This window comes from Nomascus leucogenys, chromosome 6 (assembly GCF_006542625.1).
Source record: "Nomascus leucogenys isolate Asia chromosome 6, Asia_NLE_v1, whole genome shotgun sequence".
In the NCBI taxonomy this organism is placed as follows: Eukaryota; Metazoa; Chordata; class Mammalia; order Primates; family Hylobatidae; genus Nomascus; species Nomascus leucogenys.
In genome coordinates, this window is record NC_044386.1 from 6,106,921 (window position 1) to 6,251,099 (window position 144,179).

Consider the following 144,179-nt stretch of genomic DNA (forward strand, 5'->3'; position numbering starts at 1 on the left):
GATGTGTTCAAGAACCAGAAAACTGACTAACCCAACAGGAGTATTTTTGAGTGTACATTTACTGTCTGAGCCCTTATATCTGAAGGAAATCAACTGCCTCACCACCACACTACAGTTATCTATGGAACCACTTGCTGGGTAGGCAGTGGAAGCCCCATTGATGGGCAACGCCTAGATGAGAAAGCCAATGAGCCAGTACCCACGAAAACAAATGTGCGATTAGAATCCAATTCATGCATGTGTGAACCTCATGGGGCACAGTGCTGGGAGGGACGGGGGGGGGCCAAAGAAGGCCTCTCCAAGAAGGTGACATCATAGCAAAGGTGAGGCAGCACAGGTGAGAAAGGTGGGAAGGAGCCAATTCGTCCAGGGCTTCCAGACAGGAAATAATAGCTCAGTGCTCCAGGCAGGAGGAGCCTGGCCTTCTGGAGGCATTGACAGTGCTCCAAAGTGGAGGGTTGGAGAGGCAGCCACACCAGATCAGTGGGACCACTGTGAGGGCTCTGGGTCAACCTTGATGGAAATGAAGGGAGGGCTCGGTACAGTTTTAACCCACAAGTTTTTCTTACTTTCCTGGTAGATATTTGCTATTATGTTTGGCAGAGTTGGGCACCTGGAATGTTCTCTTGGTCAAGTAATTTTGACAAGAGTTCCTTTCTGTCCTCAAGGTCAGCCAGATATGCTCCCTCTTCCCATTATCCCCAACAGGTCTGCTGAACAAGTGCACCCAACTGCGTGGGTGCAACTTTTCCCATAGCATCAAATGTCTAGCTTGTGAGGGCTGCACTGTCTTGCAGGTGCTTCTATTTCTTGCTCTCAGCAGTACTGTAGCGGGGCCTGTATCTTGACAGAGGAAGGAAACCTGGGTCCTGGGGCTCAGAGGTTCTTGACACTGGCTCTCTGGTAGGATCACCACGGACACTAGAATGTTTCTGTAAAGGCCAGGGCCCCCACTCAAACCTGCCTTTCTGGGCTGTCCTGGCCCCAACTGCCTTGTTCAGGTTCTCAGGCATTCAAAGGGAAGAGTCAAGGTCAACCAACATTTATGCCGGCAGATGATCAGATTTCTCTTAGGAGAGTGGATATTTTCTTTTCTTTCCTGTAAGTCCCGAATTATAAGCTGAAAATTGTTCCCTGCTGCTCACACACAGCCCCTCTGAAAAGCAGAAAAACTTTCTGAGGTTTGAGCGAGGTGTTTTAACACCATGGACAGCGCCCCGGGTTCTTTGACCAGGACGCGCTTCCTAATAAAACGGCATTCCAGGTTCTAGAAAGCATTTCGGTAAAACAGGCTCAGAAACACCAGATTCAAGAGAATAACCATTATATGTGAATACATTTAAAAATAGATCACACACTCTAACAACTGAAATGTACAGAAAAGATGAAAGTGCATCCGTTAACGTTTAAATGCCCATTTCTATTGATAGCATTCATCCGCACGCTCAGCACAGCGGAGCAGCTAACCTTTAGGACAGCGCCCGGGGCAGAGCCAGCACGGAGCCAGCGCTGCACAGCTGTGAGGGCCAGGCTTTAGGCTCACACTGCCTGTATCTGAAACGCTGGGACGGGTATTTAACCCCCTGAACCTCGCTCCTCTTGCCTGTGAAATGTGGATGCTCCAGAGGGAGTTTCCGAAGATTGGAAGCTTGGCATGTTAAAGGCCTTAGCAGAAAGCTGCCTTTGGTTTTAGGACCACTTAAATACGCAATCAGGTTTCCCTTCACCACTTTCATTAAAGCTTTTAAAAAAATATGATGCTTCTTCAATGGAGCTATTTCCTCCTTCTCTCCACACCCAAAATACAAACAAAAACACACCCACCCGCACACATTCACACATGCACTCACATTCACAAGCATTCACACACACTCATATCTATGCTCAATATCACTCACACTCAGTCACACTCACCTGCACACTCTCACATTCCCCACGCACCTATTCATGCATACATGCACACACACATTCACTCACGCACCCTCACACATGCACAGCAGGCTCGGATGAATAGGAGATGTGCCTCCAGCTCTCCCACATCTCAGGGATTATGCTCAGAGCTCCTGGCACTGACGTTTGGAAAATTTGAGAGACCTCTGCCTCTAGACCACATTATTATATTATTCATTTTCTATTTCTTCTATATTTTTCAGTTTTATGTTTTTTATTAGAAAAATGATGTGTGCTCATTGCAGCTGAAGGGGGTGTGAGAGAGAGAGAGAGATTTAAATACTTCTCCTGACTTCAAATCTCTCACCTCTGAGATAGCTGCTGGTTTGTTTATGTAGTTATTCCTAACTGTGGTCAACTGAAAAATAGCCCCAAATATGTCACCGTCCTAATCTCTGGCACCTGTGATTGTGACCGTACATGGCAAAAAGAAATTTTGCAGCTATGATTAAATTAAGGATCTCGAGACTGGGGATTACTTTGGATTTTCCAGGAGGACCCAGCGTCATCTCAAGGGTCCTTTAAGAGGCAGGCAGGCAGGTTGGAGAGGAGAAGGCCACGTGATGCTGGATGCAGAGGACTAAGTAATGCGCTGTGAAGAGGGAGGAACAGGCCACAAGCCAAGGAATACAGGCCACGCTGGAAGCTGAAAAAGACAAGGAAAGGGACCCTCTCCTTGGAACCTTCAGAAGAAAGCAGCCCTACCAAGACCTTCACTTTAGCCCAGTGAAACTCATTCTGGATTTCTGACCTCCAGAACTATAACGTAATAAGTTTATGTGGTTTTAAGTCACTAAGTTTGAGGTAATTTGTTACAGCAGCAATAGGAAATTAATACGCCAAATGTTTTCTATACTGTGTGTGTGTGTGTGTGTGTGTGTGTGTGTGTGTACTTCACTTTTTTGGCCAAATGAAATTATATAAAGTATGTATTTTTAAAAACTTGATCAGGAGGCTGAGGCAGGAGAATCGCGTGAACCCAGGAGGCGGCGCTTGCAATGAGCAAAGATCGCGCCACTGCAGTCCAGCCTGGGCAACAGAGCGAGACTCCATCTAAAAAAAAAAAAAAAAAAAAGATTGCTATCAATAATTCCTATAACATTATCTTTTTAAAAAGTTTTATGGTAATCCTTTGTATGGGTGAACATATTGTATTTAGTCTATTATCAACATATGCATACTTATTATCTCTGCATTTCCACTGTTAGAAATGATCGATGAATATTCATATCCATGTCGCTTTGGCCACATATGGCTGTGTTTCTGTAGGATAGACCCCCAGCGGTAGAAGGATGTCTAGGTTTGATAGACACTGTTGAATGCACTTCACACACAAGATGCTACCCACATCTTAGCAACAATAGATAACATCATCCTTTGCCCACTTTTTTCTACTGGAAATGTTCATTTTTTTCTTGATTTGATATCGATCTTTATATATTAAATATACTACTTATATGTTGGATAAGTTGCAAATATTTTCCCTCTTTGTGTTTGTCTTTTAACTTTTTCATTTCGGCAAGAAAATGTGCTCAGTTTTTATGTCTTAGAAGTAGGAAAGGCTTTTTTAAACCCAAAAGTTTATCAGAAAAAGATTGTCTAATACATACCCTCCTATAATTACATCTAAACTTTGTAGTTTCACTTTAAAATATCTTAATCTCTAATACATCTGAAATTTGTGCGTGCATTGGGAAATAGAGATACAACTTTTTTTTTGTCTTAAAGAAAAGCCAATCATTTGTATTTTCCTCAGGTATTTGAAATACTACCTCTTTTCATCTACTGGGTTCCACAGCTATCTGGGTCTGTTTTAGTGTTCTCTGTGTGCTTATTAATTTACTATATATGAAGCCAGGTGTGGTGGCTCACGACTTGGTAGGCTGAGGTGGGTGGATCACCTAAGGTCAGGAGTTCGAGGCCAGACTGTCCAACATGGTGAAACCCGGTCTCTACTAAAAATACAAATTAGCTGGGCATGGTGGCACGTGCCTGTAATCCCAGTTACTCAGGAGGCTAGGGTGGAGAATGGCTTGAACCCGGGAGGTGGAGGTTGCAGTGAGCTGAGATTGTGCCATTGCACTCCAGCCTGGGGGATAAGAGAAAAACTCCATCTCAATATAATCATGATAATAATAATAATAATTTACTAGATATAAGATTCTGGGAATATAACATTCTTACAGTATTTTTGGATCTCTAGAAGGTAAACTCTTCCCTAATTCCTTTTCATTTTTTATTTTTAAAACTTTTTGAATGTTTTAATACACTTATTCTATTATTTTATGTTTTTAGTTTATTTCACTTTAATTTTTAGTCAATGGAAGTAGCCAAAACAACTCATAACAGACTCTGCCAATGTGTACTGAATACCCAAGTTTTCAGCAGAATGAATTACATGAAAATGTGCTACTACCGGCTGAGACAAAGCAAAAGCCAGCAAAAGCCAGCACTGAGAAAGACAAAGTTATAGACAAGGCTGGGAGCAAGCACAAGACTGTTAGAATACAAAGCACAAAATCATTCTCAAAAGAGAAGATTTGGAATGTAAAATAAAATAACAGTGCAATTAAATAACTGCAATGAGATGCCAGATTCTGTTAAACGTGTGGAGAAGTGGCAAGGAGAAGACACTTACAATGATTGTGGAGTGTGTGTGTGTGTGTGTGTGCAGGTATACAACGGGCAATCGGGTAGACTGGGGCACTAGGTGGTAAATTTTAAAAAGCATTTAAATTTTAACTCCGAAACTTAAGGAAGACACTTATATTTAAAAATCACCAATATAACCATTTCTAGAATTAAAAGCCAAGATATGTAACTTCAAGGTAGTAGAGAATATAAAATGCCTCCTCAACACCAGCAAAAAATTAATTAAAAGACAAAGGATGAGACAATAAGGAAGTGGAAGATAAATCCAAAGAACAAGATAATAGAAGCAAGCAAAAATGTATCAATAAGATTTTTTAAAAAATAGATGGTACAAGTATCCATGTAAGAAAGAAAACTTTCAGAAAGTTCCTTAAAACAAAGCACAAGCAAGTGGCTGGGAGCAGTGGCTCATGCCTGTAATCCCAGCATTTTGGGAGGCTGAGGCAGGAGGATTGCTTGAGTCCAGGAGTTTCAGACGGGTCTGGGTAACATGGCAAAACCCATCTGTACAAAAACCAACCAAACAAACAAAAAAACACCACACACACACACACACACACACACACTCAGGCAAGTGCCATTTATGAGTCATGCCTACAAAAAACTGATACTAACAGGCTGGAAGTTGAAGGAAGATACTGGGAACAGAGGTCTATAATTTTGTTCTTTTAATTCAAGATTCTCTTGGCTAATCTTAGCATTTTGCATTTCTATATACATTTTAGAATCAGCTTGCTAATTTCCACAATAATAATGTGGGAATTTTACTTAGGACTGCATTTAACCTGTAGATCAATTTGAGGGAATTGTGGCGCCTATAATCCCAGGTACTCAGGAGGCTGAGGTAGGAGAATCACCTGAACTCAGGAGGCAGAGGTTGCAGTGAGCCGAGATCATGTCACTGAACTCCAGCCTGGGCAACAGATTGCAATATTGGTTTTTCCAATCCATGGAGATGACATATTCCTCCATTTACATAAATATTCTTTAATTTCTCTAAAGAGTTTTGCAGTTTTCAGTGTAAAAGTCCTATACATCTTTTGATATATCTATTTGTAGGTATTTTATTTTTATGATATTGTAAATAATATATTTTTTAAAATCCATATTCTACTTATTTATTGTTAGTATGCAGAAATACAATTGATTGTTTTGTATACTGACTTTGTATTCTGTACCCTTGCTAAATTTGCTTATTGATCTGAATACTGTGTAGATTTCTTTGGATTATCTATGTACACAATTATGTTATCGGCAAATAATGAGTTTTATTTATTTCTTTATAATTCCTTTGCCTTTATTCATTTTTCTTGTGCTTATCACACTGGATAGGACTTCCAATATAAGGGTGAATGGAAGTGTGATAATGGATATCTGTGTCTCATTTCTAATTTCATGAGAAAAAGTTTTAATATTTTATCATTAACAGGTTTACTTTAGTTTTTTTGCAAATTTTTCAATTAAATTACAGATGTACCATGCTATTTCTGATTTCCATTAGTTTTTTGTATTTTCTTTTTAATCACAAATAGGTGTTAAATCTTATTTTAAAAACTTTTCTGTATCTACCTAGATGATCACATATTTTTCTCCTTTTTATGTTAATGTAGAAATTACATAGATTGACTTTCAGATATTAAACCCATCTTATATTGTCATAAACTCACATTAGACCTGATGTAGCATCATTTTTATATATCGCTAGATTTAGCTTATATTTTATTTAGGATTTTTGCATCAATAGTCCTAAAAGAGATTGGCCCATAATTTTCCTTTCTTGTAACATACTTGACAGATTTTGGTTCAAGGTTACACTGGCTTCAAAAGTGACTTGGAAGCTGCCTCTTCTTCATTCTCTGAAAGAGTTTGTGTAAGATTGGTGGCTGTAGGATGTATAGTAATTTCCCTTTCTCTATTCCTGATGTTGGTTACATATATCTTCCTTTTTTCTTTTTCTTGATCAATTTTATTGTGTGTGTGTATTCATTTTCAAAGAATGAGCATTTTTTGCTTGTTGATTATCTGTATTGTATATTTGCCTTCTATTTCATTGATTTCTGCCCTTGTTTTTTATTGCATTCTTTCTTCTATTTTTATTTACTTATTTATTTATTTTATATTTTTTGAGACAGAGTCTTGCACTGTCGCCCGGGCTGGAGTGCAGTGGCTCGATCTCGGCTCACTGCAATCTCTGCCCCCCAGGTTCAAGCGATTCTCGTGCCTCAGCCTCCCGAGCAGCTGGGATTACAGGCGCCCACCACCATGCCCAGCTAATTTTTTTTGTATGTTGAGTAGAGACGGGGTTTCACCATGTTGGCCAGGCTGGTCTCAAACTCCTAACCTTGTGATTCGCCCGCCTTGGACTCCCAAAGTGCTGAGATTACAGGCGTGTGCCATCACGCCCAGCCTCTTCTATTTTTAAAAATTTGTTATTCTTTGTCCAGTTTCTCGAGGTTATGATAAAAACTAAGATTAACTTTTGGTCTTTTTTTTTTCATTGTAACATATGAATTTCAGGTTGTGCATTTTTATTTTAAGGGCTGTTTTAGTCCATTCTCACACTGCTATGAATAAATATTTGAGACTGAGTAATTTATAAAGAAAAGAAGTTTAATTGACTCACAGTTCTGCATGGCTGGGGAGGCCTCAGGAAACTTACAATCATGGCAGAAAGCACCTCTTCATAGGGCAGCAGGAGAGAGAAATGAGTGCCAGCAGGGGAAATGCCAGAAGCTTATGAAACCATCAGATCTCATGAGACTCCCTCACTATCATGAGAACAGTATGGGGGAAACTGCCCCCATGATTCAATTACCTCCCACTAGGTGCCTCCCACAACACATGAGGATTATGGGAACTACAACACAAGATGAGATTTGGGTGGGGACACAACCAAACCTTATCAATGGCTTAAAATCTTTGCCACGTTTTCATATGTCATATAGTCTTTATCACTCAGTTCCAAATATTCTCTAATATTCTTTCTGATATCTTCTTTCACCCATAGGTTATTAGAACTGTATAGCTTAATTTTCAAACAAGTAGGGATTTTCCAGTTTCTTTTTTCCCAAGCTAACTTTCTGAGAAAATTATCTTCATTTTTTAAATTTTTTGAAATTTTGGGAGCTTGATTTACTGACCAGCTATAATCAATTCTGGTAAATGTTTCACATGCAATTAAAAAGAATGTGTATACTATGGATTTAGAGTGCAGTATTCTATAAATGATAATTAGGCCAACCTTGCTAATTGTGTTATTCAAATTATCTGCTTTGAAATAAATGTGTTAAAATCTACCATTATGGTTGTGAATGTATTTACTTGTTATTCATATTTTGTTAGTTTTGCTCTACATATATTTTGAAGTTCTGTTATTAGATTGATGCAGATTAAAATTTATGATATCTTCTTAGTGAACTGGCCCCATTATCATTTTCAAATGTTTATCTTTAGTAACACTTCTTGCCTTAAAGTCAACTCTGTCTGATGTTAGTATAAATATACTAGCTTTCTATGCCTGTAATCCCAGCACTTTGGGAGGCCAAGGTGGGTGGTTCACTTGATTCCAGGAGTTCTACACTAGGATGGACAACATGACGAAACCCCTTTTCTACCAAAAATATAAAAAATTAGTGGAGTATGGTGGTGCATGACTGCAGCCCAGCTACTTGAGAGGCTGAGGTTGGAGGATTGCATGAGCCTGGGAGGCAGAGGTTGCAGTGACCTGAGATTGCACCACTGTACTCCAGCCTGGTTGACAGAGTGAGAACTTGTCTCAAAAAAAAAAAAAATACATATATATATATATATATGTATATTTATATATATATATATATATATATATATATGTATATTTATACTAGCTTTGGTTTGGTTTTCCTGGCATATATTTTCTCATCATTTTACATTCAATCTTTTTGTGTCTGATATTTAAATTATTATCTCTTGGAAGCAGCATATAGCTGGTTTTAATAGCCTCAACTGACAATCTTAAATCTTTTTCTTGAAGCGTTTAGACCATTTATGTTTAACATAATTACTGATATAGTTATGTTTATATCTACCATGTTACTATTTTCTTTCTGTTTGATTCACCTGCTTTGTGTTCCTTTTTCCTCCTTTTGTGACTTCTTTTACATTAATCAAATATTTGTATCATTTTATTTTCCCTAAGGTAACATGCCAGCTGCTATATAAACTTGAAATCTCTGATGAAATAGACATTTTGTTATAAAGGTGCAAATAATTCAAATGGATTTTTTTTCCAAAGGGATTTTTTAAGAAATAGAACACCAGAAAGGGCTCTTGAAAATTTAAAATTTATCAAAAATCTGTCTTCAATGTTGGGATGGCCAGATAATTCTTACAAATAATCATGATGATATCTTTAAGAAACAAATGCCATGATTTAAACTACAAGAGTATTACAGAAGTGAAACTTTTAATAAAATATTACCGTATATTGCCTAGCAGTATAGTCTAGTAATAATATAGCATGCCTAAACAGATTTTATTGCTTGAATGTGAATGTGATTTAACATAGAGGAAGCCTCTCTATAATTCTTGAATGAATAAAAAGTTCAGGAGAGAAAGACTATAGGATATTTTGATAAATATAAAAACAGTACTTGAGAGTATTTCTTTCTGAATTTTAAAAAGCTTCTATAACTAGGGATAGAATATCATTTTCCTAATAATGTAATAACCCACTGGAACCAGCAACTAAAGAATATTTAACAATTAAAGAATATAATTATTTTCATTAAAATCAAGAACAAGAGAAAATGCCTACTATTACTCATATGGTTCATCATTGATTTGCATTTGCATTGTCTAATGACTTTAGACAATGCAATAAGATAAGAAAAATATGAAGCTGCATACTGCAAAGTAGGAAATGATATTATCTGTCTTTACAGATGATTTGATTGTCTATCTGAAAAATCCAAGGGAATCAATTGATTAACACTACTTTAATTGATAACAAACTCTAATTGGATGGTTGGTTAGCAATCCAAGACACAGAAATCAATATTTTTCCAACATAGCAGCAATAACTTGAAAAGCTAAAAAAACTACATATTTTCATTTAGAAATACGTAAATACTAGCAATAAACTTAAAAAATGTGCAGAGTCACTGCAAAGTAATTAACACTTTACTTCAAGACATACAATTTTTGAATAAGACAGCATTCTTCTGGATTGGAGTCTTGTATTCTTTTTTTTGAATTATAGAACCACAAATTTACATAATAAAATATGATTTTAAGCCTCCCTCATGCTCACGCTCACTGGCAACTTCACATACTTTTAGTTGTACATTTACATCTAAACAGAAACATATAGCTTTCATAAAAATAGAATCATACTGAATATGCTATTCCGCAGGTTGCTTTCCATTCAAGAACACATTTAGGAGTTCTTACAGTTGCATAGTTATATCTCATTTTTAACTCCTACATAGGATTTCATAGTATGGATATGCATGATTTATTTATTTATATCCTTTCTAATGGATTGTTTATAATCTTTTAATTTATTAAAGCTATTTACATATTATAGATATCAAACCTATGTCTATTTTTTGAATTTTATTTTATGTTTTAATTTTAAGTTTAAATTTTTAATTTCAATAGCTTTAAGAGTCCAAGTGGTTTGGAGTTACATGGATGAATTGTACAGTGGTGAAGTCTGAGATTTTATTGTACCCATCACCCAAGTAGCGCATGTTGTACCTTATAGGTAGTTTTCTATCCCTCACACTCACCCACCCTCCCCCGTTCTGAGTCTTCAACGTCCACTATACCACTCTGTATGCCTTTGCATACCCATAGCTCAGCTTCCACCATAAGTGAGAACATGCAATATTTGGTTTTCCATTCCATTCCTGAGTTACTTCACACTGGATAATGGCCTGTAGTTCAATCCAAGTTGTTGAAAAAGACATTATTTCATTTTTTTATGGCTGAGTAGTATTTCATATATATATTTTCTATATCCACTCATTGTTTGATGGGCACTTAGGTTGATTCCATATCTTTGCAATTGTGAATTGTGCTTCGATAAACATACATGTCCAGTTGTCTTTTTGATTTAATGACTTCTTTTCCTTTGGGTAGATACACAATAGGGATTGCTGGGTTGAATGGTAGATTTACTTTTAGTTCTTTGAGAAATCTCCAAACTGTTTTCCATAGAGAATGTGTTAATTTACATCCCCACTAGCAATGTATGAATGTTCACTTTTCATCACATCCATGCCAATATCTATTGTTTTTTGACTTTTTAATAATGGTCATTCTGGTTGGGGTAAGGTGGTATCTCACTGTAGTTTGAATTTGTATTTCCCTGGCTATTAGTGATGTTGAGCATTTTTTCAAATATTTGTTGGCTGCATTTATGTCTTCTTTTGAGAATTGTCTACTCATGGAACTTGCTCACTTCTTAATAAGATTATATTTTTTCTTGCTGATTTGTTTGAGTTCTTGTAGATTCTGGATATTAGTTCTTTGTCAGAGCCATACTTTGCAAATATTTTCTCCCATTGTGTAGGCTGTTTACTTTGTTGATTTTTTCTTTTGTTGTGGAGAAGCTTTTTAGTTTAATTACGTCCCATTTATTTATTTTTGTTTTTGTTGTTTCTTAGCCTCAAATTCTTTGCCTAGGCCAATGTCCAGAAGAGTTTTTTTCTAGGTTTTCTTCTAGAATTTTTTTATGGTTTCAGGTCTTAGATTTAAGTCTTCAATCCATTTAGAGTTAATTTTTGTGAGAGACAGAGACCCAGCTTCATTCTTCTACATGTGGCTATCCGATTTTCCCAGCATCATTTATTGAATAGGGTGTCCTTTCACTGGTTTATGTTTTTGTGTGCTTTGTCAAAGATCAATTGATTGTAAGTATCTGGCTTTATTTATGGTTCTTTATTCTGTTCCATGGGTCTATGTATCTACTTTTATACCAATAACATGCTGTTTTGGTTACTATAGCCCTTGTCGTATAATTTGAAGTCAGGCAATATGATGCTTCCAAATTTGTTCTTTTCGTTTAGCATTGTTTTGGATATTCAGGCTCTTTTTTAGTTTCATACGAATTTTAGGATTGTTCTTCTAATTCTATGAAAAATGATGTTGGTATATTAATAGGAATTGCATTGAATCTGTAGATTGCTTTGGGCAGTATGGCCATTTTCACAATATTGATTTTTCTAATCTATAAGCATGCGATGTACTTCTATTTATTTGTATCATCTATTATTTCTTTTAGCAGTATTTTGTAGTTCTCCTTGTAGACATATTTCACCTTTGTGGTTAAGTATATTCCTAGCTTTTTTGTGGTTATTGTAAAAGGAATTGAGTTCTTCATTTCATTCTCAGCTTGGTCATTGTTGTATAGCATTGCTATGGATTTCCCTACACTGATTTTATAACCTGAGAGTTTACTGAGTTTATTTATGAGATCTAGGAGTCTTTAGGGTTTTCTAGGTATATAATTATATCATCAACAAACAGATAGTTTTGACTTCCTCTTTTCCAATTTGAATGTCTTTTTGTTTCTTTCTTTTGCCTGATTGCTCTGGCTAGGACTTCCTGTATTAATTCTTATATGTATTTAGCACAAGTTCATAAAATCCATTTATAGAATCTAAAAATGTAATATAATACATTTAAATTTATAGAACTCCATTGGGGTTTTGTTCTTGAACTTACCGAAATTGTCCTGATTTATCTAGAACAATACATTTCCTTGAATATACAAGATTTTTTCGGTAAAATAACATTTAATTTTGGAGGAGAAGTATCCTCTTACTAGATAGTAAACATCAATTTACAGTCTAATAATCAAAACAGTACTTTTTTGGTCAAAAATAAATAGACCAATCACTGGAACTCAATAGAAACTTCAGAAATGTACTCAAGTTTCTGTAAGTATTTATGATATCATAATCTCAATAACTGGAGAAATAGCATATTGGAATGAATTATCATTTAGAAAAAAACAAATTTCCCATCTCATGTCTTACACAAAATAAATTCAAAATGCATTAAAGTTTTGTTTTGCTTTTTTTCCCCTGGAGACAAGGTCTTGCTCTATTGCCCAGGCTGGAGTACAGCAGTGTGATTATAGTTCACTGCAGTCTTGAACTCCTCAAGCAATCTCCCACCTCAGCCTCTGGAATAGCTGGAACTACAAGTGCATGCCACCACATCTGGCTAATTTTTTAATTTTTATTTTGTAAAGACGCAGTCTCGTTATGTTGCCCAGGCTGGTCTTGAACTCCTGGACTCAAGTGATCCTCCTGCCTCAGCCTCCCAAAGTGCTGAGATTACAGGCATGAGCCACTGCACCTAGCCTGCATTAACGTTTTAAATGTGAAGTGTAAAGGCAGATGGTGAATATATGTATTTGATTGGGTGAGGAAATTCTAAGCATGACTCATGGTCAGAAAAAGTACTCTATGAATATTTTTCCCCTTCACAGTGGCTGGTCATTATTCTTAAAATATTATACTAACCCACTGAACCACTGCTTTATGTTTCATGATCCACTAGTTGGAAACTTTTTTTGTCTTCAAATCTTTCTCTCATAAAAAACTTACATATTTAGAAGATTTATCCAATAACAGGCTTACATTTACCATAAATATCATTTTTTTCTCCCATGAAATTATAGGTCACATTTTAGACATCAAGAGAGTTTCAGTCCTAAGAAGTTACAATTTGAAATTAAACTTATCTAGTTTGTAAAAACTTCTAAGCTAGCAGGATATAAATCATGTGCTAGTGTTGGCAGTAACTGTTCATAGCTGTTTCAAAAATTTGAATTCTGGAAATGAATTCCCTCGGCAGCATGTTTTGTTTGCTTCAGGCATTTTGCAAATACAATACTTTTAGAACACAGCTTTCTATCTCCCCCATGAAATAATTTGAGAACCACCTTTATGATTTGTCATTTGATTGTTTAGCCTTGAAATTGATTCATTGGCCTTACTAGTCAAGCCTTTAACTAATAATATAATTACAGCATTTATGCATGTATTTCTTATGACACTCCAAACTTCACAAACTCCTCCTTAGGAATTAGTGTAAAAGAAAGAGGTGAAATTTCTCCCATCTCCCTCCAATAGCTGTGTGCCTTCTGGAAAACACGTGCTATGATCTGTGTCTCTAAAATATGCTGAGTGCTTTGTCCTGAAAAGAGTCAGCTTCTCTGGAAAAAAAGTTAGCCAAGATCCCTCTCTAACTTTATGATGAGAAGTATCATTCCAGTTGAGAAGCACAAGTCCCATTCAAAAGAAATGGAAGTGAATTTTACTAAGATTGTGTCACTGACCTGAAGAGGAAGGCAAAGCAAATTGAATATATCTTCTTGTACCATATGTGACAGTTTCTTTGAAAGTTTTAGGGCCACGAATATGACTTTCCTAATTAAGCAACCCATTTCAGCTTTTTTTCCTTTTGAGATAAGGTCTTGCTCTGTCACCCGGGCTGGAGTGCAGTGGTATAAACGCAGCTCACTGCAACCTTCACCTCCCGGGCTCAGGCAACCCTCCCCGGTAGCTGGAATTACAGGTGCACACTACCATGTCCGGCTAATTTTTAAAAATGTTTTGGAGAGACAGGGTTTTGCTATATTGCCCAGGCTGTCTCAACTTCCTGGCCTCAAGTGATCCTCCCACTTCGGCCTCTGAAAGTGCTGGAATGAGCCACCACACCTAGCCAATCTTTTAATTTTTACTTAGTAGCTGCTTACATTTTCAAGTAAATGTGAAAACCTAAGTCTTTTGTGCTCTACGTTGATGTCTTCTTGAATGTGGTTTGGCTCAGAGCTCAGCATCTTTGGCATTGACTCAGTTACTCCTTAAATATTTACAGTCCTCAATACTTTTCTTGTCCTCAGCCTCACTCTTTTGCTGTTTGGAGCACTCGGAAATGAATAATGTCTCTCTCAGTTTAGTTTGAGACTTTTGTGGGGAGTTTCTGCCCTGTGACGCTGGGGATGCCTGCTGCAATCCCTGTTGCATTGCCGCTCCTGGGAAGCACAAAGGAGTGGAGAGGCAGCGGGGTGAATTTACACCACGCCAGCGTGTGTTCACTGAGGGCTTCCTGCCTGCAGGCCACGGAGCTGGGTCCAGTGAAGGGCTCAGATTCCGGGGGGCAAGGCTCCTGCTGGGACAAAGCCTATAGTCCACTGGGGATGCTGAGCAAAAGGGTGAAAATTACAAAGTGGAAGAGCTAACGTAATTCAAGGCAATAAGAAAAGCCCTATTATTCATTTTCACAATCACCACCGTAATTTTCACAATTGTTACAAATTTCTCTCTCCTAATTTCAGTACTTTAAGGTTGTTGCGGCCAGGAAAGCTTTACAGAGGTTTTGGTTGGACCTGGGTCTGGAAGGCTGGCACTGCGCTGGGAGAGGCAAAGGTGACGTTAGGGGAGCGTCCAGGAAACACTGCACCCTGAGGCACAGGTCAGAGACAAGGCAGCCCGAGGCTTGCGCAGGGGCTATGGGCAAACCAGCTCTGGTAGGTTCCAGGCTTCAGCAAGTGGGTGAGTGGCGAAAAATCAGGCTGGTCTGGAGATGAGGGTCTAGGATTAGGGAGGGTCAGTGGCTTTGTTTTTATTCAGTCAACAACTATGCATTGGACACAGCTGTCTGCCAGGCCCTTTGCTGAGTTGTTCCATACAAGAGTGGACAGAGTTGGCATCATCGCTGTCCCCAGGTACAGGCAGCTAACGCAGGGACATAAGTGAGTAAACCTGCAATGAACTGACCATGTGTCAAAGGACCAGAGACACAAGAGAGGGCCTCCCCGAGGACAGCTGAGCCAGATTCCAGGGGTGACAGAAAGTGGGGGGGAGCTTGAGCGGCTCACGGACAGCTTTCCCAGACAGAGAGGGCAGTACTCAGGCTCCGCAGCGTGGAAGCAGGCTGCAGCCGAGGGTCTGAAGGGGTTCGGGGTGGCTGGGGTAAGAGTGCCAGCAAGGTGGTGAGAACACTAGAACCTAGAGAAGGAGGAGAGAGTGGAATTGCGACAAACGGACCCAATGGAGGTGTCCAGGCAGGGGCTGGACCACTGACGGTAAGGTAGAGGCTGTGGAAAATGCCCCTGAATGAGAAACTGTGCAATGCACATGACAATTTGTGTCAATGGTGAATCTTTTCCGCTGTTTCCAGTCTCTAGAAACTCTTTTATTACAGAACAATTGGCTGTGTTCTACAAAGCCAGCATCCCTCCGAGGTGACACATTCTACCCGCTGCTCACTCTGTCAGTAACACTGATGTTTTTTTACACAGAATATTGAACACCTGCCCTGAAAACCTTGCCTTTATGCCTGCTCTCAGGTACAGGAATAACGCTGGGGCCGTGAGGGAGTCTGACCGTCAGTCCTGATTCTGAGCCCGTGATGGGAAGCGCCACGGGGCTGGATTCCTGCCATGCATTGCTGGCCATGCACCCTGCACCCACCACATGGGAAGAACCACAGCTAGTAGAGTCATTGAAAAACTGAATATTAAATGCACAAGGAGATGTGCGTTTAAGAACCAAGAGGGAGCTGGCCACAAAGACAGGGCAGAATTTTTGACAGTGTTGAAATTTTTTTTCTTCTTGTTTCTGGACATCTTGAAGTCAGAATATCCAATGCCCTTTAAGCATTCTTGTGATAAGAAGCAATCACCTTATTAGTGGCTGTGTTTAAAGCTAGCCAGACTGAGGTGGTAAACAGCACTCCATTTATTAGTGTAGGGGCTGCGAACCTAAGCACCAACTGGGACCTCCACGTGTGGACTGGGCCATGGTGAGAGAGAGGCACGGGGCGTGGTGCATGGGAGAGGCGTCTTTGGTCCAAAGGATGAGTGAAATGGTATTAGAACCTCCCATTCCTGCTGCATCAAGATGTCAAAAAAAGAAGAAAAATAGAGCCTCCCATTTATTCTCAAGTGTTCTGTCTGTCCTCTTAGTCAGGAGCTCACACATCCCACCCTCACCACGTGGCTTGCAGGGCTCCCTGGCATCGCGTTGGCCAATGGTATGGAATTTGGCATGACATTGCTATATCCAGCAGAATCTTGAGGGCAAATGTGTAGTTTTGCCATGTCTCACCTTCCTTTGCCATTGACTGAGATGGGTTGCTACTCCAGCCTGGGTGCCCAAACACGGAAGACAAGATGGGGGGTAGTGCCTGGGAGGAGAGCCACCACCAACGTGTGCCATGTCGTTCCTATGAGCCGCTGAGGTCATGGGGATGTCTGTTACTGCAGCATAAATGAGCAAGAGCTAACTAATAAAGAGATTAACATTTAAACATTAAAAAAACATAGAGTGGGCCAAAGCACACCCTGGGCCACCATGCTCTTTGACACATCATGACTACTTCCCACCTTCCAGAGAGGCGCATGGGATCTTCCACAGTGCTAGGCAGGCTGCCCCTTTCCTTTCCTTTTTCCTTTCCTTTCCTTCCCCTCCTCCTCCCTCCCTCTCCCCTTCCCCCTCTCCCTCCCCTCCCCTTCCCCTCCCCTCCCCTTCCCCCTCCCCCTCCCCTCCCCTTCCCCTCCCCCTCCCCTCCCCTTCCCCCTCCCCTCTCTTTTTCCAGACAGGGCCCTTACTCTGTTGCACAGGCTGGAGTGCAGTGGCGCCATCATAACTCACTGCAGCCTTGACCTCCTGGGCCCAAATGATTCTCCCACTGCAGCCTCCTGAGCCTGGGATCATAGGCATGCACCACCACACCTAATTTTTTTTTCTTTTTTTTAATAGAGACAGGGTCTTCCTATGTTGTCCAGGCTGGTCTCCAACTCCTGGGAAACATAGGAAGACCCCGTCTCTATAAAAAAAAAAAAAAGAAAAGAAAAGAAACAGAAAAGAGGCCAGGCGCAGTGGCTCACGCCTGTAATCCCAGCACTTTGGGAGGCCGAGGTGGGCAGATCACCTGAGGTCAGGAGTTTGAGACAAGCCTGGCCAGCATGGTGAAACCCCGTCTCTACTAAAAATACAAAAAAATTAGTCAGGAGTGATGGTACGCGCCTATAATCCCAGCTACTCAGGAGGCTGAGGCAGGAGAATCACTTGAACCCGGGAGGTGGGGGTTGCAGTGAGCCGAGATTGTGCCACTGCACTCCAGCCTGGGTGACAGGGTGTGACTCTGTCTCAAAAAAAAAAAAAAAGAAAAGAAAAAAGTGACCCTCCATCTCAGCCTCTGTGCCTGGCCTAAGACAGATTGCCAAGATCACTACCAGTATGTGCTGTCCTTTCTCAAGGTGTCTTCAAGGAGAAGTACACCATGGACAGCCCCCCGGCAGTAACACACCTCCTGCAAGCCTCTTTGTGTAGGAGGATTTGTTCTCCTGGCCCCTCCTTCCAATACCAACATCTTGAACTACAGTTGTAAAGCAGAGTCCGGACCTAGGGTCGAGGTCCTCAAATACTCCCATGGAAGAGACCACGTCCTCCCAGCTGCATGGAGGCATTTCACAGCTAAAACCACTCTTCCAATTCAAGGAAGAAAATGAATGGACAACAGCTGTGAATAATGTCTTCTGTGTTTTTCCCTAAACACTGGTTTTGTGGTCATGTCTTTGCTGGTGCTGAAACACTTTTTCACAACCAATGATTATGTATGTGACTAAAACCTTGGAAATGGATTGCCTTGGTCACTCACTCATTTTCAAGGATGCCACCACCATGTTTAGAATGTGGCTGTCCCATGCTTCTCCCCACCCTTGCCCCTGGCCTTTGTGCTTCTGTGCCCGTTGTGATTTTAGCCATTATCTGTGTAATGGCTAAAATTCAGAAGGAAAGTAAAATTACAAGCAGTATTTTTCTCAACAAACAGCCCACTGGTGACCTAGTGAGGGCACCAGCCATCACCTGCGCCTGTCCTTCTGGTGGCACAGAATTCACTGGAAAGGTCTCGGCCAGCCAGGCTCTGTGTCCAGCCTCTGTCTCTGTCTCTAAGGGGGGCCTGCACCTCCCGGGCTGCCTGGCAGGGCCTGTGAGGCCTCACTGTCATGAGAAAAGAATCCACAGGTCTGTAAACTTGCTATTTTTAGGCCTCAGTGGACTTGCGCCAGTTCCCTGAGTGTAGTAATTACCCAGATATTTTATTGAATAGGGCCTTGAAAACTTAAAACACACACCTCAAACCTACTCAGAAATTTAAACAGGTTTAAAATGCCATGCAGCGAATTCTCAAAGACAAATGACAAGGCCACGTCTCCATCCATCTCCCCCCACACCCTCAAGCTGCTCTTACCCGGCTTCTCTGTGCTTTCCACACCCGTCCCCGCCCGGGTGAGCTCACCCCATGCAGCTCTGCTACATGCCAGCCAGGCAGGGCTTGCTCCCTGATGGTCCTTTCCAGACTGGCTTCTCTTCTAAATGCAAGCCTCTGTGCCCAACTGTCTCCTGGGGATGTAGGAAGGACATCTCCAACCTAGCGTTTCCTAAAGAGGGATGCTTCCTGCTCCACCCAGTGCCCCCCATCTCAGGAAATAAGACTTTCATCCATGGCTGAGGCCACCAACCTGAACGGATGCTTTGTTCACTCTTTGCCTCCCTCCCCACTCAGTCCCCATGGCTGGCTCTACTTCAAAATCCATGCTGCATCCAAATCCACGCTGCTCCCCATTCAACCCCCACCTCCAGAATCTCCTGCGGGACTGCCATAGCCTCCTAACTGAGACCCTGTCCCAGTGGGTCCCCTGCCCAGTACTGTTGCACACGGCATGTAATCTTCTAGAGTATGTCAATTTGACCTTGATCGCATGACTCACAAATCTCCAAGTCTTCACCTTCTTACCACGGGGGAAGGAAAGCCTGGCCTGCGATGAAGGCGCACAAGTCTGTGGGTGGTTTCCTTTCCGAGGCCCATGAGGCTGCACTTCCCTCTGGTTGTTAAGTGTGATGTATAGAAGATAATGACTCAAGTGCCTGGATTAGCACTTATGGGGACTAGCAATGCCCCCAGCCTACCCTGAAAGTCCGGGCTTGAACAACAGAACAAAACAGACACTCAGAGGGTTTGGCAGGGAATAGAGAATGATCAGAGAAAAATTAATTAGTTCATTAGAGCTGGGAGCAGGAGAGCCATTCTCTTCCATTAGTGGGGATGTTGGAGCCCGAACCAAGAGCAGAAAGCATGGAGCAGAAGCCATGGACTGATTCTTCCTTCAGTTAGAGGAAGCAACAGGAGAAGCAGAAGACTGAAAGAAAACTCCAGCTTCTTTAAGAATCAGGGAAAAGGAACAGTGGACGGGTAGCACACACAGAATAGGTACGCCGCGCTGCTCCCTCTTGGAAGCACTTCATGGACATGCCTGCTTTTCATCTTCACGTACTCCCAAGCATGAGTTACAACAATTTCCCCCATTCCGAGGCCGCCAGTAAGTTTAATCAGTTTGCCTGAGGCCACACAGCTAGGAAATGGCAGAATGACGGCAAAGTCAGGCAAATTCGTTCCACAGCCCCTGTTCTTAACAAAAACAGAAATCTAAATTTGAGAATGGGCTGTATGCCCTGTTGAAAGACTCTTAAAACAGAGAGAAAATCCAGCAAACTTACCCTGAGATGGATGTCTGGGTTCCTTCCCATTTCCTAGAACTGCTTATCTGCACGGAGCCATGCTTACTAACCCGTTGCCCTTGATGCTGGTGAGGCTTGGTGCTGGGCTGCCAATGACCTCAGTTACGGGGCATGGCAAACTTGGTGACTTCAGCTGCAGGCAGTGTCTGGGGAAGTGGTGCCTGCAGTCTGGTGTGCTGTAATGTAAACACCCAGGAAGGCTTCTGGTTGTTGCTTTAGGCCCAAGGCAGGGAGCCAGGAGAAATAGAGAAGGGTAGGGGTCTTCATTAGATGAGAAAGGAATATTGAAAAGTGAGGATTTTTCTGTTTCACTTTCATTTTATTTGACCTTTTACATTGTAAATTATATTCATTTAAAAAAATAAAGAAAAAGAAACATTTCTCCAATAAATGGAATGCAGTACACATGTTAAAACAGGCAGCGAATGTGAAGCTACACAGTGATTATAAAATGAACGCACCATCTTACTTGCTCAGGCAGTGCTCCCGTGTTCATGACCTAAGGCATCCTGTTCCGACCTCCTTGGTGGAAACCTGGAAGCTCTCTGAACTTTCCTCTCTCCTTCTTCCACGTTGAATCAATTACAGAGCCCGAAAGATTTTACCTCCTAAACATGTTGTGGCAAAGTCAGTGTGCTGTGTTTGCCAGACTCAGTTCCTTTTTGTTCTGGGCTCTCAGCTGGACTATATATTCCAGCCTCCCTCAAGTTGGATGGGGCCACATGTCTGAGTTCTGGCCACCAAAATATGCGTGTGAGTGATGTGCTGGCCACCCCCCAGACCTGGACCCTAAACCTCCTGCAGGACGTTCCATCCTATTTCTTCCCCTCACCCCTTTGCTGGCCCTCTGCAGAGAACTAGCTGAAAACTCCAAGGCCCAAGGGAATGGCAGAACTTCTGCATGAAAGAGCCAGGATTCCTGAATGACTGTGTGGAGCAGAGTTCTCCTTCCCCATACCCAAGGCCCCATGCAGGCCCAGTGGACTGGGAAGTGAATAAGAAATAAACTCTTAACATGTCATGCCACTCTGATTTGAGATCGTTTGTTATAGCAACTACAATGACTGACCCTAATTTATTTTCTCCTAAATAATCCTTTCCATACCTAATACTGTGCCCATTACTGATTTTCTATTTCTCTCAACAGGCCATACCCCCAACCTTTACCTCCATCTTCAATCTTGGCCTCTCATAATTCCATCTATTAAGACAAAGTGAACTTTTCTTAAAATGCATGTTAGACCATACCCCTCTTCGGGGTACATCTTTTAATGGTACCCCCAAAAGTGCTATCCGTGGCACACCCTTCCTGTGCCTGGCCTTGGCCAACAGCCTCACATTGGATTTCTGCTGCCGTGCTTGGCTCCTGGCCACTGAGAGCCCTGGGGAATTTCTGTCCTCAGGGCTGTGTCTCCTGACATTTCTCATCCTGGAATGTCCTTCCTCTGTTAGGCTAATACCCTGCATCTTCTAGGATCAGTTCGGCAACACCTCTGGGTTCCCTTGCCCTGTCTCCCACTAGTACCCTGCACACGTGTGTACATCATACACATCTCTGTTTGTTGAGCTGAGAGCTTCTTTGGGCCCTCACTCAGAGACGGAATTTGTCATCTGTATGTGTTTGACGCCGGGGCCCAGCAACTACCCCTAGTCGTGATAATCCAAAGTGTCTCCAGACGTGGCCACATGTCCCCTGGGAGACAAAGTCAGCTCTGGTTGACAATCCTGCTTTAGACTGGTTGGAAAGAAGAGGCATTTCTTGTGGGTTGTATTCTCTTGGTGGGGCTACTCTATTCAAGGTCGAAAACCGGATTTCATCAGATTATTCAAGCCTCTGTAGCAGGCCAAAAAGTGTCCTCCCAAAATTCACGTTCACCCAGAACCTCAGAACAAGACCTTATTTGGAAATAGGGTCTTTGCAGGCTCTCAGAAACAGACTCATATGGACCGAATTCAGAAGAGATTGCAGGTGGCAGACACTGGCTCGACATGAGACCTACTTCCTGCTTCTTTACTAACAGACCCAGTTTTTTTCAACATGGTCACAAGTCCAGCACAAACAATGGCTCACGATTGGTTTAGGTCATTCATGATCATTGTGTGTCTCATCCTGTGTCTTAATTTCTCAGACTCTCTTGCAGTTGGGGTGGCCTTACAACCAGCTCTAATCAACAAGATTTGAGGACAAATCTAACGTGAGATTTCTTGGAAAAAGTTTGCTTTTCTGATACAAAGGGTCACAGACAGCAGACACTGTTCTTCTTCCCCCACCTCCTTCCTGTGGACATGAGGGTTGGAGCCAGAGCAGCCTTTAGGTAAAGGCCAGGGGAATGTCAGACAGGTCAGCTCGGACATCCTGGGACACTGGGCCACCATGCCAATGGCCCTTTCTTGCTGGATTTCTTATTACGGGAGCAAAATAACTTTCTTGTTTTATTTAAGCCTCTGTAGTAGGTTGCAAAGTGGTCTTCCCAAAATTCTGGGTGAATTTTGGGAGGACACTATGCAACCTCCTAGTGTCCACCCAGAATGTCATAACAAGACCTTATTTGGAAATAGGGTCTTTGGAGGTATAATCAGTTAAGAATCTTCAGATGAAATCATCCTGGATTTAGAGTGGGCCCCAAATCCAATGACGATGTCCTCACAAGAAGAGAAGGCATAGAGAGATACACAGGGGAGGATGTCATGTGATAACAGAGGTAGAGGTTAGCATAATTCACCCCCCATTCTCCCCCTTTCAGTGCCCCACGCCCCTTGCAATGTGATGCACCTCCTTCCGTCAAGAGGTGGAGGCTTCTTTCCCTCTCCTTGACTTGTCAAGGCCTTGCCACTTGCTTTGTCTCACAGAATGGTAAGGAAGGGATGGCATGCCAGTTCTGAGCCTCGTGCATGTCTGCTTGCATTCCTGAAACCCTGTTCAGCCACCTGAGAACAAGCCTGAGTCAGCCTGTTGGACAACAAGAGACTGACGGTCCTTGTCAACTCTGTCAACTCTGGTGCCCCAGCTGCCAGCCAGGCTTCTCTAGCCCAGCCAGCCTTCAGCTGATTGGCCAGCTGAGTGGAGCAAGATCAGCTGTGTTTGACCCAGAGCAGCAAAACCACCTAGTTGATTTGTAGACTTGTGAGCAATACCAAACACTTATTTTAAGCCACTAAACTTGGGGTGGTTTCTTACCCAGCAGTAGCTAACACCTACATGCTTTCAGTTATTTGGCACCTGTGAGCAATTGAATTTGGGAACCCTGTTTTAGCTAGAGGTTTTCAGAGTTCACTATGTTTTAGAATTACTCAGAAAATCTACTTAAAATAGAGATTCCTGGGCTTGCTCCTAGAGAGTTTCAGTAGATTGGGTGAGCTCTAGGTATCTGCATTTTGACCAGCATTGCTAATTCTGGCATAGGTAGTCCATGGAATACACTTTGTAAACCATTTTTTTCATGGGAACAAATCACTAAAATCATTGTGTAATCTCTAATATTATTCCTCCTCCAGTATCAGAAGAGAGAGAGGAGACGGTTTCGGCCCAAAACGGGAATGGGCTGCACTTATCTGTAGAAATTGATAAAGAGAAATATCTCCCTTGCCTAGCATCTCAAACACTGCACTTTACATTCAGTATTGTTTCCTGATTGCATTAAGAAATATACTGCAGCCGGACACGGTGGCTCATGCCTGTAATCCCAGCACTTTGGGAGGCTGAGGTGGGTGGATCACTGGAGGTCAGGGTTTCAAGACTAGCCAACACAGTGAAACCCCATCTCTACTAACAACACAAACATTAGCCAGGTGCGGTGGCACACACCTGTAACCCCAGCTACTCAGGAGGCTGAGGCATGAGAATCACTTAAACTCTGGAGGTGGAAGTTGCAGTGAGCCAGGATTGCATTACTGCACTCTAGCCTGGGCGACAGAGCGAGACTCTGTCTTTCTCTCTCTCTCTCTACATATCTATATCTAATCTATATCCATATCTATAGCTACATATGTATGTGTGTATATATACATATATATACTGCTTTTAATTTACATAAAAATATTTATGATCATATATAAATAACAAAACCTTGGTTTTAATTACAAAATGTTGTTTGGTGGCTGGTGGATCAAATTAAGGAGGATTAGCTAGAGGCAAACTGCGAAGAGTATGAGGCAATCAAGAAAAACTTAAAATATCTAAACAATGACAACCTGTGTAACAGATCCTGGAAGCTGGACAAGGGCAACTGCCCGTGTCCATTCCTGCTGGGCCAATGAATCAGCTGCCAGTCATTCTGCCAATGTTTACCGAGGACTGATGTGTCAGACAATCCTTGAGCTGGTGCACAGCAGGGACAGGCCATTCCTATCCTCTCTTCACGGAGCATGCATTCTAATGGGGTGGGGGACACAGATGATAAATGAGACAAAATATATATGAGGTGGTATACTGTCCCCCAAAAAGATATGTTCAAGTCCCAACGCTGGGTGCCTGCGAATATGACCTTATTTGGAAATTCTTTGCAGATGTAATCAGGTTAGGAGGAAGACACTAGGGTGGCCCTAATCCAGTGCCACTCGTGTCTTTCTGAGAAGAGATACGGACACAGGGAAAATGCCATGCAATGATGATGACAGAGTGGAGCGATGCATCCACAAGTCAAGGACACAGGGAAACGTCATGCGATGACGTGTCAGAGAGCGGGGTGATGCACCAACAAGCCAGGGAATGCCACGGTTTGCCAGCAACACCAGAAGCTGAGAGGAGAGTATGGGGCAGACTCCCTTACAGCCTTCAGAGGATACACGGCCTTGCTGACAACTTGATTTTAGACGTTCAGCCTCTAGGACTGTGAGAGCATGCGTTTGTTGTTTTAAGCCACCGTTTGTCGTATTGTTCCACAGCTCCAGGAAACTAAGGGAGAAAAAGCAAAAGGGGAAGGGAAGCAGGGGATGCTGAGGGTTATGTTTGCAGTTTAGACTAAAGAGCCACTCGGACGTCCTCACTAAGATGGGGAGGAGGGAACGCACGCCAGGCAGACGGAACAGCAAGTGCAAAGGCCCTGAGGCAGAAGTGTGCCAGCTGTGCTTTGGGCTGGTATTGTGTGGGTTAGGGAAAGCGCTGGGAGGTGAGGGTGGGGGAAGAGGGGAAGGACCAGGGGATAAGGGACTTGCAGGTCATAGCAAGGTTGTTCCATTTTGCTGAGTGAGAAAGAAAGCCACTGGAGGGTTCTGAGCGGAAGAGTGGCATGAACTGAATTTTTTAAAATGTCAACTTTAAATTCTGGGATACACGTGCAAGACGTGCAGGTTACATAGGTAAATGTGTGCCATGGTGGTTTGCTGCACTTGTGAACCCATCACCTAGGCATTAAGCCCTGCATGCATTAGCTATTTATCCTGATGCTCTCCCTTCCCCTAACCCCCAACTGGTCCCGGTGTGTGTTGCTCCCCTCCCTGTGTCCACGCGTTCTCATTGTTCAGCTCCCACTTATTACTGAGAACATGCGGTGTTTGGTTTTCTGTTTCTGTGTTAGTTTGCTGAGGATAGTGGCTTCCACCTCCATTCATGTCCCCACAAAGGACATGATCTCATTCCTTTTTACGGCTGCATAGTATTCTAACAGTGGCATGAGCTGATTTTTAATAGTAACATCTTTTTTCTTTTTTAAAAAGGATCACACGAGCAGCTGTGCGGAATGTGGGAAACCAGCTAGAAGGCACTGCTTTAAAATGGACGGGTGGCAGGAAGGGGAGTAAAGAGGGGTGGAGGGAGGAGGAGGGGTAGCAGTTGGGTTCTGGATGTTTCGGGCAGTGGAGCCAAGAGGATGTGTTCATTGTGGACAGAGAGAGGAGCCAGGCATGACCAAGGATTTTGGACTGAGCCATTGGAAGCAGAGAGCTCCAGAATAACGGCTGTTTGACTTGTGTGTGACTTTCTGTAGTTTACTGAATGCACGTTCTAATCCTTGGTCATGATTCCCACATGTACAATATGAAGGTATCTGAAAACGTCTGAAACATTCATTTTTATTACTAAACACCACTACTTGCCCCGAAGCCTTTGTATGCAACACACGGACCTTTCCTGTTGGAGAGATGTTTGGAGGGTCAAGTGGTTAGTAATGTCTACTCATCTGTGCTGGAGACGAGGGGGTAGCATTTACAAAACGCCGGTAGGAAGGCCAGGTCCCCTTCTACTTAAAAGGCTTGGAGCCCAGGCGCCACTGGGCTAAGGCAGCTTCAGGGCCCTGGCCCGGGAGTGCATTTGCGGGGACTCCCCCTGAAGACAGGGCGGCAGCCGCGGGGCCTCACGTCGCCCAGACTCGCGGGACACCGCGATGATCAAACAACGACACTGGCGTTTGCTTTGGACCTCACAGGATGTGTGGTTGGCGCTGTATTCCAAACAGTGCCACTGTCAACCCGGCTTCCATCGCGCTCGGGACACCGGGATGGCAAACAGCAGGCTGTGGATGGCGGGCGGTTTCCCACTGACTCCTGCCCGCTCGGTGCAGCTGGAAAAATCGAAGCCGGGGGCTGGACGCGCCGCCCACGAGCCGTTCCTCGGCTAGCACTGCCCATTTTGCCCAGGGAATTAACTTGGAAGTTTTCACTTCACTTTTCGCACAGAAAATCATTTTAAAAAGCAAACCAAACGCCTGTAAGCACACCCGCTAGGGAGCCGGACTCCGTCGCGCGTCCTTCCCGGCTCCGGAGCGGCGGAGCCAGCCACCGGGCACTGCACGCTGGCCGCTCACCCCGCTAGGTGCAGGGAAGACGTGGGCCGGCGCGCGGACCGCAGACAGCGCAGCGTGACCTGCTGCACGGACCCTCGGATGAGAGATCTGGGGCGGGATCTGCGACCGGGGCCGGCCCTTACGTCAGGAGGGAGGGCCGGCCGGCGGGGGAAGCTCCTGCGGTGGCGTCCGCTGCCCCCGCCCGGCTGCTTGGAAACTTCCACCGGTGGCGGTGACGGCCACGCTCCCCTGCGCACGCGCAGCCCGGCTCAGGCGCCAGCCCGGGGACACCGGCCCTAGCGCGCATGTCTGCACGCCCCGGTCTGCGCGCCGCGGCGGGCCGAGGGCGGCGTGCGGGCCTTCCAGCGGCTGCTTATTCCACCCAACCCCGGCCTAGTCTGGAAGGGCTCAACGCCGCCGTCTCTCCCTCCAGCCCCTCCCAGTCGCGTAGCTTCTGACGCCGTCCTCACCCCGCCCGCGGCCGACGGGGCCCCAACGCGCAGGCGTGGTAACCACGGCGGCGGTGTCTAGTGAGGATTTGAAATCGGTCGCGCGTGCGCACTGGCGACACGGCCCGGCGACCGAGGCCGCGCTTCCTCCTGCCGCCCCCGTCCCCGCCCCCTCCCCCGCCCCTCATTGGAGCGGAGGCGGCGGCGGCCCCCTCCTTCCCCCGCGCTGTCGCCGCCGAGAGTGTCTTTTCACCGCCGCCGCCGCAGGAGAGCGGAGCCAGCGGCGCGAGCGTGACTGAGGGCTGGGCGCACGGGCGGCGGCGCCTCCCGCCGGTCCCTCAGCCGCGCGGCGCCTGGGCCCGCCCCCTCGGCCCCGCCGCCCGCCCCTCTCCGATGGCCTCTCCCCGCGGCCCAAGTGGAACGCCGCCGCCGCGGCCCCCGCGTCCGCCCCGCGCCGCGTGAAGCGGGAGCCCCGAGACCGCAGCCGCCCGCTGGGACGCGCCAAGCGCCGGAGCCGCCCGCCGCGGCCTGCCCGGGCCCATCGCCGCCGCCGCCGCCTCACGCCGGAGCCCGACGGGAGCGCGGCTCGAGCAGGAGGCCGGGGCTCGGCCCGCCAGCCGCCGCCGCCACCGGCCCAGGCCCGTCCGTCCGTCCGTGCGCGCGCGGCCGGGCCTCGGGGCGCGGCGGGGGCGGGGCCGCGTCGGGGCGGGCGGGCGCGCGGGCCCCGCGGGGGCGGCGCGTGGATGGATCCGCGCGTGGCCTGGATCCAGCCCGAGCAGAAGGGGCCAGCCAATGCCCTGTGGATGCAGATCTGGGAGACCTCGCAGGGCGTGGGCCGCGGCGGCTCGGGCTTCGCGTCCTACTTCTGCCTCAACTCGCCGGCGCTGGACACGGCGGCCGCGGCGGGGGCGGCCGGGCGGGGCGGTGGCGGCCTGGGCCCCGCGCTACCCGCCTCGTCGCCCCCGCCGCCCGGCCCCGCCGCGCCCGCCGCGCTGCCCCCTGCGCTGCTGACGGCGCTGGGGCCCGCGGCCGAGGGCGCGCGGCGCTTGCACAAGTCGCCGTCGCTGTCGTCCTCGTCGTCGTCCTCGTCCAACGCGGAGTCGGGCACCGAGAGCCCCGGCTGCTCGTCGTCGTCCTCCAGCAGCGCTTCGCTGGGCCGGCCGGGCGGCGGCCGCGGCGGCGCCTTCTTCAACTTCGCCGACGGCGCGCCCAGCGCCCCCGGCACAGCCAACGGGCACCCCGGGCCGCGCGGCCCCGCGCCCGCCGGCTCCCCGTCGCAGCACCAGTTCCACCCGGGTCGCCGGAAACGCGAGAACAAGGCCAGCACCTACGGCCTCAACTACCTGCTGTCCGGCAGCCGCGCGGCCGCTCTCAGCGGAGGGGGCGGCCCCGGGGCCCAGGCGCCGCGGCCCGGCACCCCGTGGAAGAGCCGCGCGTACAGCCCGGGCATCCAGGGGTGAGTGCGCGGGGCGGCCGCGGGGACGGGGGCGGGGACCATGGTCCTGGCTGGCGCCCGCGGTGCAGACACCCGTCCCAGGCGCCCGGGCTTTTGGAGGATGGATGTTGAAGGCGAAGGCCAAGGCCCGACTCTGCACTGAAAGTTTGTTTTTAAATATCAAACTCATTTATAATGGAGTGACTTGCCCAGATCCTACAAGTAACAGTGCAAGAAAGGGGCTGCTGAGTAGGACCTGCAGGTATTTGTCTTTTTTACTCTTGAGATTGGAAGGGGAAATCGACTCTCTCGCCCTCCACCCCGCCTCCGGGCAAGTGAGGAACCCCTTGTCAAAGTGGAGCGTAGATAAGTGTGGCGTTTCATGTAAGTTGCAGAATAATTTAGCATTGCCAGGAACTCAAATCACGTCGAAGGTAAATATTAACCTTCTTAATTTCATTTTTTAAAAAAATTTAACTGTCAACTTAGAGGTGATTCATTTTTTGGGGGGTGTTGTGTGCTTTAATTTCGTGCTGCAATTAACATAAGCATCGCCTATGGTTTATAAACATTGGCTTAATTCAAAGAAGAAAACAGATTTGTCATGTATGTCTGTTCTTTGGAAGATGCCATTTTTATTTGAAATATTTCTACATCCGCCTAGAGGGAATTAGAGACGCTACTTAAATTTAGTGCACTTACAGACGGCAAGGAATGAAACGAAAGGTGGTGTGTGTGTCGGGGCTGGAATTGTCCCAGGTGAGGCTGTTCAGGTGTGATGCTGTTGACGCAGCCCTTTTGCCGTTTTGGGCTTTTCTGAGCGTCTGGAAGTAATTTATGTGTAGGTTGTATGTCAGTATTTTAAGACTTAAATGATAAGTTTTCCTTGCACAATTTTTTCCCCCAAATTTAAAAAACAATTATGGATTTGCCGGGGTGTGAGGGTTGTTGCATGCAGTAGAGTCCTACAAATAACCACAATTGCTAGGTGTTGGGAGTTCTTACAGTAAACTTTTTCTTATAACTCTGTTTCTCATTTGAAGTATGTTGGGAAACACGAGTTGATACTTCCTTAAAGCGTGTGATACACTGTAATAGCTGCATGTTCTGTAACTTATTTCACCTGGCTTGGGCTACAAGCGATACCTTCTAAATTCCCCGAAGTGTAAACAAGCAGTGCAGACGCTGGCGGGAGCGCAGACTCCTCTCCTCTCCCTCCAGTTCTTACCTGTAGAACTTTCTGAGAGCAGGTGGTTGGGAGCAGTTTCTTCTTGATGAATAGCAATATATACCTAAGGGCTCGCTTGGGAGGACCTTTAGGTTTCCAGCCTGTTATGTAACTGGAATGGACTCCGTTTCTCTTAGCACTAGAAAAAACAAGAAGACACGTGGTCTCTGCCAGTCTTGGGTTGTACCTCTGCTCTTAGAAAGCGGTAGCGCATCAGGCCCCATGCACCTCACTTGGGCTCCCGGAGCTGTTTCCTCCTGGTAACTCTAGTCAGGCTCAGTAGGTAGTGTTGCTTTTATTACTGAATGAGCCCACTAGGGTCAGGTGCTGTGCTAGGATCTGGGGATCTGGGGCAGGGACTGCATGGGAGACACAATCTCATGATCTTGACCCACCCTGAAACCTGCCTGCAAGTGCCCCCTGCCTAGAGCACAAGAGTACCCTGCTCAGTTGTGCAGGTCCCCTCTCACGCTGTTCGTCACCCACGTCCAGTCACTCATCACATGCTGTTCGTTTGGCCCTTTTAATCTCTCCACACCTCATCCTCCCTCATGCAGGCTCTTGTTACCTCTGTGGAGATTGCTCAAGCAGCGGGAGGTGCCTTTGATGCACTCTGGTCCTGCTTGAGTCCTTTCCCATCACTGCTAATGGGGCAATCTTCTCTGCCAGCAGGTCTGGTCAGATTCCCCTTCACCCTGTGATGTCACCTCCCCCATCTCCAATCCCCCACATTAAAGACTAAAGCCTAAACCTCAGCAACACCTCCAGGGCTCTGCTGCTCAGATGGCCCTGGGTCCTGGCTCCTGGCCCCACCCCTTGCCAACCTGTTAGAATCTAGCTGTAAGGCAGTATGGTGTAGGGCATGAGAGGGCTCTGAAGCCCGCCAGGAGGTCTGGTTTGATACTGCAGTCATGCTCTTTGAACCTTCCTTTTCCCCTTTGCTGGAGACCTCTTCTTGCCTGTCTCTGGGTGGTGTGTACCATGCCTCCAGTATGGCCTTGGGTGCATCCACTTCCTGCCGTCTCTGCCCAAAGGGGCCTGTGAGGACCACCTGCTATGTGCTCAGAAGGGCACGGTGACCTCTGCTTGGGCTGCTACTCCAGCTACTCTTTCAAAAGTAAACCTAAGCAGTGGTAGAGTTGGGCCTGTGGCTAGAGGAGGTAAGGTCCCCCCAGTGATCATTTCCACGTGGCCCGTTGGTCCAATATGAACTAACCTTTTTGTGTCAAGAAATAGTTCTGTCTAGAACTTGCTTCTGGCCATCAGCTTACCCAGAGTGTTGAGAAAGGCCACCAAAAAGTCTTTCAGTTGTGGCTTAGCTAAGGAAATAACTGAGTTTCAAAGGCACACCTGGGCTGACCAATAGTAAAGGACCTTGTTGCTGAGAAGCTGCTTGGGGTTGTGATATAGTCCCAGGACGTGCACTTCTGAAAATGCAGTGTGCCTTCCTCATGGGAGGATGAGCCTGCTGTGGAGCATTGGCTGAACCCAGTTGGGTCTTTGCCTGGTAGCCCATGTGGCAACCCGCACTATTTGTCCTTTTCTGGGGAGGAGTTTTCTGCCCTTGGACACTTTGCCTGGTGGCTTGGCCATGTGAGACTGCCAGTCTGCCTTCTGCCTCAAGTAGGATGAAGAAAAAGCAGGTGAAAGAGGACAGGGATTGGTGCAAGAACCTTCAGAGGAGAGGAGGTGAAATGCTCCTTTTGCCTCTGGTTCTTATTCCATTGTTTGATTGAAATCCCAAGCCTTTGTTTTGGGAATGGTGTGCTTAGCGTGAGCTGTGCTGTCTACCTGGGCTTCTGACCTAGAGATGTTGGGCAGGTGTGTGGACAGGCCCTGGGCCCTTTGCATCCCAGCCTCTGGCTGCTGTCACTTGCAAGTGCTCTCATCCCCTGACCCAGCAGGGATTTGGGCTGTTATTACTTTGTCATGGTCGTTCTAGCAGCTTGGAAACCTCTTCAGGTTAAAAGTCTTGTGTAAGTGAGAGTGGGAGCATGGCCCTCAGATATTTGGCCACATCCTTACTGGTGTGTTACAGAGACCCAGGAAGAATGTAGTTGAACGAAGACACGTGCAGGTGTCCCGGGCCCTGAACAGCTTCTATTCAGAGTTTGGCCTTTCGAAGGCTGTGCCATCTCAGGTGTGCCTGCAGTGTGCAGCAGGTGTATGCAGCCTCCTCTCTGCAGGTTTCTTGATATTTAATCTCATCTTTTAATATCTTCTATTAACTCAAAGGCAATTCTGTTCTTAGTTTGAAGTCTGAGAGAGACCGACCACTGTCGGCATAGGACATGGTCAGCCATGCCCCACAAGGCCCCTGGTGAGAGTCGTTTCCAACTTGGTGCATGTTTTTCTCAATTCTTTCCTGCGAAGAAGTCAGAGCGTGGAGGCGCAACCAGGATCCCCCCTCTCCTTCTAGCCTGACCTCACTGACATAAAGTAGAGCAGGTGTGACCTGTCCGGAACATCCTTGTGATGCTCAGCAGGGCCTGCTGCAGAGCACTGGAGACATCCTAGGGGCCTTTCCCTCCCGTACTTTCCTGTGAGTGTCCAGGATGCATGAGAGAGGTTGTCGTGAGACCTGCCTTGAAGGGTGGCGGTGGCGCATGTGGACCTTGCTTTCTGAGTTTCCCTCTCTGAGTCCCAGAGGTATAAGCTTGTGGAGAGAAGCGTGCACGATCACACTAAGCAGATACTTGCTCCTGCACTGTTGGAGGAGGAAGAGGAGTTAATTTCAACAATGAACTCGTCCAACACTCCTTCCATTTAGTAATAGCATCACTTGTTCCTGTCGTTTGTTCCATGGCCAAGCTCCACAAGGTGAAATTGAAAATCAAGTGCAAGACACTGGCTGTGCTGGAGTTGAGGAAAGTTTTGCTGGAGAACTGCTTGCACCGTATGTCTGGTTACTGATAGACGAGGACTGGCCAGGTCAGGACAGCTGACACTTGAAGAAGGGGCTGCCCAGGAGGGCATGGCAGACTCTGGAAAAGGAGGGTGGGAGTATTAAACTGGCTGGGAATGAGAGGCCTCCAATCTTTTTGCAGAAAAAAAAAAAAAAAGGCTTAATGCTCGTGCTGTGGAAGTCAGAATGGAGCAAAGTGGGTTCTGTTTTGCTGCTGTGAGCCTGTGATGGAACAACAGTGTCATTTGCTTTTTCTCAGAAATACTTAATGCATGTTTGTGACGTAATTTTTTAAAGTAATTTTAAGTAAATATTTTAAAGTAAAAAGTTGTAAGATTTGTGTCTCAAGGTAAAGTCTCAAACGTTCTTTGGTCACTGTTTAATATGAGATTTTGTCCTCATTTTAAATGGATTCATGTAAGCATCCTGTGGAAGAAGAGTTAATAGTTACCCTTGGAAAATAAGAACTTTTTATGCCTCAGTTAGGTCATATGGTTTAGGATCTGATTTTGTAGTTGTGGAGTAAAAAAGGTTAAGAAAAAACCAACAAACCTTGATACTCAAATTCAGAAACTTGATTTTTGAGGATGCAACCAGAATTTGGACTAAAGGTACAGAGGGGTGGCAGAGTCAGACCACCCAGACTTGCAGAACATTGAAGAAGCTGCAGTGCTGCTGTGGAGAGGCCCTTTCTAGGAGGTGTGGCTGGCTTGTCAGTGCTTCCTCTTCTCTGCAGTGAATTGGATGGCAAGCCTCGCCCTCTTTGAAAGCTGCCACTCTGAACCTGCCTTGAGAAGCACCTCAGGGAGGGCAGGCAGGTGCCCAAGTTACCTGACCTGTTGTGAACATGTGCCTGAGTGCGGTGGCAAGGATGCCTTTTCTCCCAACACTGGGGATGCACACTCATGCAACATCCTATTTTTGAGATTTCTGTGTTGTGGTAGTTCTCTGTTGCTGTGTAGCAAATTAGCATAAACTCAGAGGCTTAGAAGAACACTCATTTATGGTCTTGCAGATTCTGTGTGTCAGATCAGAGATGGCGGGGCTGGGTTCTCTGCTCAGGCTTTTGCAAGGCTGAAGTCAAGGTGTTGGCCAGCTGTGTTCTCAGCTGGCACTCAGGGTCCTCTTACCAGCACATTCCTGTTATTGTCAGAATTCAGTTCCTTGCAGGATAGAAGTCCTTGATTGCTTGCTAGCTGCCAGCAGGGGAGTTGGGTAGGGCGCTCTCAGCTTCTTAAGGCCACCTGCATTCCATCTGCAAAGCAAGGTACTTTGAATTTCTCTGATGTTTCCCGCCAGCTGGAGGAAGCCCCCTGCTTCTATGGGCTTGTGTGATTGAGTCAGGCTCCTGCAGGTAACCTGCCTGCCTGAAGGTCATGTAGTAATACAACATGATCATGGTGTGATAACCTCATCAGAGCCACAGGTTCCAAGGAGTAGGGTGTAGGACCTTGAGGGGAGGTTCTTTTGTGGGTAGACTTCCCCTGGCATGGAATCGGTTGATGAGGACGCTGTGGTTCTTCTTGTCCAACACTTTTCCCCTGACTGGACTCCAGCCCATCGCAGTGACTCTTGCAGATTGCCAGTTCTGTCCTCTGGCTTGGTGGTTACTACTGAACTCAGGCAGCCACTATAACCAGGAGAACCTTTCTGTGCTGCACTCAGATGGACATTCTGTAAAACACGTCATTTAAAAGTTTGCAGGACTACTCGGGAGGCAGAGGCAGGAGAATCCCTTGAACCAGGAAGTTGGAGGTTGCAGTGAGTCGAGATCGCGCCACAGTACTCTAGCCTGGCGACAGAGTGAGACTCCGTCTCAAAAAAACAAATAAATAAATAAAATAAAAAATAAATAAAAGTTTGCAGGAAAGCCGTGTGAATTTATGAAAATACAGTGATTGAGAAGTCCTGTTCACGAGGTGTCCTGCATTGGCTAGCTTAGGAAAGGGGTCTTCCTATGCAGGTGGGGGTTGATGACTTACCCAAGAGTCACCTCTGGAACCCAGTTCTCTTAAGTTCATAGCAGTCCATCTTTGCTTTGCAGAAGATGTGGGGAACACTTGTCCCGCAAGCCCAGGTTCGTAGGAATGTTGGCTTCCCCAGAACCTTGGCTTCAGAGCACCGTGCCTCCTTTAGGAGGCACGAGAAAACTCCCACACGGTTCTTCCCTCTGTCCTTTCCTGAGCCCCCTCTGAGTGTTTGGCTCTTGTGGAGTTGCTGCTGTTACAAAGCTGACCCCACTGCCCTCCTGAGTCTCCTCAGGGAAGGAGGGGCTGTATTGTAGCCCGCATTCTTAGTGCCAAGCACACGGTATCCACCAAGTAAGTATCTCCCAAGAAAGAAGAGCAGAAGGAGGATCTGCCAACTCAGGAGAGCAGGTGGGGGGATGGCAAGTCTACGGAGTATTCATAAACCAAATGCTAAGGGAAACTTTTGTTGTTTGTCTTAGAATTTTAAAAAAATAAAGTCTGTTGCAGTTTATCTGCTTTCCTTCCTGGAGAGTGGCTAAACTAGTGTTCTGTTTTACAATATAGAATGCAAAAGCAGAAAACATTCAAGAAAATTCTATACTGTATTTGAAAAACATCACCGTTTAGTTTTAACTGCTCTTTGTTTCTTATTATAAAAATTAATACCTAACTATGAAAAGTTAGAAAGCCTGGGGAAGTATGGAGATGAGTTGTCCACCATTGGGCCACTAGAGAGTGCCCTATGAGCCTGTCCCTGGCGTCCTGGACTCTGGTGATGTGCACTGCATTTGCTGGCAGTGAGCCAGGGGGCGGGCCACATCCAGGCCTGGGCCTGGTAGATCTCTGCAGAACTTTATCCATCTCTCTGCTGACAGGGTGGGCTAGATGGGAGCAGCTCTGAGGGTCCCTGTTGGCAGAGAATGTCTTTGCTTATCAACAACATGCCTTTTTGTTGTGGGCTTGTGATCCTTTTCTTTCCTAAATCAGCTGCTGTGCATAACCAGTTAGGCTCTCTTGTGGCTTCAGATTGGAATTAGTTTCCCAAGTGCTAGGATGTGGGTGTTAGGTGATTTCTATCTTTCCATTTGAAAGAGATTTCAGATTATTGTAACATTTCTGGAATCCTGTCGATCTAAAGCAATGACTAGGATGTAGTAGTTTAAGGGAAATGAAAAGTCGAATTATTTTGATGTTTCTGCTTCAAACCTGCTGGATGGAGTCCATTTGTCAGCATTGGGAGCCACGTGCTTGGCTCTTGAGAGCCTAGCTCCATCAGCCCATGTCACACACTCACAGGTCTGGCTTTGGCTGGTTTCGCCACGGTTTCTAACTTGAGCCTCAGTTTCCCCACCTGTGAAGCAGAGCCTGTGGCACCCACCCCAGACCAGAGAGCACATGAAAGACTTGGAAGCACTCGAGAGATTAAAAAGGCCACTGCTGCCCTTTTCTCCTCTCTTTAAGGAAATTGAAACCAAAAATTAAGTCCTTCTTGTTGCCAGCTGGACAGGAAAAGCCTTTTTCTTGGTTTTTGAAAATACAACTTTCACTTTCAGACCAAAGTGAAAACTGCTAAAGACTGAATGTTCTGAGTCTTGGGAGTGGGGGCTGGAGGGGTGTTATGAATTGAAAGATACCTTTCTATTTTTAAAACATGTTAACAATGCCTTAATAATGAATAATGTCTGGTCTAGTTTTGTGTTTGTTAGTTGTTTTTTTTTTTTTTTTTTTTTTTTTAACTGTTCTGAAGGTACATCAGCACTGTTCTACAGCTTTAAATAAGAATCTCATCTCCCCAGAGGCAAGGGCACTCTTGATGTATTTGCTCAGGGCTGTATGTGCTGCTCTGTGTAACTCGTTTAAAGTTGGTTAAGGTTTTTTTCGTGCACCTAGTAGAAGGAGAGGATGAAGTGTTTTCTGAACTCTTTGCAGCTTCTAACATAGTGTTCTGTGTATAGTGAAGGAAAACAAAATTAAGGGCCAGGGAACATTAAGTAGGCAACTAGAACAGCACTGTCCAGTAGAACTTCCTGTGGAGATGCGATAATTCTATTTTTGCCCTAATACAGTAGCCACTGGCCGTATGTGACTTTTGAGCACTTGAAATGTGACAAATGCAACTGAGGAGCTGAATTTTAGTTTTATTTACTTTTAATTAAAATTTAAATGGCCATATATTTAGACAGCTCTAAACTGCAGTAACTTTAGACTATTTGAAACAGTGTTTGATTCAGTAACTGTTGCTGAAATAAATTGAAACTCATACAACAGTAAAAGCTGTGTTACTCAGCAAGTTACCACTGTGAAAGCTCTAGAAATTGTTTGAGTTTCCAATGCAAATCCTTTTCAAAAAGCTGCTGTTTTAATAGCACATGAAGCATAAAATAGGTTCATAGCAGAGCGCAACACAGAGCAACACGGAGCAACTGTTGTGACCTGGAGTGTCTCCAGTCCAGCATGCAGGTGATAGGTCTCAGCGTTTTTGCACGCAGGTTAATGATGGTGCAGACGGTCACTTCCTTCTCTCAACAGTCTTCCTGGTCACCAGCACCACTGTGGCTCATGTGTGTGGGGCTCTTTTGGCTTAGCTCTCTGCACACGAGTTTGCTCCTTGAGCTCCCAGAGCCGACCCGTGAAATGAGTGATATTACTCCTGTTTTGTAGACAGAAAACTGAAGCCTTGACAGGCTGACGTGACCTGGCAAAGGGTGCTGCAGTTGGAAATGTGAATTCACGGCTGACATCTGGGCACTTTACTCCTAACAGTGTTCAGTGAACTAGATGTCGCTAACATGCAGGGGATGGAACCTAGCAACTCATTCTACAAACATGGTTCAAATATGTTGGTACAGGTCCTTTTGCTTTGTTTTCCTAAAGAGATTAGATTCAGATGTGGTGGGGTGCTTTGACAGCCACCACAGGACAAAGTCGACAGCTGTGGGGTTGGGGAGTGTTGAGGATTTCAGAGGGAAGCCAGTCATGCGCAGTAGTACGCTCAGGTTCGTGCTTTCTCGAGGTGTGCCAGAACTGGCCTGGAGGGAGGCTGCAGTGCGGGAGCAGGATTTCTGTCACCTGGAGTATTCTTAGAAGTTGCATTCTATGAAGAATGGAGCATCTGATGAGCTGTTTACTCGCTGTTTTATCTGATGGCAGTTGAAAGACAAAGCAGGACTGGCAGCGCAGCCGCCTCAGTCAGCACTGCTGCGTTGGGGGCTTGACCTGCAGTCTCGCAATCCTGGATGATAACTCATTTTGAAGAGAGAAAAATTAAGCGTTAAGTGATTCAAGCGTCTCGCCCAAGGCGCTACTAGAAAATAAAGGCACTGGTGCCCAGATGCAGGTCTGCATGGTGTGCAAGCCTGGGCTTCTTCCCACCTCCCCCACAGAGAGGGCACTGGTATGTTGGAGTGAAGAGCCACGCAAGACCTCTGTGAATGGGCAGAGATGGGCCTGTGGCGCAACACAGTAAAGTGTATTTTGGTTATAGGCATCGTCTCTAAACTTATGTAAAACATTATAAAAAAAATGGAAGGACAACGATGAAATGATGGCCAAAAATAAGAAAAGGATACCTTGCACGTCCTGTGAAATGCAAAGAAATTCTGAAGTGTCATTATGAGTTACCTCATGGAAGAAAGCAAAAGGTGAATCTATCTAGAGTTTGTGGTTCTGGCTCACAAGAGACTATGTTCATGCTGAAGGACAAGTGTGATGGGTGGAAGGATAGAGCGCCGAGACCACACTCTAAAGGATATGAATCTGTGGGAACTATTCAGGGAGATGAAAGCGTGGAATGAACTGAAGCTTGCAAACTCGTTGAGTAAGAAGGGCGTTTTAGGATTGGTTTTAGAATAAAATAACAAGGCCTGTGGTTGGGGAAGATGACTTGCTGTTCACAGAGCCTCCCTTAACAGGTGGGGACCTCAGCTTTTCCTTTGCTGCCATCAAGTGAGTGGTGTACAGTCCTAGCCACGTTAGTAATCACCACTGGCCTGACTGAGCCCTCACCCTTTATACAGTGTCTCCTGCCACCCTCCTGGGAGAGGCTGTTCTCGGCACAGCTGGCCTGGGGTCACACAGCTGGTAGGTGTAAAGCTGGCGTTGGAGTCCAGGTAGTCTCACTCCGTAGCCTGTCTCTTTGGCCACTGCACATGTAGAGCAAAGCAAGAATTGTCCAAAGAGGTAAGCTAATAAAGAGGAAAACAGGCTGGGTGCAGTGGCTCACGCCTGTAATCCCAGCACTTTGGGAGGCCGAGGGGGGGCGCATCACAAGTTCAGGAGATCGAGACCATCCTGGCTAACACATTGAAACCCCGTCTCTACTAAAAATACAAAAAATTATCCGGGCGTGATGGCATGCATCTGTAGTCCCAGCTACTTGGGAGGCTGAGGCAGGAGAATCTCTTGAACCCAGGAGGCAGAGGTTGCAGTGAGCCGAGATCACACTACTGCACTCTAGCCTGGGCAACAGAGTGAGACTCTGTCTCAAAAAAAAGAAAACAATTATGCTGAGTTCCAGTCTCTGGGTCCAGAGAAGTGATGTCTGGCTTTTCAGGAGAGATGCCGATGCTGTCTGAGGGCCTGCCCAGTCTCCAAATGATTCAGAGACCCCAGAGATGGACAGCTAGTGCCCTGATTTTCCCGAGGATTCTGAGGGTGACTTCTGTCAACCAAATAGGAGGACCTGGTGCTGTCATCACCAGTTGGAGAGAGCCTGCTTTGTGAGGCTGGGGACCACCTGCTGTGTGTGCCATCTTACACTGCCATTTGCTGATTGCTTTAAAGCTAGAGGTTGTTTCTAAGAGTGCTTCGTGCTAACTAACTAAAACATAATGACATTGTTTTTATAAAACTGATCGGTGGTTTTTTAAAGCAGAAAGCTCTAAAGTCACTCAATCCCACCACCCAGAAGCACAATCAGGTGACTGCCACTGTAGGACCTTTCTCTAGGCTCGTGTAGATGGACACATGGATTGGTCAGTAGAAATACTTACATTAAAAGTCTTATCTTTACATAAATTTGCCAAATTATTAATTTTACTTGAAAGGGAAAGATGTCCAGCTTCAGTTGGAAATACTAGTTTCTAAGAGATACTGCTGAGACTAAGCATAAAGCATGATGAAAACCTTTAGTGGCTGAGTGCAGCAACGTCAGAGTGAAAGCTTTGATGAAGTCTTGGTTTGCTTGGGCTGTGTAGGTTGGAGGCTCAGCCTTTGCTTCTCCCTCCTGTGGTGCCCAGTGGTAGTGTTTCTGTGTCCATGAATTTTCAGCATCTGTAGTTTGTTCGTAGTTATGACCACTGTTGCATTGAGCCCTTACCGAGGGCCAGGCCCTGTGCTAAGCACTTGCCAGTGTGGATTCATTAAGTCCTCATGACAGCACCATGTGGGGGGAGCTGCGTCCCTGTGTTGTACTTGGGATGCGATCTGACCCCAGGCACTTCAGGCTCCTGAAGGGTCTGCAGTCTCGCCTCTGCCTGGGAAACCACGATTTGCAGCATATTCCACAGACCTCATGCTCATCACCAGGAGGCTTCCCGGGACTGCTGCCCGAGATTTCTAAGTTCCTAACATGGTTCATGCTTCTGGTGAGTTTCTTTGAGGCGACGCCCCCCGCGTTGCCTCTGGTCAGCTCAGTCCTGTGGTCCCTCAGGGCATCCTGCAGTGTCCTCTGGCTGTGACTTGTGCCGCCCCACCTTGACCTGGCATCCACTGTCCTCTACCGCGTTTGCAGATAGGAGCCACTGTTGGTGCCTTTTTGTCATGTGTGTTGAATGGTCAGGGTCCCAAGTAGCTGATTGGGAGCACTCTCCTTGAATCTGCCATGTGCCTGGGTCGCAGGTGACTGGGCCCCTCTTTGCTTCAGAACCCACTTGTGTTGCCTGTCCTCTCTGGCTTGGAGGGTTGTGTGGAATCAGAGGTGAGACCCAGTCCCCAGGGATGGGCGGTTGCCTTTGATTGCCCAGCTGTCCTCAGCGCCCTCCCTCCCGCGCCCAACTGCTGCCTCAGTTGCTTACTTGAGGATCTGGATATAGACTGAGGTTGGCCTTAGCATGGCAGCGGGTTTCTCTTGAGTCTTGGATACTTTGTTACTGGTCCCATCTTCCTGTGGGTGGGAGTGTCTGTCTTGCTTGGCCCAGCCTCCCAGAGACCTTAGCTCTCTTAGTACATGGGCTCTGGCTGCCTTGGTCCCCAGCTCGCCACCCTATTGCTTCTTCGCTCTTGTTCCACTCCTTGTTGCCGTCCACCCTGTGCTTTCTTGATGTGTCCTTACTGGGTGTTTCTGTGGAGCAGGGCGTCCTGGGCTTCCTTTCTGATCCCTGGCTCCTGTGCTCTTCCGTGCTGGGCTCCCTCTTCCCTTCCCTTTTCCGCTGTGTTGCCCTCACACAGCTGGCATGCCATGGATGTCTCTCACCCAAGCCCTTCTTAGTGTTGCTCACCGAAACCCCTCCCACCTTGCCCCCCTGGGACCTTCTCCCCTTCCAGGCTGCATGCAGGCTGAGGGCCTGGCATCTCAGCGGGAGGCGGTGGGGCCTTTGCTGGCACCTGGGCTTGCATCCTGACTTTCTGAGGGCTTAGTCCTTTTGGTGCATCTTGAATCTCCTCCAGGCTTCGGACTCTCTGCTCAGCAGCTGGCCCGTGGGGACAGGTACACTCAGGCCTGGTCTTAGACTCCGCTGCTTGGGCTGTGCCGGTGCCTTTGGTGCCCTCTTAGTCCATCGCACCTGGGGGCCCCGTCCTGCTGTCCATTGTGCCGGAGTGCTGTCCGCTTGTCTTTCCATAACTGGCTGCTCATTACCTTTCCCATCTCAGCCTGAGTACCAGCCACTTGGTATCAGGGAGGCTCTCCCTGACCAACCTAAAGTTCACAGCCGTGGTTACCAGTTTAAATTTCTGCATAGCAACTTTTTGGTTTATTTTGTCTACTTATCTCCCCCATCATGCCCCCTGTCCCTCCCATATAAACTTGATGAGAGTAGGTACCGCATCTCATCATCCTGCCCACAGCTCTACTGTCTGTATCAGCCGAGGTACGCTACGCAGAGGATCACGGGTAAATAACTGCAGACCATGAATCCCATCTGCTTGCTGTGCTTTAATATTGGCTTACATCTTTGGATCGGGTGAGTTCTTTTCTCTCTCTCCCTCTCTCTCACTCACTCATACTTACTTTGTGTAATTGGTGATTTCCAGCCTTTTGTATAGTCCTTTCTTGAATAGTTGTTTTCTGTCATCTTGGCGGGGCCTCAAGGGGTTGACTGTGCGGAGGGCAGGGGCTGCAGAGCTGCAGCTGCTGCCTGGGGTCTCACGGCGCCTGTGAGGTGTAGGCAGGTGCTTTGCCTATGAGCCGTCTGTAGAATGGGGTGACGGTGGTTTCATCAGACTCAGTGAAGCGTGTCATACAGTGAGTGCCTGGTCACAGCAGGCAGATGGTGAATGCCACCTAATGAGTATTCATCACCAATGAATAGTGACAGTTTTTTCTACTATGGCTATGTAATGTAGCCTCAGAATCCCACTTAGCACAGCCCCCTGGCAGCAGTGCCTTTGAGAGCTGGCATGATGGAGAGAGCCTGGTTGGCCTTACTAGTGCGGTTGGGGCACTTGATAGAACACCGTCCTCACAAAGCTCATCTGGAGGTTTTCGGGATTGTAGGATAGCTTTTTCAGGGGCCTTGCCTTTGGCAGGGCAGGGACATGTACTGCTGCAGTCTGGGGTATGGGATAACTTTCTAAACCAGACCCAGAACTTTATGGCCGAAGGGGCCTTTTAGCCATGCGGGGTTAGGAGCTGACACAGGGTCAGCAGCATGAGGGCCTGTAGTGCTGGGCGGCAGAGCCCGGAGGGAGCCCCTGCTGATGTGACTTTAGTGTAAAGGCTGGGGGATACCAGTTTCTTACAGAAGACTTAAGACGGGCACAGTGATGTCTGCTCTTTGACCCTTGCAGTATGAATTAGTAAAACTGAAATTATTACACTTCCTTTATTAGGATTATAAAAGCAATAATGACTTATTGAAGAAAATTTGGAAAATACAGAAACTACCTATAATTTTTCCATTGTTAACATTTGAGCATATTTCTTGTCACTTTTAATGGTGCTTTAAATATGTAGCAAATGTATCATTTTGCATTTAAAAAAAACGCTAGGTAAGCATTTCCTCCTGTCCTTAAAAAGGTCTTTTAAACAACTTTAAAATATTGTATAGATAGATGTACACAATTTTCTGAACAATTGGAGTTCTATTTACATCTTTTCACTCTTTAGGAAAGGACTGGCCTGTTTCTATGTTGGGTTCCTTCCTGAGTGTGGCTTCCAGCTCAGTGGCTCAGACTTCCAAGATAAAGACTTGAGTCCTGGTTGTGTATGGTCTTGGGCCAGTTACCATATGTCTAATGAGTACTTAGTTTTGTCATCTATAAAATGAAAATAGTAATATTTGCCTCAAAGACTATTATTTGGGAGGATCTAGTGTGAATGTTAGTAATGTGGATATTGTGTAGTGTCCCAGGATATTAATGTTTTTAGCCTCTTGGCTCTTATTCTGTATTGTTGCCCCAAAAGATGATGCTCGCTTATCTTTCATCCAGTGTAAGGATATTTGGAAAGACAACAGAAAGTATAGCTGTTTTCATTTCAAAAGTGATCAGCTGCTTGAGCTAGCAAGCAAGGCTTGCCCTAGCTTCCAGGCGCAGTCACGCAGTTTCACAGCAGGCGCGGTTCCTTCGGAGCACCCAGAGCCGCCCTGCGGTAGTCAGCAGTTGTGCTGTGGCTGCACTGCCAGGCTGGGTGGCAGGTGGATCGGAGCCAGCAGATGTGGCTCAGGAAGTGCCTTCTTGGCCTCTCTTTAATCCCTTTCAGAGTCTGTGGGTCCTTAATTGCACTGTGGGTTGTTTCAGACTCCAGTATTAGGAGACTGAACCCCTTGGTGGTTTTTTTGTGTGTGTTTGCTGAGCTGGGTTGAGGACATGTTAAGCAGATGGGGTGCCTCCCCTGGGTTTGCTCCGGGTGGTACCTGTGGTGTGGGGTGGTTCTGAGTAGTTCTGGCCCCACTGCTGGAGTATCTGCCCACTCACTTTGTGAGATGGCAGGGCTTCATCCTGGTCTGGTGCCTCATTTTCTTTAGCAGTGGGCTTAGAACCAATGCAGATTCCCAAGTTAAGTATTTTTTCTGTGGCTACAAGCTTCTGGTACCTAAGCCCTTTCTTACTTTCTGTTCTGAGGGGAAGAGAAGATTATGGTGTTTCTCTCCCCCCCCCCCCCCCCTTGAGTGGCCCCAGGACCTTTGCATGGCATTTGCAGCATTTGCAATGTGCTTGGGTTTGCTTTACCGGGGTGAAAGTGTTGCACCCCCCAGCACCCACAAAGGCACCTCTGCTCACCCTCCAGTGAGGTTCTGACTGGCCTTGGGACATCACCTGCTCCAGGATCCTGTGTGGCTCATCCCAGGAGAGATGTGGGAGGGAAGGGGAAAAAAGGCTTACATTTGCTGAGTGGAATTCGTGTAGATCTGAGTTCCGCATTGATTCCTAAGCTGCAGAGCCCTTCTGCCCTGGCTGTTTTGTGAATGTTGGTCGGTCTTAACCTTTTTAACCAAGTTAGCATTGGCTGTCTTAGGAGGCTCACAGCTCCTGCTCCTCCTCCAGGGGAGTGCGCCCTCCTCCTCTGTCGGTAGCTGTCAGGGGCCCCTTCCCTCTGCAGCAGACTCTTCTGGGTCCTTGCCTGGCCTTCCTCTTACAAGTGAGCCTGCAGCTTCATTCACAGACCCTGTGTAGAAAGATAGGCACATCGATAGGTCCCTCCCTGCCAAGAGTGGGAAGAACTGAGGCAGGCACTAAAAGCAGCTGACTCGCAGCCCTAGAAACACGAAGGGTTTCATTTATAGTTTCAGTCCTTTTCCTTCTTTCGAGCCTTGATTTAAAAAAAAAAAAAAAAAAGCCTTGAAGGCCTGCTTCTGGGTTTTCTAATTTGTGCAGGTATTAGTTGCCTTGCAATGTGATCAAAAATAAATAAAAATGATTTATAATTAGCTCATTAACTGTATCAGTAAGTGGATGCTTTAAAGAGGATCATTGATCCCTCAAAATAGAAGCAATGCAGTCATTCCCTCATTATGCTGCACTTGTGATTTGCTTAGCAACCCACTCTTCCTGAAGTTAAATATTAATCCAGACCCTATCAGTGCGACATAGTAGTGTCTGAATCAGTTGTTGTTTTGGTGTAATCGTATCAAAGCATGTTATAATATCTACAAAATTGCAGTGGTTAACTCCAAATATTTTCACTAAGGTATTTTTTTTGGGGGGCAAAAATGCATAGTGAACATTGTGGAGCTGAAGTGAGGGGACTTTGATTTCTGAGAAACCACTAGTTTTAAGGGTTTTGAAGGAAGAGTTGGAGGAGAGGGAGAGAATAAATCAACAGTTAATGAGTTTCCAGTATTTTCTGTCGCATTTTACGTTGTAATGGAAAAGACCGAGAACTGAACTCACATGCAGTTTGTAAAATCACTTTTTCCCTGGCATTCAGGATTGATGAGATTGACGGGGTGTTAAAAGTAAACTGAGGCACATAATTAACATGGACAGAACTGTAGACCTGAGTGTTGAGAGTTGTGAAATTTCAGTAAGTTGGGAAGACTGGAAGCACCTGTTCTTCAGAGTGCAGCTCCTCATATTCAGTAGGTTTAAAGGTGCTGAAACTTTTTTTTTTTTTTTTTTGAGGTGGGGTCTTGCACTGTTTCCCAGACTGGAGTGCAGCAGTGCAATCACCACTCACTGTGGCTTCGAATCCTGGGCCCTCAGCCTGCCCTCCCACACCAGCCTCCTGACTAGCTAGACGGCAGGCCTGGGCCAACATTCCCGGCTTGAAACTTCTTGTAACCAGATTGGAGGAGGAGGGCACGTTCATTTTCGTGACGTTTCCTTTCCATTAAACATCGAATGAAATCTGACCTTTGACCATCACTTTGCTTAGAAGAAGCTACTGGATTTAAAGTCTAGGAGAATGTCCTAGAGAAGCAAGCCCATAGTGTGTTCCTGTGTGTTCCCTACCCAGAGACCTGCGTTATGAAGTGTTTGGTGTGCTTCTTCCAGCCCCACTGTTCTTTCTAAAGTGTTTTATTTTACATATGCTGTCCTGGCTTCAGGGCTGTGACCTTTGCCTTTTTTGCCCTTTAGTTCCTTTGCCCTTTACCTACGGCAGTGCAGTGCCTGTCCTTGGGTTGACTACAAAGAAGTCACCTTTGAACAACTTAGAAATTGTGCCTTTTGGGGAAGGCAGGGCAGAGCCTTGGGGCTGAGATGGGGGAGGAGCCAGCTCTATCCTGGGAGGGATACAAAGTGCCTGCCTGGGTAAGGCAGTGGACGGGTGGGGTTGCTTCACCTCTTTGGCCCCAGCTTCAAAACCAGCCAGTCCTCCCTGGCTTTGGCTTTGATTCAAATTTGGACAAACTTGAAAACCAGTTAATCCCATTAGCTCAGCTTCTAAAGCTGAAAATCATCCCCTAAATGGGTCACCTGTTTTCATCAATAGCTTTATTAGCTACGGAATAATATAGTTTGTTCTCTAACTGTAGGATCCTTCTTTTGCTCTTAAAGTAGCTCAGTAAGTTGGGTCTCATAAATACATACAGCAAGCATATACCAGATACTAAAATACAAAAACATTGCTGATCTTGCTTTTTAGTACTAAAAGCAGAAATTGGGAATTTACTAAATTGAGAAGTCAGTCATTACCTTTCGATGGGTTTGGACCCTTGCAAGGTAGTGATTGTAAACGAGAGTGATCTTTTGTTTTTCAATGAACTTTATTCTCTAATTTTTAGTAAAGCACACTAGGAAATAATGTCTCAGAATTCTGTTTTCGAGTAGTTTCCTGATTAAAATGAAAATTCATTAAAAAAAACAACTTTGCTGTCACCATTTCCTTTTTTCTTAAGATAACTAGGAAATGAATCATTCAGGGTTTGCTCCATGGCAATGGATCGGGAAGCTGCCCCTGCTCTGTGTGGGGCGGGAGCCTTGCTAATGTCCCAGGATTTCATTTCGCAGAGACAAGCATCAGAGGCTTGCTTCATTTATAGATCCTACTTCTTTTCTACACCACAGCCAACTCAAACTGGTGACAAAATCTAAGACGAGGCTAGAAGTCACCATGGAGCAGGTGGAAGCTCTGCTCCCGGTTCTGGGGGCAGTGTTCCTGGCGTTGTGTCCTTTGGCCCCACCTCAGTTTGTCCGTTTAGCTCCTCAGCTGAGAATGAGATGTGTATCATAGAGGAGTTTCCTGGGCCACTTACAGCCCCCAGCTGGAGAGTGCCAGCCTAATGTGTCCGGAGTGGGGGGTGAGGCCAGAGGGCTGTGTGCCAACTCCTCCCTAAGAAGCCTCCTGGGAAAGCCCTCCCAGGCACTTCCCAGGTCTCACTGGCTGCTTGAGGCTGCAGGGGAGGATGGTCAGGCCGCCTCTTGGCTGGCACTGCTTCCTGGCCTGCCGCCAGCCTTTCTCATGGGGAGGGGAATGACAGTATGCCTGGGGGGCAGCAGGGCCCCGGGGCTGCCTAGGGCTGTCACTGTGTCCTGCTGGTTCTGAGATGCCACCTTTGTGATCCACTGTAGAGGGATTTATTCTATTATGGTCGACGCATAGAAATTTCTTCGATTTGGAGACTGAACACTGGTGAGCAGAACTGAAATTAAGCTTTAAAAGATATTGATGACTGGTCTGTGGATAGGAGACTTTAGTGTGGTTTTTATGCAGACGTCCTGCCAGCTGTAAATTCCCTGGAGGTTTGGTATGTGAGAACATAAGACTAAACTTATTTCTATTTTGTTGAGGAGAAATGATTAAAACTTTTCATCGATGTACTTCTGTGGCAGACTTTTGGAGAATTGAACCAGTGGGTGTATTCAGTATTTGAAGTCATAGATGAGTAAAGGAGGTATGTTGTAGTTGGCGCTGGTGGCGTGGCCTGTGGTCAGCAGGGCTTATCTGTGAACGTATGTGCACAGCTTCCTAAGGCAGTAAAAAGTCCTGGCAGTGTTAGTATTGAATGAGATAATCCAAAAAATGTAAAAATGTTTACATTTTTAAAGGGATAGTTGGCCATTTAAATGGTTTCTGCTAACAAATCAAATTATTCAGTGCAGAGGTAAAATATTTTCAGAATGTTAACTTTAGATGTCATCTTATAGAGAGTGTACATCAGCAACGACAAGGCCAGCAAAATATCTTAGCAAAACTTGATTGATTGATTCCATGCACAGGCAAGCGCTGTTCTGGGCACCAGAGATGGAGCAATGCGCCGTTGCATCCAGCCACAGATGGCTTCCAGAGTCATGTGGTTGCAGGGAGGCCGAGGGGCCGGGGAGGCCGCTGGGTGGGCACGGCTGGGCGGTGCCCTCATGTGGGTTTTGTTGGGCTGCTCTTACTGAGCACTTTTTCTCAGTTTGGTCAGTGTTCCACCTTGCTGCCCGGCCCCTACCCCTTGCCCTCTGAGGGCCTCACAAAGAGCCAAGCAGAAGGCAGGCTGGGGGCTTTCCAGGCCAGCCCAGAGGTCGTAATGATGATGGTTGGCACTGTCCCACGGCCGCCACCAGTCTCACATTCTGCCTCGTGGGCAGTCCTGGAGTCGTGCGGCACCTTGCTGGTCCCTGTTCTCCTTGAAGAAGGGCTAGTGGGGCGCTTTGCCAGAGCCTTCTTGTCTGACCCCCTCATCCAAGAGACATGGATGGCCGGGCCCCCGGCAGTGTTCCTTCTGTTCTGAGAAGGCAAAACAAAATTATTCTTGGCTCTTATTATCTAATATTTGTTACAGCAGTTGCTCACTTTTAGGTCCATTTTATTACAGATTTCAGACAGGTGTAGTTATTAGTGCATCTTATTGTTTGGACACAATGCCAAGGTCAGGAGGCCCGTGTTCCCCTGAGCACCATTTCTGCTAGGAGCATGGGCAGGCCACGCCTCGCCATTAATCTCTCCTGATTTAGGGGAGGAATACCAGGCCACTCCCTCTTCTCCCTGTGCAAAGGAACAGATATTTGACAAAAACGGATGCCGTGTTACGCTGATTTTGTGTGTCTAAGGCAGACTGTAGCAGGTGTTATCTCCGTGCTCTTCCTTTCCTGGAGTGTTGAGCATGTCTTGACAGTAGGGGATGCCCCTGAGGGTGGTGAATGTGGCTGCACAGGTCCTGAAAGCTATTTGATGTTGCCGTTACTTCAGGTAGAACTTAAAGTTGACAGGACATTCTACTCTGCAGGTGGAAACGTGGAGTGGCATTTTTACAAATTGGAATGCCCTGTTTACAATATGCTTTAATGAGTTAAGTATGGGGGATGTGGATAGAATTTTAGCATCCTAGCTTTGGCATTCTTCTGTGACTTTGGGCCAATTATTTAATAATTCCAAGCGTGCATCTTTGTTAGAATCTCTCTAAATTTCTCTACTCCTGTTATTATCCTCAGAACGGGACTGTGAGGTGCAGGAGGCCACGTGGTGTGGTGGTTTAGGTGGACAGACTTCCCAGTGCTGTTCTCATGGATAGCCCAGGACTGTCCCTAGCTCTCTGCAGTGACAGTGATAGTGACTGGTGAAGGTGAAGGGATCCACCCAGACGCTTTTCCTGATGGAGAGAGGCTGGCCTGTGGCTCTTCCCTAGGGTGGATGTTAACCTGCTAACGTGGCATATCTAGTCCTGCTTACATTACTAAGTGGTAGGAAGTTGTAGGTAATACCTCAGACTTTAAAGTGGCCTACTGAGCTGGTAGAAAAGATAGTTAAATGCTTAGTATGTAGTTGGTGCTCAGCAATTGTTGAAAAGATAGAAGCTTTACTTCAAAGCTCTTGTAGTTTGATCAGTTTGAAAAAAATATTGTAATGTTGGGATCTATTAACAGCTGGACTGGTGGCTGTCTGAATTGGGACCATGCTTGGGGTGAGGTTTTTTTCTTACTTTTTTTTTTTGGTGAGATGGAGTCTCGCTGTGTCGCCCAGGCTGGAGTGCAGTGGTGCAATCTCGGCCCAGTGCAGCCTCTGCCTCCCAGGTTCAAGCGATTCTCCTGCCTCAGTTTTCCGAGTAGCTGGGACTACAAGCATGTGCCACCATGCCCGGCTAATTTTTTTCTATTTTTGGTAGAGAATAGAGGTTTCACCATTTTAGCCAGGATGGTCTTGATCTCCTGAACTCGTGATCCACCCACCTCGGCCTCCCAAAGTACTGGGATTACAGGCATGAGCCACTGCATCCGGCCACCTATTTTTTTAAATTGAATGTGATAGATAAAATCAGGCTCCAGGCATGGCCTGATTTGCAGGTGCTTCATGAGCAAGAGTGCCCAGCATTTATTTGCTGCTACTGGAGTCTCGTGTGTGCTTGTAGCCTAGCCTTAAACCCTCTCTGAACGGTTTGGAATGCTTACTCAAAATGACTTTTTTGGCGGGATAGGAAGTGGCGATACTTTAGGTGAGAGACAGTTGAAATTAACCTTATACAAGAGCCAAACTGTAGGCTGACACGGGGCCACTGACCTTTGGACTCACCCCTGGCAGGTCCTGTAAGAGGTGCTACTTGCTTCCACATTGCCAGCTCTGTTCGTTGGCCCTGTTTTGTCTTCTGCTGTTTGCCTTATTAATGAAACTTAGAATGGAAACAGGCAAGTTTGGTTTGTTATAATTCCTAGGATTGGATAATTTGCCTTCCCCTCTCTCCATCTTTAATTAATCCCTTAAAGGAAAAGAGGACGACAGCACTTTTCCTGCAGTCATCGGTTTAGGCCTCAGCCTTAACTCATGACATAGGCTGGTGCCACTGGCCACAGGGCTGACCTCAGCTCTTGGAGCCCATGGGGTGACAGGAGATCAGCACCTTTGAGGTGGCAGCATGAGGCATCTTCCAGGCCTTGCTCCGGGTGGTGAGCTTTGTTAAGAGAGAGAGGCCCTACTTCTGTCCCACAGGCATTTGGGTGTTGACCTCCTTGTTGGCCTCTTAAGGAGAGAATACTTGAGTATTGAATTAGATCAGCTTTTCTGCCTCCAGGGATCCTGTTTCTCTCTGCTGAGACTGTGGCGGATGAAACCAGGATTTAGTGGATGTTCACCAGGTAGCTTGGGCAGACCTGGGCCGCCGGGCCCCTGAGGACTCACATACCTTTTTTCCTGTTCACATGTTCCTTCCCCACACCTTGGCCCGTTCTCAGTCCCTCCCATGCTCCTTAGCGTGAGGCACTCAGGGAGGTGCCGCTGGGGCCTTGGGGCATGCGCTGGAGATGGTTCCCACCCTCAGAACTGTGCCTGACTGTGCCACATTCATTGGAAAGCTGCTTTCACACTTCCTGGATGGAATTCTCTCATTTTTTCAATGTAAAGTCACTGAGATGATTTTTTTGGATAAGTCTTTAAAGGCCAGTTGTACATTTATTGATACTTGGTATTGACAAAATTCACTTGTTTAGTGTTGCTAAGTCATACTGTGTAAGTAAGTTTGTTGAGCACAGAGTTTTCATTTTATACTTTCAGAGGAGAAATGAAACTGAATTTCGTGGCCAGAAATATGTTTGAGTGTCATCCTGATGTAAGAACAGAACAGAAAGTGTGGTGACGTTTCATTGTAACTCTAGTATGTTTTCTCTTTTGTCCATTAGACTACATGAGGAAATAATTGACTTTTATAACTTCATGTCCCCTTGTCCTGAAGAAGCAGCTATGAGAAGAGAGGTGGTGAAACGGATCGAAACTGTGGTGAAAGACCTTTGGCCGACGGCTGATGTGAGTATGTTCTTTGGAGTTCTGTGTCTCATGTCACGTGCGAGTAAATTTAAATACCCTGTGATGATGATGTGTTGGCTGGATCCACACAGACCTTTTCTCGTTGGCCCGAGGCAGCAGTTCTCCAACAAGTGTGCTTTGAGAAGGCCAGAGTCGCCTGGAATGCATGGCCCCCGGCCCACCTGCACCTGCTGCCTTAGACACCTGTGGTGGCCGTGCGTCTGTGTGATGCTGGCGCACACTCAAGCGCGAGGACCATCGGCTGAGGGATTTGTTGGCTTTTTTTTTTTTTTTTTTTGGAGGGGGGAGAATGGTGTGATTGTTTCTCTTAAGTTCACCTTAAAATTTAGAAATTTCACCCTGTCACCCACCCCTGCTTTCCCACCACCACACGTGGTAGCATATAATGTGTTCATTTTTGTAAAACTTGGAAGTGTTCCCTCATCACACACCACTCTTGCAGTGAAGGAACAAGTGTTTTTTGACATGTGGAGTGGGGCCTTCTGGAATGCTTGGTGCCGGTGGTGTGAAGCCTGCCCCTGGCCGGCTCTATTCAGCAGCCTTCCCTGCTGCTGGCTGGGCTCAGTGGACCAGCAGGGCTGGCCGTGCCCCAGCTGTGAGGGGCATGTGTGCTCTTGGTGGGCAGTGGGCAAGGACGACCCAGTTTTCTGCTCCTCTTTTAAAGTGATACATATTTTTGGCTTTAAACTTCAGAGCCCTAGGACAAAGCCCTGCCCCAGTGCCTTAGCTGTGGGTTTAAGAAGAGGTTGAAGGGTTTGAAGCTAGCTCTGAAAAGTCCTGAGCTTTGAAGGGTTGTAGGGTGAGGACAAAACTTGTTTCACCTCTTAATTTTGAGTTTTTAAACATTCGTTTTTGGGGCATGTCTTTAACTTAAAGGGAATTTTCTGGTTGATTGTTACACGGTCCCCTCCATCAGTTTCCAAGGTAGTTTTATTTTTTACCCAAGGATATAGTGAGGGCTTTCTTTTAGTAAGAAATAATGGTAGTGTGACTGCTTGGTTTGTGGTATACATTTTAAGGCAACCACTCTTTCTTTCAGGTACAGATATTTGGCAGCTTTAGTACAGGTCTCTATCTTCCAACTAGGTGAGTACCAGACTGCATGGCATGGGCTAGTGGGGGGCTGGGATGGTGTCTGTGCAATATTAAGGGCTACAAATAGATTCTTTGTAATTGAGTCTAAGGCGAGAAATGCCAGCTAAAGGAAAAGACTGTGGTTACAGAGGGAAACTGGCAGAAAGATTTAATTTAGTGTTATGATGAATTCAATGCTTTGCATTTTGCCTCTCACACTTAATTTGTTGGGGTGCAAAAATGCTTCATGCTGGAAACATGAAGAAGACAGGTGGGAGGACTGTGGGAAGTAAACGCAATAGAAAACATTCTGCTGATATTTTAGGACATGTGTTTGAAAAATTGATCTTATGTTTTGATGAAGATTCAAGCAAAATTCTCTTTAAATAGTATTTTCTAAGTATTTTTACCTGATAGGAAAATGTCAAACAAGTTTGCATTCTAAAATACAAACTAGTATTTTCTCATTAAGGATTCTTGATACCCAACTAAATTTCCTTTGCACTGTCTCATTCAAAGTTTACCTTCTGTTAACCCACTGCTAGTTAGCATTTGGAGGCTGAAGAGGCTATAATCTCAGGATTTGGGGGTTGACGTTAGCAGGGCCAGTGGGTAATTGAACAAGTACAGGTATCCAGGAATCCCTGGGTTGGCAGGAGTGATCCAGTGTAGGCAGTGCTGGAGTAGGTGCTGGGAGAGCGGGGCCTCAGCCTGGTTTGGGGGCAGGCGTTTTCATGTGAATCCCCTCACATACCTAGTGCTGCTGGGAGAATCATTTAACCTTCTTGCTTTCCATCTTATGCTACAAATACGGAAGTCTTCCCTTCAGTTCAGCGAGGACTTGCTGTAGTTCATGAACTGCATTTCACCTCCTTAGGGGCCATAGGCTAGTGGGATTGTGTCTTGGCCTTTGGGGGAGACACAGGCACGTGGTGCTTATCCTCCCCACACGAGTGTGTAGGCTGTGGTGAGGGGAGCAGTGGCTGACGTGCGTTTTCTTCTGTCAGCGACATAGACCTGGTGGTCTTCGGGAAATGGGAGCGTCCTCCTTTACAGCTGCTGGAGCAAGCCCTGCGGAAGCACAACGTGGCTGAGCCGTGTTCCATCAAAGTCCTTGACAAGGCTACGGTGAGTGCCTGGCTTTGGCCCCTCTGACCTGGCAGGAGCCTTTTCACATCCCAGGTGGGCACAGGATATGCCTATGTCAGACGAGCTCGTGGTATTTTACACAATTATTGGCTACAGTTTTGAAGATTAATCTGCTTCTGGTACAGACATGTGTTTTATGTTTTTGTTTTATGGTCATGATCACCAACTGAGAACATGTTTAGTGGCAGTCTGAACTTTTGGGATTTGTGAGCCCATTGAACTGTTCTTGGAATGAAAATATGTGATTGTGTCTACTTGTGTTAGGATGAATAGGAGAGTCATATCTGAAACCGGACACTGACATTCAGGTGCTGCCCATTATGGAGAGTGTGGCTCAGTGATTAAACCATGGTTTTTATGATTACCATTTGCTATGTTATATTAAAGAGGAACAACTTAGCTGTTCCTTTCGTTGTTCCAAAAACTATACATCTATGAAAAGCCTCTTATCTTTAGGGGAAGTTTGAAGATGAGACTGTTTCTGGTGTGTACTTGTTAAGGTTTATGTCAGTTCAAGATTATAAGCCCCCCAGGGACTATGAGGTACTTGCCTGTTGTATGACAGTTCTTAGCTCACCTGTGCTACTGGCTAGCATTTCATTTTTAAATTTGTGTGTCAACTTATGTGGTGTGTGATTCACATCCTTATAGTGTTTAGCAGAGTGTAAGTTAAGGCAGGAGCTTCCTCCTGCCTGTGTGGTGATAGGGGAGGGGGCATTCACGTTTCTCATTGTCAGGTGCTTTTGATTGAGGCTGGGGGCAGGTTTTAAAACCTGATATGTGCACTGAAAAGTGCATATGTACCAGGTGCACCTCTTGGTGAGAGTTAACGAAGTGCACATGCTCATGTCACTGTCATGTGGACCAGAGCGAGCAGGTAGCACCGGAGGATCCCTCCAGGCCCAGGTTCCAGAAGGGGCTGTTGGCTCTTCTCATTAGCATGAGACAAGCCCTGGCTGGCCACTTTCTCAAATGCTTATGGGCCTTACTGCACTTAGCTCTCCCAGCCACTCTCATCAGCAGATGCTGTTGCTGTTCACATTTTACAGGTGAGGAAACTGAGGTGTGGAGAGGTGAGATCGTTAGCCCAAGGTGGGTCGGCAGCGTAGCCCAAGCTGCTGTTATCCGCTGCTCCTCTGTGTGTGCCAAGGGGCAGCGGGGAGGTGGGTGGGAATCCTGACCAGGCGACCACCTTTGGAGTAGAGGAACTGAGGCGCGGCTGTCCTGAGGACACACAGTAGGTTGAGCAGTTACAGTAACAGCTTAGTCCCAGTGACCTCATTACTGTCGCATATTGGCTACTAAGTATCTTTTCCTCTGTTACCTGAGGGCCAGTGTAGACTGTAGGGAGAGCCTGGAGCCTGCCACTGCTCCTTTCCGGGGAGCACAGTGCAGCCGGCCGGTCATGGGCACGAGAGCCCCAGGGCGAGGGCTGAGTTTAAGGTGAAATCTTGTCTATTTGGAACAACAACCCAAAACTGTGTTACACAGTGTTAACTCCTCGCCTGCAGGATTTGGGGTTCCTGCCGTGAGTGAGTGTGTGCAAGAGAAGGGCAGGAGAGTGCCAGGAGTGATGGTGGGGAGGAGTCCATGAGATGGAAAGGAAGCTGCTTCCTGAACTCTGGGTGTCAGGGAGGCATAGCCGTTGAGTGTTGGCTTCTTCCAAAGCAGTTTCTGATGAGTTCTTTGGGAAAGTATTTTGTTTCTCTGCCTTCTTAAGAACGTACTGGCCTCAGGGCTTACCCTGCTTGGTGGTCGCAGTGGTGTCCAGGTGACTCTGGCGCCACTGGCCTGTCCTCACACGCTGAGTCCTTGGTTGTTTGCCCTCAAGTGTAGACATTAAAGCCCAGAATAGGTGTGTACTGAATGCACTGTCCCTACGTTGCCTATCACTGGCATTTAAACTTTTCATTAGACCCTGATTGTTTTGGTTAAAGGAATTCCTTTTTTAATCCTTCAAGGCTGAAGGAAACAAAACATTGCCTTTTCTTCTGGAAGAACGCAGTTTTACTGGTAGGGTGGAGGGTGGGGCATGAGTGTGGTCTGGACAGTTGCTCAGGCAGCTTTTGAGTGCCATTCTGTGACAGTTCTTGTTGGCGAGAATATTTCTAAAATAGCCTTTTATTTGCTGAATTTTTTAGGGGAAAAATTTTTTTAGTAAAGTTGTCTTAAAAAGTGAAAACCCAAAGTAGAGAAACAATATCAGTATAACATACAATTTTAAAAAATGGCTTCGAAGTTACATTAAATGATTTCAAAAATTCTGCCAAATAGAAGTCGGGGGCCAAGCACCTCTCTCCATCCCAACACATAGGGTGGGCGTGGCAGAGACTAACTCCTATTCCCTGTTGGCTCCCTCCCCTCACTTCTCTTTGATGCTTGGTCACCTCGGGTGCTGATCCAGGGCTACAGGGGCTGGGCAGAACGTGAGTCCTGCTGTGAGGGGCTGGGGCCTGGGAGTCATCCTGGTTTCAGGGACTACTGATGCTGACAGTGTTCTCTGACCCCTTTTTCATTACTAAGAAAAAACACCAAACCTCTGTACAGCTTTGGCAGCATTTTGGTGCCTGACCGTGGAGAGTCCTGCATATTAAAGCAGTTTTTAAAATGAAATCTTTACAGGTACCAATAATAAAGCTCACAGATCAGGAGACTGAAGTGAAAGTTGACATCAGCTTTAACATGGAGACGGGCGTCCGGGCAGCGGAGTTCATCAAGAATTACATGAAGGTACTGTGCTTGGTGACCCAGCGCGGCGAGAGTGCAGGACTGGAGTGCTTATGCTTGGTGGCATCCTACAGATGTTTACAGCTGTCAGCTGCACACAGAAATCTTTCGTAATACAGACTGCACTTAAATTATTTCTCCTACAATATTATTTCTAGAGATACTTTGAAATTACATAGCTGTTTTTAAAATTTGCTTGAGTAACCATTTTATAAAGTTGACAGTTATTTTAGAGAGCTTTGTTAAAATGTTCTTTCTAGTTATTACAAACAGACTTTGCTTCTAGCTCAGAGTGCCTCATTTGCAGGTTTTACCCAGGTGGAAGTTGATAACTCATGAGGTGCCTTAAATATACTCACTTTGGGTGGTTTCAGTGCCTGAGGATGGGCAGAGAGACTTGGTTGAGCTGACATATTTGGGACTCTGACCATGTGCCTGGTATTAAACGGGTGGTCATGACCTCCTGTTACAGTAGAGGCCGTGCAGTCCTTAGCAGGGGCAGACCCACCCCTGCAATCTGGTCCCGTCTTGTTCCATTTTCAAGGGCCTTGCCCTTCAGGTTCCCCCTTCCCCCTTGCCATCTGGTCTGAAGGAGTACATCTGCCCCCAGCACAACGTGAACAGCAGCAGCCAGGCTTTCCCTCCCTCCCGCCATCTCCTGCCGCTCTGCCTTCCTTGCCACCCTCACTCTGCTCTCCTGCTTCGGAGCCCCCACTGTCCTCATGGCCTGTGTAGCAAGCACATAAATACTCCAGCGAATGCACTGGTCTCTCCCTGGGTTCCTTTGTGCCTGTGGACTCCTCGTGGTGGGGGTGCACCTCTGCTGAGTCGTAACTGAGGGAGAGCTCCACAGTCTCGATTTTCACAAGCCCCTCAGGAAATTAATTCTTAGCGTCCCCCAACCAAAGTTTGAGACTTACTGGCTGAGAGCCTTCAGATGGGCAAGAGGATCGAGGAAACTTTCTTTCTGTCTTGTGTGATTTGCTATGTGAAATCTCTTTGAAAGTATGGTAACTACTTAGTAAATCTTTTTCTTTTGGAATTTACAGAAATATTCATTGCTGCCTTACTTGATTTTAGTATTGAAACAGTTCCTTCTGCAGAGGGACCTGAATGAAGTTTTTACAGGTGGAATTAGCTCATACAGCCTAATTTTAATGGCCATTAGCTTTCTACAGGTACGTATGCTTTCTTGAGATCGTTTCTGTTGAGACGTGTGAGTAGACTCTTCCAACCAGTTGCCTAGTGGGTTCCAGCAGCCTTTGCTCTCCTTTTACTATATTGTTTCAGTTTGGTAGAGGCTGATTTCTGATTTTTACAATCAAACCCTCTTGATCAATGCACCTTTCTGGATGCTCCTTTGTAGCTCATTTTGTACTGGATGTAACTGTTAGTGCAGGGGTGCCTGTGAGTCCAGTGCACATCAGTCCAAGCTCAGGGAATTCATGGTAAACAATAAACGTTTCTTGGTGCTTGGTGCTTGTCTGTGATTTATATCGAAAAAAATTTGTCTCAGAATAAAGTTGAGTACCACATATGAGAAAAGGATTTACAAGAGAGCTTTCTCAGACTGATGAAACATCATTATTTTGTCTTAAATTATATGTGGTCCTTATTTTGTTGAGTAACATGGAAAATCTATCAATAGAAAACCTACGTGTTTTAAAAAGTATTGTTAAATGCTGTGATGTATTGATAAACTGTAATTATACTTTTTAAACATACAAAATCACCTCTAATTGAAACAGTAATTATTCCGTTTATATTTTCTTGAGTGAAGAATTCTGTTCTTTACAAAATCTTGCCTATATAATTCAGCTGCACAACTGTATTTCTCCATGTTTACCATTAATTTTGTCTTTGTGATTGTGCTGAGATTACCAAATCTGCCCATGATTTGGTAATGTTCTCACTGTCATGAATGCTGTGATAGTAGAATCACTGGGTAACCACCTGTGATGATCGCAGCTTCCTTGGTCTGTCTCTGCAAAGATGCTTTAAAAGTAGTGAAAATGGAATTCCTTGTCTGTTTTCTTACAGTTATAGTCACACTGTCCTGTCTTCACTTTCCCCTCTGAGATGTGGCCCTTATATATAGCCTTTCTTCCATAGTTTTTGGACATTATTTTGAATTAAACATGGGCCTCTGTTCTTTACTAATATACTCCTGACTTGCACTATGTTCATGGCCTTGTAGTAACAACAGCTACTTAATACTTTGATCATGCATGTGCCATGTGCCAGGCCTGGGTCCAGGGCCTCCTGCCACCCCCTCAGAGGGTCCTTTCGGTGATCCTGTAACCCCACAGGAGGCCACCATAGCATGGGTGGGATTCCTGTGTTCCCCGCCACATCCCTGTGCCTTGTCCAGTGCCCAGAGCTTGTCCTGCCTCAGCGGTGTGACTGGCAGCATCTGAGTTTCTTGACTAAGGGAGGGGAGGAGGCCCACCCTGGCACCGGCCAGCCTCTTGGATATGTGATTTTGGCTAAAAGACAAGGCATAAGGAAGGGAATAAAGGTGAGGCCAGAATCGGAATCCTCCTCTTGTATGGTGGAAATATGCAGAGAACTCCGGGATTCTTCTGAACCCTAAAAACATTTGTATGCTTTCGAGCTGCAGCTCCTCCTGGCACTCTGTGTTATAAATAGTTTCATGCACCGTGCTTCTCTGAGAGCTTTCTCTCATGTGCCCTTGTCCGTCCCTTTCGAGTTGGCACTGTCTGATAGAATTCTGTGATGGTGATGGCCACCTCTGCGTGGTCCAGCAAGGGGCTGGGCGCCACACGTGGCTACTGAGTATTGCAGTGTGGCTGGTGAGAGCAACAAGCTGGATTTTTAATTAATTTGTTTTAATTCATTTAAATAGACATGTGGGCAATGCAGGTCTGGACAGCTGAGAATTATGACCCTCAGGAGTGTGGTGGACAGTGGTTTGCTTCCGAACAAGCCCAGTGCCTGCTTTTGAAGACAATATGGCACTGCACTGAGAGTGGTACTCATCTGTGTGACAAGCAGGATGGAAGCTTGCTATAAATATTATGATACAATACTAATGACCTATACACAGCTAAAATCAATCCTTTCACTTTCTGGTTTTATGCGATACTGCCATACTATTCAGTCTAACACTGACCCCTGTTGGTTGTGCTTCAGCATAATGAAATTAGGATGATGAGAATCTGAAATTACATCTACCATCCAGGTGACTCCATGGTGACTAAGTTATGCAGAATGTAGTCAACTTATTTGCCAATAGTTGGTTAATCAGATATCTGTGTTTGCAGGAAGTTTGCTGTATGGATTACCAATTTCAAAAATTAAACTACACTAAAATTCAGATTAGTACATTGTATTTCTTTTGAACACTCCTCATTGAAGAGGCTGCTGTTCAGGCTTCCTCGTGGTGCTAGTGAGTGAGCGAGTGCCACTCACTGGTATTGCCTTAAAGAGGCTGCTGGACAGCAGACTTCGTTGCATGCTGTTTTCTTTAGAACATGCCATGAATCCATACAAATTGTGGGTGCGTTGCTTTTACAGTTGCATCCAAGAATTGATGCCCGGAGAGCTGATGAAAACCTTGGAATGCTTCTTGTAGAATTTTTTGAACTCTATGGGAGAAATTTTAATTACTTGAAAACCGGTATTAGAATCAAAGAAGGAGGTGCCTATATCGCCAAAGAGGAGATCATGAAAGCCATGACCAGTGGGTACAGACCGTCGATGCTGTGCATTGAGGACCCCCTGCTGCCAGGTAAGGGCGCCCTGATCTCCACTGCTGGGAGCTAGGCCAGCCTCGGGGGCGTGCTGGTGACGGGGGCTGTGTTGGGGCTCTGAGAGTCCCGGGCAGTTCATTTGCTCTTGATGCAGGTTTCTCTTATACTAACCAGTTAATAATCACACTTTGAGAAATCCTTATTTAATGCTTCTAATTAACTTTTTGTCTTTCCATCTGTTTACATTCTATAATAAAGCAGAATTAAGGACAATATTTTTTTTCTGATTATTGAAGTATGTCCACCCTAAACCATTTGTTTCCCAGAAGTATGTAATATAGAAAAACCATGGATGCCATTAATCCCCTTTTATTTGGATATGTATTTCTCCACTTTTTCCCTATATGGATATTAATGTTTATTATTGTTATCTTGTTGAACACATCCCACAACGCAAACACGTTTGTCACTTGGCTTTTGACTTAACGCTTACCCTCGACCCTTTCCTATGTGTGTAGGTTGTGTTTTGTCGTGAGGATTGCCGCATTGAAGAGTCTAAGGCTGGGCTAGAGATTTCCTGGTTTTTATTCCCATTGGCATATTCAAGGGTATTTATGTCCTCATTCCTTTGGTGACAGCCTTTTAAAATCTTTGGCAATCTGATAAAACCATGTGTTACGCTTTTAAATTTACATTTCTTTAATGATTAGTGGGGTTAAACACATTGTTATTTATGAATTCCACAAATATTGATTGAGCGTCTGTTAGGTGAGATACCGTTCTTACTGTTGGTGATAAAATCGTTGACGGACAGGTGACAGAACAGGTGGGGGAGAGCCCAGCTCCAGGCGCGTGGCCCTGGGCCTTCTCTGTGTGGCTCTGTGTGCTGTCCGCCTGGTCGCTGGCTGCCCTCCCCTGCTGTGTGCACGGCCTGTGTGTGTCGGGGAAGCCTTTCTCGTCTCACATGTCATACTTTTTCCAATTTGTTTTTTGCATTTGTGTTTTTTTATTCAGCTCCTATACATTTATAAGAACCCCTCAGATTTAATGGTTATTTTTGTTTTATGGCTTCTGGGATGTGAGCTTTATTTATTTCCTAAAGATCATCTCAAGGAAAACACGTTGGCTGATGTGTTTTGTTGTTGTTTGTAGATGGCGTGATTTATGCAGGCTCTTGAGTGGTTTTCGTGGTAGCACGGTGTGGCAGTGTATCATCCATCTTTTTGTCTGTTGGATCAGTCACTCTGGAGACATTGCCATTGTCTTCAAGTGTCTGCTGAAATGTACTCAAAAGACAAAGACCCACATAATCATTGAGTTATAACAGAAATCTAGAAAAGATAAAATTCCAGTACTTAGAATATATGTCCTTTAAAAGGAATCCACACTTAACCTGATTGTGAAGAATGAGTTGTGTGTAAATTAAAATTCGAAACAGTGCTTTTCTTATGAAAATTAAGCTTCTCCTGACTGGCTTCCTTGGTGACTTCTGTGACAGATTCCTTTGATTTGCTGTCCCAGTTTTCCACACATGAGAATTCACATTCCATTCTAAAGGATTTACTTCCTGTAGGTTCCTTTAGTGTTGACTGATTTGTGATGCACTTGGGGTGAGCTGCCCTTCTACCTGCCCTGTTGGGGCACTGTGAGGCCTCCTGATTGTCAGATCAGCGATCGCAGTGGGTCGGTGCTGCTGGTCTGCACAGTGGTAGTCTTTGTCTCCCTCATGTTTCTGCCACCTGGAGAGGTGGCTTTTTGTGGGCTGTCACTCCGTCTGTGAATGGCAGCTGCCTCCATGTGGTGGGCCATGAGCACGTGGGCGCTGATGATGCAGACCAGTCCCCTCGGCACTCACAGACCGTGCCCTGTGCATGGTGATTGACAGGGCCTTTGCCAGTGCCGAGTGCCATGCGTGTCCATTGTGTTCGCCTATCTGGGCTTTGCTGGTAGGGTCTGGAAGAGTTTCAGTGGTGAGGGCCTGCTTCAGAGTCACTCGTGTGAGAAGATCCGAAACACGTGGACGATGGTGTGCATGTGGGGAGAGTCTGACATGGCCTTTTTGCTGCAGGGAATGACGTTGGCCGGAGCTCGTATGGCGCCATGCAGGTGAAGCAGGTCTTCGACTATGCCTACATAGTGCTCAGCCATGCCGTGTCGCCGCTGGCCAGGTCCTATCCAAACAGAGATGCCGAAAGGTAATGGGTTGTGTGTCTGCGTCTGGGCTCAGCGTGCATGTGGGATGGTACTTACCCCTTTCCTGTGTCACTTACCTCCATGAAATTTATGAAGGGATGTTCTGCCATATTTCAGTAGAATCTAGATATGTTGGTGAAGGAAGGCCTTCTAGGAATATGGGATGGCTGTGTGGGATTCATCCATGGTTGAGAGTTGAAAATTTCTTTCTTGGAGATTTGACATTTTCTTCAGGGTCTTTTGTTTTGGGGAGGTGATTTCTGGCTTTTAAAATTCAATCCCTACCATCTTCTCTTATGTACACTCGTCCCTTGTTCTACATTTTGGGGCATTTTTACAGTCCCAAAATGTAGTCAGAAGTATTTACTTCTCACCCAGATCATGCTGTGGTGGTGGAAGTGGTGGGATTTGAAGGGGTGGGAGATGAGATAGGAATGGGAAGGAAGAGTAACGTGGTCGTCAAGAGTGGAATTCGAAACAGTTTGATAGATCCGTTCCATGGTGGATGATGGAATAAACAGGTTTCGAGGCCTGGCTCGGCAGCCGCTGCAGGTGCTGGTGGTGCTGGAGATCTGTGTTCCTGAGCCGCTGTCTGCTCAGTGTTTTCAGGAGGAGCTCTGGGCCCCGTGTAGGGCACTTGTCTTGGTACCATCTCCATTCTCGCCCATGCAGTGGGAAGTGAAATGTCAGCACTGTATGATCATCGTGGGTGGGAAGGCCCCGCTCCCCTACTTGGAGCTGCATTTCACAGTGGTCTTCTGTAGGTAGATGTGCTGCAATCCCAGGGTATGCTTGAGCTGAATCATTAGAAGTCATAGAAATTTATCAACGTATTTTAGCTCCTTTCCTATTGTCCTTCAACTAGCGAGATGATCTGTTAGGGGTATAAGGTAGCTGCTCGAGAGGGGTTCTCAGCTCCCTGATACCTGTTGTACTCTGTTGATCTCCAACAATGTCCCTTTGCAGTACTTTAGGAAGAATCATCAAAGTAACTCAGGAGGTGATTGACTACCGGAGGTGGATCAAAGAGAAGTGGGGCAGCAAAGCCCACCCGTCACCAGGCATGGGTGAGAGATTAATTCATTTGTGTTCATCCTAACCACTGGCTGGCGTGTTCATGCAGAAGTGTCTATTCCTTTGTGGTAAATTGGTCAAATTAAGAAAATAGCTAGTTTTTCTGATGAGCATTAATTAAGAAGACAATAAGATCTAGAGCAGCACTGTCCAGTAGAAACAATACAATATATGCCACACATAGAATTTCAAAGTTTCTAAGGCTGTGTCAAATGTGAAAAGAAACAGGTGAAATAATTCTGATAGACTTTATTCAACTCAAGTCAAAATATTAACATTTCAACATGTAATCAACATAAAATAATTGAGATATTTTATAGCTGTTTTTTGTACTGTCTGAAATCCAGTGTGTATTTATTTGTACTTACAGTACATCCTAATTAGGATGCTAAATAAAGTAAAATAAAGTAAAAAATACTTGATCTGTATTTAGATTTTAGAAAGTTCACAATTGAAGATGATTTGCATACCCAAGTTATTACAAACATGTTTAATGTTTTCCGATAACTAATTGAATGTAATCTTTAAAATTAAATCAAGCAAAACCTAATGTTGGGTTTGTCAGTCACATTAGCAGCGTTCCTGCCTCAGCAGAACCCATGACTGATGCTGCTGGGGCGGCTCTACACCGCGGTTCTCAGGAGTTATTAACCAAGGCTTTTTCCCTCCACAGACAACAGGATCAAGATCAAAGAGCGAATAGCCACGTGCAATGGGGAGCAGACGCAGAACCGAGAGCCTGAGTCTCCCTATGGCCAGCGCTTGACTTTGTCGCTGTCCAGCCCCCAGCTCCTGTCTTCAGGCTCCTCAGCCTCTTCTGTGTCTTCACTTTCTGGGAGTGATGTTGTGAGTGCCCTCCCCTCCTCCATGTGTCTGTTGGACAGTTTGTGTCTCTGGTAAATGTCCATAGCCGCGAGCTTAAAATCTCCCCCTTGGTTTTGCTCAGGTTTTGTTTCCTTGTATGTGTGTGGAGGTGGGTGGGGGGCAGCCCCGTGATGTCGGCACCAGGCTTCCTTGCCCCTGCTGTGAACCTTCAGAACCTGTGTGGCTCATGCGGCTGTCGAAGGCAGTAATCCTCTTCACAGTTGAACTACAGTGGACTTTCTTGAGTAGTTTTTAAAAATTTATTTGAAGATTTAAAAAAAAAATTAAATCCAAGTATCTCTTCTGTATTTCCTTTAACATTCTTTTTCAGTTTTGATGAAATTACTTGAAGGAAGCCTGGGTAGGTTTGGGCTGCCTGTTCAGAAGTTACACTTAATTTGAATAACCTTTCATAGCCAGCCTGGATGCAGGCGTTTCTTTTCATAGCTTTAAGGAAGTAGTAGTGCGCCTTTGTGGTACAGCTGTCCTTGTTGTTTTTTTGTACCGGGTTCAAGGATTCAGACACACCGCCCTGCACAACACCCAGTGTTTACCAGTTCAGTCTGCAAGCGCCAGCTCCTCTCATGGCCGGCTTACCCACCGCCTTGCCAATGCCCAGTGGCAAACCTCAGCCCACCACTTCCAGAACACTGATCATGACAACCAACAATCAGGTACGTGGCCCTCTGGCACCCTTCCCGCTGGTGGCCCCTGGGAACAGCATCCAAGCTGTGATATGCACTAGAGATTGATGGTCCTTTGAATTAGAAGAGTAACTTTTTGAGTCTTTGGCCATTGCTGTGTTGTTCTAGGAAATCCTCTCTTTTTTGTGGTGTTAAGGTCCCCCATGTATAGTTTCAGCAGCGAGGAGACTGTGGTTCTTGAGTGCTGCCGTGGCTTTTCACGGGGGCCGGGTCCACTGCCCTCCTGCAAGTTTCCTCACTGCCCCAGCATGAGACTGCTGTCGAGGGTCATCTTGAGAGAGCGACCCAGTCGCGACCCACTCAGCCGGGCACCAAGCAGCGCCAGACACTTGTCCCTACTTCCTCTCAGAATCTCATTGTTGAGACTTTTTAAAAGTTTTAATGTGAACTTATTAGACTTTTTTCATGTTTTAAATTAGGCATAATTTCTCAGGCTTTTTCTATTAGAATATACTGTTTTTAAAATTTAGATAAAATTAGAAATCTAAAGGATAATTTTATAAATACTAAATTTTGTATCTACTTCCGATTATACATCACTGGAATATGTGTGGGTATAAACCCAACATGTTAATTGACTGAAAACCATTTTCTGAAATGTGGGGTATAATTTGAGCATAAAACTATGTAGGTACATGCAAAAGTGTTTTGACTCATTTCTTGGAGTTTTGCACTGTGCTCTGGGGAAGACATTCTCACAGGATCCACCCTGATTCTGGCGGAGCTTCTGGGATGCTGGCTCTGTAATGACCCACAGAGTTGATGAGCAGAGCCATGGCCCAGCCAGACACCATAACATGTCTAATTACTGCATAAATGTAAAATTCTGAGGCAATTATTTACACTCTTAAAATCAGTTATACCACAGATAAACTTGGTTGCCTTTTTATGGTCATCACAGTGGCCCTGACGTCCTGGCCATTTGTCACACCCACAAGCCTTGGGGCCCTTGAGAGCCCAGTGCGGCTGCTGAGCTATAGAGCCACACTCTGCGGCTGCTTGTGTGGTTCGAGTGTGAAGTCTAGGGACGCTGAGGGTTTATAGGTTTTTATCTAAGAAGACTGTTGGGCACAGTCAATCTGTAGAGGTTGTTGGGGTAAATGCATGGGATGCCAAGATGCAACAAGGTCAGTGTTGCAAGTCTGAGAAAAGGGGTTCTCGTTAGCGCACTTCTGCTGCTGACAGTAATGGGTGATGCTGACCTAGAAGCAGCCTGGGACCTGGACAGCAGGCAAGGAAGCAACTGCCAGCTGTCCCACGGCCCCTCAGGCCACCAGTTGGGCCAGCCTTGGGCTGTGACCCCTGAGTTCAGCGTGTGAGTAGGTCAGTTGTTATTCTGATGACTCTAATGTCTTGATTGTTTGATCTTCAATGAGTTTTAAACTTTATGACTTGGATTACTGGGCATACTTTATGTGCCAGTTGCTGTTTCAGAATATGAGGTATTTCCAATTCAAAGCACAGTATTGTTAGGTTATAGTAACACAGACTGCTCTATGGAGCCCACATGCAACTGTGCAATTTATGAGCTGCCCTTTGGTGGTGCTGAGCTTAGAACCCGGATGGTTTTCCTCTAATTGATTTGGTACCCATGGCCGTCTCTCGTTTTGTTCCTAGACCAGGTTTACTATACCTCCACCGACCCTAGGGGTTGCTCCTGTTCCTTGCAGACAAGCTGGTGTAGAAGGAACTGCGTCTTTGAAAGCCGTCCACCACATGTCTTCCCCGGCCATTCCCTCAGCGTCCCCCAACCCGCTCTCAAGCCCTCATCTGTATCATAAGGTATAGCTCTGTCCTTGTGTGTTCACCTGTTCAAGCTGCCATGTGAGAGGTGGCACTAAATGTTTTCTCCTCCAAAGAGAATTCCAGAGAGATCATTTGAAAATGAAATTTGCTTTGTTGTCATTCAGCCTCATGTTTGCTTGTCTTTCCAAACAAAACTTTAAAAAGTTAAGTTATTTTAAGATGTAATATATAGTTTAATTGGTTGCCACAAACATCTCTTAATTCCTCTGTTGAACTGATAGCATAAAACTGAAGTTTGAAATAAGGCTCAAAATGAAGACTTTTCCCATTTATATAATTGATTTATATGCTAAATACCTTGGTTTTCAAGAAGCAAATGATAAAACCAAGAGCAGATCTTGCCATGATGTCCCATGTATGCTGCTGTCAGTCCCACATTGCCTGATCCCCGCCTGGGGCGGGAGCAAGCGTTAGGGCGGGCAGAGCTGTGTGCTGGGCCTCAGCAGGGCCCTGGCATGCCTGCCCCTGTGGCTCCTCTCAAGTCCCGCTGTATGCACGGAGAAAACAGGTCACATTAAGTCCCTATATTCTTGAAGTACCTAAATGATTGGGAGAGCCATGGCAAAGATCTTCCAGGTCAGCCCCCATCACGAGTGATGTTCCCTTGGGCTCTGCGGATGCTCGGTGCTTTCATCGGTGTCCACACCTCTTTACTCCGCTCCTCCTTTGCTTGTCTAATCCTATTTTGCCAGTAAGTTTTTTATTCTTGAGGCTCGCCTCTTTGGCCCTGTGTTGTATGATGATTGTTTTTAGGAGTTAAGTAATAGAGCATTTCCTCTTGGATTTATCCATCCCCGATAGACACATTCAGGGTGAAAGAACAGCTTCGCACAACAGCCCCTTCTTTGCATTTTGGCTTTGCTTTCCCAGCCTCCTCTTGCTGTTTGTCTTGCTCTGAGACTTTCCTGAAGCCGGCGTGTGTTTCCTCTCAGTCTGCTTGGCCGGGACTTTGCAGTGCAGGGAATGTGCTTTGGGTGCAGCCCAAGCACAGGCTGCTGCATGCCGGGATCGACAGGCTGCTGAGGGTGAGAGCGCCAGGCTCTGGCATGTGTGACTCGATCGGTTCTTTCTAGAAGGCCACAGTTGGGGGAAGAACATGACAGGGACCTTCTTATTTCTTTTTTTTTGGGGGACAGAATCTCACTCCATCACCCAGGCTGGAGTGCAGTGGTGTGATCTCAGCTCACTGCAACCTCTGCCTCCCGGGTTCAAGCAATTCTTGTGCCTCAGCCTCTCGAGTAGCTGGAATTACATGTGTGTGCCATCACACCCAACCGATTTTTTTATTTTTAGTAGAGATGGGGTTTCACCATGTTGGTCAGGCTGGTCTCGAGCTGCTGACCTCAAGTGACCTGCCTGCCTCGGCCTCCCAAAGTGCTGGAATTACAGGCACAAGCCACTGGCACCCAGCTAGGGACCTTATTTCTATGGATAAGTGGAACAAGTTAGAAGTGAGGTTCTGCTGAATTTGTTTGGTTTGATCCTGGTACATGGTTCTTGCCTTCAGTCAGTCACGGAATGGGAAGAATGCTTTTCTCTCAGATGGAGGAGTTGGGAAGTCCATCCCTCCTCCCTACGTAACATTACGTCGGTGCTTAGTGTGGTCACTGCCCGAGGATGTGGGCATTGTGCCTGCTGTCTGGCTCCAACACTGCTGTCTCTCTCTTTCTCCAGCAGCACAATGGCATGAAACTGTCCATGAAGGGCTCTCACGGCCACACCCAAGGCAACGGTTACAGCTCTGTGGGTAGCGGAGGTGTGCGGCCCCCTGTGGGCAACAGGGGACACCACCAGTATAACCGCACCGGCTGGAGGAGGAAAAAACACACACACACGCGGGACAGTCTGCCCGTCAGCCTCAGCAGATAATGGCTCCTGGCTGCGTCAGCCTCCCCCACCCCTCCGCAGACTGCCCCGCGGCCTCGGCCACCGGCAGGGGAACCGAGACCAGCACCCCGCACGTCAGCCGGGCTCGCGGCACGCCCGCCGCTGATCACTCTGCATGTTTCTTTGTGTGGTGGTCGCGTCCATCTTCAAGAACAGCTCGTTGTGCTCATCTGTGAAGCCTTATTAAACGTGGACGTTGTTTTCTGCCTTCCCAGGATTCTTCCTTCAGTGCTGAGGCAGGTCGGGCTCAGGAACTGCAGGGACGTGAACATGCACTTGCGGTTTGAGGTAGCCATGTCTGTTCCTTCACGGTTTGCCGTCTGTTCCTTTGCGGTTTGCTATTTTCGTTTCCTGTTTGTCAAAGCAGCAGAGGAGATCAAACCCCGTTCGTGTGTCTTTCCTCCACGGATAGGCTTGGGAGGTCATTGTTTTACTGCCCTCACATTTTGTTTGAAATTTCAGAACTGTTTTTCTATGTAAATATTGAAAACTTATGATTTGTGCAATAACTCAGATATTTTTTATTTAATTTCCTATTTTCACATAAGTTATATTTAAGGGAGGAGGGAATTTTTTTTAAACAAGCTTAGGTCCTTTCCCGAGCTGCATTTTCTAAGTTGGGTCATCGTGTCGGCTGGTTGTCTGACGAGCATTGTTACAAACACCATGATGAGGGGTTTGGGGTTTTATTTTGATGTCTTTTCTTTTGCTCGGAAGTGAGTGAAGGAGCCAGGCTGCCCTGACGGTTTTCCAAAGGGCTTGGCTCCAGAGCCACCTGACAGACTGCCCGTGGCCCTGCTGTCGGGCCCCAGGCCGTTGTCTTGCTCTGACCACAGAGTTTTAATGTTTTGGTTTTCAGTTCTTTTAAACTGGACAACAAATCCAGCATTTCAAGTGCCAGAAGTATAACTTTCTAAGGAGAGAAGGGTTGTCACATTATAAAATCTTTAGGAAAATGTGAACTGGAAAACGCTTCGGTCAGTTTTAGTGACATAGCCTGTGATGATGGGTCTGGTGACTATTATCGCGGACCGTGATACCCAGTTTTAGGAATGTGGAGAAAGGAATTCTGTTGATTCCGTTGAGGAATCTGTAGCGTATGCATTCGTTCTGTTAAGAGCAAATCCAGGAGAAGTGCTTCAGCTGCCCAGTGCGCCGTGGGGAGTGTTTTAACGGATCGTGTCGCAGGAGAGCACAGCCCAGCGTTGGGGCCGGGACCGCTGGCGCCCAATGTCGGAAGCATACAGGTATACTATGCAAGTGTATTCTGCCACAACAACCACTGTCTTTGTTACCTTTTTTTGAACAAGAATATGTCCACCCTGCCTAACCCTGAGTTTTTGGAGCACCACAGTTGTCCTGGGAGTTGGTTGCATCTTGTAGGCCATCTGACTTCCTGTTTTTAAAACGGGGGTCTGGTCTTGCTAAACACTACAGGTAGGTTGGCCTTTGAAGTCCACTAGTGGAGAATGTTGAGACAAGATACTTATTACCATGACATCTGATGGATGTGCGGCAGTGGGGAGTTCTAGATTGATCTCTGAATGTGATCGACGCCCAGCAAGGACAAGCTTTAAGATGTCTGCGGTCTGCCCTTTTGAAGCAGGACTGGCTCACTCTGTCATTGGGAGCTGTCAGCTGCGACTGCGGGTTCTCTAGGAGGCATTCCAGAATAGAGTAGCACACTGTGTCTGCAGTTCTCGATGACTGAAAGTTATCAAAAATATTTAAAATATTTAAATTGTGAACCTATTGATAAAGAATATTTATAAAAACTGATCTGTAGGCCTGTACTAATCTCTACGCATTAGCAATATTGACTGTAAACCCACATTAAGGAAACCACTACGGGGCTGGCAGTGTGTGTCCCGTGGGGTGTGCATTTTAAAGCTCGATTCATAGACACAGGTACCATGTTCCATTTCTGTCATGGTGAAGCAAATGAATTGGCCTGGCTACCACTGTGGTCGTGTGCTACAGGTTTGACAAAAAAATATCATGTTTCGATTTTTTTGTGTGTGGACAACAATATGGAAGCTAAAATTGACATATTTTTATGTAAAGTTTTTCTATTCTTTGATTTTTAATAAACTTTGGAAACCAGTTTTGTGTTTGTGTCCGAGTGTATGCTTTCAAGGGCAAGAGTGGCTTCTACATTTTCTATATTGAATTTCTAAATTAGGGCAGTGCTTTAGCCAGTTATTCCAGATAAGATTCAAGAGAAGGCAGATGATTCCAGTCCTGTAAAGCAAGTTGTGGCAGGGAGATTATGTTGTCACTGGTCCGTTAGAGTAGGAGGAGGTAAAAATACAAAAATTAGCCAGGTGTGGTGGCTCACACCTGTAATCCCAGCTACTCGGGAGGGTGAGGCGTGAGAATTGCTCGAACCCGGGAGGCAGAGGTTGCAGTGAGCTGAGACTGTGCTACTGCACTCCAGCCTGGGCGACAGAGTGAGACCCTGTCTCAAAAACAAAAAAACAAAGAGGTTCTAGACTTTGCATAAGGCCTATAAAACAGTAATGGAAACCTGCCCTCTGTCCTCACATTCTGATGCTAACAGGAATTCAGTAAAACTGTTTAAATGATTCTTATATGCAGTTTCTGGCAAGCTGCTATGTGATACTATGTATACTTAGACCGCCCAGGGGCAACATTTTAGTTTCTTCATTTCTTTTAGGTCAGCATTGCATCACTTGCAAACAAGACATTACAAACCAAGCAATCATAATGTAGCTTAAAATGTAACTGACATTTGGGATTTTTTTATTTATTTATTTTGAGACAGAGTCTTGCCCTGTTGCCCAGGCTGGAGTATAGTGGCACAATCTCATCTCACCACAGGCTCCGCCTCCCAAGTTCAAGCGATTCTCCTGCCTCAGCCTGCCAAGTAGCTGGGATTAGAGGCACCCACCACCATGCCCGGCTGATTTTTGTATTTTTAGTAGAGATGGGGGTTTCACCATGTCGGCCAGGCTGGTCTCGAACTCCTGACTTCAGGTCATCTGCCCACCTCGGCCTCCCATAGTGCTGGGATTACAGGCGTGAGCCACCGTGCCCTGCCGACATTTGGAATTTATAAGGAAAGGTACAAGAATTCTTCTAGGCCAGTAAGTGACAGAACTGCATGTCCCAGCCTGTGCAGCCCCTTGAGTGCATGTTCTAGAGCCATCAGCTCTAGAGTCTTTCCAGTTGTCAAGGTGGGTGTTGTGGGTAAAACACACATTTCTTCCACCTGGGGAATAGAGCAGCCCTATCCTCATGGCACCTGGTTCCTAAGAGTGTGCAGAAGCCGCTGACAGCACCATATGGTGGTGCTTAGGGGAAGACGACAGGCAGCTGGGTGGGACTCCAAAGCCTCTCCAGGGGGCAGAGCCCTGTGCAGCTTCTGCATGAGCTGTGGTGGGCAGGGTGGGGCTGGCAGGAGTTGAGCAGGGCCTCCGAGGGAACTGGAGGGCTTATAGCTAGGGGCATCTGGAGGAGGAGCCCAGGACAGTGCTGAGGTGGAGGGCACTGGAGGCGGGAGACGTGGCTGAGTTAGCCTCTGTGTTGGAGGCGGGACTGGTGGGTGTCGGGGGGAGGCACTCTTGACCTGTCCTGGATTTCCCCGTGAGTTGTGATGCTGCCTACTCAGCCACTGGTACTGAGGAGAGCTGCCTTTAGGAGGCTTCTAGGAGCAGCCACGTTACCAGGGAGCCTGAGGCCCCACAGAGGCACCTGAGGTGTCAAATGGGTCCTGCTGTCCTAGGAAGCTGGAAGTACTGGAAGGTAAGGGCTTTCTGAGGGCAGACTGAACCTGTCCAGGCCACTGCATGAACATCAGCAAGCCCACCACGTCGTCTCGGGACCCCATGCACTGGATCTCGTGGTAACAGGTAACCCCCTCGTGACCAGCTTCCATATGTTCCTTTTGATTTGCCCAGGGTCTTGACTGCCACCCCTCTACCCTGAGATACGCAGAGGGCCCTGTAAATGCTTTGCCCGGCGTGCCTCGGCCTGGGCATGAGCCGTACGCAGGGGCGGTGGCAACGTTTGTAATCCAGATGTGGTTTCATTATGACTGGGTCACCTGTGATGCCCTAAGTCCTGAGAACTTGTCGTGTGTGTGTCATCCTCCTGCTGTCGATAACTTGTGAGGTTCTTGCCAATCCTTAGGTGACTTTGACTACCTTTGGTCAAAGATAACTGCCTAGAATGGACAGTGGCTCCCGTTAAACAGACACACATCCCAGACACCACACTGGAGGCTACGCCTGTTGTTTAAGAATGGCCCGAAAATATGTTGCCTGCATTGTGTCTCCAGGGCCCGTGTGGGAGAGTTAGCCTGGGAGGGGCGGGGTCCCGCTAGCCCTAGATTGCACGGGTAAACTGGCTGGTGTCATTCATGGTGAGTCTCACCCCATGACTTGATCCTAGAGAAGGACCAGCTAAGGACTTAGAGGTCTTGGAGTGAGTTCCAGGCAAGGGCAAGAAACCAAGGCTTTTCATGGGGTTCTTAGGTAAAGGAAGGGGGTATGGACCAGTCGCACTGGGAGGTTGAGTCCTGTCTCCTGGGAAGCCACGTGGCTGTGGGGCGAGCTTGCCCAGGGTTCCTTCCTGCCAGTGTGGATATGGCGCCCTCTGCCTAGGCCTCTGAGATGGAACGGTTGGAGCTCTGCCAATGCTCAGGTCATCATAGGTGCCGTGGGGTCACTCACGCTTGGTTGAGAGATATGTGACTCGAGGCAGATTCCTGTCATTCCTGCTTGTATTTCATCAAGTCCTGAGTGAGGTTTGTGGTAATGGGTGCAGGTGGCTATGGCCAAATCCAGGTCTCAACAGACAGGAAACCTCCACACATGCTGCCATGTCACTGTTGGAATTTTCAAATTGGGCAGAATCTTAAGGACCAGCTAGAGCAGCTCAGCCCCGAAAATGAGAAACTGAAGTCCTGTGACGTGAAAGGCTTCTAAAGGTCACGTGGCACATCCGCCAGTCCCCCGAGCACACGCTGGGCCTTGCTCCCACACTGCTGCTCTTCGCAAAGGCCTGTGGCCCCTTTTTGTTGTCCGACAACATCTAGAGAGATTGCTGTGAGTTTAGGTGGAACACTGGTGCTTACATTATGATTGAGCCCCACCAGGTTCTGAAGATGTGTCTTGTGCCTGTGGCTCACGTCGGGGGGGCCTTTCAGGGACACAGTGGCATCGCCAGCAGGGCCCTGTGTGTTGAAATGGTTATGGTGGAACTACGTGGGCTCATGAAACGTGAGAGGCTTCCTGTTGGACTTTTTGTGGCCAGCGTTTATAGGATCCTGTCAGCAGAGAGCCTGGGCCTAGGGCCCAAAGGCTGGAGTTAGGAGCTGGGGTGTGCAGAGCCCTGGAAGGGTTTGGCAGGGCAGGGGAGAAGGGAGTAACAGTCTCATTCTGTGCTTCAGACTTTCTCTTGCTGGTTCAAGTGTCCACTAAAAGCAGCTAAGATGATCAGTACAGCTCCTCTGTTTTGGGAAATCAAACCCCAAATCTTTAATTTGATTTAGAAAGCTTTCCAGGATCTTGCCTTTGCCTGCCTTTCCAATCTTGCCACTCGGCAGTTATTTCTGTTAGAAAGTAGATATTTCCCTCTCAGTGTCCCCGAAATGTGAAAGAAAAGTCATCGTCATCAATAGTCTTGGGTATAAGACAGAGGTAGCCCTCACCGGAAGGGGACCAGTGAGCAGGACCACAGAGCAAAAGGGAGGGTGGATCTCCACGGACAGTCACCGGCTTCAAGTCTCGCTTCTGCTGCTTCCTGGCTGTGTGTTCTTGGGCACGTCACTTGACTCCTGTGCTCCAGTTTCATCTCCCCAAGGGGCCATTGTACAGACTAAACGAGTAAATGCACGTAAAGCAGCTGGAGCCACACCAGGCCCGATGTGAGCACTTGGGCCGCGTGGACTCATGTTATTAGACCTGGTAGGCCCGGTGCAGGGAACTGAGCCTGTCAGTTGAAAGGGGAGTGGCGGGCGGAACTCATTTTTAATGACAGGCAAAAAGGGAAAATATTGTAATACATGGCTTCCTATTTTCCTTTCCCCTTTTTCTTGCCTTTGAATTTATAATGTTGCTTATTTGGTATTTAAGATTTCTTGCTCTGGAGCTTTGAACATTTTGAAAGAAAAAGTGTCGTTTAAGAAATGCCATCATTTGACATTCTGGTTACTATTTTAGGGCAGCATGGTAGGTAGATACTGCTAGTTACTTACCCAATATCTATTTTCCTTTATTTCTTCCAGGATTGCCAGATTTAGAAAATGAAAACGCAAAACTCCAAGTTACATTTGAATTTAAGTAGACGATGAATACTTTTTTGGTATATGTTCCAAATATTGCATGGGCAATTTAACTGGGTGTCCTGTATTTTATCTGGCTCAACTTTGTTTACACAGCAGCGTGCACAGCTGAAAAGATAACTTTTATAGCATCCTTGCAGCTAGGGGTGGTCACAACAGAGTGCTTTCCTTTGGAATGAAACTTTTCTAGGAGAAAGTACTTTGCTTCCCTCCTTGGATTCTGGCTGGAATTCAAACGCAATGCCTGGCGACAGAGCAGCCATGTTGTAACCATGAAGCAGCTAGCTGTGTAATAAGGCTGACAGAGCAGGAAGCTGGAAAGGACCAGAGTCCTGAGGCTTTGGTCCTTCTTTGTATGTTCATATATAACATTTGCATGAAGAAGACACCCACATCTGTTTATGCCACTGATATTCAGGGCTCTCAGCTGAATACAATTTTAACTGATATATACAGGAAACACATATTTCAAACAAATTCTCATGTGAAACTCCATATGGGTTGAAGTTTCGTTAAAGCAGTCTGGTAGGGAGGAAAAAGGGGACATAGCTTCATTGCTTGAATGTCTGTTCCACTCCCTCTCCCTTCTCCTGGATTTTGGGGGATGCCCTGTGGAGCCCCTCACTTTCCATGGAACACATCTTTAAGGCAGGAAACCACCAACTCTTTCCCACTCTTACTTTCATTTTTATTTTCTCAACTCCTGGACAGGGGTTGAGGAGGGTGTCCTGTGGATTGCACAAATGCCTGCTGGACTGATCAGAGCCCTGGATCCCATACCTGGAGTAGGGAGCTTCCCCCAGGGCCCTGCAATTCTCACCCTGGTTGCTGTGCACCGCAGGAAACAGGAAGGGAGCCTGCTCCACTCAGGTCATTTGTCTGCCTCCTAATCCAGCTAAGGCACAGGCTGGAGACCTCAGTTAGGGGAGTCCCTTCCCTGCCCCCTTGGGAACGCTGGCCCCACCAGGGTGCTGGTTTTACCACTTTGTTACCAAAGTCTGTCACAGACAGGCATCGGGTGAGCTTACAGCTCAGCCTACAGACGTAGCCCCAGGGCAGCATGACTGGACTGAGCTGTGCACAGATGCCTGCTGCGTGCTGTGGCTCCCCTGCAGGTGGAAGTCTTGGCCCCTGGACCCGGCATTCGAGGCCTTCCGAGACATTCTGCCCTCGGAATGCTTGCCTCTCAATTGATCTGAGTGGCTTGTTATTATTTTTTAATATTCAATTGGTCATGTATCAGTAGTTATGTAAAATGTGGCAAAAATGAATGACTGAAGAAAAATGAAATGGAAAAAGAGAAAATCTGAAAATATACAAAATAAAAGCCCACACTGTTTTGCTGTTGGATTCAACAGAATTGAAGCTATCCTTGCAGGAGCCCCTTGGTGCCCACCCGTAGGCCACGCTCACCAACTACACTGGAGCTGTGCTTCCAGCACCCAAAAGCTCCCTCCCTGAGCTGCACCCAGGCCTGCTCCACACTCTACTCACCAGCCACACCCATTTCTCCCACTGCCCGCCCAGGGTACTATTGATCCTTTAGTCCTCTTCCGCCAGTGTACCCCATGGCCCGGGAGAACCCCTAGTACACAGTGGCTCTTTCTTGTGGGCAATGCGTGGAGGCACACATCAGGGCCCTGCTTTTAAGAAGGAAGTACTGAGACCTGGGTGCCGCCTCTTCTAGGAGCCATGGATGCTGGGGCTCACCTCCAGAGACTCTGAATTGAATGGTTAGGAGGGAGCTTGCACACCGGAGAGCTCTGAGCACGAGGCGAGTCTCCCGTGTGGCCAGATTGGGAGCCATCGCTGTTCACGTGGCCGGGGCTGCCTCGCCAGAGGAACTCATCTTATTTTGCCACTGTGCGAATGTAACTGTTCGTGTTTATCATGTCATGACCTCCCTTGCTACAGTCGCTCTTGTCTGTTCTGTTTAATTTTTTAAAATGCTGGTGGCCTCAGTCAGTAAATTTTTTTTTTTACCACCACTCATGGGCAGGACCTGTCATGTGAGACATGCACCAAAGCACAGAGAGGGACAGCCACGATCCTGCCCAGAATGGGTCTTCAGAACTGCGCAGAGCATGGTTTCTTCTGGTGGGGGCCCCAGAACTCCTTTTCAAAGGCAGTGGCAGGACGAGATCCACAGTGCTTGGCCCTTTGATGAGGCATCCTCTGGCCAGAGGTGACACTACATGGACAAGGTCTCAATACTGCTTAACACTGTTTTGGGTGCAGAACAAAGGGCGGTTGGAACATTTCTCATCTAGTCTTCCCCCCTCTACATGTCCTGAGTTTCTAGCTTGTTCAAAGTGGTCAAAGACCCAAGGCTCGTCTGGCACAGAAGGGGTCGTGCCTACATATAGGGAGGCGCTGACCCTTCTGTCTCCCCTTGTATGTCCCCAGGGACAGGACAGCCCCCTGCCTATTGTCCGCAGTGTCTTCTGTGAATGGGACCAGCTGTCCTTTGGGTAACTCCCTCCTCCTCCACCTCTGTCCACCCGCTCCGGTAGCCACCCCTTCCACGTGCAGTGCGGCTCTGCATCTCCGAGAGCCTCGATGACTCCTCTTTTCTCTAGTGTTGGGTTCCATATCTGTCAGTTAATTACCTATGCATTATAAGAGCATATTTCTCTTGGGTCATTATTTAACTTTTCAAATTTATCTTCTTCACTCAATAAACGGTGAGCATGGGTGTCTGTTCCTCATGGGCTCAACACTGCCAGGCATGTAGGAATTGCTTGATTCAGTTTCACTAGCTTGTGGATAGGCAGTCGTGCTTCCCTGTGCTTCTGTGATTCCATGCCAAAGAAAGTCAGTAGCAAGCAAATAGCAGAGCTTTAGTGAGTAAGGACAATATTTTACCTTGAAAAAGGCAGCAGGAAAGAGAGTTAAGACTCAAGTTTCCTTTTTTGAGGAAAATTGAAATCTAGGTACCTACAGATGCTCTTTGACTTATATGATATGGTTAGGTCTCAAGAAACCCATTGTAAGTCAAAAATGCTTTTAATACACCTAACCTACCGAATGTCTGTTACATGTGCGTAGAGCACTTATATTAGCGTCCAGTTGGGCAAAATCATCTAACACAAGCTGATTTTATTAATGTTAAAATTGATGTAATATATGTACATATTTCAGTACATGTGATAGTTTAATATGTTCATATAATTTGTATAGGTCAAATTAGAGTAATTGGGAGATCCATCACCTTAAATATTTCTTTTCTTTATGCTAAAAACATTGGAATTATTCTATCTATTTTTGAAATATACAATAGATTGTTATAAACTTTAGTGTCCCTACTGATCTAGAACAACCATGTGATCCAGAAATCTCACTATTGGGCATATATCCAAAGGAAAAAATTATTGAAGAGACATCTGCACTCCATGTTTTTTGCAGCAGTATTGACAAGAGCCAAGATGTGGAATCAATCTAAGTGCCCATCAGTGGATGAATGGATAAAGAAAATGTGGTGTAAATACACAGTGGAACACTCTTCAGCCATTTGCAACACAGATAGAACTGGAGGCCATTATGTTAAGTGAAACAAGCCAAGCAGAAAGGTAAATATTGCGTGTTCTCGGATGTGGGAGCTGAAGTGGATCTTCTGACTATAGAGAATGGACTGGTGTTTCCAGGGGCTGGGAAGGATTGGGAGTGGGGGGATGAAGAGAGGTTGATTAATGGGTACACAATCTCACATAATGTATTGTATGCTTTACTGAAATAAAAACAGAATGGTTGTATGTGTACTTTAAGTGTGGTTTCTCCCAAACACATCTGGCTTCCACACCATCAAAAAGTTGAAAAATCATTAAGTCAAGCACTGTCTGTAATAGAATTTAATACAATGTTAAGGTCGTTCATGTAATTGTAACATAAGTCACTCAAGTGTTGCCATCCTGAATGATTTTCTGGGATTTTTTTTTGTTTTTTTTAAGACAGGGTCTTCTTGCTCTGTCTGGAGTGCAGTGGTGTGATCACAGCTCATGGCAGCCTCATACTCGTAGGCTCAAGCAATCTTATCATCTCAGCCTCCAGAGTAGCTGGGACCACTGGCATGTTCCACTATGCCCAGTTAACTGTTATTATTGTTTTTTGTAGAGACGGGGTTTTGCCATGTTGCCCAGGGTAGTCTCAAACTCTTGGGCTCAAGCGATCCTCCCTCCTCAGCCTCCCAAAGTGCCATAAGCCACCATACCCGGCCCCTCTTTGATTTTTTAAAAGTGCCTGTTAGCTCATCAGCACAGGAGGAAGGCAACTTGGAGCCACAATGAGACAGATGATTGCCAATGTTCTGTTTCATTTCAGTTCTTAAGTTCCTGGATGGGGCGCTTACTGATGAGTCTGTCTCGCCTCTCAGGTGAGCCAGGCCTCCATTCACTCTGCACAGCAGGGAACGCTGCATGGTGGCCCAGGGTCTGGGATGGGCATGCTGTGCCCCTCACCCCTTCCACGTGGAGTCTGGCTGAGGGCTCCCTCCCACCTGCCAGGCCTGGCGCTTCGGTGCAGGCCCTTGTGGAAGTTCTGGCTGTGCTGCGCAGTCTCACCCTTGAGAAGAAGGGGGCGCTGTTGCCTCAGTCTTGCAGAGTTTCTTTGTGGTCAAACCACCCTGCCAGCCTCCCCGCTGCAGCTGGCAGCACGTCACTCCATGCAGGAGGGGAGCCCCGCCTAAGGTAGGCTGTGAATTAATATTTTTTAAAGCCCCAGGTATTCAGGTTTAAAAAAGGCCCAGGGACATGAGGCTGCAATTTTTTGCTCTATTGAAAAAAAAACCTGTAGAATTTTAACAGTGACAATGAGGTTGAAGCTACAGATTCTGCACCTTGTGGGTCTTAGGGTCCCTCCTGCTCCCAGGGGAGTCCATCAGTTCCCACAGAGGGTCTGCTAGAATTGCTGAAATCAGACTCACACCCACCCAGCGAACCTGCACCAAGTTCTGGGGCCACATTCTGGTGTGGGCAGGGGATTGGTGGCCACTTTGTCATTAAGGTCCCTGATGTGCTGGGAGGGGAACATGAGCTTGAGTGGAGGAGCTGGGCCCCCTGAGGATGCTGGTCTGTTCTTCCCCGGAATCTGCCTATGGCTCAGCCTCAGAACCTCAGGAATGGAAACAGGAGCAGAGAGCTGCCTATGCGGGGAGGTCCTGGGTCCAGTTTCCGTCTCACTCCCCGATGAGCTTGTGAACTGAGGCAGTGGCATTCTGTGTCTGGCCCTTTTGTCTGGTTGGAGAATGAGACCTACTACCTGGAGCGGTGGGGCCCGGATGCAGGCCTTGGCGCAGGGCACTTTGCAAACTGCCTGGTGCTTTGCAGATGCCTCTCACTGCAACCTTCCCCTCCAAGCCCGCAGCCTTTAGGACTTCCTGCTCCTCTGCTGCTCCCTCCCTGGCACTCTCTGTCTGGCTGCCTGGGCACTGACTCACTGGAGGGCCCCTGGCTTACCATCAGCAGACATTTCCCCATCACCGCCAAGGGCTGAGGAGGTGGCTGAGGCTGTGGCCCCGGAGTCTGGAGTCCAGGGCAGCTGCAGAGGAGCAGTGGGGTGCCATGCAGACCTCAGGTAAATGTCCCAGACACCTGCCTTGGAAGCCCCGGGGGCAAAACAGCCACTGAACTCTACAGGAGCCCCACCCCGAGGCCACTTCTCCCTCAGGGAACCAGTGCGCTGTGTGGGGTGGAGTGAGTGAGGTCGGGAAGCTGGGGCCATGTCCGGTGACAAGGAGGATCCCTCCTGGACATGGGCGAGGCTGGGAGTGGGCAGCCAACTAGCCAGCCATGGGTCCTGGGAGCTGGCTTATTTTGGTTGTTAGGTTTATGGCCATATTAAGAGAACAGCAATTTTGGTGAATGCCCTACAAGTAGACACTCAAAACCTACATTGGTGGAGAATAAATATTTCTTATTTTATCAGTGCAAAAGAACACAAAACTGTCGTTTTTCTCTCTCCACTCTTTTTTTTTTTTTTGAGACGAAGTCTTGCCCTGTCGCCCAGGCTGGATTGCAATTTGCAATGGCACGATTTCGGCTCACTGCATCCTCCGCCTCCCGGGTTCAATCGATTCTCCTGCCTCAGCCTCCCAAGTAGCTGGGATTACAGACATGCGCCACCACTTCTGGCTAATTTTTTGTATCTTTAGACAAGGTTTTACCATGTCAGCCAGACTGATCTCGAACTCCTGACCTCATGATCTGCCCACCTTGGCCTCCCAAAGTGCTGGGATTACAGGCGTGATCCACCACGCCGGACCTTCTCTCTCCACTCTTTAAAATAATCTTTGTCTCCTTTTTGCTGTGATTTCATGTCCTGCAGGTTGGAGGTACCAGCAGGTCTGGACAGGTGGGACTTGCCTCGTGTCTTCCAGGCTGGGCTGGCTCCATGGCTACCCTTCCCATGAGGCCTCTGCATTGGTGCTGGGGGATGAGGCAGCAACTCGGTCCTCAAGTTGCTCTGATTTATCCTTACACAGTAGCCCTCTTCTCTAGGAGGCGTGTCAGGGTGGTCAGGAGACAGGAGGTGGGGGCTGGGGAGGGGTTAGGCCTCAGCCCGCATGGGGGGTGTCCTCTGCAGGGAGGTGAGCAGCTTAGCATCCGCCAGCACCAGTCATTCAGTGGGCTTGGGCTGTAGCGGGGCTCTAGTTGCCTGCTTCCTGGCTCTGGAATGACTTGGGTATGGGGAATGTTGGCTGGACGTGCATGAGTCAGATATGGAGGTGGGTGGGTGATAGGGCTGAGATGTTTTGTCCCCTCCAAATATGTTGAAATGTGGCTGCCAATGCTGGAGGTGGGCCTGCTGGGAGGTGTTTGGCTCATGAGGGCTGATGCCTCCTCAGTGGTTGCTGCTGTCCTTGTGGTAATGAGTTCTCACTACGAGTTCACACAAGTTCTGGTTGTTTAAAGAGCCTGGCACCTCCTCCCTCTCTCGGGCTCCTTCTCTCGCCAGGTGAGGCGCCTGCTCGCCCTTTGCCTCCTGCCATGAGTGGAAGCTTCCCAAGGCCTCACCAGACGCAGATGTTGGTGCCATGCTTCCTGTACAGCCTGCAGAACTGTGCCCCAAAGAAACCTCTTTTCTTTATAAATTGCCCAGTCTCAGGTATTTCCTTGCAGCAACATGAAGGACTAATACAGTGGGGCCCACCAAGCTGCCTCATAGCCAGAGGGAATCTCTTTGGCCAACAGTTGGCTTTGAGGATGCCAAACAGACATGCAGAATCTAAGAAAACACAGAACGGGCAGACAGAGAGCAGGCTTTTCCTTTATGTTGGGTATTGGAAAAGGGGAGATTCCCATTCCTGAGGCTGTGTCAGGGTATGGGGGTATGGCCTGCCCTGGCCTGAGGTGTGCTGCCTTCAAGACTTCCCACCCGTTGGTCAAAGCGCCCATCCTGAATGGACCAGGTTGCTGGCGGACACTGATCCCTGTAGCTGGGGCCTCCGAGCATTTGGTGTTCAGCTCACTGGGGACTCTGTGGACACCAGAGGGCAGAATGGGGTCTGACTGTCTGCCCCAAAGCCCTGTGGGGAGTGAGCTGGAATTACCCCAGAGTCTGTGTAGGGAAGGCTTCTGGAGCCTGGCGCTTTCTCCTTTACAGTGGCTTTCAGTTTGTGGATTTTTCTGAAGTTACTGGCATCGGGGCTTGTGTCAAGGGTCCCGAAGACCACCCCTAGTGTTGGTGATTTTCTCAGGAGGACTCACAGCCCTCATCATGCGGTGCTATCCTCACAGCATGGTTCATTACTATGAAAGGACACAGAGCAAGCCAGCAGCGGACAGGCACGTGGGGCGGAGTCCAGGGATCTGGGCGCAAGTTCCCAAGAGCCTGTCCCAGTGCAGCTACACAGGACAAGATTATTTTCTCCAGTGTCAGGTTATGACAACACTTGTGAAGTGTCAGCTACAGGGATACTCTTAGGGACTCAGCGCCCAGGGTTTTTACTAGTGGCGGGACTCCAGGCACCTTCTGCCTAGCATGTACCCAAATTCCAGGCTCCCTGAGGGAAAGCAGGTGTTCAGTGGAAAGCACGCTCGTTAAAAGTAGCTGAGACACAGGGAGCCACCCTTACCATCTGGGGACGCTGGGGACCCTGCAGCCCACTGCGCAGGGTTGGGGGTGCCATGCTGCATCCCAGGGGTGAGGAGGGTTGCTTGGCTGGGGGGCTCTGTCAGTAGAATGCAGAGGGGAGGGTCCCTCCTGATGTTCCCAGGAGTGAAGGCAGCTCTTCATAGTGAGTCTAATGTTGGGCCCTGCACTAACACAAGCAGGTGCCTGGCAGGCGTTTGTTGAGAGAGGGGAGGAATGAAGCAGTGTGTGGTGGGGTTTCCAGAACTCTCCCTGGGGATGGCTACTCCACGGAGGGTAGTGAATCCCACAGCCCCACAAGGCCCTCAGCTGGGGTGAGTTTCAGGCCACACCGGCTCACTGGCCCTGTGACCTGATGTGAGGGCCACCAGGGCAGGGCTTTTAGATGCTTCCCCTGTGCTGTGTTCCCGAAGGCCAGAACACACAGAGGCTCACTAAATACTTGCTTGTTGGGAAAGGCCAGTCCCTAAACAAACCACTGTGACGGGGGCGTAGCAGGTGCCAGTTGACTTAGCTTGTCCCCGCTGTCCTTGGAGCCGGAGGCAAAGGGAGCTTCCCCTTATGCACCAGAGACCCTTCCCTTCTGTGGGAAGAGGAAAGGTTCCCTGGGAGACTCTGTCCTGTTCTGGCACAGGAAGGGGGAAAGGACGTGGCTAGCAAGCTTGGCGGGGGCCACTGCACGTGGCTTGGGCTGCTGCCCATGGGCTGAATGTCCTCTGTGGCCAGGGGCCGGCTGATTTCTGCCTTGTGTTTTTGTCTCTTTGCTCTTCTGGGAGGAGGAAGCTGGATCTGGGAGTGGGGCAAGGGGGGATTGGCAGCTGCAGGAGGGATGCCTGAAACCCAGCCTTTCTTGGTCCGTGGCCTGAGGTGGGGCCACACAGGGTAGTGATCACCTGCCCTTGCTGGAGCACATGCAGCTTCTGTGTCATGAGCTTGGAGACTTGGGCCACACTCTGTGTTGTCATCTGTTCTCCTGCTTCCCTGTCCCCAGGGCTACTTAGCCCCTCCAGGGACTGCCCCTTCCTGCAGGGGTGACAGGAATCCCTCCCTGAGGCAGAACTCCACCCCTGAGGCCCATGTGGCCCTCCCCTGGCATGTGCGCCTTGCCAAGGGGGCTACTATGGAAGGCATCTCATGGGCTCCTAGGGGCTGCCTCTGAGCTGTGCAGGCTGTTCTCCACATGAGGGCCCTGGCAGAGGGACCACTGGGCTGGAATCCATGCTCTGTACCCTGGGCTGGGGCTGTTCTGTCCAGAGGAAGGGGCTTCTTCTCCCACTTCTCACAAAGGGACTCTGTGGACTAGCAGGGGCAGGGGTGCCTGGCACAGCCCAGGTGGGGCAGGCTCTTCTCCCTGTAGTGCCCAGATTATGACGAGTGGCCCGGTTCCTGGGCTGCTGTTACGTGTGCGGGGCTGAGCTGCTTCTGCAGGTTCTGGTGCAACCACAGTATTAGGGTGCAAGGAACATGGGGTGAGGGCCTTGGAGCTGCCGGGGCTCTTGGAGCTTTGTCCTTAGCACTTGCCAGCTTTGGAGAACTTGCCTGCAGTTCCCAGTGTGGCTGAGAGTGCAGACTTGAAGGACACACAAAGAAAGGGCAAGGTCGAGCTTGGCCTTTGCATCTGGATGGTGGCAAGGCTGTTGGCCACACCCTGGGGATAGTTTATGTGACAGCCGTTGCCTCCACTGGTTGGGGCAGGACTGCTGGGTGGTAGCACTGTGGAGAGCTCACGTTGGCTTCACAGCAAGGCCCGCAGTTGCCTCTCATGTCTGTTCTTCTACTTGTCCATCTGGAAACTCTACCCAAGCTCCAAGACTCAGCCCAAAGTCACTTCCTCTGTGAAACCACCCTGCCCGTAGCCTGACTCTCCAGGGAGAATTAATTACTTTTAGAAGAAATGCACACTCATTCCACCTTCCTGGGACAGCATCTTGCTCTAGTGACTCAGTCTGGGAAAGACAAAAGCCGTGATTTGATGGAGGGATTGTTGGTGCTCTTGGCTGTGTGTGTGTGTGTGTGTGTGTGTGTGCATGTGGAGGTTGTGTGTGTACATGTGTATGTATGCATGTGTATACCAGCACACACACAGGAAAGTGCATGGGTAGGCTTAGCAATCCAGAACCTGTTAAGCATCACCCAGGGCTTGCGACGGGGCCTGTTGATTTATCGTCTTATCATGATGTTTTTACCTGAAACCATTTTCAGCTTGATTTCTGTGTGACAGGGTACCGAGTGAGACCCAGCTGACCTGGAAAATGACAGGGACACTTTTTATCCTTCCAACTTAACCTTTCCCTCTTTGACACGAATGAAGAAATTAGGGCTCTTGACTGCTACTGATTTAAGGGGATTACAGAGGCACTGCCAGCGAGCATGGGCACAAGAGTTTAGCGCCTCTTGGCAGCTGAGAGGATGCTCCACACTTGGGGCCTGGGACCTCCGAGAAGACCTTCTTCAGCCAAAAGCACACCTTATTCTTGTCCCAGTTGAAGGCTTCCCAACGGTCTTCATGTGGCACTTGCTGTGTGCCAGGCCCCACTCTGGACACTTGGTTTATTTAATTCTAACCACGGCCCTAGGCGATGGGCACTGGTATGACTGTGGGAAAGGGACAAGGTGGGAGATGTGAATGAACTTCCCAAGCCCTCCCGCGTGCAGCCTGGCTCCCCGCCTCCTCCGCCTCCTCCAACACTTCCGTTGCTTTTCCAGCACAGCCAGTACTGGGCTCTTCGGTTCAAGCATGGGGCGGGGTGAAGGGTGCTGGGAGGTCACATTCTTGCTTCCCAGCACTGAAGACTGGAAGAATGAATGGCACAGATGAACAAGGCCGTCCCGCATCCGCAGCTCACTAGAGGCTTCACAGCTGCACAGGGACACAGGACATCTGTACAATAAACACCAATGGTATTAGTGCCCTAGGGCTGCAGGAACAAAGCACCACAGACTGGGGGTGCTGGAACAGCAGAAACTCAGACTCCCCCATTTCTGGATGCCGGAAGTCCAAAATCAAGGTGTTGGCAGGGCGGTGTTCTCTCTGAGGTTTCCAGGGCAGGAGACTTCCTTGCTTCTCTGGCTTCTGGTGGTGGCCGGCAACACTCGGCGTTCCTCGGCTTGTGGATGCAGCACTTAAATTGCAGCCCTTATCTTCACGTGGCCTTCCTCGTGGCGCTCTGTGTCCCAATGTCCCTCTCTAGGGACACCAGTCATCGGATTAGGCCAGCTCTAATCCAGTGTGCCTCATCTTGATTTAACTAACTACATCTGCAAAGACACCATTTCCAGATAACATCACGTTCCGAGGTTCCTGGTGGACATGAATTTTTGGAAGACGCTGTCCGACCTGGGACAACGGCCAGCCCCTCACTGGCTCCCTCAGTCCATCCACCCTTCAGAGGTGGTAAATGGTGGCTTGCTCACAGCTTCTGTGGCAGCCGCCTCCTGGTGATGGCAAAGGAAGGGCCCTCTCAGTCATAGGGGCCGATGGCGAGGAGGACCTGGGACGTGGTGTGCTGAGCATTGTCCCTTCTCAGCGGCTCACTCCTTTGTGTGTCTGTGATTTGAAGACTGTGACATCAGTCAGCCTCATGGAGAACTGGAACAACGGGCTCTCTGTGTCTTTGGAGAACGTGTCAAGCCCAGGGCCCCTTCCCCTGCTCCCGTGGTTCCCGGTGTTCTTGTCTCCTGAGAGAGGATGTCTCCTGAGAGGGTGTCATGTCCAGCATTGCAACTGGCCTCCCTGGAAACCAGGGTGGAGCTCAGACGGGGGTGGGGGGAGCGTGTGACTGGGCTCCTTCCCACTGTCTCCCAGGCACATGCGGAGTCAGTGTAGGGAGGTGATGGGTAAGGGCTTGAGTTTTGGGGCTGCACAGCTTGTGGGGACCCCACCTCATTTCCTAGCTAGGCAGACCTGGCCCAGTGTGTAACCTTTCCCCTCTGTAAATTAGGGATGCAAACAGCATCCATCTCCCGGGTGTGGTGAACGCAGAGCCAGTACCCAGCCAGCCCAGCTCTTTTTTGTTAGGACTGTCCCGCTGCGGCCACACGCTTCCACCTGCCCGCTCCGGTCCCCCCAGGTAGGCTCAGCCTGTGGGATTCCAGCCTGGCTTCCCGCAGCGAGCAGGCGCTTCAGACGCTCATTCCCGCCGCAGTCGGCTGTGGCTGTGGCGGCGTCTCTTTCTCGTTTCTGCTCAAATGATGCCAACTGTCCTGCTGCGCCACCTTTGTCTGTCCTTGCATCCGCTGATAGGATTTCGGGTCGCTTCCACTTTGTGGCTTTTTTGAAGAATGCCGCTAGGAACATTCACACGCAGGTTTTTGGTGTGGACGTGTGTTTGTATTTCTCCTGGGCACAGCCAGGATGGAGCTGCTGGGTCGCATGGAATTCCACCTGTGACTTACTGAAGAGCTGCCAGGCAGTTTTCCAGACGGGCTTCATCGCTCTGCCTCCCCCCGCCACTCGTCATCCCCGCCACTGGTCACGGTTCCACCCTTCAACTGCAGCCATCCCAGGGGGTGTGAAGTGGACCTCACTGCAGTTTTTATTTTCATTTCCTTGATACAGAATCCACAGAGACATAAACAGACAGGTGGTTGTGAGGGGTGGGGTGGGGTGTGAGGCAGGGAGAAGAGGGAGAAGGTTCTGGAATTAGATAGTGGTGATGGTCACACAAGGTGGTGAATTGATCATACTAAAAACCACTGACTTGTACATTTTAAAGTGGTGAATTTTATCCCAATGAAAAGAAACACCTTGTTCCGCCTTTGAGACCCAGCTCTCACACCCACTCCTCCAAGAGCCTGGAGCATCTCTGCACCTCATTCATATCACTGGTGTGACTTTTGTATCTTGTGCTGCGATGTGGACAGTGGACCCTTCTCCTTCATACGTTTAACACGCGTGGTGTGGTGTTGGCTGCTCAGGACACACCCTGCCATCCCCCGCACTCGGGGAGTTTCCTGCGTGACCCTGGGGTCAGCAGCGTGGTTGGAATCTGGTGTTGGAGCTGGCCCCTGCCCACAGCCCCCGCCACATCAGTGGCTTTTCCCACAGCTCCCCACAAAAGGATCCACCACCTAGCGGAGATGAGAATCAGGTTTTCTTGTAAGAAAGCGTTGCTGAAGGAAAGCCAGTCATTTGCAGTGATGTTGTGAAAGAAAGTGATGACATGCTAAAAAAAGAAGGACACTGAGGAAACATTATTAACAGTAGAGTTTATCTGGGCCAGATTTGGGGACTGCAACCCCGGGATGCTACCTTAGGAGTGTTCTGAGTTGCAGCCGTTACAAGCAGATTTTTTAAGGACAAAATGAGGAGAACGGGCAAGGTGGTCCCAGCCCGTTCATCTAGAGGGGCCCTTGTTGACAGAGGTGAGCTGATGGATGATCAGCTGAAGGCTCCCGTGCTTCTGGGAATAGTCATTGTGAGCATGTGGTCAGCCCAGTTGCTAGAATTATTCCCATGGGCAGGCGGGGTCCAGGAACTTCAGGGGCTGACTGTGGCCTCATGCCCAGTACCTTTAGCCATTTTAATTTACCGAACCCCATTGTCCCATTCTGTTTTCAGGTTCTTGGCCATAAAATACTGCTTTTGGAAAAATAAAGCTGAGACTTGGAGTTCACGGTGGGGGCTCCCCCATCTGTGAACAGAAGCAGAAGTTTGGAACTGCCTTCTTTACTGCTCGAGAGGGAAAACTTGAGTGAAAACCAGGATGCTGGCGAATGTGGAGTAGCTAAGCTGCCCGGAAATACGACTTGATGATCTGCGATCAGGGGAAGCCGCGCCAGGGCTCTGCGAAGCTGCCGGCGAGGGAGGCGCCGGTGCGGGGGCTGCAGCTCATCTCCGGGGGGGACGTGCCTTTCTCCATGGGACCCGGGTCTTAGGTGCTCACGAGGCTGGGGCGCCGCAGGCCACCCGCAGGGGAAACTGAGGCCCTCCATTTTGTGGGGCTGGAAACCTGTCCTTCCAAAAGCAGGTGTAGGCGGGAGCACCTGCGCAGTCCCTCTGTTCAGATCCTCACCCGCTTTTAAATCAGGTCATTGCTTTGCTTGTTATTGCACTGAGTTCCTTATATATTTTAGATATTACCCCCAAGAACATTTACTTTAAACACTAGCTAAAGCTCTCGTAAGAACTGATGTCTTATAAGGTCACATACTGGCTTAGGAAAGAAGCTGATAAAGGGATAGCACCGGACAAAGAGCGGCAGCACCAACAACCCGTGCGAGGGCTCCATTCGGAAGGATCTAGATGGTCGCCTGGACGTGCAGCTGTGTAGTGTCTTAGGTGGTTAGTCAATCCACATGATGGTTTTAAGTCAAATTCCCAGCTTTGGGACCAATCCTATCCCCCATGGCAATCCAAGAAGCCCAATCCAGGACTCTTTCCACGGGGAGTTGCCACAACTGTGTCTTCATCCAAGACAATTAGTTTCCCATACTCACACTTACGGGGAACCCTGGCCCCTTTAAGGTGGGGCTCCCTCAACTTGGGACCCCTCACTCCTCAGTTCAGCTCCCCTGCCATTGCTGGCCTCCTTGACAGAGTTCAGAGGATGCGGTTCCATCCTTCTCCCTCTGTCCCAGCTTCTTGTATGTGAAAACAAACCAGGGAGGCTGGAGGCCCTGAGTACAGTGTTTTGAATTCTGGGCAGCAGCGTCGGTGGCCTCGATGGTGCACTGTGTTCAGGCGGTTAACGGTCATGCTGATCTGTGGTGATAGTGCTTGTTGGCACCGCAGTGAGAGTTGATGCTCTCGTGTGTTTCAGAGATGGTGGGAGGTGCCTGCAGGCAGGTGAGGAAACATCCTCCCTGGAGAAAAAGGCAGCAGGAGAGCGTCAGGAAGCTGGCAGAGCTGTCTGCTTCCACTAATCTTTACTATTGAGAGGCCCTGGCTCATTGTACAAATTGGGCACACAGCAACAGTGCTGGGATCAAAGGCAGTTTTATTCTATCAGCCCATAGCATCGCCGGGTACCCTTCGTTTTACTCCTGAGGCTGTGACTTGGACAAAGCGCTTTCTGCTGCTTTGGGTTAAAAATACTTTTCCTCCACAGGAAACAGAACAGATGAAATGCACAGTGTGAAGGACAAGGATTCCGCTGAGAGAATTGCTCCAAGGGTTGCTCCAAGGATTCTGCTGAGAGAATTGCTCCAAGGGTTGATCATGGGAAATAATGCATCATACCATTCTTTAGGTATTTTTTTAAATTAGGAGGTAAAAAATCTGTGCTGTGTGCCAAAATGATTCGTACATGGACGAGCTGGGAAAATTGCTCTGAAACATGACACACACTCCTGATTTGGCCCAACTGGGGAGTGAAGGATGAAATCCATCCTGAGCCCTTCATCCCTCTTCTTTCTCTGGTGCAGATGCAGCTGAGGTGCACCTTCTCCTCGCCTGTGCCCATCCACCTGAGATGAACCATAACCGTAAAAGTCAGAAGGCACTGGCCCTTCAGAACATGACAGGGTTAAAAGATGCTGGAGGGAAAGAGTCTGTCGTTGACTTTTATTCACTTCCTTTCTCCAGTCTGCCCTTTGGAGGAAGGTAAGCAACTTAACACTATTTTAGACCACATGTAACTAGCAGGAAAATGCCTTTGAGCTGATGATGGTGGCCCCAACACAGTGAACCTGTCGTAAATCCCTGCTTTAAACCCTTAAGGGTGTCACTTACAAGAGATACTATTTGAAGTCTTCCCATGCATGTGTAGGGTGGGGGGAGTACCAACAGCTCATCGAATGGGCTCCATTAGAAAGAGCTGGATGGTTGCCTTTATTTGTAACTAGTTTCTTTTCTTTCTTTTTTTTTTTTCTTGAGATGGAGTCTTGCTCTGTCGCCACGCTGGAGTGCAGTGGCGCGATCTCGGCTCACTGCAACCTCTGCCTCCCAGGTTCAAGCGATTCTCCTGCCTCAGCTTCCTGAGTAGCTGGGACTACAGGCACCTGCCACCACACCCAGCTAATTTATTTTTTATTGTTTAGTAGAGACAGGGTTTCACCATGTTGGCCAGGATGGTCACAATCTCCTGACCTCATGATCCGCCTGCCTCGGCCTCCCAAAGTGCTGGGATTACAGGCATGAGCCACCACGCCTGGCCATAACTAGTTTCTTAGATGACAACTCAGTCCACAGGATTGAGTTAAGTCAGATTCCCAACTTTGGGGCTGATCCTGTCCTCATGGCAACCTAAGAAAGTCCATCAAGGATGTTGTCCATTGGAAGTTATCAAGACTTTGTCCTCATCCAAGACAATTAGCTTCCCATACTTATATAGAGGGACCCCCTCCCTATCCCCAAAGTGGCTTCACACTCCTTAACTCAGCTGCCTGCCTGGAATGGAAGGAGAGTTGCTGGCCTCACTGACAGAGTTCAGAGGATGGGGCTGGTTGACAGTTCTAAAAGCCTGCCCCATTCCTCTGATTGGCTACTCAGATATGAGAACCAGAGCAGTAGCACAGGCTGATAACCAGGAACCTGGGGGCCTGGAGTTACCTGCTGCTCCTGGTGTCTGCTAGAGCTCCCTAGACATCTTTTTAGATGGAGGTCTGCCGCTTAGCGTGACATCACACTGTCCTGTTGGCTGCAGTCTCAAGCTGGGACAGAATGATCAGACTGAATGTTTGTATCTTCCCCAAACTTGTATGTTGAAACCTAACCCCCAATATAAGTGTGTTTGGAAGTGAAGCCTTTGGGAGTCATTAGCTCATGAGGGCGGAGCCCTCATGAATAGGATTCGTGTTTTTGTTGTTGTTGTTGTTTTTGAGACGGAGTCTCGCTCTGTCACCAGGCTGGAGTGCAGTGGCGTGATCTTGGCTCACTGCAACTTCCGCCTCCCAGGTTCAAGTGAATCTCCTGCCTCAGCCTCCTGAGTAGCTGGGACTACAGGCACGTGCCACCATGCCCTACTGATTTTTGTATTTTTAGTAGAGACGGGTTTCACCATGTTGGCCAGGGTGGTCTTGATCTCTTGACCTCGTGATCTGCCCACCTCGGCCTCCCAGAGTGCTGGGATTACAGGCATGAGCCACCTCACCTGGCCTTGAATGGGATTAGTGTTTTCAAGAGGCCCGAGAGAGACTCCTGGCCACTTTTGCTGTATGAGGACACAGTGGGAAGGTGCCATCCCTGAACCAGGAAATGGGCACTTACCAGACACTGAATCTGCCTGCAGCTTGACCTTGAACTTCCCAGCCTCCAGAACTCTGAGGAATAAATTTGTTATGTGATAAGCCATTCAGTCTGTGGTATTTTGTTATACCAGCCCCAACAGACTAAGAAACAGAACATAGCCTGTGCCTCTTCCAGTTTCTTCAGGATCCTTCTGGGCCCAGAGAATGGAGCTAAGAGGGAGATTCTACCATTAGGGCTGGTCTTCACCTGTCTCTTAAGACTGATGGGCTCCCCATTTGAATGACATTGGTCAACCTGACATTAACCCATTGGGTATGGCTGGGGCAGCTCCTCTTATCTGTGAGGTGGGAACCAGGTTGGTAATGTTGCATCCTGTTAGCCAGGTTCCTAGTTCAGTTTAGCTGGTGTGTAGGTCAAGGACTCTTAAGGATTGAATTGCATCCCTTCAAAAGATATTGAAGTCCTAACCCCCAGAATCTGTGACTGTGACCTTATTTGGAAATGGGTCTTTGAAGATATAATCAAGTTAAGATGAGGTCATATTGGATTAAAGTGGTCTGTAATTCAATAACTGACCTCTTTAATGAAAAGGGAAATTTGTACTGAGAAACACAGAGGGAAATGCTATATGAAGATGGAGGCAGAGATTGGAGCAATTTGGAGCAATGCGTGTGTCTGCAAGCCAAGGAACACCAAATATTGCCAGCCATCACCAGAGCTGGAGGAGGGGCCTGGAACAGATTCCCACTGGAGCCCCCAAAAGGATCCAACCCTGCTGACACTTTGACTTTGGACTTGCAGCCTTCAGAACTGTAAGAGAATAAATTTCTGTTGTTTTGAGCCACTCAGAGTGTGGTATTTTGTTACAGAAGCCCTTGGATCCTAATAAAGACATTAATAGCTAGATCGGAGGCACCCCCTCCAAGGCCTGAGAGAAGGTTGTTTTACGGAACTCTGGTTTAGTAGCTGGGACCACAGATGCGCGCCATCATGCCTGGCTATTTTTTTAAATTTTTTGCACAGATGGTGTCTTGCCGTGTTGCCCAGGATTCTGGCTGGGGACTGTGGTTGCAGGTGCTGGGGCTAATGAAAATGGGCAAGAGCATAATAGCACAGTCACATCTATTCTCTAAATCAACGATCTTTTCCAGACTATGGTTTAAGAATCTGTGCCTGAGGAAGCCGAAGGGGGCCTCAGAACTGGTCTCACAGTCCTCCTCTCAGCTCTGAGGTACCTGTGGCTTGTGGCAGAGCCGCTATGGACGTAGCTGACCTAGTGGTCAGTGCCTACATCTGCAGAAAGGTCACTCTACATTCAAGTGAATCAACAGAGTGTCTAGAAATCTCAATTCATGGTGTGTGGGGGCAGGATGCCCATTCTGACCCTTTAAGGGGGCACTGACATTTCAGAGGGTGGTAGGAGTGGTGATGAGTCCTCCTTAGGGTGAAAGCTCACCCCTTTGGGCTACTAGAGGGCAGTCATTGGCATAATTTCTCTATTTTGAGCATTCTGATTTTTGATTACAACTTACCCATGGAAGGCTGGGTTTGTAGTTACTGAACCTTTCCAAGGCTGGGTAGCGTGCCTTCTCTCGGGAACACTATGGAGTTCTACAGTGTGCCAGCATCTGTTTCTGTAGCTCCTTCTTTCATCACTGATGGATGTTTAGATTATTTCCAGTTTCCTACCATCACAAACAATGCTTCAGTAACCATCCTTAGCTGTGGCATCTTGTGTATGTGTGAGGATTTCTTCAGAATCAGGTCTCCACCTTGGACACTGTCCACATATTGGGCCAGATAATTATTTAGTGTTGGGGGTGCTGTCCTGTGCACTGTACAATGCTTAGCAGCACTTAGCAGCATCCCTGGCCTCCACCCACTAGGTGTCAGTAGTGTGCACTACTTACCACGACCAAAAATGTCCCCACATGGCGTCAAATATCCACTGGGGGAAAAATGGGCCTTCCTGCCTCTTCAGAACCACTGGGATAGATAAAAAAAGTGAGGCGGTTTTTTTGTTGTTGTTTTTTTGTTTTGTTTTAAGACAGGGTCTTGCTCTGTCATCTAGACTGGATTGCAGTGGCATGATCACAGCTCACTGCAGCCTCAACCTCCTGGGCTCAAGTGATCTGCCCACTTCAGCCTCCCCAGTAGCTGTGACCACAGGCGTACGCCACCACACCCGGCTATTCTTTTTTTATTTTTTATAGAATGGCATCTTGCTATGTTGCCCAGGCTGGTCTCAAATTCCTGGCCTCAAACAATCCTCCTGTCTCAGCCTCCCAAAGTGCTGCAATTACAGGCATGAGCCACTGTGCCTGGCCAAGAGTGAGATTTATGAGTCAAAAGGTGCTATGATTTGAATATTCATCCTCTCCCAAACTCCTGTTGAAATTTAGTTTCCACAATGGCAGTATTGAGAAATGGGGCCTTTAAGAGGTGATTGGAATAATTCATTCATGGATTAATGGATTAATGAACCAATAGATTATCATGGAGTTATAAGAAGAAGAGAACTTGAGCTTGTACTCCCAGCCCCTCGCCATGTGGTCTCCTGGGCCAGCTCAGGACTCTGCAGAGAGTTCTCCATTAGCAAGAAGGCTCCTCACCAGATGTGGCCCCTTGACTTTGAACTCTTCAGCCTTCATAACTGCAAGAAATAAATTTATTTTCTTATAAATAGCCCAGTTTCAGGTATTCTGTTATAAGTAACAGAAAAGGGACTAAGACAAAGAGAATGCATGTTGAGTGTAATACACATGCCAAACAGTCATTCAGGGGCTGGGCACATTTCACACTCCTGGAGACAATGTCAAATAGACATTCCCACACCATCACCGTACTTACCAGCCATGCTGATGGTTGAGACAGGGCGAATCATTTAGTTTTGGGTTTGATTTTCTTAATTATTACCTAAACATCTTCTCATGTTTATTAGTCATTAGAATTTCATTTATTATGAGTTACCTATTCATTGTCTTTGTCTATTTGTCTATTCTTCTTATTGATGTTCAGAGAATATATCCAAAATATTTGGCAACCATGAGGGCACTGGATCTTCAAATGCCCAAACACCTGCCCCCATCGGATGGACACCAGCTGTTTACACCAACACAGGAGTCCTGGGTGTGGTGAAAGAACATCTGCCATGTAGATTTGTTGCTGTTCTTAATTTACTATGGAAATTAGCCTCTTGTCTGTGATAGAAATCACACATATTATCTCTGATTAGTCCCATGTCTTAAAGCTTTGTTTGTTACTTAAATTTCAAAGTAGACAAATTGAGATGTCTTCTCCTCCTTTATGCTTTATTTTATTTTATTTTATTTTATTTTATTTTATTTTATTTTCAGATGGAGTTTCGCTCTTGTTGCCCAGGCTGGAGTGCCATGGCGAGATCTAGGCTCACTGCAACCGCTGCCTCCCAAGTTCAACCAATTCTCCTGCCTCAGCCTCCCAAGTAGCTGGGATTACAGGCATGCACCACCATGCCAGGCTAATTTTTCTGATTTTTTAATAGAAACAGGGTTTCACCATGTTGGTCAGGCTGGTCTCGAACTCCTGACCTCAAGTGATTCACCCACTTTGGCCTCCAAGCTACTGGGATTACAGGTGTGAGCCACCGCACCCAGCCTATACCATATTTAGAATGTCTTTTCTATCTTAACATTCTCTATTATGTTTTTTCCCTTATTAGCATTTATTTATTTTTTTTTGTACTTAGGACTTTAATTGAGGTGAAACATATTTTCTGGTGAATGCTGTACTGGTAGGGATTTAACTTGCCAATGCCAAACTTCCAGTGCCAAAAACATAGGAGTGGGTCAATTTAACAATTGTTATTTATTCTTCAATGAACAAATAAATGAGTTTCTAGGCTTTATCTCCTCCACGGATGGTGTCTCCCCTTCCTGAATTGGCACGTCCCTGTACCTTTTAGGAAGTCTGGTAGGGTACACAACCATCCCTCTTCATTCTTTTCCTTTACAGGTTCTGACTATTGTTACATAGTTCCTCTTCCATACTAGTCTGAGACTCAGCTTGTCTAGTTCCATTGAAATTTTGCACGCTGAATCTTTTCATTTGTGAATACAATAAATCCCACAACATAGTCAGGTCTTTTAAATGAGTTTGTCAGTAAGATTTTATAGTTTTCTCTGTAATCTTGAACATTTCTTGTTAAGTTTCTTTCTCGGTTTATTATAGTTTTGTTTAATTACGTATGAGATTTTTCTATGCATTTCTAATTAGTTCTTTCAGATGCATAGGAAGTTAATGGTTTTAAAGACATTGATCTTGGCTGGGCGCTGTGGCTCACACCTGTAATCCCAGTGCTTTGGGAGGTCGAGGCGGGTGGAATGCCTGAGGTCAGGAGTTCGAGACCAGCCTGACCAACATGGTGAAACCCTGTCTCTACTAAAAATACAAAATTAGCTGGGCATGGTGGCAGGTGCCTGTAATCCCAGCTACCTGGGAGGCAGGAGAACTGCTTGAACCCAGGAGGCAGAGGTTGCAGTGAGCCGAGATCACACCATTGTACTCCAGCCTGGGCGACAGAGTGAGACTCTGTCTCAAAAAAAAAAAAAAAAGAAAAGAAATATGTATATATCTTGTCTAGCATGCTGTTCATAGCCAGTGTTTAAAATATGACAACTTGTTTAAGTGCTATTTTCTAAAGACAGTTGTGTAGATTTTGAAGAGGCAGTCCCAGTGCTTCATTTTATATGTTAACCTGACTGGGGCAATGAATGCCCAGATAACTGGTAAGACAGTATTCTGAATGTGTCTGCAAGGGTATTTCTGGAAGAGATTAGCATTGAAATCTGTAGCCAAATGAAGATTCCCTTCCCCCACGTGGGCAGGCATTGTGCAATTCACAGAGGGCCCAAGTAGAACAAAAAGGCTGAGAAAGGGGGAATTCATTCTCTGCTGCAGCTGGAACATCCATCTTCTCCTGCCGTCTCGTATCAGACCTCCTGGCTCCCTCCCTTTCCCCTACCTCACTTCTCAGGCCTCTGGACTCAAAGACTGAATCACATCACCAGCTTTCCTGGTTCCCTGGCTTGTAGATGGCAGACAGTCTGACTTCTGGGCCTCCATAATCATGTGAGCCAATTCCCATAAAAGATCTCTCTCTCTCTCTCAAACTCTCTTCCTCCTATGTATGTAATATATCTTATTGATTCTGTTTCTCTGGAGAACCCTGATTAATACACGGTCTGAACTCAGAACATCACGCGTGTCCATACGGTGAAGAGTGTTGCACAAAGCTGCAGAGTGAATGGCAGAAGCAGCCAGAAATTGCTTGTCCCTGGGAAAGAGCTGGAATGAAATGCTCCCCCAGGCTGGCCAACTATGCCGTGGCTACCTGGGCCTCAGGGGAGGAGGGAGCAGTGGGGGAACCAGGAGCCTGTGAGCAGGGAGGTCCAGGTTTCCTCCAAAAGAGGAATGTGGAGGCAGAATGGAGATCACGTTGGGGCTGTTGCTTCCAACTGTTCTGGAATCTGGAAGCACTCAAGTTGGTGGCTGTGTCTGGCTAAGGTTCCAGATGAGCTAAGAAGCAGAAGACAGACCAGTGTTGCCAGTCCCTTTAGAGAAGGAGGGAGCCAGACTGAGAGAGGGCAAATCTACTGACCCAGGACAGCTGGAAGCTAGGGAGGGACGAGCTCCCGTGCGTCGCAATTGAAGCAATGGACGTGACGTGCAATCATCGGAGTCAGGGTTTAAGGCTGGGCTGCTCAACCTCTGCTGAGTGCTAAGAATCCCCTGGAATGTTTTCTAAAAATGTGGTTTCACTCTTTTGATCCTAAAGGTTATGATGCTGAGAGTCTGGGGGCAAAGCTCAGAGCTCTTTATTTTTAACAAGCATCCCAGGTAACTCAAAATTAGCAAACACTGGTTTAATGTGCATTATCTTTGACTATTTGCAAGTGGGTTCTTAAGTTAACATTAAATTGAAAGATGAGACAGGTGCGACACATTATTCAGGGAAACCCCTTCTGTTTCAAAGAATGACTGATTGGCCCATCTGACCTGTGGCGGTGAAGGCAGGAAGATGAAATAAAGCACCCAGTGTGTGCAGTGTTTAGCATGAATGAAGTTAGAAGGAATGAAATCTATGTACAATTTGTCTACATAGCAGCTGCATGAAAGTGAGTTGGCTTGTGATAGGGCAGCTTAGAAATAGGGCAGCTTAGAAAACCAGATTGGTGGGGGCAAGCAGGTGAAGGGAGGCCAGGGGTCCCCTATGACCTACACTTCCTTTTCTCTTTGCAACCCCCAACTCGCTGCTTCTGCAACCCTCGACCAAGGGAGAGAGGATGGGCTCCCTGGGGAGGGCCGAATGAGGGTGGAGCATGGCGTGTGTGTGTGTGTGTGTGTGTGTGTGTTGGGTGGATGTGTGTATGTGAGGTATGTTGTGTGTGTGGTGTGTATTGTGTATGTAGTGTATGTATGCTGTGTGCTCTATATTGTGTGTATGAGCATATGTGCATGTGTGTAGTATGGTGTGTATTGTGTATATGTGTTATGTATGGTTTGTATTGTGTATGTAGTTGTTTATGTGTAGTGCGTGCTGTGTATTGTGTGTATCAGCATATGTGCATGTGTGTAGTATGCTGTATGTATATGTGTGCAGTGTGTATTGTATATGCAGGGTGTGAATGTGTGTGGGGCGTATTGTGTGTGTATGTATGTAATGTGTGTGTGTTGTGTGTGTATGTGTAGTGTCTGTGGTGTGTATTGTGTGTGTATGTGTGTAATGTGTGTGTAGTGTGCTGTGTGTGTATGTATGCTGTGTGAGTGTGTATAGTGTGTAAGGTGCATGTGAGTGTGCTTGTGGCGTGTTATCGTGAGTGTGTGTCTCTAACGTGAGGTTTGAAGGGCCTCACAATTATGCCCACAAAGGCCACTTGGTCTTGCCTGGAGACGCCTCATGGGAGTTTTCACTGTGGCTTCCTGCCACTTGCTGTGGTCTTAAAGTAAAGAGAGTTACAAATCATTCCTTGTTTGCAGCATAAATTGCAGATGATAATTCAAATTCCTGCATCAGGTGGAAAGTAGCAGATTTAAAACACTGCAAAGAAGAGGCTGAGTAGTGAGATGGATGCTTTGGAACAATCGAGAAAGTAAGAGCCAGCTGTAAAGTCACCTGCAGCCACGGAGCGATGAAGTGTCGAGGTCAAAGATCCCCCCAGGTCACGCAGTCCTGCCACCCTCCCTCCCTCTATGGCCCTGAGCACTCCCGATGGCATAGCTAGGGTGGATGAAGGGGACATCTCTGACCATATCTCTTTGCCCTCTGACTCAAGTCCTTCCTGCTATAATGAAATCCCCCATGCTCCCTGAGCTTGGCATCTACTTAATCAAAGACTGTGAGGACTTAGTTCTCAGAAGGGCCGCTCCAGAGTGGGTATGCCACTGGTCAAGAGGGTAACAGGCGACAGAAGACCCGGGAGGAGACTTTGGCCTAAATGGATCAGCAACACCACAGAGCATCCACTCCCCCAGAGCATCACCCGGAAGGACCATCTGTTCGGAGACATCCTGGGAGAACAAGAGGTCTGTTGTCTGACTCTAAAATTTATTTTATCAGTGTATCTGGGATTGGGCTGAGTTTAAACAGAAAACCTTTAAATAAGCACTGTATGCCTGCTAGACATATTAATGCAATAAAAGAACCCTGTGTCTTGCTAAACTAAATTCTCAAAAGTTAACGTTAAAAAATGATTTAAGGCCAGGTGTGGTGGCTTATGCCTGTCACCCCAGCACTTTGGGAGGCCGAGGTGGGCGGATCACTTGATCCCAGGTGTTTGAAACCAGCCTGGGCAACATGACAAAACCCTGTCTCTACTAAAACTACAAAAATTAGCTGGACATGGTGGCGCATGCCTGTGGTCCCAGCTACTTGGAAGGCTGAGGTGGGAGGATCACCTGAGCTTGGAGGTCAAGGCTGCAGTGAGCTGTGATTGTGCCACTGCACTCCAGCCTGGGCAACAGAAGAAGACTCTATCTCAAAAAAACAAAACAAAACAAAAAAACCAAAACATACACACACACACACACACACACACACACACACACACACACACACACAGAGAAAGCGATTCACTTATTTTTTCAATATAAACCACTTTTTAAACTTTTTACTTTGAAAAAAATTATAAATTCACAGGAAGTTGTGGAAAAGCACCCTGTGCCATTTACTCAGCTTCCCTGATGATTACATTTTACATAACTACACTGCAATGTCAAAACCAGGAAACTAACATTGATACAGTGTGTGTATGGTTTTATGCCATTTTTTTCTCTTAAAACTCTTTTTTCTTTTTAATTATAATGGATATACAAAGAAATGACATGCCATTTCATCATGTGTAAATTTGTGGAGATTTTAACTTAGAGCAGGGGTCCACAGACTGTGGCCTGAACACCAAATCCAGCTGACCTCTGGCTTTTGCGAATGAAGTCTCGGAACATAGCCGCTCTCATTCATTTGCATATTGTTTGTGGCTGCTTTTCACTCCGGTGGTGGAGCTGAGTAGTTGTGATGATGGCAAAGCTTCAAATATTTCCCTTTTGGCCCTTTATAGGAAAAGCTTGCTGATCTATGATTTAGAGAATCATTGGATTTTTTTTAATCTAAAAAAATCCTTGGGGTCCCTATATTCTAGCCCTTTTATTTGATAGAGGAGGAAGCTAAGCTCAGGGCAGACAGAAGACATGTCCCAGGTCACATGCCAGTCAGCACCAGGTAAATCTATGGCCAGGGTCTCCTGGCCTCCCTGCCATTTTGGCCTCAGCAGGGCACTCAACTAGCCACTGGACCATTAAACTGGATTTTATATTTTGAGCATGTTTGGGAGTTGGGCAGTTGGGTAAAGTAGTTTTATGTCCTCAACACAAATATTTCTTCTAAATTTCTTTTGCAGCTTGAATTCCACTGGGTAATCTACTTGCTTATTTTCTTTTCTTTTGTTTTTTTTTTTTGAGATGGAGTCTCGCTCTGTCGCCCAGGCTGGAGTGCAGTGGCGGGATCTCGGCTCACTGCAAGCTCCGCCTCCCGGGTTCACGCCGTTCTCCTGCCTCAGCCTCCCGAGTAGCTGGGACTACAAGCGCCCGCCACGACGCCCGGCTAATTTTTTGTATTTTTAGTAGAGACGGGGTTTCACCGTGTTAGCCAGGATGGTCTTGATCTCCTGACCTCGTGATCCACCCGCCTCAGCCTCCCAAAGTGCTGGGATTACAGGCGTGAGCCACCGCGCCTGGCTATTTGCTTATTTGAGTAAAAGAAAATGTATGTCACAGCATTAAAAATGGTGAAATGAGGCCACAGACCAGGGCTGCAACCTCGGTGTCCTCGAGCAGCTGATGTAAATGAGCGAAGCAGGAGAGGAAACTGCCTGGGGGGCTGCAGGGCAGGGTGGGGACTGTGGCAAAGGGCATGCCCAAGGTGAAGGGCAGCGGCCACCCAGCTTCAGTTCATTGTTCCTACATATGAATGCAAGGCAAGAGTGGCAAGATTGGATTTTCAAGTGACCTTTTCTAATATTTAAATGTTAGCAACTACTTAAAAAATCCACAGACCCTGAGCAGTTCAGCCTTGGCCCCAGGTTTCCCATTTACCGCAGTTTACTCTTGGTTGGCCTCAGGGATCACATGAATTTGAGCCATCAGAGTCAAGGAGTTGACTGTGAGAGGACAGGGGTGGTGAAGATCCCCATTGCCACTCCAGTTCAGTCCCTGGTGGACGAACGGTCATCTTCATAGGTGCGCCATGGCCCAGTGTTTCTACCTGTGCTCACCTACTGCTGGGTGAGCTCTCAAGGAAGCCGATGGCTCAGGCTGTAGTGACCTCTCCCAGGGAAATGGTTGCTTCCCTAAGACCTTCTTACTAAATACACTTCCTAAATACAAGAGCTGTCATACCGTCAGGTATGTAGGCGTGACCAACACACTTAGTGTTCTTAATGGGGGAACACTTGGTAGTACCAAGGACATTTTTGGTTGTCACAACTGGGGGCCTGCTGTTGGCCTCCAGGGTGGAACCCGGGAATGCTGCTAAACACCCTACAATGTACAGCACAGTCCCCACCCCCAACAAGAGACAATTTTTCTCTGGCCCCCAAACTCAGTGGTGCCCAAGTTGAGAGACCTTGATCTACAGCAATGAACCTGATATTCGTAGTTAAAGATGTGCTCCAAAAATCACGGGCCGGTGTTCAGTGACATTGAACGCGGTTGGTGGGCTCTAGATATTCAGCCGAATTCAGGATTTCCTAACCTCCTGCTGCTGGTGATGTGCTCAGTCAGAGCCCATCAGGAAAGGCTGGTAGAGCAGAGAAACCTGGCCCAGAGTGATTCTGCACTGAAACGGGCGCACAGGAGGCCGCATGGAGGAGGGAGTGGCGCCCCTAGAGGGGGCCTCAGGAACTAGCTCCTGAACCCCTTTAGAATTTAAATTCTCGGAATGAAAATGCCTATTATTTTTGAAAGGATTTACTTAAACTTCTTACCTGAAAACAATTCCATTGCAGGGATTAATTTGTTGAAAGTGAAAGCAAAAAATCTAACACAAAGAGTAAACTGCCTTTTATCTACGTATGAGCAGAATGCTGGAGGGGGGATTTGACTCTCCTGGCCTCATGTATTACTGTGTGCCCAGTTCTGCCTGTCTGCAGGATTTCATCACACTGTGTGCAAGAAACCAAAGTGGGAGGAGAAGAAACATTTCAGTTCAGCCCATTTTTCCATTCTCACTAAGTTTGTAGTGTAAGAAATAATAGTAACTTTTTCTTTGACTTATATACTGCCAGTGAGACAAGGAAGTCATTTGAGGAAAATGTAATGGAAAAAGGAATTTCATCCATTTCCCCAAGAAAATCACTGTGTGTGTGTGTGCATGCATGCAAGTGCCTGCACTGATTACAAAAAAGGTGTGAAAGAAAAAAATCTTTCCACTGGAGCTTCAAACAAGCCAAATATTAACTGTTCAATTACTGGCTACTAACAACAGTTTTTGGGTTTTTCAAGGATGGATGTCTGTATGGAGGAGTAACTTTAATCAGTACAGCTGACCACGATATCAGCCATTCGTTTCCAACATTAGCTTAAATTCTGTTTCTGATTATAAATATAATGTACATGTTCATTATAGCACACTTGGAACATACAGAACAATTATAAAGAAGAGTATCAAAACTACCTGGAATCCTGACATTGACAGATAAACCACTGTTAAGCACTGGTATATTTTAGGGCATGGCTTAGTAAACTATGGCCTGTTGGCCAAATCTGACCTGTTGCCTGTTTTTATAAAGTGTTAATGGAACTCAGCTATGTTCATTACTTTTTGTATGCTGTTTTCAAGATACAATGTCAGAGAGACCATGTGGTTGCAAAGCTTAACATATGTACTATCTGGCCTTTTATAGAAAAACGCTTGCCAGTCTCTGCTTAGGGAAGTCTTTATCGTGTGTGCGTGTGTGTGTGTGTGTGTGTGTGGCACAAATGGTAGACCCATTAAGTTGATAGGTTTGGTAATCACAGTGAGGAATCTCTAGGAAGAACAAGTTTCAAGTTTTCTGGGGACGTAATGAATGGTTTTGGCTATGCTGAGTGTGGGAGAGCTGGGTAGGTGTTCCCAGGGGAAGCAGGAACGTGGTCTGAGCTGGGGCAGATGTCCAGGGCTACAGCCTTGCTTGGTAATGGTGGAAGCTGTGGACACACAGGGGGACAAATGTTCAGGGAGAAAGAAAAAGATCAAAGTTGGCTATGGGGAATATGGTGTGGTGAGCTGTTCTTATGCAGGAGAGGGAGGATGAGAGAGGGAGAAGGTAAGGAGCCTGGCATCCCTTGTGGAGGATGGGGCCCAGCAGTGACAAAGGCTTCAGAGAGGAGGACTGAGCTAGTGGGTGTGAAAGGGCCCCTGGACTTGAAAATCAGCAGGTAGTTATGACTCCTCCGCTCATGCACAACAGAAACACAGAAACACTCACCAGAGTGGGGTGGGGAGGGAGTACAGGGGAGCCAGTGTGTTCTGGAAGGTAATGGGTATTTCATGGGATTAAAAGATGGGCTAACAATCTTGTACTCATGTGCATAAAAATCCACTTGAAAAGAGCACTTCTATTGCACCAAATTCCCTTTTATAATTATAAAAGTATTTGATTTGGTAGCACTGGTTACTGGAAAGTTTTCATTTCCATCATTTAAACATAGACCTAAATATAATCTTATCAGTGATTTATAGGTTTTTTTTTTTTGAGTAAAGATGCTGCTTCATCTATGTAAGAAATTTTAATATGGTATTATTCATCAACTTATATATAGGCTATGTTGCCTCAATGTCTAGGTAAATCAAATCTATATTTTTAATTGCTGAAGGAATCACAAACCCTCAGGAAATAGATTAGAATATGAATCAGTCTACAAAGTCAATAATTGCAACCCAATTTTGCATAAATTTGTATTTTCATATGTAGGTTGGCCTAGAGATGCATGTGTTAAGCATCTTAAATTTCAGGTAGTAAATGCTCACTTTCCAAAAGGCATAGAAATAGCTTAGTTTGAAGTTTAATGAATAATCTCCCAGTTTCCAGTAAATTAGAACAGATGCCAGTGTTTTGGATGTCTTGTAATTTAGGGCCACCTTATCAGGTAGTTATGTGATTTTTAACAGTTCAGCCATTTTTCTTAGCTCAAATTTGACAGGAATAGTATTTTTTTTAATCACTCCCAACCAAGGACAGTGGCCTCAGGGGTATGTCTTGTTGAGAGGAAGGATATGGGGGAGGGGAGTCAAAGGCCTCTGCTGAAGGAAACGGCATTGTTGGGGGATGAGAGAGAGGGAAACAGTGTGGTTGGGGAGAGAAGATGGTGGGAGGTTTTGAAGAAGACCTCTGAAGAGGTAAATGCCTTTACTTTCACAGCAAGAGCCTATTTCTAACATTCACCATGCAGCCAATAGGCCCTGGCTTTTCTAATGGATGCTCACACAGTGGAGTTTGCTGGGTCAGGATGGGGAAAACCACCCAGCCTTGGTCCTCTGAGGACCAAGGAAACAGGTCTTCCGGAGATGGTCTGGAGTCTCCCTCACCTCTGGCCTCATCTCTCCTTCTCTCCACCCTCTGGTCTAGTTCCAGGCCACATGAGTTTCTCTCCAGTGTCCTTGGTTCTTGAATTAGCAGATGCCTTTCTGCTGTGTCTCCACTACTTCCATGTTTCAGGTTGAAATTTCTGTTCTTGAAGTGACTTGACAATCAAGTCAATGATCTCCCTGAAATCAGACCACAGGAAAAGAAGCAAATGACAATCAGCTGGTCGGAGGAGGGTTTCTCTTGACAAGCTCTTTTGTGGAGAGGAAAAGATGATTTCAGACTATCCCCCCAGAAGATTCCCTTGTGTCTCCTTGGCTAGAACTGCTTGCCTGTTTCTGCCTCGTCTGCGGATGATCCTACCTTCTCTGCCGTTAAGAGACCCCTGTCTGGTGGATGAACCACAATGGGGTTCAGTTGCTAAAGAAGGAAGTGGAAATGAGTTATGGTTTGAATATGTCCCCTCTGAAATTCATATGTTAGAACTTAATTGCCAATGCAACAGTATTAAGAGGTGGGACATTTAGGAGGTGATTAAGTCAAGAGGCAGATCCCCGATGGATGGGACGAGGGCACCTATACAAGGATTGATAAAGTGGATTTTCTCTCCATGTGAGGATGCTGCCATGGGGAGATGCGATGGATGGTGCAGCCCTCACCAGACACTGAGCCTGCTGGTGCCTTGACCTTGGACTTGCCAGCCTCCAGAACTGTGAGCAATACATTTCTATTTCTGTTTATAAATTATAGCTATCATGTATTTGGTTATAGCAACACAGACAGCCCAAGCATGTTTTTGGGATAGGCAATGGACAGTGCGTGCCTCAGTAATTTAATTGCGCATTTTGTGTAATGCAAGGATCTCATCTTCAGCAACGAGGCATTACAATGAAGAGGATTTTCCTGGTAGCATCTTCCCTGAGGGTTTGCTTCTATGTGTGCCTTCCACCCTCACTTTTCAGGGCTTCCTGGCTTACATATGAAGAAGCATGTCACACTCATGAAGATGCCCTCTTTGACTGGTGGGCAGCTTGGCACCTGGTGTCTTACCAACTCACTGTCCTGGTAGGGAAGATTGTTTATAACGTGAGAAATGTAGGTGTCTTCATGGTTAGGAGCTGCACAATGACCTGGAAATTCAACACCCACTTTCACTGTTGTGGATGTCAGCTCTTCACTGTGACAGAAAGAAGTGGAGACACCCCCTTGCTTGGTGTGTTTGCCATACTCCTTGTATCTAAGTTACCAAGACACACAACTGATAGCAGATTCATTATGTAATTCCTCCTTGAGAGAACGTTCTTCTTAATGCCTTATACCTATTTCATGAATAGAAGCACTGAGGCATCGTGAAATTTAGTAACTTGCCAAAGTCACAGAGTAAGAGACAAACCAGGATTTGAGGCAGGCAGGGAAGTTTGTCCTGCCCAGATTCCTGTTTATTTGTGTCCACTTAACTGGCATTAAAGAATGACGCTCACCTGTGTGTCAAAAATGTGCTAGGATTGTAGATGGCCTCAGATGTGCCAATCCCACCTTCTCGAACTCCCGAACTCAGGTGATCTGCCCGCCTCGGCCTCCCAAATTGTTGGGATTACAGGCATGAGCCACCGTGCCTGACCGCCAATCCCACCTTGTCTTCAGAGCTCTTCTGAGATTTCTCTGATGCCCTAGTTGGGAATAATCATGCTTTTCTCCCTGCACTCTCACGATGTATCATCTGTACCCCTCTCATGCATGGAATTGTGTCCTAAATGATACATCGATGTCTTAGCCCTGAAGCCTGTGAATGTGACTTTGGAAATAGGGTCTTCGCAGATGCCATCAAGTTAAGATGAGGGTGGGCCCTAATCCAGTGATTGGCATCCTTAAGAAAAGGCAAGTGAGGGGCGAGTGACTCAGACACACAGAGAGGAGAGCTCCATGTAAAGATGGAGGCAGAGATTGATGTGTCTCCAGTAAAGGGACGCCAAGCACTGCTGGCAGCCACCAGAGGCTGGAGAGAGGTCTGAGACAGAGCCTCCCCCAGAACGTCTGAAAGGAACCAGCCCTGCTGCCACCTTGAGTTCCAACTCCGGCATCCAGGATGGTGATAGAATAAGTATCTGTTCTTTAAGCCACCCAGTTACTGGCAATTTGTTACGCAGCCCTAGGGAACTAACCAAGTCTCCAAAGTAGGCATTTTTCATTTTAGACTTTGTTAGTTATTTTTGTATTTCTGTGATTGCATTTCAACACTGGCATTCTTCACCCGTGAGTACCATCATCAGGCGGGCCTTCCTTGTTGCTGGCCCATCATCAGTCCACTCACTCTTATTCTCAGCAATGGCTATTTCCAGCCTTCTCCCTGGACCTCTGCAACCGCAACCCCATCTCCCTGCTGATAACTCTGCTGCAAAGAGAGGAGGAGCAATCAGAATAAAATCCCCGCAGGTCCAGGGCCAAATGCACCAGCCACTGGGTGTGGTGCCTCATCCCTCCCCTCCCTTAGGGGAAGTGCTGGTCTCACCTGCAGCTGCTTCTCGCGTCCCCACAGCCTCATTCATCCCCTCCTCTGGATCCTTCCCAGGAGCACACACACGTGCTGTCATGTCTTTTATTGCAAAACCAACAACCCTCCATGACCCCTGCACCCATCTAGATTCTGCCCATGTTTCCTGCCACTCTCACAGCAGCAAGGTGTTCCTGCCTCACTGCCCCACTTCTCTCCTTCTCTCTGCAGCCCTGGCCACACTTTCCCATTACCTCCTCCAGGTGGGTGTGGCAGCAGAAGGAAAGGCTGCTTGAAGTTGGTTCAAAAGAAAAGAGGAGGGGAAGAATGAATTTCTGGTGTTGAGAGCTAGTAACTCTTTTCAAAGGAGATAGGATGGTTGCTGGAGGGGAGAAGGAGTTTCAACAGAAGTCTATTTGGAATTTCTTTTTTTTTGTGGGAAGATGCATGTAAAATAAAATTTGCCATTTTAATTATTTTTTAGGTGTACAAATTTATTAGCAAGAAGTACCTTCGCAATATTGTGTACCCATCATTAGTATTTCCAAAATTTTTTAATCATCCCAAATAGAAATTCTGAACTCATTAAACAATCCCCTTCAGCTGCCTCTCCCCAGTCCCTGGGAACCTCTAATCTACTTTCAATCTCTGAATTCACCTATTCTAGATATCTCAGGGACATGGAACTGCAGGAAACGTGCATGGATCAGGTGCACCCAGCTCCATCTGCTTGTTCTTCTATGAGGTAAGGGTTGTCCACCTACATAAAACAGAGAGAGGCTCTCCGAAAGCAAAGATGATTATCTGGGAAGAGAGCATTGCAGTGGGAATATGCACATTTTAGTAAACTATGCCTGTATTCAGGGAGATAAAGGAAAGCAAAGGTTTTTTGAGGGAAAAAAATGAGGAGGATTACTTAATTCTTTTGAGATAATTATTCTTGGCCACAAAGATCAACAGCAAGGGTGATACCAGTCTGAGGTTGGACAGGCAGCTGCTGGACAGATGTCCTTGCAGAAGTGTTTTTTTTATTTTTTATTTTTTTATTTTTATTTTTTGCATAAGGTTGCAATGGTCTTTGAGCAAGGTTCTGATATTTTGGGGTTTTTGTTTGTTTGTTTGTTATCAGGCATATGGTTTTAGAACCTGCTCTTCATGGCTTCCCTGGCTCTATTTGTGAGAGTTTTCTTAACATTAGTGACTGTTTGGATTCTGAGAACTGTCACAGGGCAGATGCTTTCCCAGTGGATGGGCTTGCAGATTTGGGGGTCAGTTATTTCCAAGAAGGGGTTGAGCTGCCCCTTTGCTCCCTTGCCTGAGCTGTCCTCTCTCACTCTGCTTTCCCAGTACCGTGGCTGGGATCTTCCATCTTTATCCACCTGACTCCAGCAGCTTTTTCTCAGTTCCAAACTGGCCGGGGGGTAAAAGTGAGTGTGATAGGCTCTCACAAACCCCAGCAATTTAGTGCTTCACACATAGCGGGTCCTCACTGAAAGATGGCTGAAAAAAGGAAAGGGTGAATGAGCAAAATAGAGCAATATTTTATTTAGTTTTCCATCTCTTATGATTTTAATGAAAGACCATCTAGGAAGCAGCAAAGTCGTTAATAACACACATGGTCTCTGGAATCCGAAACACCTGTATCCAAACCCAGATGCTCTCTCTAACCTGTGAGAGTTCTCAATGGGGCTGAGCCTTTAGTCTCTAGATGGTAAAATATTAGCAAATGGCTTGCACGTGTGATGCGCAAGGACTAAACAAGGCGTGCCTCTAAAGTGCTGAGTGTTCTGTAACTGGTAGGCACTTACTTTGTGTCATCTGCCTGCCTCCAAGGAATCTCATTTCCTAACTTGACAGCTGCCTGCCAGATCCTGCTTGGACACATCCCACTAGGAAGGTCCACGCCTGTGAGAGCGGCAGATGCATTGTTGTGGAGCTCTTCCTACAGGAAGAGGAAACCGAAGATGGGGCATAATGACTTCCTGGGAGTGGCGGGAAAGGCCCAGACGCTACCTGACATTATTTGTGGCTGCAGTTGAAGATCTGGGTGTGCACCTCCAGCCTGTGCATCGGGACTCATGGCGCAGCTGAGTCAAAGCCGTGCCTCTGCTGCCAGAACAGAGATCTTGACTAAATTTATCCTGAATTTCTTGCTGTGCCAGATCCATTCTGACTTTGAACTTTAAGAAAACAGCTCCTTGGGTTATGCAACTGGCACCACTGAATGTGAGTTGGGAGGAAGTGACAGGAAATCTTGTAAAGAGAACGGAAGAGCATTTCTCCCCAGCTCCGAGCCAGGTGGTGTTGGCAAATACAGGCAAGGTGGGGGGAGGGGGTGGTGTGGTCCCTCACCCTCACTGAGCCTCTCTTTGGGCTTCTCCTCCTCCCACATCCCCTCCGTGCTGAACAAAACCCACCACTCCTGGGCCCATTGCTTCAGGCTTTGCAAGGGGTCTGGCAGAGGAATCTGAAACAAATTTAAGCAAGATATGGGTGCTGTAATGATTTGATGCAGTCAGTAATCTCACCTGGGGAGCTGGTAGAAGTATCGATGTGGAGCCTCATTTCCAGAGATTATAAATTAATTAGGCTGGGGGTGAGCCTGGATATCAGTATGTGTTAAAGCTCTCCAGGTGGTTTTGTCGTGCAGCCAGGGCTGAGCTCCATTGATTGAAGGCATCGTCTTCCAGACGATATTTGCAACAACAGAAGCTTGGGGGAGCCTCATTTCCAGATCTGTAAACTGAGGGGTGCACTCCAGCCTGGGTGACAGAGACTCTATTTCAAAAAAAAGAAAATCATCAGATCTCGTGAGAACTTACTCATTATCACAAGAATAGCATGGGAGAATCGCCCCATAATTCAATTACCTCCACCAGGTCGCTCCCATGACATGTGAGGATTATAGGAAGTATAAGATGAGATTTCCAAGATCTTCGAGTCCCAAAAATGGTCATGATTCTGGTATTCCAACGCCTTGAGCCAAGTGTCTTCCCACTGCCTGTGGGTTTCCTAACGGTGTTTGAGGCCACAAGAGCTTCCCCAAAATGGCATTATAATTTTGGCTGTGTTACATTAGCGTCCTCCTGCAGGGAGATTTATAAATTCCTATTGAGCTCATTTACTGATTGTTTTCCATGGGCCTGTTTATCAAATGTACAGCCCCATGAATTTTCATATGCTAAATTCATCCATGTAACTAACCACCAGCTAGAGCAAGACACGGAATATTGCCAGACCTCAGAATACCTCTTTGGACTTCTTTTCAGTCACTATCCCCTGCCCCCCAGAATAATGTTTACCCTGACCCCTCTGATGTGGTTTGGTTGTGTCCCCACCCAAATCTCATCTTATACTTCCTATAATCCTCACATGTCATGGGAGCGACCTGGTGGAGGTAATTGAATTATGGGGCGATTCCCCCATGCTATTCTTGTGATAATGAGTAAGTTCTCACGAGATCTGATGATTTTCTTTTTTTTGAAATAGAGTCTCTGTCACCCAGGCTGGAGTGCAGTGGCATGATCTCGGCTCACTGCAACCTCTGCCTCCCAGGTTCAAGTGACTCTCGCGCCTCAGCCTCCCGAGTAGCTGGGACTACAGGCGTGCGCCCTGACGCCTGGCTAATTTTTGTACTTTTAGTAGAGGTGGGGCTTCACCACGTTGGCCAGGCTGGTCTCGAACTCTTGACCTCAAGTGATCCGCCCGCCTCGACCTCCCAAAGTGCTGGGATTATAGGCATGAGCCACTGCACCCGGCTGGTCTGATAGTTTTGTAAGAAGCTTTTCCTGCTTTTGCTTAGCACTTCTCCTTGCTGTCTCCCCGTGAAGAAGGATGTGCTTGTTTCTCCTTCCACCATGATTGTGAATTTCCTGAGGCCTCCTCAGCCCTGTAGAACTGTGAGTCAATTAAACCTCTTTCCTTTATAAAGTACCCAGTCTTGGGTATGTCCTTATAGCAGCCTGAGAGTGGACTAATACACCCTCTCGCTATAGGTTGGCTTTGCTTGGTTTTGAACTTGACATACATGGCATCACACAGCATCTGCTCTTTTCTGTGTGGCTTCCTTCACTTAGCTATGCCACTGAAACTAATTCATGTTGTTGCAGCCATCAGGAGTTCATTCTTTTTCATTGCTGTATGCTATGGACTGAATATTTGTGTTCCTCTCAAATTCATGTCTTGAAGCCTAAATCCTCATGTGATAGTATCAGGAGCTCATAAGAATGGAGCCTTAATGAATGAGATTAGTGCACTTACAAGGGAATGAAGAGACCAGAACTCTCTCTCCCTCTGCCATGTGAGGATACAAGAAGATGGCCACCTCCAAACCAGATGGGAAGCCCTCCTCAGACATAAATCTGCTGGCACCTTGATCTTGGACTTCCCAGCCTCCAGAACTGAGAAATAAATATTTGTTATATAATCTGGCCAGTCTATGATATTCTGCTATAGCAGCCTGAACTGATGTAGATACTGTGTCATACTCCATTGGGCAGGAGATGTATCCTTTCTCTCGCTGATACACATTTGGATTGTTTCCAGTTTGGGGGTATTTTAAAGCTGCTAGGAAATTCTTGTGCTCATTTCTAACTTTTAGCAAGTAATATTAACTTGAATTAGTTTCATCAGACCTTTAAAATGCAGGTTTGAACATTTAGGAATATTATACAGGGAATGGACCCACAAGATATCTGCTTGTTTTTGATGCAGTGTGAAGAATGCATGATCATTGCATTCACATTGAGTTGAGCTGGATGGTTGTAAAGATATGCTTGGCCACTATTGAATTACCTAAAAATTAATTCATACCAGGCAGGAGCAACTGTGGCATTGCCAAGTCTCATTCCCAGTCCTCATGTCCTAGAAGATGAATGGGATGGAGCCAGAAGTGCTGTGTAAAATGGGATGGAGGCAGAAGATAGATTCCACTGCTAAAAACTGCATGGATTATGGAGGTGTGTTCCATAATACACAGAGGTGACTCCACAGACGCTCAATTGTGCTTGTTGCTCAGGCCAAATCCTGCCTTTTGAAAAAATAGCATGCGTGTTTACAGATAAATTTTGAAAGCCCATAGTTAAAGCTAATGACTATATTATTTTCTAGGTTTCTCCGGGCTTGTGGCTGTTTTGGGAAAAGTGGATAGGCCTTGACTCCACAAGCTAAGATGAGTTACTTGTTTAACACAGGAAATGTGTGGAACATTGTTAGAAGCAAGAACAGAGCTAAATTTTCTTCTGCTCCCCATACTTCTCATTGCTTCCATCACCACCCACTGGGGCAATGCTGTACACCGTGGGGTTGGCTTCTGATGGTCTCGATCTACGATCCTTCCTCTTCGCTTAGATTTTAATTACGAGATTGCCTGTATCTTGATCTGAGTAATAGCTCTCCAGTTCAAGGAGAGGGTATTGGAGTGGATTCCCTCAGCGTTGAGTTTATTGGGAGCCATCCAAGGAGCAGCCACCAATAATCTCACTGTGCCTCCCAAGACCATGGTTCTGTTGAGCACCTGCCAGGAAGGGCATGGGGATGGGTAGGGCCAGGCATGGTCTAGCACACTCTTTATTCTTCTTTCTAACCTTTTTGCAGTTGAGAGCATCTTGAGGTTATCTGGCCCAACCCCGATAGCTCTGCATTTCACCTCTACTTGAACACCCACTGTGACAGAAAATTCTCCACTCAGCAAGGAGTAAATTGCTTTTTTTCAGATGTCTAATTGCATTTCAAATAACAAGCTTCCATTCTGCCTTCTGCATCCACACGGAGAAGCCTTGTCCCTTTTCATGAGTTCCTTTTTGGACATTTTCAGCCAATTAAAAAAAAATCTTGCTTTCATTTTCTACATTGTCTCCTATTCAAGTTTATCTTTCCCTGCTCTTTCCATTCCTTCATGGTAGGATTTCTAGACTCAACCTTCTGCGTAGCCCTTTCCTGGAAGGATTACGAGTTTTTCAAAATAACTCTGTTAATGAATGTGTAGTCTTCTAACCATATCACACACACAATACACACACGAACACCTTTCACTTACTGCACAGTGCACATATAACACACATACGGTGCAACAGACACAAACCACATATACACCAAAGAATATACACACCACACACACACCATGTAACACACTACAATACAATGAAACACAATGCCACATATGCCACACAATACACACACACCACACATACATACACAACACACAGATATACACAAATATGCACAGACATCCCTTACACACACCAAATGCATATTACACACACTCACATACATAATAACACAGATCACCTAGAAATAAACACAATCACGTTATACATACACACCCCAAATACACTCCACACCCCTTCCTTCCCTCAGTCCTTCTTTGCATGTCTTCAAATAATTGCAAACTCTCCTATCAAAGAATTGCAAGGCCTGTGAGAACATTAAAGATAATATATAACTGCATTGTGATGGGGTAAATAAATTTATGATGTTGGAATCCTATTTGTTCAGCATTCCAGCCATGCAATTGAAGGATGTAACACATTTTTCCCTTACTAAACCTGTAAATGAATCATCTAAAGATAATAAGTCATTTTTATAGAGTAAGACTGCATAGTGTTGCTTCACTTAAATTTAAAGATGATGTGGGACATAATGAATTTCCAGTTGTGAACACAGGTGCAGACACTCATCACAGTTTGAAAAAAATAAGTTCTTAATGGGGTTCATGATATTCAGTTTATCTTGCTAACTTCTTCAACTTCTTCCTTTTTTATTTACATTTTATTGTAAAATAAATCATAGACACAGAAAAATCCCACTCATAATAAATGTATAGCTTAGCGAATTATTTCAAGATGGAAGCCCTTGCAATGATAACTTACATCAAGAAATAGATCTTTGCCATTTTCCCCAAAGAATCTCCATATATATTGTCCATATTGCTAGTTTGAGTTTTTATAAAAAGTTATGAATGAGGATTGAATTCTGTCTAATGTTTTGCATTAACATAAAAGCGTGATTTTTCCCCAGTTTTTTTTCTGATGATGTGATGAATTAGACTGATTGCCTTTAAAAGCAAAACTGTTCTTCCAGTCCTGAAATAAACCCTATTTCTTCATAATATGGTATCTTTTGTATATATCACTGAACTTACTATGCTAATATTTTAAAATAATTTTTGAGTATATGTTCTGAGAGAGATTCATCCATAAAAGTTGGGAAGTATTTCCTCTCCTTAACAGTCTTTTAATGGTCTAATATATTACTTGTTATTTGTTCCTGTGAAATGAAAAAACCACCTGTGCCTGGGTTTTTTCTTTGTGGGAATGATTCAGTAATAATCTACTGAATAAACTGAATACTAAATTAATTATTGTAAATTATATAATAATTTAATTTCTTTAACATAAGATTATTCACATTTTCTTTTTTATTTTATTTTTATTATTTATTTATTATTTATTTATTTTTATTATACTTCAAGTTTTAGGGTACATGTGCACAACGTGCAGGTTTGTCACATGTATCCATGTGCCATGTTGGTGTGCTGTACCCATTAACTCTTCATTTAACATTAGGTATCTCCTAATGCTATCCCTCGCCCTTCCGTCCACCCCACAACAGGCCCCGGTGTGTGATGTTCCCCTTCCTGTGTCCATGTGTTCTCATTGTTCAGTTCCCACCTATGAGTGAGAACATGTGGCGTTTGGTTTTCTGTCCTTGTGATAGTTTGCTGAGAATGATGGTTTCCAGCTTCATCCATGTCCCTACAAATGACATGAACTCATCATTTTTTATGGCTGCATAGTATTCCATGGTGTATATGTGCCACATTTTCTTAATCCAGTCTATCATTGTTGGACATTTGGGTTGGTTCCAAGTCTTTGCTATTGTGAATAGTGCTGCAATAAACATACCTGTACATGTGTCTTTATAGCAGCATGTTTTATAATCCTTTGGGTATATACCCAGTAATGGGATGGCTGGGTCAAATGGTATTTCTAGTTCTAGATCCCTGAGGAATCGCCACACTGACTTCCACAATGGTTGAACTAGTTTACAGTCCCACAAACAGTGTAAAAGTGTTCCTATTTCTCCACATCCTCTCCAGCACCTGTTGTTTCCTGACTTTTTAATGATCACCATTCTAACTGGTGTGAGATGGTATCTCATTGTGGTTTTGATTTGCATTTCTCTGATGGCCAATGATGATGAGCATATTTTTATGTGTCTTTTGGCTGCATAAATGTCTTCTTTTGAGAAGTGTCTGTTCATATCCTTCACCCACTTTTTGATGGGGTTGTTTTTTTCTTGTAAATTTTTTTGAGTTCTTTGTAGGTTCTGGATATTAGCCCTTTGTCAGATGAGTAGATCGCAAAAATTCTCTCCCATTTTGTAGGTTGCCTGTTCACTCTGATGGTAATTTCTTTTGCTGTGCAGAAGCCCTTTAGTTTAATGAGATCCCATTTGTCAATTTTGGCTTTTGTTGCCATTGCTTTTGGTGTTTTAGACATGAAGTCCTCGCCCATGCCTGTGTCCTGAATGGTATTGCCTAGGTTTTCTTCTAGGGCTTTTATGGTTTTAGGCCTAACATTTAAGTCTTTAATCCATCTTGAATTAACTTTTGTATAAGGTCTAAGGAAGGGATCCAGTTTCAGCTTTGTACATATGGCTAGCCAGTTTTCCCAGCACCATTTATTAAATAGGGAATCCTTTGCCCATTGCTTGTTTTTGTCAGGTTTGTCAAAGATCAGATAGTTGTAGATATGCGGCATTATTTCTGAGGGCTCTGTTCTGTTCTATTGGTCTATATCTCGGTTTTGGTACCAGTACCATGCTGTTTTGGTTACTGTAGCCTTGTAGCATAGTTTGAAGTCAGGTAGTGTGATGCCTCCAGCTGTGTTCTTTTGGCTTAGGATTGACTTGGCAATGCGGTCTCTTTTTTGGTTCCATATGAACTTTAAAGTAGTTTTTTCCAATTCTGTGGAGAAAGTCATTGGTAGCTTGATGGGGATGGCATTGAATCTATAAATTACCTTGGACAGTATGGCCATTTTCACGATATTGATTCTTCCTACTCATGAGCATGGAATGTTCTTCCATTTGTTTGTATCCTCTTTTATTTCATTGAGCAGTGGTTGGTAGTTCTCCTTGAAGAGGTCCTTCACATTCCTTGTAAGTTGGATTCCTAGGTATTTTATTCTCTTTGAAGCAATTGTGAATGGGAGTTCATTCGTGATTTGGCTGTTTGTCTGTTATTGGTGTATAAGAATGCTTGTGATTTTTGCACATTGATTTTGTATCCTGAGACTTTGCTGAAGTTGCCTATCAGCTTAAGGAGATTTTGGGCTGAGAAGATGGGGTTTTCTAGATTATACAATCATGTCATCTGCAAACAGGGACAGTTTGACTTCCTCTTTTCCTAATTGAATACCCTTTATTTCCTTCTCCTGCCTGATTGCCCTGGCCAGAACTTCCAAAACTATGTTGAATAGGAGTGGTGGGATTTGACCACATAGTTGGAAGTAAAGCACTCCTCAGCAAATGTAAAAGAACAGAAATTATAACAAACTGTCTCTCAGACCGCAGTGCAATCAAACTAGAACTCGGGATTAAGAAACTCACTCAAAACCGCTCAACTACATGGAAACTCAACAACCTGCTCCTGAATGACTACTGGGTACATAATGAAATGAAGGCAGGAATAAAGATGTTCTTTGAAACCAACGAGAACAAAGACACAACATACCAGAATCTGTGGGACACATTCAAAGCAGTGTGTAGAGGGAAATTTATAGTACTAAATGCCCACAAGAGAAAGCAGGAAAGATCCAAAATTGACACCCTAACATCACAATTAAAAGAACTAGAGAAGCAAGAGCAAACACATTCAAAAGCTAGCAGAAGGCAAGAAATAACTAAGATCAGAGCAGAACTGAAGGAAATAGAGACACAAAAAACCCTTCAAAAAATCAATGAATCCAGCAGCTGGTTTTTTGAAAAGATCAACAAAATTGGTGCAAGACTAATAAGAAAAGGGAGAGGAATCAAATAGATGCAATAAAAAATGATAAAGGGGATATCACCACCGATCCCACAGAAATACAAACTACCATCAGAGAATACTCTAAACACCTCTATGCAAATAAACTAGAAAATCTGAAGAAATGGATAAATTCCTCAACACATACATCCTCCCAAGACTAAACCAGGAAGAAGTTGAATCTCTGAATAGACCAATAACAGGCTCTGAAATAGAGGCAATAATTAATAGCTTACCAACCAAAAAAAGTCGAGGACCAGATGGATTCACAGCCGAATTCTACCAGAGGTACAAGGAGGAGCTGGTACCATTCCTTCTGAAACTATTCCATCAATAGAAAAAGAGGGAATCCTTCCTAACTCATTTTATGAGGCCAGCATCATCCTGATACCAAAGTCTAGCAGAGACACAACCAAAAAAGAGAATTTTAGACCAATATCCCTGATGAACATTGATGCAAATATCCTCAATAAAATACTGGCAAACCGAATTCAGCAGCACATCAAAAAGCTTATCCACCATGATCAAGTGGGCTTTATCCCTGGGATGCAAGGCTGGTTCAACATATGCAAATCAATAAACATAATCCAGCATATAAACAGAACCAACAACAAAAACCACATGATTATCTCAATAGATGCAGAAAAGGCCTTTGACAAAATTCATGCTAAAAACTCTCAATAAATTAGGTATTGATGGGAAGTATCTCAAAATAATAAGAGCCATCTATGACAAACCCACAGCCAATATCATACTGAATGGGCAAAAACTGGAAGCATTCCCTTAGAAAACAGACTATTCACATTTTCTATTTATTCTTCTGTTAGAATTGGTAAATTATATTTGAGGAATTTGTTGATGTAATCCAGATTGCCACATTTTCTGGAGTACATTTGTTCATAATATTCTATCTTCTTAATGTTTGTAGGATCTGTAGTTATAGTTCATTTTTTCTTATTAGGTAGTTTGCATTTTATTCTTGTTCTATTTTCCTAGAGATTTATCATTTCAAAGCATAACTTTTGACTTTGTTGATTTTTAAAGATTTAAAAGAATTTATTGAAATTCTGCTCTGTTCTTTATTTCTAATTTTCTTCCTTTTTCTTTAATAAAGCATATAAGATTACAAATTTCCCATTGTTTTCTGTTTCCATGATTTCCCCTCCCCCTCCCTCTCCTCCTCCTTATCCTTTTTTTGATGGAGTCTTGCTCTGTCACCCAGGCTGGAATGCACTGATGCCATCTTGGTTCACTGCAGCCTCCTCCTCCAAGGTTCAAGCAACTCTCCTGCCTCAGCATCCTGAGTAGCTGGGATTATAAGGCGTCTGCCACCATGGCTGGCTAATTTTTGTATTTTTAGTAGAGACGGGGTTTCACCATGTTGGCCAGGCTGGTCTTGAACTCCTGACCTCAAGTGATCCTCCTGTCTTGCCCTCCCAAAGTGCTGAGATTACAGGCATGAGCCACTATGCCCAGCTTGTTTTCTGCTTCTAAGATTTCTTTTGAGAAGTCACCTATGAATTTTTTTCTTTTTTTTCTCATTCAAAAGGAATGTGTTATTTCTTTGGCTTATTTTAATATTCTTGTCCTTGATTTTTAGAAAGCTGACATCGATGATGTATCTAGGTGTGATTTTCTTTATATTTATCTTGCTTGAAGTTTGCTGAACTTCTTGAATGTGTGGGTTGATGTCTTTCATCAGTTTGGAATGTTTTCAGTCATTATCTCTTTGAATATTGCTTCTCATTCTCTCTCCTCCCTGGTAATGCAATTATATATTGTTTAGACATTTTGAATGTATCCCATATTCCTCTTAATTTCTTAAAATCATTTTTTTCTTTTTAGTTTCTTTTCTTCAGTTCGGGTATTTTTCTATTGCATTGCTTTCCAGTTCACCAGTTTTATGTCCAATCTACTGTTAAAACTATTCATTGCATTCTTAATTTTGGATATTGTGATTTTAGTTCTTTAGTTGATTTAAAAAATAATTCTAATTCTTAATTGCAAATTGCCATTATTCTATTTATATTGCCTCTCATTTCCTCTATTTTCTTGAATATATTAATCATAATTATTTTAAAATAATTGTCTATTGTATCTAGAATTTGGGTCACTTAACCTAATTATGTTGTTTGCTTTTAAAAACATTAAAGCACATTGACCCTATGGTCTTTTCACAGATCTAATAATTTCTTGTAAGCTGAATATTTTGTATAGAAGACTGTAGAGTTTCCAATGACGTTATTTTCCACACAAAAGTGTTTTGTGTCTCCTCTCTAAGGCAGAGGAGGTTGATTCCCAAGGGCCAACCGTTAGGGATTGGTGTAGTTTTGATAAGATTCAACCTACCTCTGTTCTCAGGGCTTTATCTGAGAGCTTGGAAGGTCTTTGCATCCTGAGTTCTGAATGATTGTGGGTGATTCAGCTTTGCCTTAGAGAAGTTTAAGCTCAGCACTCACACTCCTGACCCCGTCACCTTCAGAATTTGGCAAAGGTCTTGATGGAGAGAATGGTTGGGTTGGATGCCCTACACGCTAATTTTGTCCTTGACAAACACTAAAGTCTTTGCTTTGTTTTCTGTCTCCAGCAGCAGCAGCCTCTTGCCAGGGGCTGAGCCTTGATCCCCACATTTGTCTGGTGCCCCCTAAAGAGTGGTTGTGGATCCTGGTGTCAATTCACAGGCTTTCATCTTGTGCTGGATTTCTTTTCAGATTCCTTCCCTGGGAAGCTTTTTGTTTCCTAGTCACAAATATTGACAGAAATTTTACTTTGCCTTTCAGGAACTTTTAGCCTAGCTCTTTAGGCCTCCACTCCCCTGACTACTCAGCTAAAAAAAAAAAATCAGCAAATATCTTGTGGGTAAAATCAGCTATGCATTGCAGGGCCCTCACCTGAGATATGTTTTGTCACCCTAGCCCTATGGCACCACTGAAAGCTTTTCTGGTTTTCCTTCTTCCAGCGGCGTCTTCTAACTGACCCAAATCTGATCATTGGGCTTCTAGCTATTTAACAGTACAGGAAGATGTTTCCAGGGAAAAATAGATGCCAACCATCATCTCCCTCTTACTGGCTTTTCTCTCTGAAAGTTTAGTTTATTTAGTCCTTGTTGATTCTACATCTCTCCAATGCTTTGAAAATGATTTTTTATTCTTTTGTTTTGTTTCAGTTCCTGAGATCAGGGGCATTGGCTGTGACCTACAGTATCCACTTAGAAGTGGAAGTTTGGGGCACATGTTTTGACTTTCTTTTTCATAGTTTGATGACTTGATTTGACATCAGTACACTGTGTACCCTATGGCAGGCGACCCCAAACCCCAGGCCAAGGACCGGTCTGGTATGGTCTGTGGCCTATTAGGACCTGGGCCACACAGCAGGAGGTGAGAGGCAGGTGAGCAAGCGAAGCTTCATCTGTCTTTACAGCCACTCCCCATTGGTCACATTCCCACCTGAGCTCCTCCTGTCAGATCAGCAGCAGCACTGGTTTCTCACAGGAGCTTGAACCCTATTGTGAACTATGCATGCCAGGGATCTAGGCTGTGGACTCCTTATCAGAATCTAATGCTTGATGATCTGTCACTGCCTCCTATCACCCCCAGATGGGACCATCTAGCTGCAGGAAGACATGCTCAGGGTTCCCACTGAATTCTACATTATGGTGAGTTGTCTAATTATTTCATTATATATTAAATGTAATAATAATATAAATAAAGTGCACAATAAATGTAATGCACTTGAATCATCCCGAAACCATCACCCCTGCCCCCAGTCCATGGAAAATTATCTTCCACGAAACTGGTCCCTGGTGCCAAAAAGGCTGGTGACTGCTGCCCTGTGGAATCACTCGGGATTTAACACTTTTACTTGTAAACGTTAAATGTTTTGCATCAGAGGCATCTTCAGTGGCCACAGGCTGGAACATTTCCTCCTTAAGCTGAGTAGTCCTTAAAAGAATGGAACCTGTGTAACTAACTTCATTGCAATTATAATGGAATTCTCAAACTCTTGGACAATTATAGCTCTAATTTGGGGCATAATTTCTTAAAGATTCTCTATGCCATTGTAAAGTAATGGTGTGGCTAAAGTATCCCATCAGGGTAGTGTCCTTTGATTACTGCAACTCCTGGCATTTAGGAGTTTTTTTTTTTTTTTTTAAAGGCATGAAGGTTAAGGAGGGCTTCAACTGGGAGTTTTGAGCTCTTGGTGTGTGTAACTTACTAAGATTGGTGAGGGATTAAGTATTAGGCTAGGGAAGGAAGAGAGGGAGTCAGATCCAAGTCTTCCCAAGGTTTCTGTGTTGATCCAATCAGTTTTCTTTTCCTTTAATTTTTTTTTTCTCTCTTCAGGTGGATCATTGAGGCACCAGCACATGCCACTCTTGATTCTGGGTTTCAATGATAGACTGGATAAAGAAAATGCGGTACATATACACCATGGAATACCATGCAACCATAAAAAAGAATGAGATCATGTCCTTTGTAAGGACATGGTTAGGGCTGGAGGCCATTATTCTTAGCAAACTAACGCAGGAACAGAAAACCAAATACCGCATCTTCTCACTTATAAGTGGGAGCTAAATGATGAGAACACGTGGACACATTAGGGGGGACAACACACACTGGGGCCTATCAGAGGGTGAAGGGTGGGAGGAGGGAGAGTATCAGGACAAATAACTAATGGGAACTAGGCTTAATACCCGGGTAAGGAAATAATCTGTACAACAAACCCCCATGACACAAGTTTACCTACGTAACAAACCTGCACTTGTAGCCCTGAACTTAAAATAACAGTTAAAAATAATTTAAAAAGGGTTTTTCTGTTTCAATTATACGTCAGGAAGAGCTGCTCTCATTACCTGTGTCACAGGCAAATGAAAGCCTTGTTTGATTACTTAAGTAACCCAGGAGAACATGTAGCTCATCATTTTCAGGAAGGTGGTCAGTGAAGAGAAAGAGGGTAGAAGCTTCTTTTAGGGTAGAAGAGAAGAAGACGGAGTGGGACAAGTCCCATTTGATGGTGTGTGGTCGCTACAGCAGGTACAGTGAAGTGGCTCCTGTTTTGGAAATGAGGGAAGCTCCGATTCCCCTGAGAGAGTAGAAAAAGGTCAGGATGGATGCTAATGGGATGCACCAGGTGGAGGGCAGCTGGGAAGCTACCTCTGTCTTGTACAGTCTCCTCAGATGGGAATTATTTCTCTACTTCTGTCATATTTGTCTTGGTGTAACTGATCAGGCATCTTAAAATTCCCTGATTATCTCAGTTGGAAGCAAGTTCTCCTACCTTTGCGCTCCTGAAACACGTGAGAATATTAGTTGTTCTGAATGAGCTGTTACTATACTCACGGGTGGTACAGTTTAGAGAGGGTGACGTGTTTGTTATGAGTATGGGCTCTGGACCTAGCCTCCCTAGGCCCAAATCCCCGTATCTGCTTTTACTTGCTGGACCTAGGGCAAGTTAACTTTTCCCATCTGCAAAATGGACTAGATCTTGAAAGCAATGTCAGTGCATTTTGTGAGGATAAAAGAAGTCACTGCATTTAATTTGATTAATATGTACAAAGCACTTCGAGTACACTGAGTACTCACTAATGCTAGCTGCTATGTTTCCTACTAGTGTAATTGAACTAATACACACAAACACTTAGAGTATATTACACTTTAAATAAATGTTATTGTATGTACTTGATTGTCACTCTTTGGTGATAGAGACCCTGTCTTCCTTGCAGTGAAGGGCACCATAGTGGCTAAACTTAGAGTTACTTTAGAAAAGCCAGGTGTTAGGGTGCCCCCAAGAGCATTGCCAGTGTGAGGGAACAGTATCAAAGAGGACTTCACAGATGACAGTTAAGGTTTCAGGTCCACATAGGTCTTAACTATAAATTGTGACAGCGTAAGGGCTGAATGTCTGAGATTGTGTGTGCTCACTAAGAGGCTAAGGGTTTCAAGTTTCCTGAAATAACTGCAGGAACTGCACAGCAGAGAGAACCTACAGGGAAAGAAAGGGAGGGGCCGGGAGCTTGGACTCACGGTAAGGACCTGGGATGGGGATTGAAAACCAAAAGCAACTGTGATGACACTCTGCTGCAGCTGGTGGGCAAAGCTGGGAAGAGCCGGAACCCTGGCTTCCTGTTCCACCTCCATAGGACCCATCCCTGCTGCTCCATGCCCTGTCTGAGGATCCACCAGTGCAAATGGTCATCTCAGGCTCCTAAGAGTCAGCCCTCTTGTGAATCCTCCTGCAGATACAAACAAGGCTGGGATGTTGCTTGCCCTTCAGTGGGGGGTTGTCTCAGGCAGAGGCCCTAAGGGATGGTGGTGACACCAGGCCAGACAGGAGAGCCTGGCTGTTTGCCTGAGAGTTCCAGCTTTGCCCCCAACAGCCATGAGACAGCTGTTCTCATGCCAAGGAAATGAATTTATACAGTGAGGTAAATCAAATTGTAAGGAACAATGTGATTAGAGAAAAAAAATCGTTTGTTATCTTGCAGTCCCCGGACACGATATATTCATGGCCCAGGACCTTTTAAACAAAGAAATAATAAGAAACCATTTAGAAAAACAAATAAACTGGCAAATGTTTGTGAAATATTTATAAGATGCAGAGCCATTTTATATGCAAGAATTTATTAGCTAATTTTTTTTTTGTCCTGTGAAGGACTATTTTTGGAGACAATGAAATGGTTCTGGAAAAATGCTTAAATCGGTGAGGATTAAAAACACACAAGAAAGCCAAGACTTTAATTACTATTATGATTTAGTTATATTTTTTGGGGAAAAATTATGCAAAGCTATTTGTACTTTTAATCTTTTGTTCAACATTTTCCCTATATTCATAACTTATCCAACTTATCAAACAAAGAAAAAAATCAGATGTATGAGGGGAAGAGATCTGGCTCAGCTAAAATTACTTGGTCTGTAACTCTGTGGTGATGTGAGACCTTAGGAATCTCAGACTTGCTGTATTAGTGAGTAAGGAAAAATCCTGGGTTTTAGAACATTTAAAGGAAATGGTGTTTATTCTCCCTTATTTATCTCACTTTGCAGTAGAATTATTGCAATTTCAGGGCAATGTACTTGAACAGCGATGTTGGCAAAAGGGAATAAGACAGAGTAGACAGGATAGTGAATGATTAGAAACCATTTTGCAGAGGGAGCAGTTGAAGGAATGGGGTTCTTTACACAGCAGAATACTGGGTGGGAAGCCATAGGCCAGCCCTCCAGTGTATGATGGTTTCAATGTCCTCCTTCTTTCTCTGTCCTCTTCCCAGAAGGGGCTCTTGACCAGATGGGTGAGAGAGTGCAGAGCTTTGTGCATAGCAGTGCAGACAAGTCGTGCAATAGGGTGTGGTCAAAACGACCAAGAAACAGGATTGCATGTCATGTGGGTGCTTCATCTTGAAGAATCTGGAAATCCTAAAACATCCTTTAATTTTCCAGAGACTTGAGATGTCTGTCCTTTTTGAGATGGACAAGTTCCCCTGAGAGCTGTCTCACTGTGGTCTACAAAGGAGGCACAGCAAGATGGACTTGAGAGTTTCTGTAGCTCTGCCGGCCAAACTCCAGCCAGGGGGAAGCCCGTGGAAGCTTGCAGGCAGTCCCAGCCTCTTAGAGTGATTCCCTGGGAGCCTCCCAGACTTTTTAAAGGGCGAGTTTGAGGAGAAGAAAGACATGTCGCTCCAAATTAGGCCACCAGTTTCTCTGCTAGTTCTCTGCAACACTTTGTGCATTTCTAGGTCATCTCTTACAAACGCTGGAAATGCGTGATGGAGCTTGATGCTAATTAGCAGGGCTAGATCTGTGATGCTTTTATTAAGTTGGGTCACAAAGTGTTCAACGTCTCTCTCTCTAGAATGATGATGCACTCGTCAACCTGTCCTAAGTTCTGCAGCTTTAGCCAAAATTCTTAAAGAATAGCAAAAGTCCCACTTCACACCCTGTTCCATCAGGCTTTAACTGGTCACTGTACTGCTCGGTACAACACTTGTTCATTTGTGTGAGTAAACAGAAGTAAGAGTCATTGAACTCAGGGAGGTATAGCACTCTATTGAGCCTTGAGTCTTAGCAGGTGGTACCTTGGGGGAGAAGTGATTTCATTCTTAGAACTTTTAAAGGAAGTTTCTGGGAGAGTCACCTCTTGGGTGGAGGTTGGGTTTGATCTCAAGGACTTTGTGTTTGAGTTTATAGGACTCTGCCTAAGCAAATATAGAGATGTCTAGCCTAAGTGGTGTTCTTCGATGCACACTGGGGCTTCCTTGATCAGTTATTAAATGTAATTCATTGTTATAAATGTACCCTTGACAAAAATGGGTGTTCTTTAATTTTTGAATATAGAACTCTGTATCCATCCATTAGGGAAAGCTTGTCAATTTTATTGTTCAACTATTTTTTGTCTGATTGATGTATCAATAATTTTCTTAGCAATCCAATATGATGGTGAATTTATCAAACTTCTTTCTGCAGTTTTAACACTTTTTTGCTACATCTTGTGAGTGTTTTCTTAGGTCCATACATTTGACAAAATTTCTTTTTGTCGTTTCAATAAACTGAATCTTTTCAAATTAATGTAGTGATAATCTCTATCCCTAACTCTTTGTTTTGTCTTACTATCTCTTTTATCTAGTATCGATGCAGCTGTATTAGCTTTCTTTCTGTTGGTAGCCATTTATGTCTTTTATTTCTTAAAACATTGAACCATATAAAATTGGCAATATCCATCCTTTTTTGTCCTACAAAAATGGCAATTTCATATGGCTGAACCAATGCTGTCAAACTGCTTTTGCATGCCCCTATGCTTTAAGTAGGTCTCTTGTACACAATATGTAAACCCTTCTTTTGATCTTTGTCTTTTAACTATGACTTTAGCCCATTTACATTTACTGTAACTACTGGTATAATGGGATCCATTCTACCATATTAATTTATTATTTTTGTTTGCTTACCTTTCTACATTTTAAAAATGCTATTTTTTTAATTTCTTCAATAATAAGATAGAACTTTTGTATGCCCTCATATTCACTGGTGTCATCTTCCCTACAAACATTGCCATCCTATTAATATTTTCTATCTTAGGGGTGGTGGCTAATGGAACTTTCTGTGATGATGGAAATGTTCTATAGCTATGCTGTTCAATATAGTAGCCACGCAGGGCTATTAAACCCTTGAAATGTGGCTAGTGTGACAAAGGAACACATTTTAGAATTTTATTAACTCAAATTTAAATTTAAATAGCCACATGAGGCTAGTAACTACCATATTGGATAGTGAAGATCTATCTTATTAATTCTGTATATTTTGGGCATATTTATCTCTTCCTTGTCCTAATGACTAAATAAAGATAACAAACTTTGCCAATATATTTGATTATATTTATCTCACATCATTATTATCACTTGCAACATCTCTTGGATTTGCTTCTTCAATTTAAGCACTTCATCTACAAACTTTTGTCAATGTGGGCCTCTGGGTGACAATATCTCTAAGGTCTTGTAAGTCTGGTGATCATCTTATTTAATGCTGTTTTGGCCAGATCTAACAATCTAGGCTATTTAATATTTTGCAAACATCAATCCAGTTTTTATTTGTGCATCCATTCTTCCTATTGAAAAGTCTGGCTTTACCCGAACTTGGCCTATTGTATATAATGTTCTTCACTTCTGGCAGCTTTAAATTTTTCCTTTTGTATTTTCTATTTTAAAATTTTATTAAAATGTGTTTAACATCACTCCTCTCTGGTACGATATGAGATTTTTCAATATAAAATTCTAGAACATTGATATCTTATGTCTTCAAATAGTTATGAGTCCCATTTTAATTTTCCTCTTTTCCTCCTGGAACTCCTTTTATTTGGATTTAGTGTGTGTATTTCCTTCCTCCATGTTGTTTTCATTTTTTTTGTATTTACCAATTACAAAAGTTTTAATGTTTTTCTTCTTCCTGGGGTTGATATTCTTCCAATGCTCTGGTCTTCCAGTTTGCTATTTTGCTCCTCAGCTGCTTCCATTTGATATTTATTCTATTCGTTTCATTTTTTAGTCAACTATAACCTTTTTCCTACCAAATGTTTGACTGTTTTCTATGGCTTTCTTTTTGATTCATATTGCTAATATATCCCCTTATCTGTTTTCAAATGTTTATTAGTCTAATTATGAATTCTTGGTTGAATATTTCTGCTTCTGATGGAGGCTGTAATCTAGTAGGTTTTTCTTTTTATAGTGTTATGCCCGTCAACAATCTTTCTTTTTTCTTTTGTCCTGAGAGTGCCTTTCCTTCTGGGATATTGGCTACTCTGTCAGCCATGCACATTGAGGAAGGCCTGACTCCACCACCTCAGCCCCAGTGAGCTCAAACGATGGGGTGGATGAACTTTGTAGCAGAGACTTGGCACCAGAAAACACAGTCATGGTTAGTCCCCACCCTACAAAACCACTCCTCAGCTTGGGGCTTCACCCACTACCTTGCTGGGAGCAGCAGCATTAGGGAGAAACACAGTTAGACTGGAATTCACCAGCCCCGGGGAAGACGCACGAGCTACCGCCTGAAGTGATCACTCTCCACTTAACTGTTTTCAGCTCCTCTTAAGCACAGAAAATCGGGACCTCTCTGATGTGCCTTCTGTGGCCATCTGGACCAGGGGCCAGAGTTGCCACGGTTTTGGGTGCAGACGTGATCTGAATGAAGAAAATGGCTGAAAATTGCAAGTTGAGCTCCCCCAGTGCCTTGCATAACGTCCCCGGCTGCTCTTGCCCCAGGTCGAATCCACCTCCCCATGAGTTTAAAATAGCATTGCCCCCTACCTCCGTTTCAGGGGGTTTTACCTCCAGAGTTCACCAGCTTAATTTTGGCCAAGGAAGCTGGGCATCATGCTCGTTCAGCATTTGTTGGAATCAGAATCTTCTATTCTATAAAAATAATATATTTAAAAATTATCTAATGAGAGATTCACTTGTTTGCGTATAAATAAGTATGACAAAGCCTTTATTCTCAAACAGGTAAACATATTGAACATCAGTCTAAATCTAGGCTTAATTCAAAATTTATAATAATTTGGATGGAGTTGGAGATGTTTTACCATGTATCATGTTTCTTTTCAACAAAATTGTTCAACAAAATGAAAAAATATTTTCAACAAAAATGTTTATTTTCAACAAAACTAAAATGGCATATTGGCTGTGGTCCTTCCCAAGGTGATTTAGATGAGATAGTATGAAATGTTTTCCTTTCAGATAAAGTTAATGGGAAAATGACTCCCCGTAGGACTCTGACAATAAGGACCTAGAAGTCATTTTGAAATGCAATTAGACAGTTTGGATGTGGTTTTAGCTCCTGGCTGCCATTAGTGAGAGCTTAATTTTGGTCTCATGCAAATAATGCTGTGTCTATGAGAGAATCGCCAAACATGAACTTTGCAGGGCAAGAAGCAAGGATGTATTTTTATTTCTAAATTTAAGCCTTGAGATAGTTAAGGAAATGATGAAGCATGTATAAAAATGACTTCGGAGACTTGTGAAGAGATCGCCATTAAGAGAATTTATCACTTACTGAAGATTATCATTTTTAAATTTTGAAAGATTTAAAAACACAAAGAAGAATCCCAGAAACGTACATATTCACGATTTAACAAATGTTAACATTCGGGCACTTTTCCTTTATGTTATTGTTTTTACATTGTTTTGTATTTTTCTGTACTTGGTGCTTTTTAAAAAATAGACACATAGAAAATTACAAAAGTAATCATGATCATGCATTTGGTGAATATTCTTTAGCACTGCTAAAAGGGACGAAATCATGGAAGCACACGGAGGCCTAGAAATCTGTCCTTCATTTGTGATGGATGTGTGTCCATCTGCTCATATTGAGACTGGGTCCATCTCAGTGGCCACCTAAGCACATAAAACGCATAACCTGGAAAGATTTTAACATAGAATCATATAATCCTAGTTTTGGAAGGGCTTTTAGACCATGTAGTCTGACACCGTGATTTACAGATGAGGAGCCTGAAACTGAGAGATGAAATAACATTAACAAGGTCGTATCGTTCAAGTAACACATATTTGTGCCCTGGACGTCATCCACTGAATAAATGGAAAATTATAGCTATGGGTCAGGAAAAAGCTCCGAGAAATGAGGACTGCCTGAGCATTTGTGTCATAAATGGGTACTTGGAGCTAATTTATTTCCTAAATAATAACAGTGAAACTGCTCAGCTGCAGGCCTGCAAATGCATGCGCCAGAGTCTAGAATGATTGTTGGCTGATGCCTCTCAACATTCTCTGCATGGAACTTTCGTGGAGTCAGACACATAGATTATGAACAGTTGACAACTTCGCCTCCAGCACAAAGGGAGCAGCATGGGATAGTTGACTTGTTAGGGCACACACTTGGTTACAAAAAGTTTTGTTTTGTTTTAAATTGTGGGACTTTCAGATTCTTAAATGTGCTATGTGCAATGTTTCTCAAACTCAGAATATGTTACAGGACAATGTCCCATAGAACATAGGGTAGGAAACTCTTGCCTAAAGGTAAGAAAATGTCAGGATGGGAACAGTACAGGTTAAAAGAAAATTCTTATGTCTCTGCTGCAAAACAGACCCCCTTTTAGAATGTTTTATGTGCACTCTATGGAGCATTGACTGTTCTGAAGAATGTTGTAAGGTAGATTCTGTTGTGGCCCCCAGTTACGGGTGAAGGAGCTGGACATGGAGGTAGTAAGGAACTCGTCAGTGGTGGCTGCTGCTAAGTGGCAGGTCAGGCTCAGTCTTGGAGCCCAAGCTGCTGGGTGCTGCCCTCTGTGTGCGGCCATTGTTTCCCATCCCTGGCTCTCTCTTTCCCTCTGTTCCTGCACCTTCACTCTCTGAGCTCTGGATTCTTGGCCTCATTTTCATCCCTCCAATGACCTGTTCAGCCTCCACCTCTGGGTCTTTGCACATGCTGTTCCCTCTTCCCTTCTTTTCCAGTTAACACCTACTCATCCTGAGATGTCAGCTCAATGTCACGTTCTCAGAACACTTTTCTGGACCTGTCACACTATGCTCCTCTGTTGCCCAGGATCACGTCCCTTTCCACAGGCCTTAGCATAGGCAGATAAGGATGCCCCTCCTCTCCAGCAAAGGCACGGGCAGGCTGGGCTTGCTGTCGATGTCTGTGTATGGTGCCCAGCAGAAGGCAGGGGCTCAACTCAATACAGCAAAGATGAGGGTCCCTTCCCACTGGCTAGCCACTCATATTCACAAGAGTGGAAAAGGCTGGACCACTCCCTAGGTGGCTGATGATGTGCTTGCTCTGTATCTTAGAAGAGTTAAAGCATAGTTAGTATTGACTATTGTTTGTGGTCTCAAAGTCTGTCTCTCCAAAATGGAAAATACCCACACATTTCTAACGTCTCTGCTTTTAAATAACAAAAGTCATGTCCTAAAGTACTAATGAAAGCATTACCTCTTTTGGACCCTTACTGTCGGTGGTATTTTTGTATGTATATTTTGATTATCTGGCTCTTATATAGTAAGAAGGAAAACAAACACCATACCTCTCTTATTAATGCAGCTGACACATTTACCTCCCTCTATTAACAACTTTTCAAAGTGGCATTCTGAATGGGATGAAAGGGTCGTCATTCATCTCGGGCTCTAGTTACCATTATGTTGTCTTTCTCTAGGGATCCAGTTACTGACCCAGCACCTCTCTGAGGATAGGAAATAATTATCGCTGACTCCCTACCTGCAGTGCTTGTGAGCAGCAATAAGAAAAGATGATGGGAAAGCAGTTTGCAAATGCCAGATATTACATGAATGCTAACTTATTAATTGCTACTGCTCACCTCGCCCCTTGTGAACTCTCTCTGACAATGGGAATTTTAAGATGGGAGTTTTTCTTACTATGCTTTATGAAAATCTCAAACTCAAACGCAAAATCCAACTTAGAGATATCTTTTGCATTTGAAAAGTGTTTTTACAGGATAGGGCTAGGTTTTTACTTTTTGCTCCCATGTCTTAGCCGGAACAACAAGGTTCTCAAGTTTCCAAGTTCTGTGTCAGCTGTCAATCTTTTGTTTGTCATTTCTGCAAAGACTCTCTCTGTCTCTCATTGCTAGTCACTGACCAATCCTCAAAGCTGAACAGAAAGTACATTCATGATTTGTGCCGGTCTGATGTCTGCACCTAACCACCATGTGCACAGATCCAGGACTCCAAGCCAGGGGCTGCCAAGAGGACCCTGGACCTGGGGAAGTGGAGGTGCCATCTTGTGAAACGGCACCTCTGGTGGAGGAGGGGGCTCCACGTGCGGCCTTGCTGATCTTCTCCACGTCTTGGAGATGAGAAGCCTCACTTAGACGAGGACCTGGGTCAGTAACTGGATCCCTGGAGAAAGGTAGCACAACAGCAACTAGAGCCAGAGATAAATGATGACCCTTTCATTCTGTTCAGAATGCCACTTTTAAAAGTTGTTAATAGAGGGGTTCGGCGTGGTGGCTCACGCCTGTAATCCCAGCACTTTGGGAGGCTGAGGTGGGCAGATCACCTGAGGTCAGGAGTTTGAGACCAGCCTGGCTAACATGGAGAAACCCTGTCTCTACTAAAAAGGCAAAAATCAGCCAGGCATGGTGGTGCACGCCTGTAATCCCAGCTACTCGGGAGGCTGAGGCACGAGAATAGCATGAACCCTGCGAAGCAGAGGTTGCAGCGAGCTGAGATTGCGTCACTGCACTCCAGCCTGGGTGACAGAGTGAGACTCTACCTCAAAAAAAAAAAATTGTTGCTAGAGGCAGGTAAATGTTTAGGCATTAATGAGTGAGGGACAGTGTTTGTTTTCCTTCTTACTATATAAGCATCCACAGGTGGTGTGGGGCAGGAATCACTGGCTCGGGGTATCAGCGAGGCCTCATGTTAATCCCAGCCTGTTTACTCCTGCTCTTGGCTTCAGCCAAGCCCTGGACTCAGGTGTTTCTGCTCAAGATGAGACGTGTTCTTCTCCTGCCATCTGTAGATGGTTCCTCCTGAGGACCTGGATCCTAGCACCACCCTTGGAAAAATGGTGACTTCCTGGCAGCAAGGCCAGCTGGTCCATTGTGAGTGAGGGGAGCCCGTTCACACTGGAATTTCTGTCTAGCAATGAGATCAAGCCAAAGACCTTTGAAACTGCAAGCAGCTTTGGCTAGGCCACAAGACTTTTGCAATTAGTGTTGAGCCTATTCAGGGTTTAGTCTGCAAAAGGCAAGGAAGCAGAATAGCTCAATGTCAGATAAGGCTGGTGTTTGGTTAAGGTCCCGGGTTTTTGGCTGTAAGTGAAGTTGATAAGTATTTTATAAGGCATTGGAGGGCCTGCTTGAAATGAGGTGTGCAAGGCGTTGAGATGTGCCCCAAACAGGAAATGTGCTCCGCAGATTATGGTTACTTCCAGGGGACTTCTTTTTGCTCTCTTTTGGCCAGGTTTTGTGCCTGATGATTATATACCTGGAATCTTGGCAGCTACCTGCCTGGCTCCTGGCCAAGCATGAGGACTTTGCCTGCACACAAATTATCCATGGAGTGAGACAGTTATGAGCAAGGATCCTGATTTTCCCGTTAGCAGCTGGGAGACCTCAGGCGTGCTACTTAACCTTTCTGAACACTCATATCTCTAAAATGGAATTCACATGTCCAGCAGGTTCTGTCAAGGTTGGTAATAAAGCTTTGGAAAAGCCTTGTGTGGTGTATGCCTCACAATTGGGAGCTACTGCTAGTGTGCTAAACACACGTGAGCAGAAATTGGCTGCAGGCCCTCGGAACCTGTGCTCTGGCCTGATGTGTTGCAATCATGGTGGGTTGGGGCCTGTGTTAGTCCTTAGACTAGCATCCCGATGTTGGAGGGTTTTCACCTTCTCTGAAGTTTAGGCCATGAAATAAAATCAGATTTTCGTGTTTGTCTGAGCAAAGTGGTTGGCTGGTGTCGGCCCAGCTGCTCTGCAGGTGGACGCAGTGATGGAAGCAGGACTCAGAGGTCTATTTGGGCTTCAGCGCTTAGCCTCTGTCTCTCATTCTGCTTTACTGATGACAATGCTGCAATTTTCAGCCCCTTCTGACTCTTGGGTGAATTTCTCAATTAGGTTCGAAGCTGTGAGATCGAGATATGGTTAATTAGCATTTTCCAGTAATTTCAGGGAAATCATAGGAGGATTCAAATTATTGGAGAGGAATCTATTTTCTGTTATTTAAGTATCACGATGAGCCATTTTCTTGTAACTAACTAGAAGATTATAGACTCTAGCATGTGTGTATGCGTGTGGATAGACTCTAACGTATGTATATGTATGTGTGTGGGGTGGTATGTCTATATATATATGCTGTGTGTGTATATATGTATGTGTGTATATATAATACATATCTATGCAAATGATCCTACTGAAAATTTGCCAATGATACAACCAAATTCAGAAAAACAATGTGAATAGTAATTAACAGCTTGTTAAATTTGAAATGCTTTTATATTTATTTCAGCTGTTCAAGTAATAAAGTGGCATGGTTCTACTCTGACATTTTAAGTCTTGATTAAATATTGTGCCTAATGTCATGTATGTCATTGTCACGTATGTGCCTCATGTCCTCCTGCTCCTCCTCTGTCCCCAGGCACAGGTGTGCTGGAGCCAGCTGTGACCTCCGTTCCTAACTTCACGCTCGCGAACATTAAGTCAGTCGCTTAAAATCTGCCATGGGGAGAGTCTTCACACCACGGCAATCGGCAAAAGCTGCAAAACAGATCCCTCTCACCCCACAGGAGTCCACTGTGAAAACTCACCTGCCCACCCCTGTTTCTAACTTTCAATATCTGGAAAGCCCAATTTCCATATGAAGGCTGCGACATTAATGTGTAAAACCTTGAAATCTCTTTGAGGAAAGTGGTTGTGATCAGCAAGTGTCATTAGGTGCACCTGGGCGCCTTGGCTGAGCGCCAGGGGAGGCTGCTCTGTTCCCGCGCCAGCACTGGCATGCCACGCCTGGCGATACCGGGAACCCAGACATAGGTCTAATCTTGTGTTTCAGAGCCGCTCTTCAGTCCAAATGGCAATGCAAAGAAAACATATTTTAATGCCTCATGAGAAGAGTTTTGCAAATAAGACTGACATAACCTTAGGTAGAGGGTCAGGCACAGGATCTGCCCAAGCACCTTCCCATCTCATTAGGTGGTGGAGCTGCAGGTGTAGACACCAGCTGTCTGCTAAGCAGACTATGAATGGAGCCTCCTCTAAGGGGGCCTGTCTGGGATGCAGGGACATTGTGGGAAGTGAATTTGCCCATAGATACAGACACTTCTGCCTTTCTTTGACACTGGAATGTAGTAGTAAAATGCGTTAGTTTGTTTAAGAAGGAATCCCCTACTGAGCCTATAACACCTTTTATGATGCCCCATTGACTACATTACCATTGCTTGCAGGGTTTTTTCTTCTTTTTTATGGTTTTATTGAATTATAATATTCATACCATACAATTCATTCACTTTAAATGTACAATGATCTTCAGTAATAGAAACTTGTGCAACCATCACCACTATCAAGTTTCAGAACATTTTCATCATGCCAAAAAGTTCCTTCTCGCTCATTTGCAGCCAATCCTGCTTCCACAGGCCACTATAGCCACAGACAACGACTCATCTTTCTGTCTATATTTTTTAATCTTTTCTAGAAATTTTCATATAAATAGGGTCATGCAATTTTACTATTTGGTGGCTGGCTTCTTCCACTTAGCATAACGCGGTGAGATTCGCATGTGCTGCAGCCTGTATTTGTAGTTTGCCTCTTTTACGCTGAATACTACTCTGTGGCACAAATGTACTACATTTTGCTAATTTTCGTATTGATAGAGATTTGGATGCTTTCCAGTTTGGGGCTGTCATGGATGTTGTTGTTATGAACATTTTTATAAAAGTCTTTTTGTAGACATATGTTTTCTTTCTCTCGGGTAGCTAGGAGTGGAATGGCTGGGTTGTGTGGTAATTATATGTTTAACCTTTTAAGAAACTGCCAAAGTGTTTTTCAAAGTGGCTGCCCCATTTTACATCCCCTCAGGCATGAGAAAAAGGGATCTAAGTTCTCCGTATTCTGAACTTGGTATTTTTATTCTTTTTTTTCTTTTTTTTTTTTTGAGATGGAGTCTCCTTCTGTCACCCAGGCTGGAGTGCAGTGGTGCTATCTTGGTTCACGGCAATGTCTGCCTCCCAAGATCAAGTGATTCTCCTGCCACAGCCCCCCGAGTAGCTGGGACTACAGGCGCACGCCACCATGTACTACTGATTTTTGCATTTATAGTAGAGATGGGGTTTTACCATGTTGGCTAGGCTGTTCTTGAACTCCTGACCTCAAGTGATCCACCCGCCTCGGCCTCCCAAAGTGCTGGGATTACAGGCATGAGCCACCGTGCCCGGCCTTTTTTAGTCTTTTTGAGTATAGTCTTTCTAGTGGGTATGGTGAACCCCAAATATCTGAGACAGGTCTCAGTCAATTTAGGATGTTTATTTTGCCAAAGTTAAGGATACACGCCTGTGACACAGCCTCAGGAGGTCCTGATGACATGTGCCCAAGGTGGTTGGGGCACAGCTTGGTTTTATATATTTTAGGGAGACATGAGACATCAGTCAATATGTGTAATATCTACATTGGTTCTGTCCAGAAAAGTGGACAACTCAAAATGGGGGCAGGAGGGTGGGGGATAGTGGGTGGTGGGGATGGTTCCAGGTCGTAGGTAGATAAGACACAAACGGTTGCATTCTTTTGAGTTTCCGATTAGCCTTTCCAAATGAGGCAAGCAGATGTTCATTTATCTCAGGGAGCAGAGGGACGACTTTGAGTTCTGTCTGTCCTTTGTCCACAGGGAAATTCCTTGTGAGGGAGGCATGTGGCTTTTTTTCTTTTATCTTAGTAGCTATCATTTTTAGGAATAGAATGGAAGGTAAGTTCACCCTAAGCAGTTCCCAGCTTGACTTCTCCCTTTGGCTTAGTGATTTTGGGGTCCCAAGATTTACTTTTATTTTATATAGTAGTGGCCATTGTGGTTTTGATTTCCCTAATGACTAATGGTATACATTATCTTTGGCAAAATGTTTATTCAAATCTTTTGCCCATTTAAAAAATACTGCTTTAAAAAATTGAGTTATAATTTTTTTATATCTTTTGGATAAAAGTCCTTTATTAGGTGATTTACAAATACTCTCTTCCAGTTTGTGACTTTTCTTTTTTTTTTAAATCCACTCAAGCTCACACCTATTTTTTAAACTCAGTAATGCCTTTTTATTTTCTTATTAATGTATTTTGAAGAGTAAACACTTTTAACTTTGATAACATCGAATTTAGCACTTTTTTCTTTTATAGGTCATGCTTTGGTGTCATATGAGAAAACTTTGCCTAACTCAAAGTCAACAAGATTTTCTTTTTTTTCTAGTTCTACAAAAAATCCTGGTGGGATTTTAATAGGGATTGCTTCACATTTACAAACCACTTTGGAGAATATTACTATATTAACATTATTGAGACTTCCAAACCAGGAATATGATCTCTTTCTTCATCTATTTATATGTTAAATTTTCCTCCACAATGTTTTGTGGTTCTCAATGTACAGGTCTTCCACTTCTTTTGTTAAATTTATTCCTAAGTATTTTATTATTTTCGATGCTATTTTGAATGGAGTTGTTTTCTTAATTTCATTTTGGAGTGTTTGTGACTAGCAAATAGAAATATGATGGATTTTTATATATTACTCTTGTGTACCGTGATCTTGCTAAAATCACTTATTAATTCTAATAGTATTTTTGTAGATTTCTTGGAATTTCCTACATAAAAATCATCTTGTCTGAGTATAAAGACAATTTGACTCCTTCCTTTCCAGTATGATTGCATTTAATTCCTTTTCTCCCCATATTGGACTGGCCAGAATCTCCAGCATGATGCTGAATACAGGCAGTGAAAGCAGACATCCTTGTCTTGTTCTTGGTCTTAGGGGGAAAGCATTCAGCCCTTTATAATTAAGCATCATGCTAGCTGTCAGCCTCGGTAGGTTCCCTTATCGGATTGAGAAAGCTCCCCTATATTCCAAGTGTTTTGAGAGTTTGTATCATGGATAGTGTTGAATTTTGTCAAACAATTTTTCAGCATCTATTGAGATGATCAGGTGATTTTTATTTTTTATTCTCTTAATATCGTTTGTTACATTCACTGATTTTCAGGTGTTCAACTATTCTTGTATTCCTGAAATAAACCTCACAGGCCATAGTGGTCATAGTAGGTAGTCCTCTTTATATGTTGCTGAATTAGGTTTTACTATTTTGTTAAGGAATTTTGCATCTATGTCCATTTTCATTTAGTTCAAGTTATTTCCAGTTTCCCCTGTAGTTTCTTTTTTTTGGCCTATAGGATAATATACTAATACATCTTGTCTTAAAGTCTATTTTGCTTGATATTACTATAGGCTCTCCAGCTTTCTCATGGCCACTGTTCTCACAATATACATTTTTGTTTATCCTTTTACTTTCAACCTATTTGCACCTTTAAATGTAACTTGAATCTCTCACAGACAGTATTCGAATTGGGTCTTACTTGTCTTTCTGACAATCTCTGTCTTTTGGTTGGTGCATTTAACCCATTGATGTGGCTGCACTTTTGTCTACCGTTTTGCTGGGTTTTTTTTCTTGTTTTTGGTCCTCTGAGCCTCCTTTACTGCCTTCTTTTATATTAAGCAAATAGGTTTACTGAACCATTTTAATTTCTTTCATAAATTTTTCATTGTTGTTGCTATTGAGTTGCAGGTATTCTAGCCATGTCTAGTCCATTGCTTGGCCTCTTCTGGCTTCCATTGGGTTAAATTGAGATGCTTTTCAAAGTTTTCTCTCCTAAAGGGTTTTCTCTCCCTTTCTCCCTCTTGTACATCTACAAAGTTTGACCATGTCTGTTGCCACGGGGCCAAGCTGAGAGAGGGTGTCAGCTCACAAGATGGCCTGAGCACCAAGGGGTGACAGAGCACATATCATCTCTGCGGGGCTCTTTTTCAGAGTCTTATACAACCTCGCACCTTTCTTGGCTCCAGCAGTTACCAGGGAATAGTCCTGTTTTTTAGGGGTCCACATGGCTCCTCACAGCTCCCTCGCATGGATGAACCCCAGTGGATGCAGTAGCTTCTCAAGCTGAAAGCTGCTTCTGGGAATGGGGAGTCTCAACTTGCTTTGCTGCCTCTGGGTGGCTGGGATCCTAGCTCGTTTCCAGCTCTCTGTGGTGCCCTCCGATGACACATTGGGACAGGTTTCTTGCTGTGCCAGATTTGGCTTCATTGGTGTCTGTGCCCTCCCATCCAGTTACGCCTCTTCTCACCTCTGTGCTGTCCTCAGCTTGCCTGGATGTTGCTGAGTATGTTTGTAGGGTCTGCCACTCAGGGACCTTCAGACATGGGTAAGAATCAGTTATTTTTTTAAATTTTTTAATTTTATTATTAAAAATTTTTTTTTAATTATACTTTAAGTTCTAGGGTACATGTAACATGCAGATTTGTTACATATGTATACCTGTGCCATGTTGGTGTGCTGCACCCATTAACTCATCATTTACATTAGGTGTATCTCCTAATGCTATCCCTCCTCTCTCCCCCCACCCCAGGACAGGCCTCAATGTGTGATGTTCCCATTCCTGTGTCCAGGTGTTCTCATTGTTCAGTTCCTACCTATGAGTGAGAGCATGCGGTGTTTGGTTTTCTCTCCTTGTGATAGTTTGCTCAGAATGATGGTTTCCAGCTTCATCTATGTCCCTACAAAGGACATGAACTCGTCCTTTTTTATGGCTGCATAGTATTCCATGGTGTGTCCATGTGCCACATTTTCTTAATCCAATCTGTCATTGATGGACATTTGGGTTGGTTCCAAGTTTTTGCAATTGTGAATAGTGCCACAATAAACACACGTGTGCGCGTGTCTTTACAGCAGTATGATTTACCATCCTTTGGGTATATACCCAGTAATGGGATGGCTGGGTCAAATGGTATTTCTAGTTCTAGATCCTTGAGGAATTGCCACACTGTGTTCTGAGAATCAGTTCTTTATTTCCAAATCCACGTCCATCCTCCGGAGCTATTTGTGTGTATGTGTGTGCATTATTCGTATGTTTGTGCATCACGTAAAGTAATGAGATGTTTAGAGGCAATGGCAAAAAGGAACAAACTGTCTTGCTTATTTTATTCCCCCCAAGTCTCTTCTTCCACCTTCCAGCCTGTTTTTATGTATAATCTTCCAGTGGGGTTGGGAGGTGTGGACCGTGGAGGGAAAGCACCTTGCAAATTCTTGTCAATTTTCCCTAACTGGGAGGGTTTCATGCTTGTGTCAGTGCCATAAACTGAAGGCCACCAAGAGGGTATCTAGAGGTTAACAAGCTGGGTTTATTACTCATTTTGGCAAGAAAACACACATGGTGAAGAACAATGAGGCGTCTCAGCAGGAGAAGGAGGTATAGGATTTGGGCTTTGGTTGGGTGATTGGGAGAGGGTGTAAGGCAGCAGGTGTTTGCTGTGGATTGGATGCTGTCAGAAAGCAGGGAATATCCTATGATTGCATCTCCCCGTGTGTCTTAGTCTCATCTGTAGGGAGGGCAAGCTGCGGTGAAGATAAGGCTGCAGGGGGTAAGAAGCAGCTGTTACTCACTCTAATCAGGAGGTGGTACAGCGACCTTGTTTTTGTCTGTGCTTAGACAAAATTATCAAGCGCCTTGGTTTGTCTCACTTACTCCTGCTCTGAGTAAGCTCGCCGGGGGAGCTGTTCTGTGAGAATGTTTATGTCCAAGAGAAAAATAACCTGACCCCCCTGTGAGTGTCAGGGGCTGCTTTGATTTCCTCCTTCCTCACCTGGCGACCTCCTTACTGAACCCAGTGGTTTCTCATATGTTTGTCCTTGACTCTGTGTGTGCACGTGTGATTGTGTGCATACATGCGTGTCTATGGGGCAGAAAGGGGAAAGGAAAGTAGAACTCGTTTCAGGCCTCATGTAAATAACCAGAAGGTAAAACTTCGCATCTCACCCCGCTCCACGTGTATTTCATCGCTGTTTAATGGCAGGCGGCTCTGGACAGAGCCAATTTTCCTCTGAGTCATCCTTACAAATCTTGTTTTCTTTATTCGCTCATCACCTCCCTTCCTCTTCTGCCTGATGCTGCCGGCCCCCTTGTGGAATAATCTCAACAGCATGGGCTATTTTGCTGTTTTGCTGCGTCTCTATTTAGGGGCACTGATTTGTTCCAAAGTTACTTGAAGAATCATCTGTGATGGCTGGTCCCATAAGGGCGTGGCTCATCAGTTTTTCTGGAAGGAATTGAAAGCCCAGAAATGTATTAGGGCTCAAGCATTGCAATAAAGCCCAGAACTGAACTTCCTGTGTGGGAACTGCAGGATTATATGAGAAATAAAACAAACAAAAACCCCAAAGACAAAACAAACACACAAACAAAAAAATGGAGAAAAAAAGGTGATATGAGGAAGGATCACTGGGAGGTGCTATTTCTCCACTGAGGCTAACGGGGCTGAGCAGTGGGCTCTGAGCTTTGTTTAACTTCTCTCCTCTGTATTCCGAAGTGTGCTGCGTGGCTTGCCGTCTGTGGAGAATTGTCACAGCTCTTGCCTGGCAGCTTATCACTGTCAGTTGTGCTTCTTTCCAGTCACACCTTGCTCCAAATGACTTAGCTGATGTCTTCCTCTCAGAAGTGTACCTGACTAACCCTTTTCTTCTATGATTTAATTTGGAAGGTAGCTGCTCTTTCCCCTTCCTTTTTGCATTTTTTCGGGTACTACGACAGCTTACAGTTGATGAAGATTGCATTTTCTGGTGGAGAGTGGTATAAGCGAGGTTGAAACTTTGGGTTAGATCTATTCCTCCCTTAGGAATGTCACACTTAAAAATTTTCAAATATACTGTGTGACAGAGACATTTATTGCTCAGTGAAAATCCATGTGACACCCACATTTCCCAGAGCCTTGGGGTTAGGCAGGGCCATGTGGCAAGCTCTGGAGAGTGGTCCTCAGCATGACTGTTGGGCTTCTAAAGCATTTAAGAGAAGGGGCATGGCCCTTCAGTTCTCCCTTCACTGATGCACTGCCCTGGAAACCACACAATCCAAATGGTGCAGCCATAAGGAGCAATTCACCTGGGCCTCCAAGTCGCTGCTCGAAGCTGAGAGTCCTTAGATAGTGGCTGATACCACAGAAGACTTGTGGGGTGGGTGGGTGGGGGGTCAAATGGAGCTTTATGCAAAGCCACTGAGATCTCAGGGTTGGTTTGTTACTGCAGCATAACCCATTCTGATTAATACACAAAATACTTAAATGCTAGAAACTACTGCATCTGAAATAACTAAGAAATAAACTAATGCATTACTAAAAGAGGTAATTAACAATTTAATAGCCTTTAAAAAGTTGGAATCCTGATGCTTAGGAAATGGAATTTGTGGAGTTTCTGTGAAGGGGTTTTTTGAGAGAATGAAGGGCTAGCAGTTAGTGACATTGTTTGATTTCACATCAAATGTCTTCCTTTTCATTACCTTCATACAGGCTCTGAGCATAATTGGAGTCATTTAAACATTTTTACTCATAAATAGAAAAATTTTTATTTTTTGGAAAGAATGGCAAAAAGGAAAAGGGAGGCATTTGCCATGAAAGTGTGAGAAAATGATTGCCTTAGGTGGAAGTACCTGGGCTGTGAGCAGCGATGCATGAAAAAGAAAGGAAAAGCTCTATGTATTCACGATTCTAAGCCTAGAGGAAGAGCTCTGTTGCTGATTCTTCCAAGAGCATAGAGAGGTTGAACTTTAAGTCAGACAGTTCCGAAGAGTGGCCTCTAGAGGTCGCCACCATCCCACGACAGCTTGGTGGTTGAGCGGTAGGTGATAAACGAGGAAGACTGTAGGTGCGCCTGCTTGAATGTAAAGAATATAAGAAACTTCATTTGTTTTTGTATTCTGGAAATGATGTTCATATGTAGCAGTTTTAAAAATCAATGTTAGAGAATGCAGTTAAAATTCTCTCCTAAATTTAGTTATTTCTTAATAAAATCCAAGTGTTTGCAGAAGTACATGTTAAAAAAAACAGGAGGTGACTGTATGATTTAAAAAATAATTCCCATTAGGGTTTCTTTAAATGCTAACCATTCTACTTCATTTCATCAGTTTAGAATAATTTATTTATGGCAACGTTTTAGAAGTAGATTTAATAAAGAAAAGTGTACCAGGATAGTTTAATCTGATTTAGCTCAATATTAAGTTTCCTGAACTCTATAGACTATACACAGCCATATATAACCAGAACTATTCCTTGGATGGCTTCCCAGAGGCACATTTTGTTAATAGTCTTTTGGGCGATTTTCTTGCTCATCATGAAACCATAGTAGGTGCTAAGTACTTCCTTGTTAATTTTTTGTTTTTCAAAATTTCCTTTAAAAATCATGGAGTTAAATAGAATATGCATACACACATTATTGATTTTAAAAATATTTTGCTTTTTCCTAACAGTGGGAAACATTCAAAGTGTGTTTCTGGGGTAATAGCAGCTTTTTAGACAGTTTTTAAGAACCTGAGAACTAAAGAGATGGCGTTTTAGCAATTATTCACTTTGTCCCTCAAAGCGCAGGAGAATTATTTAGAGCTGCTCGTTTGCCTCTTTTTCGACATCTCGTTAGAATTCAGACTGTTTCTTGCACAGGGGAGAACTCAGCCTGAGGAAAACATGATGTAGAATGCATTGGGAAGATTCCAGTAAGATCAAGGGGAAGGGGCTTGGAGACGGAAAATGGGCCAGGACTTTCCTCTGTGCCCCACTTCTGCCTTGCAACCCTGTCGTCTGTTAAGTGGGAGCACAGCCAGGAGCTGGGCGATGGAACCCGTGGTTTCTGAAACAGGAGAGTTGCTGCTTCACAGCGTGGAGGTGCACAGACCAGCCTCTCACAGTTGCCTCGGCCAGCAGCAGAGCAAGGGAGGACCGGGTGAATAGTGTGGTGATTACAAATGCAGCTCAATGCTTTCAGTTGTGGCACCAACTACATTCTAATATTTAAAAGGATCTGTGAATTGTAAGAGCTGGAAACTAATCCAAGATAGACAATGCACCCTGGTGACGGACTCATTCCCTTAGTCTGGTGTTGAGGACATACTATGCTGTTAGTGCTTACCATGTAGGAGGTCAACACACTGAAGGAAATTCAGC

The 144,179-nt window shown here is 45.5% G+C and overlaps 1 protein-coding gene and 1 long non-coding RNA gene across 2 annotated transcripts; one reads left to right on the top strand and one right to left on the bottom strand.

The window, feature by feature from the left end:
- Window positions 1-549: 549 nt before the first annotated feature.
- LOC105738671 lies at window positions 550-21,843 on the bottom strand. Its single transcript, XR_001114514.2, has 3 exons — window positions 19,245-21,843; window positions 16,710-16,861; window positions 550-1,156 (listed from the first exon to the last, which is right to left on the bottom strand). It is a non-coding gene; the product is annotated as an uncharacterized LOC105738671 (long non-coding RNA).
- A 5,731-nt stretch (window positions 21,844-27,574) lies between these two features.
- TENT4A (terminal nucleotidyltransferase 4A) lies at window positions 27,575-70,967 on the top strand. Its single transcript, XM_030813902.1, has 13 exons — window positions 27,575-28,810; window positions 51,528-51,651; window positions 52,712-52,758; window positions 53,754-53,874; window positions 56,518-56,625; window positions 57,672-57,800; window positions 60,160-60,373; window positions 62,404-62,530; window positions 63,495-63,595; window positions 64,276-64,448; window positions 64,982-65,140; window positions 66,788-66,952; window positions 68,651-70,967. The coding sequence occupies exons 1-13, from the start codon at window positions 28,098-28,100 to the stop codon at window positions 68,843-68,845; spliced, it is 2,376 nt and encodes a 791-aa protein (XP_030669762.1). The 5' UTR covers window positions 27,575-28,097; the 3' UTR covers window positions 68,846-70,967.
- The last annotated feature ends 73,212 nt before the right edge of the window (window positions 70,968-144,179 follow it).

Coding starts and splice junctions, on each gene's coding strand:
- TENT4A (XM_030813902.1), top strand. CDS start 28,098: ATGGATCCGCGCGTGGCCTGGATCCAGCCCGAGCAGAAGGGGCCAGCC. Junction 64,449..64,981: donor CACTTTCTGGGAGTGATGTT/GTGAGTGCCCTC, acceptor ACCGGGTTCAAG/GATTCAGACACACCGCCCTG. Junction 66,953..68,650: donor GCCCTCATCTGTATCATAAG/GTATAGCTCTGT, acceptor CTCTTTCTCCAG/CAGCACAATGGCATGAAACT.